A 139,136-nucleotide genomic window follows, 5' to 3' on the forward strand; every position below is an offset into this window, starting at 1 on the left:
TACCTTATTAAACTTTTTCTATTTTCTTTTTATTACCATTCTCTCTTAAAACATCACTGACATAAAAAAAGCTTTAATCGTAATTGTTCATTCACCGCATCAAGTTACACAAACACTGCCACCGCAACTTCCTCCTCCACTCCCACCGTAATGGGAATTGTAACAATCGGAACAAACATCCCCACCACCACCTCCATTACTGGCAAAAGGTGTTTGTTCGTTTGGCATCATACACAACTGGAACCAGAGAGGGTTCCGACATGACCTTCAATAACCTAACCAGTAATGGCAGGGGTGGAACTAGGGGGACCTAGGGGAGTCATAGCCCCCCATATGGTTCAGAAAATCTTCATAATAATACACAGTTTTTTATATAAAATTTCCCCTCCCTCCACTATCCATCTCAATAGTTGGCCCCTTATCAAAATTTTCTGGCTCCGCCTCTGAGTAATGGCCCTCGTAGCCGCAGCCTTGGCCCATGCTTTCGGTCTTTTCGTTGTTGTCTCCATCGGCGCCAACATCTCCGGAGGCCACGTCAACCTTGCTGTGTCATTCGGACCGGTTTTGGTGAGCTAGACCTGGGAAAACCACTGGGTCTACTAGGCCGACCCTCTGATCGGAGGTGGGCTTGCTGGTCTCGTCTACGAGTTCTTCTTCATCAACCACTCTCACGGGCAGTTGCCCACCACAGCAGACTACTGAAAAGCGAGCAAAGAAAAAGCACCGGAAGGAAGTGCGTCTGGTTGACGGACTGCCGGCCGGTTGGCTTCCCGTTATATGTAGTTCCATTAAGGGTCTTTTTTGCTGTACTTCTTGTGTTGAATTCATCATCATCATTGTCGATCACAACATGTCCATCTCCACCATCTGCTTTCCCTGAATGCTATCCTGTGTTTCGGGTGAGCAGGATTGAAATTGTGTAATTGTGTTTCAGTCGTCTGATTTCATTGCGATCATCCTCTGCTCCATTGTGCGGCTGGATGATTTTGTGATTCATATACACACACGATGAACCACAAAATGATCCAACGACGTAGATCATAGCGTTTATCTTCCGGTGAGAACGTATTACATAATTCTGTTCTCTCCCTTTTCATTCGTGAAGAGAGGGGGAGAAGCATGGAATGGGGGGCGGGGGACTCCGTTTTCATTTAGTAGCTTCGCCTATTCAGAAGGCACAATTGGTGGAGATGCTTCTTTTAAACAACCAATTATCCGGTTGCCTCCCTTACGAGATCAATTTGTTTTGATCAACGGCAGGGAACAATATTTTCGATGGACCCATTCCTTTAACACCAGAAGCCGCAATTTCTCAAGAGCAGATATTGATTGCAGAAACAAACATCTTGCAAAGACGTAGAAAAGGAGAGAAAAAGGTAAATTGGAAAAGGGTAATTTAGGTATTAAAAAAATTTTAAACAATCAGGTGAAGTTTTTTTTCGACGTTAATTGACAGAATGTTAACGAAAGGGGTCTTTATCACAGACGCCATCTTACTGAGGGGTCTTTGTAGTTTATCCTCAATTATTTTATCCCAGACAAAATAATAAGCTATTCAGACGTTATCAAATGACCCTTTTACCATATCTGTATTCACACATCTTACCATCAGACGAGACCCTCCATGATAAGATGTGATGTGCGGAATGCGGACTAAAGATTATATTATAACTTGTTAGAAAAGTAAATCCCAACACGCCCAGTACGTTGATTATTCTTATCATCTCCTACTTGACTTGTGAGATGAGGATATCCATATAATCTCACGATCATTAGCCCTTTTAACGGTCGTTATAACTGTTAGTGGATGGACAACGGCCAAGATCAAGCAGTCTTGGTAAAGTTGTTTGGTACTGCACGGAAATGGATGACGTGGCTCAACTTGAGTCACTACTGAAGACCACGTGTAAGGAACATTGGCCATCCAAGGCCTGTAACGAGAAATCACCTAGGAAACTCGCGCCCAAAATATTAAAAAAAGGGTACCAAAACACGCTCCTCGGACCACGGCTCCACCTAAACTGGTACAGCCCCTTTTATGGCTTCCGCAAATGCTGTTCCAGTTTTTTTGTTACCTTTTCTAAACCTCTACCCGTCCTCTGTCTCCTCTCCCACATTCTGTGAGATCCGTCGGAGACCCGACACACGAATCCATTTCTCCGGTACCTCTAGACGGACTCGCCGAAAAATACGACGCCAACGATCGGAGAGAGATATGTCAGTCATCGTTCCTGTACAGGCACCGTCCCTCCGGCGAGAAAAGGAAGATGAACCTTATTCCGATTCTAGAACCTGTGAGTTTCGCTTTTTGTACACTTGCGAATGTTCAGTTAATTTTCGTGCTCGATTATTGACTGTAATTGCATGACTCAAAATCGACGTAGTTGAAACAAATAACGATTCAAATCGTTAAATAAATTAAGGAGGTAACTGTAATTGCATGACCAATTGCAGTTTCAAGTGTGTTTGGCAGAACTTTTTTGTAGTAAGGATGGCTGTTAGCTTTTTATGACATGCAGAAAGAAGAACTGCGCCCCCTCACCCCACCCCACCCCACCCGCACACACACACACACACAGAAAAGAGCTTTGCAAAGGCATAGAGTTGGCCTTCCCCCAGTCTAGCTAGACTATCATCTATCTCATTGTATTCCTCAGAATCCATGTCACAAACACTGAACAAGCCACTAGTAAAATTGTCTCTGTAAGACACTAGGCAGACTTCCATATGACCTACAACCTCCCTTTTGCCCATCTAAACAATTGCGTTTCTTGAATTCTATTCCACCACAATTGGATTAAGCCTATTGTCTTTGCCATTCATAGATCCACTAGTAAAGTCATTTCTTCAGCTCTGTGTGAGTTGACATTGCCTAACCACTTCAAGAAGGCTACCCAATTTTCAAACTAAAAGTATTATCAATTCCTGAGGGCCAGGGATTGTATGGTGATTCCCAGTTGCCAATCTCTATCAGACACTTCAACAAACATAAATGTACTTGTGAGTACATGGACAAAGAAAAAAATTAGCACAAAAACCCAATTTAGAGATCAGTAGGGCAATTTAATAAGTTCTAATAAAATGCTGATCTACATATATTGTGATATTTCTCTACGTATATCTTCCTCTATTAATAAAATGCTGATCTAGTTATCATTAAAGAAGGCTTCTCAAAAGAATTATGGTGACCCAATCACAGACAAATGGGCTTATCAAAAGAATTATGTTCCTAAGGCTACTGTATTGCTCCTACCCAACTCATCTGCAAAATGTTGGGCAAATAAACTGCAGAAGTTTACCTATAAATCTAAAAAGAAGTAACAATAAAAATGTTGACCTATAAAAGTGGGGTTGCAATTAGCTGTTTGTGATTGACACAAGCCTTTTTTTTTGAGAGATAGAGAGAAGATAACTAGTTTCATTAAGATCAAAAGAGGGGAGGGATGTACAAATCCTTGTCATCAAAACAAAAACAAAAGGCAAAGCCCACTAAATTGGCAATGTATGAGCACTATACAAGAAATCCCTTCCCAGCCCAGATTTAGCTGGACTATCAGCCACTTGATTTAATTCTCTGGGAATCCATCTAAAGCTGCACTGTAAGCAAGAGTCCAGCTCCCTGATTTCTAACAGAAAATGGGATAGCTTCCATGGGTCAATAGTCTGTCCAGAAGCCCAATTTATAACATTCCTCGAATTTCCTTCCACTGCAACGAAACAAAGTTGATGAGACTTGGCGATTCTGAGGCCTTCCAGGAGGACCCTAGCCTCTGCTTCAGATGCATCAGCAGCCTTGGATGGACCACTATAGGCCCAAGTCAAATCTCCATACACTCTTCGAATCAGACCTCCTATTCCAGCATTTGGGCTGTTCTCTGTGGACCTCCTGTTTTTGAAGCAAGAAGAATAAGGAATGGGGAGAAGTGAATTGTGTTGAGGATACTTTCTTCTGGGGTAGTTGTTGCCGCTATGTGCTTGGAAAAAAGAATATAGGGAAATAGATACTGGTTGACTTTTCTGTAAATCACCTTAAACAGTGAAGTTTGTAAGGGGAGGAAGAGAATTTTCATGTGCTCAGTGCTCTCCCTACACACTCGAGAATATCATTTTAGAGAGTAGAGTTCAATATATTCACATAAGATGTGTAAGAGTCTTATCCTTTTTAGATTTACCCATAACAATGTGTAAAAATCTCTTCATTTTCTAGATTTATGGACCCCCCTCTGTCTCATGCTTTTCATTCATATGGTTGATTCAGGTTCAGGAAAGGGGGAGTTATTGACAACAGATATTGAAGGCGAAAGGTGCTCTTCCAATAAAACTGCTCCACGCAACAATAGATCTTTTATGGGCGCCATTAAATGCTTTGGGGTAGACATGTCCCCAGATACCATTGCAGTTGCAATGGTATACTTTGTTCAAGGAGTTTTAGGCCTTTCTAGGCTTGCTGTGAGCTTTTATTTAAAAGATGACCTGCATCTAGATCCAGCAGAGGTATGCTAAGGTGCTAACTTTGAAATTGTCTATATATTTAACTCCCAAGATATATGGAGGAAATAGTTTTGAATACAATTTGCAGTTAGGTTTGTAACTTCGGCAGGCCACACGATTCACACCCTAGCCCGATCCAAATCAAGCTTTTTTTGCATAGGTTGAGATTGGAGTTTCAGGATTTGGCTGGGCATGGGCCTGGAGACTACTTGGCTTTGACTCCAACTAGGGTTTGTTGTCTTGGGTTGTCTTAGGTAGCCTGAGCCCATTGCCCTTCTGTGATATCTGAACACTCCATGTATATATATGGTTCACAAAAAAAAAAAAAAACTCCATGTATATATGTGCATTGTGTACTATATTTATGCTATTATATATGTGTATACTATGTATTTACACTATATTGTATCCTCTCTAGAGTATATCTAAACTATGTATTTGATTGGCATAGGCCTATATTCATTTTTTTGAACAAGGTAAAGTATTGTATTAGAAAAAAGAACCCATGTACGATGAGGACCTGTACAATGGAAAGATACAAGAAGCTCAATCAAAAAAAGGTCCAACATGCAAAAAAGAGATTAGTTGGATGTCCTTAAATAGGCCTAGGCCTATATTCATGCACACATGCACAAACATGCGTATATATATATATATACAATCTGGAGGGATGATGTGGCTAAACATGCGTATACATATACAATCTGCTATATTTGACACATGGAGGGATGATGTGGCTAATCATAACTATCCACTCAGTAGGAGATCCTCTAGATTGACCACCTGTAACTTACAGTCCACATCAGCTTTTGGCCGACCTTTTGCTAGTGTCTTTTGCAAGCAGTATTGGATATTGAAAGTTTCAATATTTTAATATCAAAATTGACTGAAAAAGAGGGGTTTGTTGTGTTCATGTGGCAAGGGGACTTTGGACTCAAATTTGCCCAATTAACAAGGGATGTTTAGAGGAACTTGTGCGACCATTTTAGGCTGCAAAACAATTTGTTATGTAGAAGATTCCTTGGTCCTTCAATGTTTTTCTAATGATGTGGATGTAATTGTCTTTCATTCTATTTCTATATTGGACTAGAAATTGTACTATAAAGTAGGGGTGTAATCGAGCCAAGCCAACCCAAATTTCTGCATGCCTTGGCTTGGTTCGAGTCATTCAACTAAAGTATTATTAGGTTCGAGCTCAAGTTTGATTCAAACTCTATTTCTTGGTTCGAACTCAGTTCAATTAAATATTTGATGAGCTCAAGTTCGACTTGAAAGCTTGAAAATGAATATATATATATATTTTTATTTTATAAGTATATATGATATATTTTTTATAATATATGATATATTCTTACATTATATATAGAATACAAAAATATATTTTACATAAGAATATATGTTTATATTATAAAATATATTTTTATATTCTATAGTATGCATGTATGTATGTATGAGTTAATTAAGCTAGGCTTGTGAGTTTTCAAGCTGAACTTTTTATTGGTCGAGCTCAAGTTTGAATAGCTAATTGAGCTTATCCCAAGATTTGAACTTGATTAGAATCAAACTTGAGCCCGAACTATTCGATTAGAGTTCAGTTTGATTTTAGCCCTACTATAAAGTCCAAATGGAAGGTAGAAGTGCAAAACCTTAGCAAGAAGATCTTTGAACCCAACCAAGCTGCCAAGCCTACTCAGGCCTGAGCCTGAGCCTGGCCTGAAGTGTTGTAGGTTTTAGAGCTGAGCTTGGGCTTTCATGGACTGGGCCTCAGCCTGAGGTCCAGGTCTTAGGGTTGCCTAGGTTGGCCTTAAACCTAGCCCAGCCTACTCAATTTGCACCCCACCCTGAGCACCATCCCATATCTCTTACTTTTCTTCCTTACATTAATGCTTTAGTAATGATTGATGAATTTATGAACCTTATTGGTAGTTTTATACAGAGTAATATAATGCTAGTATCTTCGGTTTATCTTTAGTACTAGATGCTTACATTATCCATCTGTTTCTTTTTGGTATATTGCAATTTTATGCAGAACATTTGGGTTAGCTCATGAATATCTTGTAGCTAAGGGAGAGAAGTCCCTTTTTATTTGAGAGTAGACCACATTTGAAATAATTGTGTTACAGGGACTGACAAATTATACCTAATCCATTAGACAGCTCTTATATCTGGTTTCTCTGCATTGCCGTGGCTAATAAAGCCTCTTTATGGCTTTATCAGGTTTGCGTCTGTGTGCTACTCCTTTTTTTTCTGATTTTATTTGGGCAACAGCTTTCTTTCTGTATGTTATTTTCTAACAAGTGTTTTGTTATTGCAGTGACTCTTTTCCACTTTTTGGTTATCGAAGAAGGTCATATCTTGTTTTATCAGGGCTTCTTGGAGCATTCTCATGGACTTTGATGGCCACATCTGTTGACAGCAAATACAATGCTGCGTTTTGTATTCTTCTTGGATCTCTTTCTGTTGCATTTTCTGATGTTGTAAGTATCAGAATTTACTATAGTTATGCAAACATTCCATTTGAATATCCTTATGGACTTGGTGTTGTTTGTTATGCAAACTGTTGTTTGAATAGATTACTGAATTCTCCATTTATGCATCTTGACACATGTGGCAAAAAATGGGGTGGAAACATATCAGCTTGATATTTCTTGTAACATTGACAAAGTTGACATCATATTAACTAATAAGACTGTAAAATATATTTAAAAGATAGTTCTATCCATATGTTGAATGAAAAGAAAAACAACAATAAAAATTAAATAAGTTTTCTAAATGTGGAAGGAGAAAAATTGTGATTAAGATCTACTCCCTCCCTTCATCCTCCATCTTCCTATTCTTCTTTGAGCTTGTAGAGAACACTGATGTGGGCCCCACAGCAGTGGTCCCCACTGTGTTCGTAGGACAGCATGTGTAGTTATTTGTTTCAGTTATAGTAGTGTCAGTTTGTTAATTCAGTTGTTATTTATTTCAGTTTTTATTTACTTTATTTATCATGTAAGTACTAAGGGCAGATCTACCCTTTCCTTTATGTACTGAACATAACCTATAAATACTAAGAGAGTGGCGGCGGCAGATGTGTTAGAATCTGTCCCTCCTTTCAACCCCTTGTGTTCTCCTGTTTCTCTTCTCTTCCTTCTCCTTTCTCTCACTTTTCTTCTGCTTTTGTAAACCTAAAATCTATTAGGATTCAAGACTGATTACAGTCTTGATCTTCTACTTGCTATCAGAGCCTATCTAGGGCTTCTCATGTGTGTCTAGTCTAGTTGACCACATGAGGACTAGAAGCTTATGAAGAAGTATTCAGCGGCTGATTCTTGGAGATTACCAGGAGAGGTTCGCAGCAGTTGAGGACTTGCCGCGGCTCGCAGAGAGTTGGTAATCAGGAAGAAGCAGCGAAGGTTAGGGTTCAGGTAACCCTGGAAGGCAGTAAACCGAAATCCATAAGTAAGTTTTTTATTTAGTTTCAGAGACTGCAATCAGTCGAGATAGGTTGGACCTATCTAGAAGGAGAGGCCGAACTGTTTTAAGTCTATTTCTAGGGTTTGACTGTTGGGCCGAACCCCCTTTCTCTCAGAGGTGATCAGTTTTAGGGTTTCATATTGACCCTACGACAGGTCCCACTTGTACTGACTGCTTGGAGAGTGCAACTGAGCACTTATTTAAGACCTACAGTTGAAACCCTAATTCTGCTCCCGCAGCAGTGGGCCCCACAGCAGTGGTTTCAGAAAATAGCATCTCAGATTGCTCTTCTAGAGGATAAAAACTTGAGAGACTGCCTGGTACTGTGCTTGCCGATTGATTTCAGATCAGATTTGTGTTGGTTTCTTGCATATACTGTGATAGCCAATTGATTTCAGATCAGATTTGTGTTGGTTTCCTGCATATACTGTGATAGCCGATTGGTTTCAGATCAGACCTGCATTGATTTCACTCTGTTTTCTGGTGTAGTGTCTCTAACAGTTTGTAGCTACTGATTCTTGACCAAAGATGGAGTTTAAAGGTCAGGGAGAAAGTAGTTTTGGGAACAACAGTTATGGTAGTGTATCTTAAACCGGGTTTCAGATTACAACTGTGAGATTTGATGGGTCAAATTACTTGGAATGGGCTCAATCAGCCATGATGGCTATTGGAGGAAGGGGAAAACTGGGTTACCTCTTGGGAGATGTGAAAGAACCTTCCAAGGAGGACCCAACATACACCAAGTGGGTTCAAGAGAACTATTTGGTTATGGCATGGCTGTGTAATTCTATGCAGCCACATATTAGCCGAAATTACTTGTGGGCAAAGACAGCCAAAGAGATATGGGATGTGAAAGAAACCTATTCCCAACCCCTTAATGTTGCCAGAGCCTATGAACTGAAGTGTGAGGTGAACAACCTTAAACAAGGAGAGAAGCCAGTTTCTGTCTACTTTTCTACCTTGAAATCCTTGTGGCATGAGATTGACCATCTAGAGACCCTTGAGTGGGAGAGTCCCAAAGATGCACAGACTCACAGAAAGCAAGTCGAGACAAATAGGGTGTTTGAGTTTCTGGCTGGTTTGAATTCAGAATATGACATTGTGCGACAACAGAATTTGACAAGAGATAGTGTGACCCTTTCTCAAGCATACTCCCTGGTGCATAGTGAAGAGACCAGGAGGAAAGTCATGATGCAGCCTCAGCCCCCTTTCCCAGCCTTGACAACTATTAAACCTAAGTCAGGGGGTGATCCAGAAAGGGACCGGAAGAAGGAAGATAAACGGGACCTGGTATGTGAACATTGCAAGAAACCCAAGCACACAAAAGATACTTGTTGGAAGCTACATTCTCACTTGGTCCCAGCAAAACTAAGAAATAAGAAGGGTAATGCTCATGTGGCCGTGAACACTGATTCAGCATCCTCATCAGACACATCCCTAGAGACTTTAGCCGCTGTTCGGGCTGCCCTCATACAGTTGGAAAAGGAAGTTGGGAGTTCAGCTCAACCATCTCAGTCACCATCAGCTCCTGCCACATCTGCATTTGCACATTCAGGTACTCGAGCCTCAGCTTACCATGCTTCAGCTCCAAGTAATATTGACCACTGCTGGGTAATAGATTCAGGTGCATCCGACCATATGACTAGCTTGCCATCATTGTTCACTTCTTATCACTTGTCCTTTGGCCAAGATAGAGTATCCATTGCTGATGGCTCTCTTGTTCCCATTTCAGGCAAGGGTGACATCAAGCTATCAGATACTATCTCTTTATCTTCTGTCTTGCATGTTCCTAAGCTTGATACTAACCTGCTTTTAGTCAGTAGTATTACCAAACACATGAACTGTTCAGTAACCTTTTTCCCTGACCGATGTGTTTTTCAAGACTTGGAGACGAGGAAGGTGATTGGGACTGGCCGTGAGACGAACGAGATCTATCTGCTTGGAGAGAGTTCTCGTCGGGAGGAGTCAGTGGATAAGAAGCCTTTTGTTTCTCAGTCTGTGAGTCCGGTTATGCTTTGGCATAATCGATTAGGCCATTTGTCTTTCAGGTCTTTGAAAAGTCTGTTTCCTGCTTTATTTGAGTCTGTTGAGTTATCAAAGTTGAGGTGTGAGAGTTGTGAGTTTGCCAAACATTGTAGAACCTCTTATTCTTTGAGTAATAAAAGGAATAATTCATCTTTTAATATTGTGCATACTGATGTTTGGGGGTCATATCATATCTCTTCTATGGGTGGGTACAAATATTTTTTACTGTTTGTTGATGACCATACCCGCTTTTCTTGGGTCTATTTTATGCGTTCTCGGGATGAGGTTACTACTCTGACCCAAAACTTCCATCAGATGATTCTCACTCAGTTTGGGGCCAAAATCAAAGTCCTTAGATCTGATAATGCAAAGGAATACTTTGCTAAGCCATTGACCTCCTACCTTCTTAGCCATGGAGTTATTCACCAGAGTACTTGCCCTTATACACCACAGTAGAACGACATTGCCGAAAGGAAGAATAGGCATATCTTGGAGGTGGCTAGAAGCATTATGTTTACCTCCAATGTATCTATTCGCTTCTGGGGTGATGCTATCCTCACGACAGTATATCTCATTAATCAGGTTCCTTCTCGGGTTCTTGATATGAAAACCCCTTTTTCCCTTCTATACCCAGACGAGGAGTTGTTCATTGTTCCCCTTAAAACCTTTGGTTGTATCTGTTTCGTTCAGCTTATTGGGCCTCATCATTCCAAGTTTGAACCTAAGGCCTCCAAATGCATTTTCCTCGGTTATGCACAAACTAAAAGGGTTATTGCTGCTATGATCCGGTTTCAGGGAAAATGTTTGTCTCCATGGATGTCACCTTCTTTGAGGAGACACCCTATTATCCTAGGGTTTCTCCTTAGGGGGAGAGTAGTGAGAGTGGGGCTGTTTTGAGTCTCTTTCCTCAGGGGGAGAGCAGTGAGAGTGGGGTTGTTTTGAGTCTCTTTCCTCAGGGAGAGCGCAGTGGGAGTGGGGCTGTTCCTTTACCTATTCCACTAGGTGATGAAGGCTGTAGTGGCGAGGGTGGTCAGAGGGATCAGGAGTTGAGAGTCTATCACAGGCAATGCAGGCAGGTTGATCCTAGTCATCGGCAGTCCCGGCCAGCTCCAGTTCCTTCTGCGGCTCCAGATCCAGAGCCTACTGAGACACCTTCCACTGTTGCCACTTCCCCTCCTGTGGATGACCTTGATCTCCCTATTGCCATCCGCAAAGGGAAACGACATTGCACCACATCTACAGCTCACAGCATCTCACAGTTCTTATCCTATGATCTCCTATCTCCCTCTTACTGCTCCTATCTCACTTCCATTGCCAATGTCCCTATTCCAAGAACAGTGCAAGAAGCCTTATCAGTTCCAGAATGGAAAGATGCAATGCAAGTCGAAATGGATGCCCTGTTGAAGAATAATACTTGGGCACTGGTTGACCCACCAAAAGGAAAGAAATCGGTGGGATGTAGATGGGTGTTCATTGTGAAGCATAATGCTGATGGCTCTATTGAAAGGTACAAAGCCCGGCTGGTCGCAAAGGGGTTCACCCAGACTTATGGTATAGACTACTTGGAGACCTTTGCCCCAGTAGCCAAGATGACCACCATCCGAGTTCTGTTATCCCTTGCAGCAAATCATTCTTGGCCCTTGTTTCAGATGGATGTTAAAAATGCCTTTCTGAATGGAGACTTACAGGAAGAGGTCTACATGCAGTTGCCTCCTGGATTCTATGATACAGAGACAGGTAAGAAGGTTTGCTGACTGAACAAGGCATTGTATGGTTTGAAGCAGTCACCTAGAGCCTGGTTTGATAGGTTCAGATTAGCCCTTGGAAAGTTCGGTTATATACAGGCCCAGTCAGATCATACACTATTCATCAAGAGGGTGGAGTCCTCTCTGACACTACTTGCAGTATATGTTGATGATATTGTTGTGACAGGAAATGATAGCCATGAGATTGAGTCCCTCAAACAGCTCCTTCATTAAGAGTTTGAGGTGAAAGATCTTGGTGCACTACGGTACTTTTTGGGTATTGAGGTTGCTAGATCCAGGCAGGGGATTTTTATCTCTCAGAGAAAATATGTTCTAGATCTGTTGGCGGAAACTGGAAAGTTGGGTGTTAAGCCTGCTGATACACCCATTGAACAAAATCACAAGATTAGTGTAGAGGGCGGGGAGCCTCTTGAAGACAAAGTTATGTTCCAACGGTTGGTTGGAAAACTCCTATATCTCTGCCTCACTCGGCCAGATATCAGTTATGCAGTTAGTGTTGTTAGCCAGTACATGCATTCCCCTAGAACTTCTCATCTTCTTGCGGCAGAGAGAATATTAGCATACTTGAAGAGATGCTCGGGTAGAGGTATACTGCTCAAGAACAATAATCACATGAGGGTGGAGGTCTATACAGATGCCGGTTGGGCTGGGAATGTTGATGATAGAAGGTCTACCTCTGGATATTGTGCCCTTGTGGGAGGTAACCTTGTCTCTTGGAGGAGTAAGAAGCAGAGTGTTGTTTCCCGCTCCAGTGCTGAAGCGGAATACAGGTCAATGGCTAATGGAGTGGCTGAAATCTTATGGCTGAGATCACTACTTGAAGAGTTGGGTATTGACCATGAAAAGCCCTTAATGCTGTATTGTGATAATCAGGCAGCTATTAATATAGCCCACAACCCAGTGCAACATGACATAACTAAACATATCGAAGTTGATCGACATTTTGTGCGAGAGAGGGTCACATCACAAGAAGTGTCTCTCCCGTATATCACATCTAATATGCAGCTCGCGGATATCCTCATCAAGGCTGTACCAAGGAAGAAGTTAGAGACAGACCTATCCAAGTTGGGAATGATAGATATCTACTCCCAATTTGAGGGGGAGTGTAGAGAACACTGATGTGGGCCCCACAGCAGTGGTCCCCATTGTATTTGTAGGACAGCATGTGTAGTTATTTGTTTCAGTTATAGTAGTGTCAGTTTGGGTCAGTTTGTTAATTCAGTTATTTATTTCAGTTTTTATTTACTTTATTTATCATGTAAGTACTAAGGGCAGATCTGTCCTTTCCTTTATGTACTGAACATAACCTATAAATACTAAGAGAGTGGCGGCGGCAGATGTGTTAGAATCTGTCCCTCCTTTCAACCCCTTGTGTTCTCCTGTTTCTCTTCTCTTGCTTCTCCTTTCTCTCACTTTTCTTCTGCTTTTGTAAACCTAAAATCTATTAGGATTCAAGACTGATTACAGTCTTGATCTTCTACTAAGCTTAAACAATAGTGAATAGAACCCTAAACAATATTGATTTGATTGCATATTTAGAGGATCATGACTTGCTTACAAGATTGCCATATGAGAAATCAACTTGATTCTATGATCTTTTACTGTTTAGTTTCTCAAAATTTTCTATACTTATATGATATTTTATTTTCAGTGTCCAATATGTACAAGGAGACCCCCCCTATCTCCTTTCCTCTTTACCCTAGTGGCTGAAGTTTTAAGCAGAGTTGTGGTGAAAGCTGATCTCCGAGGTCTGATTAAAGGTTGGAGAATAGGTAGAAATCAAGTGTTTGTTACCCACCTCCAGTTTGCAGATGACACAATCTTCTTCTGTGAAGGAAGTATTGAGGATTTGGTGGAAAACCTAAAGATGTTGCTGGATAACTTTGTGGGGGTGATTGGGTTGAGGATAAATTGGACCAAAAGTGGTATTCTAGGGGTCAACCTGGAAGAAGGGGAACTTCTAAGATTTGCTGAGATTTTGGGGTGTGAGATCAGAAATTGGCCAATTAGCTACTTGGGTTTACCTCTAGGAGGAAATCCTAGACCAAAAGGGTTTTGGAAGCCAGTCATCGAAAGGTTTACTAGGAAATTAGCTTTGTGGAAGAGGAATTATATTTCCCTAGGTGGAAGGATAACCTTGATTAGAGCCACACTCACAAACCTCCCCATTTATTTCCTCTCAACCTTTAGAATCCCCTCTAGGGTAGCAAGATGCTTAAAGAAATACATGAGAGATTTCCTTTAGGATCTGGAGGAGGAAATGAAGGATCATTTAATTAATTGGTAACAGGTTAGCAAGCCCAAGGACCAAGGGGGCTTAGGACTAGGTAACCTTATACTAAGGAGCACATCTCTTTTAAGAAAGGGGCTTTGGAGATTCCCTTTTGAAAGTGATAGACTGTGGCAGTGTGGCACAAAGTTATTGAGAGCATTCATGGGTTGGATGGCAATGGTTGGGATGCAAAAGTTGCCCCTCATACTACTTCAACTTCTCCTTGGAAAGAAAATCATGAAGTTTACCCTATTTTCCCTCAACTCCATTCAGTTTGATGTGGGACAGGGTTATAAAGTCCATTTTTGGGAAGATGTTTGAGATAAATCAGTCCTCTAAAACAGATGTAAACTTGGAAAAAATTAGAGAGAAAAGAGGAAGAAAAGAAGAGAACAGCAGTACAAGAGAAAGAAGATGGAGAAAAGAGGAGGAAGAAGAAGAAGAGTTCGAATATCTCTTCCCTCCCTTCTCTAATCCTTTTACTAAACTTCAGTCTTAACATAATTACAAGTATACCCTTAAGTAGGCGGCCAGCTAGGCAGTAACATAAAGAGAACTAGAAAAAAAGAAATAACAGGCCCATTAAGATAGGCCCATTAGCAACAAATAAATAAAAACAAACTACAAGAATAGATACTAGGGCCCATTCGGCTTAGCCCTCTTTACACTCCCCCTTGAGCTGAGCACAGATGTCAATCATGCCCAACTTGCTTATATATTGTGCTAGCTTCCCTTTTGGAATTCCCTTGGTCAAAATATCAACCAACTGTTCTTTAGAGGTGATGAATGGCAAACAAACTTCTCCTGAGGAAACTCTTTCCCATATAAAATGTCTATCAACCTCAATGTGCTTAGTTCTATCATGTTGAATAGGATTATGTGCAATATTGATAGTTGCTTGGCTATCAGAGTAGAGCATCATTGGCTTTTCATAGTCAACCCCCAATTCTTCTAAAAGGGATCGTAGCCACAGTAATTCTGACACATCATGTGCCATTGCCCTGTATTCTGCTTCAACCGAGGATCTGGCAACTACTGATTGTTTCTTACTCCTCCATGAAACAATGTTCCCTGCCACCAAAGCACAATAACCCGAGGTGGATCTCCTATCATCAATACATCTTTCCCAATCAACATCAGTGTATGCTTCCAGCTTCGTGTGTCCATGTTTGGCAAATAGAATACCTTTCCCTGGAGTACCTTTCAAGTAACATATAACTCTTTCTGCAGTAGTTAAATGAGTATCTCTAGGAGAATGCATAAATTGACTAATAACACTCACTGCATAGGAAATGTCCGGCCGAGTCATGCAAAGATATAACAACTTCCCAAGCAGTCTTTGAAACACTCCCCTATCAGATAAAAGTTCACCATCTGTAGCAGAAAGCTTATGATTGGGATCAATAGGAGTGGAGGCTGGTTTAGCACCAAGTTTAACAGTCTCAGCAAGGAGGTCAAGAACATATTTACGCTGAGAAATGAAGATACCATCCTTAGATCTAGCAACTTCAATGCCCAAAAAGCATCGAAGATCTCCTAACTCCTTGATCTCAAATTCAGAGTTACGAAATCTTTTGACTTTACTGACCTCTTGGGTGTCATTACCTGTGACCACAATATCATCAACATAAATTATCAAAAAGGTCACCAGAGAGCCACTTCTTTTCAAGAACAGGGTATGATCAGATTGAGTTTGTGTGTAACCAAAGGAGACAAGAACAGCCCTGAACCTCTCAAACCAAGCCCGAGGAGACTGTTTGAGACCATAAATGGATTTTTGCAGTTTACACACCTTCCCCTGCATTTCCTTTCCATACACCCCCCGGAGGCAAAGACATATAGACCTCTTCGTGTAGATCTCCATTCAAAAAGGCATTTTTAACATCAAACTGGTGGAGAGGCCAATCAAATGTAGCAACTAGAGATAACAAAACCCGGACTGAGGTCATCTTAGCCACAGGAGCAAATGTCTCAAGATGGTCAATACTATACATCTGAGTTTAGCCTTTAGCAACCAACCTGGCCTTAAACCTCTTAATAGAGCCATCAGAGTGATATTTAATGGCAAATACCCATTTACAACCCATTGGTTCCTTCCCTTCAGGCAAGTCAACAATCTCCTAGGTATGGTTCTTATGCAAAGCATCCGGTTCAACCATCATTGCATCCTTCCATTCAGGTTTAGATAAGGCTTCTGGTACAGACTTGGGTATCACATGGGAAGAAACAGAAGCAAGAAAAGAGTAGTAGGTAGGAGATAGAAGGCTATAAGACAGGTCTTTGGAGATAGAATGGGTTGTACACTTCCGCTTGCCCTTGCGGAGAGAAATAGGAAGATCAATGTCTAGGAAAGAAGTAGATGGGTCAAAGGAAGGCTGACCTGTTACCTCAGTAATGATGGGAGGAGCAAGAGGCTCTTCTGTAGGAGTGGAAACAACTTGCCCATGTCTGAATCTGTGCCTTTGGTACCACCTTTGGAGAACAGGATGAGGAGGAATTATAGGAGGATGAGGTGGAGGAGGAGGAACATGAATATTGGAGGTATGTCCAGTGGGAGAAGTGGACACCTCATGAGATGACTCAAAAGGAACGGGAAGAGGAACTACTGGAGACATAGCAAAGGGTTCCTCAGATTTCTCCCCCTTAGGAGGAATACTAAAGAAAGGAGTCGACTTAGCAAATGTGACATCCCGAGATACAAAGCGGGTGCCACCAACCGGATCAAAATAGCAATATCCCTTTTGTGTGGAGGCATATCCCAGAAAAACACATTTACGAGCCTTAGGTTCAAATTTGTGCCTTTGATGGCTGTGAACATGCACATAGCAAGTACACCAAAAACACAGAGAGAAAGAGAGAAGATATATCCGCTCCTACCAGAGCTTCCCAATCTCTTCCAAACCTAAACCACCCTCTTTTAGAAGTCAAAAGACACCTCCCAAGCACAGACCGCCACACCCAAAGCTTCACTTTTACTTGTAACTTAGAAAATCTCTAGTCGGCTAGGGTTTTGGGCAGAAACACTACAACACCACTTCTTGGCAATATCCGACTAGATTTAAACTCTCCAAACCCTCTACCAACTAGGCAAAAGATCCTCTGAACTATAGAGAACCTATATCTCCATACACTCTCTTAATCGAATGGTGTATGGGAAAAGAGAAAGAAGAAAAGAAGGAAGAAAGAGACCTGCTCTGATACCAAGATGTAAATCAGTCCTCTAAAACAGATGTAAACTTGGAAAAAATTAGAGAGAAAAGAGGAAGAAAAGAAGACAACAGCAGTACAAGAGAAAGAAGATGGAGAAAAGAGGAGGAAGAAGAAGAAGAGTTCAAATATCTCTTCCCTCCCTTCTCTAATCCTTTTACTAAACTTCAATCTTAACATAATTACAAGTATACCCTTAAGTGGGCGCCAGCTAGGCATTAACATAAAGAGAACTAGAAAAAAAAAAGAAATAATAGGCCCATTAGCAACAAATAAATAAAAACAAACTACAAGAATAGATTCTAGGGCCCATTCGACCCAGTCTCTTTATAGTTTGGGTAGGGGAAACCCCACTTAAAGGAAAATTTCTTGATATCTTTGCTCTTTCAAACATTAAGGGGGAAACTATGTCTAATTTGGAAACACCTTGTCCAAAAGGGGTAAATTGGATCTTGAGTTTCAGAAGGGGCCTAAGGAAAAATGAGTTTGAGTCCTTAATCCGTTTGTTGGATCTACTAGGGCAAGTTCACTAGGACCCGTCCATGGAAGACTCCAGAGTTTGGGTAGGCTCTATAGATGGTCTCTTTATTTGCTCTTCTTTCTTCAGAGTACTTGCCTCGCCTAGCCTCCTAGTTGGGGATTTCCCTGTGAAAGAAATCTGGAGGAAGCCTATCCCCCCAAAAATTCAAGTTTTCTGTTGGGAAGTTTTCCTTGGCAAGGTAAATACTTGTGATATTCTGTAGAGAAGAAGGCCTTTTGCTTGCCTTTCTCCTCACATGTGCTCTCTTTGTAAGGAAAGTGGTGAGATCCTCTCTCATTTATTAATGTCTTGTTCTTTTGTGCATCGAATTTGGGAATTCTTGTGTTCTCTTTGGCTATAGGTGGGCTCCCCCTCAAGATGTGGTAGGCCTTTTCAACTGTGACTTCTTCCGACAACCAAAGAAAAGAGGGGTGGTAGTGTGGAGAGCTACGAAGGCAGCAATACGATGGGTGGTGTTGGAAGAAAAGAACAACAGGATATTCTTGGAGAAAAGCAGAATAGTAGAGTGTAGAGAACACTGATGTGGGCCCCACAGCTACGGTCCCACTGTGTTCGTAGGGTAGAAGATGTTCTAGTCTGCCTAGGGTTAGCTATTGGTCATTTAGTTGTTTCAGTTGTTATTTATTTGTCTTATTTTTTGCTCTATTTGTTATGTAAAGACTAAGGGTAGATCTGTCCTTTCTATGTAATGAGCATAACCTATAAATATTAATTAAAGTGGCGGCGGCAGAATATTAAGCTTCTGCTCCTCCTTTCAACTCTTGTGTTCTATTGCTTCTCCTCCCTCTTCCTCTTCTTTCCTCTTACCTTTCTTCTTACTTTCGATCCTGAAATCCATTAGGGTTCAAGACTGATAACAGTCCTGAACTTCTACTTGGTATCAGAGCTAGGGTTTCTCATGTGAGTCTAGTCCAGCCGACCACATGAGAACCATCTAAGGCTGGAAGCTGAGAAAGCAGAGTTCATTGACTGGTTCTTGGAGATCTCCAGAGGATTAGCAGCTGTTTGAAGAAGTGCCACAGTTGCAGCGAGTTGGTGATCAGGAAGAATCAGAGAAGGCTAGGGTTCGGGTAACCTTGGTAGGCAGCGAACTGCATCCTATTGTAAGTCTTTTATTTTCTGAGAAGTAATATCAGAGAAGATAGGTTGGACCTATCCAGCAAGGGTGGCCGAACCACTCTAGGTTTTTTCTCTCTATTCTCTAGGGTTTTGTCTTATCCCTGCGGCAAACCCTAATAGTTCTCCTCAACATTGATCAGTTTTAGGGTTTCATATTAACCCTAATACAAACCTTATCCGTATGGTACTGTCTGGAGTGTACGGCTTTTAGGACTGATTAAAACCTCAAATTGGCTTCAGCATATCAGATTGTTCTTCAAACTGTTTTTCAGTTTTCTTTTGGGGTTTCGAACACTTCTAAAGGGGTGAAAACAGTTCGGACTGTTGCTGTTGTGTGTGGCTATTGGTTTCAGATCAGTTTTATACATGTTTCATGCACATCTACTGTGAGTACAGATTGGTTCTATACTGATTTTGTGATTGTGGCTGGTAGTCCTAGTGCTGGTTTTGACTGTAGTAACCCTAATTTTGAGATTTCTGGTTCTTGACCGAAATGGAGTTTAAGAATTCGGCAGAAGGCAGTTTTGGGAACAGCAGTTATGGTGGTGGTTCTGAGACAGGTTTTCAGATTACAATCATAAAGTTTGGTGGATCAAACTATTTGGAATGGGCCCAATCAGCCATGATGGCTATTGGGGGAAGGGGCAAAGTAGGGTATCTCTTGGGAGATGTGGCAGAACCTTCCAAGGGAGACCCTATGTATACCAAGTGGGTCCAAGAAAACTACTTGGTTAAGACATGGCTCTGTAATTCTATGCAGCCCCATATCAACCGAAATTACTTATGGGCCAAGACAGCCAAGGAGATATGGAATGTGATGAAAGAGACTTACTCCCAACCCCTTAATGTTGCCAGAGCATATGAATTGAAATGTGAGGTGAATTCCCTTAAACAAGGAGAGAAACCGGTGTCGGTCTACTTCTCTACCTTGAAGTCCCTATGGCATGAGATTGATCACTTAGAGACTCTTGAGTGGGAGAGTCCCAAAGATGCTCAGATACATAGAAAGCACATCGAGACAAACAGAGTGTTTGAGTTCCTGGCAGGACTGAATTCAGAATATGATATTGTGAGGCAGCAGATTTTGACCAGAGATAGTGTGACCCTCTCTCAGGCATACTCCTTAGTGCACAGTGAAGAGACCAGGAGGAAAGTCATGATGCAATCTCAGCCGCTTACACCTGCCTTGGTAGCTGTCAAGCCCAAAACAGAGGGTGATTCAGAGAGGGACAGAAAGAAGGAAGATAAAAGGGATGTGGTGTGTGAGCATTGCAAGAAACCTAAACACACAAAAGAAACATGTTGGAAGCTGCATCCACATTTGGTCCCGGCAAAGTTGAGAAATAAAAAGGGTAATGCTCATGTGGCTATGACTACTGATTCAGCATCCTCATCTGGCACAAGAGGCACACCATTAGAGACCTTAGCTGCAGTTCGGGCTGCTCTAATACAATTGGAGAAGGAAGTTGGTAGTTCAGCTCAGTTACCACAGTCATCGTCAGCCCCGGCCACATCGGCCTTTGCACACTCAGGTACTCGAGCCTCAGCCTACCATGCCTCCGCTCCAGGTACTACTGAACCTCTTTGTTTACTACTTATTACATATCTTCTGGTAGGGATAAAGTATCTATAGCTGATGGCTCTCTTGTCCCTATTTCTGGCAAGGGCGACATCAAATTGTCGGATACTATATCCTTGTCCTCTGTCTTGCATGTTCCTAAACTGGATACTAGCCTCCTTTCCGTTAGTAGTATTACCAAACATTTGAACTGCTCAGTAACTTTCTTTCCTGACCGATGTGTTTTTCAGGACCTGGAGACGAAGAAGGTGATTGGGACTAGCCATGAGACGAATGGGATTTATCTGCTCGGGGAGAGTTCTCGTCGGGAAGAGTCAGTGGATAAGAAGTTACTTGTTTCTCAAGTTGTGAGTCCGGTTATGCTTTGGCATAACCGATTGGGTCATTTATCTTTTCGGTCCTTGAAGAGTCTGTTTCCTACTTTGTTTGAGTCTGTTGAGTCATCTCAGTTGAAGTGTGAAAGTTGTGAGTTTGCTAAACATTGTAGAAACTCTTATTCATTGAGTAATAAAAGGAGTAATAGTTCTTTTGATATTGTGCATACTGATGTTTGGGGGCCATATCACATTCCTTCTATGGGTGGGTACAAGTATTTTTTGTTATTTGTTGATGACCACACCCGGTTTTCTTGGGTTTATCTTATGCGTTCACGAGATGAGGTGCCTGCCCTGACCCAAAACTTCCACCAAATGATCCTAACCCAGTTTGATGCCAGGATCAAAGTGCTTAGATCCGATAATGCAAAGGAATACTTTGCTAAGCCATTGGCATCGTACCTCTTTAATCATGGGGTTATCCACCAGAGCACTTGCCCTCATGCACCTCAGCAGAATGGGGTTGCAGAAAGGAAGAATAGGCACATCTTGGAGGTGGCTAGAAGTATTATGTTTACCTCTAATGTCCCTATTCGCTTCTGGGGTGATGCTATCCGTACGGCGGTATATCTTATTAATCGGATTCCTTCCCGGGTTCTTGATATGAAACCTCCTTTTTCCCTTCTATACCCCAATGAGGAGTTGTTCACTATTCCACTCAAGACATTTGGTTGTACCTGTTTTGTTCAACTTCTCGGTCCCCATCACTCCAAGTTTGAACCCAAGGCCTCCAAATGCATCTTTCTTGGTTGTGCACAAACTCAAAAGGGTTATTGTTGTTATGATCCTGTCTTAGGGAAGAAGTTTGTATCCATGGATGTCACTTTCTTTGAGGAGACACCCTACTATTCTCGGGTCTCTCCTCAGGGGGAGAGTAGTGAGCATGGAGATTTGGGTCCTTTTCTTCAGGGGGAGTGCAGTGAGGACAGGGTTAATGCTTTTGGGGTTGTTCCCTTACCTATTTCAGTTGGTGATGAGGGCTGCAGTAGCGAGGGTGGTCAGAGGGATTGGGAGTTGAGAGTCTATCACAGGCGATGCAGGCAAGTTGATCCCGGTCATCAGCAGTCCCGGCCAGCTCCAACCTCTTCTGCGGCTCCAAGTTCAGATATTACAGTCCTAGGGCCCACAGAGACTCCTTCCATTGTTGCTACCTCACCCTCTGCGGATGACCTTGACCTTTCCATTGCCCTCCGTAAAGGAAAACGGCATTGCACCACATCTACAGCTCACTGTAGAATTTATAAGTATAGTTGCACATTTAGAAGTCAGAAAACCATAGCAAAAACTGTGTATATCATATAAGAGAAGATTAAGAAACTAAATAGGTATCTCTCTTTGTTTCCCTTCTAATCTTTTAGTCATCTTCTTTTCTATACGAATGTCATTTACTTGCCATTTTGACTTTTGTCATTTTTGTTACTATTTTGATTAGATTGATAATCTTCTTTTGGCATTAAATAGAATGGAATAGTGAAGGATTCTGATAGGCCCCCAATTAAGTTTACATATGCCAGGAAGGGGAAAGGTCAGCTTGCGGCCAAGGGGGGAAAATGATTGAACATGGGGGAATTTATGGTTGGAGGGAATAAGGAGAGTTTTTTGTGGCATTTATAGCTTGTCAGTTGAGAATAGGAAGAGTGTAGGGCATTTAGCATTTATAGCTTGTTAGTGGGAATAAGAAGAGTGGGGCATTTATGATTCGGCTAGCTGGGCATTTATTATGGAAGGCAGTTATGCTGAAGATGTGTATAAGAAGGGGCTTTGGGGGATGGAGGAGGCAGGCTTTTACTGAGTAAAGAATTCTGTGAATGCTTGGGAGAGCGGCGGTCTCTCGAAGAACCGACCCACTGTAAGTGATCTTCTTTTCTTCTGAATAACTACCAGTTCCCTGTTGACATTCTAGTCGTGTGGATTCTGCTGTGAGTCTGCAAATTGCGTGTCAAGTTTCTGGGTCTTATCAGTGGTATCAGAGCACGTCTTTCCTCGGCCATGGTGACAGCTAAGGAAGTGGCATCACAGGTGGAGGGTTTCGAAGAACGCTTGACTTCTCTGCATTCTGAAGTGGATGGCTTACGTGATGAGATAACAGCTGGACTTTCGAAGATCACATCCCTGAAAGGAGGCGTTCAAGACTTAGTAAGACGTTTTGATCTGTTGCTTCAGCAACAGACCTTGTCAGCTCCTTTGTCTACAACTGATAATGCTCCTCCTGTATCCGCATCAAGTCGTGCGGCTGACAAAGGGAAGAGCGCAGCTTTCCCGACGTCTCCTTCAATGTCAGTCCCGGAACATGCTCCTAATTCACTTCCTTGGAAGTTGAAGTTGCCTATTTTTGATGGGGAAAATCCAGACGGCTGGCTTTTTCGCGCGGAGCGCTATTTTGAGATTAATGGTTTGCTTCCGGCGGAACGTCTGCGGGCAGCAGTGGTCTGTTTAGAGGGTGATGCATTGGCATGGTATCATTGGGAGGATGGTCGGCGACCTTTTCGTAGTTGGGCTGAATTCAAGGAACTCCTCCTTGAATGTTTTTGATCAACTCAGGAGGGAAACTTGTAGGAGCAGCTTCTATCATTACGTCAATCCACTACTGTTAAGGAATATCATCACCAATTTGAGGTGCTCTCCGCCCCCTTACGTGACCTGCCAGAATCAGTACTTGAAGCTGCCTTTGTTAATGGGTTGCGCCCAGATATACAGGCCAAACTCCGACAGATGGAACCCGTTGGGCTAATCAGAAAAATGGTTGCAGCCCAGAAAATTGAGGAGAAGAATCAGGCCTTATGGGCTTATCAATCCGGTTCATTCCCTCATGGGCCCACAACGTCCCTCTCTGGAACCCACTTTAACTCACGGTTTTCGCAAGTGACTACTTCTGCTGTCACCTGACCTACACGAGCCGCAATCCCTCCTTCATCAGCCCCTATTATTAAGGCCCCACCTCTTGCTTTCAAAAAGATGACCAACAAAGAGATGCAGCAGAAACGAGCGAAGGGCCTATGCTTCCGTTGCGACGAGAAATACAGCCCGGGACCTTGTTGTGCTCAGAAATCACTTCAAGTTTTATGGGTTCAAGATGATGTGGAGGAAATCACTTCTGATGCGTCTATTTTGGACTACACTTCCGGGGACGCTGAAATTGCTCTAGCTCCAGAATTAGCCACGCTTTGTGTTTCGTCTCTTGTTGGGTTGTGTGCAGCAAATTCTCTTAAGGTGCGTGGACGCATTTTGTCACACGAGGTGGTCATATTGGTAGACTCGGGTGCATCTCACAACTTTATCTCCGAAACTTTAGTCGAAGAATTGAAATTACCCCGCACACCTACACACGAATTCGGAGTTCAGATTGGAAATGGTGATGAGGTAAGAACCTCCGGAGTCTGCCAACAGGTTTGCGTCAACTTACAAGAATTGGATGTCATCGCTGATTTCTTTCCTTTAAAGCTAGGCTCTACGGATGTCATTCTGGGTTTTCCTTGGTTAGCATCCCTCGGGGACTCAGTGATGAATTGGGGCAACATGTCTATGAAGCTCAATTTGGGAGGTGTCCGGGTGAAGTTGCAGGGCGACCCTTCTCTCTGTTCTTCTCAGGTATCTTTGCATGCTATGATGCGTAACTTACAACATGAGGGACAAGGGGTTTTGTTAGAATTAAAACAATTGCAGATAGTGGATTCTTCGTTGAACTCTGTCTTGCCTACATCCCCGCCAATTTCCGCGTTACTAGATGAGTACAAAGATGTTTTTGACATGCCTTCGGGCTTACCCTCTACACGGGCTATGGAGCATTCTATTATCTTGCAGGAGGGCACTTCTCCTATCTCTGTTCGTCCTTACAGATATCCTCAATTCCAGAAAGATGAAATTGAACGTCTTGTCTTTGAGATGTTGGCTGCGGGTATTATTCAGCCGAGTACAAGCCCCTACTCGAGCCCAGTCCTTTTAGTCAAGAAGAAAGACAGAAGTTGGCGTTTTTGTGTGGATTACAGAGCCCTTAACCATGCTACGGTTCCGGATAAGTTCCCCATTCCGGTCATCGAAGAACTTCTCGATGAGCTCCATGGTCGTTCTATTTTCAGCAAAATTGATCTTAAATCGGGCTACCACCAGATTCGGGTCCGCAATGAGGACATTCCCAAGATTGCATTTTGCACCCACGAGGGCCATTACGAATTCCTTGTCATGCCCTTCGGTCTCACCAATGCGCCCTCGACCTTCCGGTCATTAATGAATACTGTATTCCATGATTTCCTCCGTTGCTTTATGCTGGTATTTTTTGATGATATTCTGGTTTACAGTGATTCTGAAGCTGCCCATTTGGATCACCTTCGACAGGTCTTCTCTGTGTTGCGCGCCCATCGTCTCTTTGCCAACTCAAAGAAATGTATCTTTGCTCAGCCTAGCATTGAGTAACTGGGTCATATTATTAGCGTGGCTGGTGTTTCTGCCGATCCTTCTAAAATCCAGGCCATGGTTGACTGGCCTCAACCATCTTCACTTAAAGCTCTTTGCGGTTTTCTGGGACTTACAGGCTATTATCGCCGTTTTGTGCGTAACTATAGTAAAATAGCATGGCCATTGACGCAACAGCTTAAAAGGGATGCTTTCTCATGGAATGCGGAGGCTGAGAATGCATTTCAGGAGTTGAAACGGGCTATGATGATCGTATCGGTGTTGGCCCTTCCAGATTTTTTCCAACCCTTCTTGATCGAGACAGATGCATCTGGTGTAGGTCTCGGGGCGGTATTAATGTAGAATAATAGGCCTATAGCTTTTTATAGCCACAAGCTTAGCCCGTCTGCATAGTCAAAATCTGTCTATGAGCGGGAATTAATGGCCATTGTCTTTGCTATTAAAAAATGGCGCCCCTATCTTCTTGGAAGACGCTTTATTGTTCGGACCGACCAGTGTAGTCTCAAGTATCTGTTGGAGCAGCAGATTGTCGAAGGTGAGCATCATAAGTGGCTTCTTAAGCTAATGAATTATGACTTTGAGATTCAGTACAAACCGGGTGCCGATAATACCGTGGCTGACGCCCTATCCAGAGTTCCTGCTGAAGTGCACTTAAATTGTCTTACAGTACCTATTTTTCTTGATTTTGATGACCTTAAGGAGCAAGTTGATGATGATCCTTTTTTGGTCAACATCAAGCATACCATACAGTAGGATCTGGCTACTTATCCCGCCTATTCTTTAGTTGGAGAACACCTACGTTATCATGGTAAATTGGTTCTGCCGGTTTCTTCCCCATTTATTCCCCTCTTACTTAATGAGTTTCATTCGGGAGTTGTGGGAGGACATGCGGGTATCCGCTGGACATATAGGCGCATAGCAGCTGAATTTTACTGGCGAGGGATAAAGCGTTCTGTCTAGGAGTTTGTGCAGGCCTGCGATGTGTGTCAACGCAGTAAATATGAAGCCATGTCCCCTGTTGGCCTTTTACAACCTTTACCCATACCTAAACAGATCTGGGAGGATATTGCTATGGACTTTATTGAGGCTCTTCCTAAATCAAAGGGGTTTGATACAATTATGGTGGTGGTCGATCGTCTCTCCAAGTATGCCCATTTTATCCCTCTCAGTCATCCTTTCTCAGCTCTCACGGTTGCTCAGGCCTTCCTGCACAACATAGTCCGTTTACATGGCATTCCCCGCTTGATTGTATATGATCGTTATAAAGTCTTTATGAGCTTCTTTTGGCGCGAGCTTTTTACCCTACAGGGTTCAGAATTGCGTTGTAGTTCAGCTTACCATCCTCAGACAAATGGATAGTCGGAGGTGGTTAATCACTGTTTGGAGACTTATTTGAGGTGCTTTGCGGCTGATTCTCCCTCTCGCTGGTCTTCTTGGATATCGTGGGCAGAATATAACTAAAATACCTCTTTTCACACTGCTGCTGGCATGACACCTTTCAAGGTGGTTTATGGGTGTGATCCTCCTCCATTAATCTGCTATGAGCTTGGCTCTACGGCTAATGCTGATGTTGAAGCTGTTCTCCTTCAGCGAGATGCTATACTTAGGGAGTTGCGTGCTCATCTACACCGGGCACAACAAAAGATGAAAGACTCGGCTGATGTGAACCGCCGTGATGTTAATTTTGAGGTTGGGGATTCGGTGTATGTACGAGTGCGACCTTATCGCCAGCAGTCTCTAGCTCGCCGAGCCAATGAAAAGCTTGCCCCTCGATTTTGTGGACCATTTGCTATTGTGGAAAGAATTGGCGCTGTCGCTTATAAACTTCAACTTCCTCCAGAGGCAAGGATTCACCCTGTTTTTCATGTCTCGCAACTCAAGAAGGCAATTGGCAATCATATCTCTTCTCCCGTGATTCCTTCCACTCTGTCAGTTGATATGGAAATGCTGGTGGAACCTGCGGCCATTCGGGGGGTGCGTCCATCCACTATGCCTGGAGTTACTGGTTCGGAAGTGCTTATCCATTGGCAGGACCTGCCTGATTTTGAAGATTCATGGGAGCCTTTTGACTTACTTCGCGACCAATTTCCTCATTTCAACCTTGAGGACAAGGTTAGACTTTGGGCGGCGGGTAATGATAGGCCCCCAATTAATTTTACATATGCTAGGAAGGGGAAAGGTCAGCTTGCGGCCAAGGGGGGGAAATAATTGAACATGGGGGAATTTATGGCTGGAGGGAATAAGGAGAGTTTTTTGTGGCATTTATAGCTTGTCAGTTGAGAATAAGAAGAGTGTAGGGCATTTAGCATTTATAGCTTGTTAGTGGGAATAAGAAGAGTGGGGCATTTATGATTCGGCCAACTGGGCATTTATTATGGAAGGCAGTTATGCTGAAGATGTGTATAAGAAGGGGCTTTGGGGGATGGAGGAGGCAGGCTTTTACCGAGTAAAGAATTCTGTGAATGCTTGGGAGAGTCATCGGTCTCTCGAAGAACCGACCCACTGTAAGTGATCTTCTTTTTTTCTGAATAACTACCAGTTCCCTGTTGACGTTCTAGTCGTGTGGATTCTGCTGTGAGTCTGCAAATTGCATGTCAAGTTTCTAGGTCTTATCAGATTCATGTAAGCCAACCTCATATAGTTGGGATAAGATTTAGATGATGATGATGAGATTGATATTTCTCTTTTATAGTTGCTTGTATATTTTTCCTTTTTCTCTTTTTGAGTTATAGTGACTTAGGTGGCATTTGATAACTCTGAAGTCTGATGGCTGAAAAGTCAAAAAGCTATTTTTATGCATTTGAGATCTGAAAAGTAGCAGTTTTTCTGCCTTTCAGAGCGTCCTAAAATATAAAAGCATTTGTGTTGGGTTGATCTTCCGGGTTTTGATAACTACCAATTTTACTATTTTACCCCTAAAAATAGACTGATAAATCTGATTTCTATTTTGCATGTTATCATAAAAAATGAAAATTTAGAATATATTTCACCCAAAAATTAATAAAACAGTAAAATAATATAAAAAAGTAATTTTCATGAAAATTTAAAATAGTAATAATTACAAAATATTAGTATTAAATAGTATTAAAATTATGAAAAATGTTAAAATGGATTTAAAATATATTAAAAATTAATAATTATATAAATTTATGGAAAATTATTTATAATTAGAAAAAATTATGGAAAATATTAAAAAATCTGACATTTATCAAAAAAAAAAAAATCTGACACCCAGTTCAATGTTGATCGTCATGGGTAAGAAGTTCTACTGTATGATCAAAAGGTGATAATCACCATGATTTGCAGAACATCTAAAACAATTATAAACTAATAGACAATTTACAGAACTTTTAAAAACCACCCTCATACTACATATCCAAATGTTAATTACCAGTAAAAACACAGTTTACTCTGCACTATATCACAGTGCTAAACGTAAAAATTCAAATGTCACAGTGAAGGAAAGGATTTTTGGCTATTTCATACGGCTAAAACTTCACCCAAAACATACTTACATAAGCATGGCCCTTTACACCAAAGCAACTCAAGATGCATACAGTCATGGTACAATTTTAATTATAACATTCATGGCAAAAAGGAGACTTCTCGAAAAATGGCAGCTGAGATGGTACTACAAGCAAAAACCACATTTTTAACAGGAGAAAAAAATAATCAAAATAAAAAAAACAAAAATGGCAGTTGAGTTTGGTGGTGGTCACACTTGCTAGAGAAATCATCATTTCAGTTGAAACCCCTGCAAAAACAAAGAAAAAAGTGGCAAAGCAAGAAGAAAAATGGTTGGCAACCTGACAATTCGGGAGAAGAACACTCAAGGAAGAAAAAATAAAATAATATATCAAAGTTACCCATAGATTGCTGGTGATGATCACTGCCAGAGAAATCACCAAACCGGTTGAAACCCCTGGAAAAAACAAAGAAGAAATGTCAAGAACAAGATGGAAAATGGCTTGGAACCCGACTGTTCAGGATAAGACACAATTACCTGTAAACCGTGGTAATAATCACTAATGCTGTCGGAGAAGAACGTTGCAAACTGTGTTTGAGAAGAGGAAAATCGACTTCTAGGGTTCGACTACATCTGACTGCACTCCGCACTTGGTCCATGTCTTGATGATTCAGATCTTATTTGCATCTTCAGATATTGGGTTCAGACTTCTCAAATGGGGTCTTGCGACTGAGAAGCTAGTTTTTCAAACTTCAGATCCCAATTCAGATTTATCAAACACCCCTTTAGTAAATGAATCACATTTAAATAAGTCAGTCCTTTAGCCATCTTCTCTTCTATAGTTCTTCTATATGTATGTCATTCACATGTTATTATAACTTTCGTCATCTTTCTTACTATATGTTTTGATCATATTGGAAATCCTCTTTTATAATTGTCTTTTTTCCTTTCTTTTGAATTGTAGTTACTTGGTAATTGAATCACATTGATAATGGTAAGCCAATCATCCAATCACAAAATCCTTAATTGTTCTTTCCAAAACAGTAACAAAATATTGAAAACTTTTGATGATATTCTAAAAATTTTAACTTTAGATGTTTAATTTGTCAATGAAATTAAAAATATCCCCAATATATTGGCGATGTATCAGAGATATGGGGGCAAAAAAGATTTTTGGAATATTGCATTTCATTCCCAATGTTTTAAAACATGGAGGTGTGATGTGAGGCATTCCACTACCCGGAGGCATGAGGTGTAGTTCATAATGCAAGAGGTGTAAGCCACCCGAGTACAAGGAGGTTTAAGCCTTCTCAAGAGGAGAAGGAAGGAGGACTTCTTCCTTTCTTTTCTTTCTTTCTTTCTTCCCTCCTTTTTTTCCCTTTTCGCATATGGCGTGCATGAGGTGTACCAGAGCCGTATGCCTCAGAGCATTTTGAGTGCACCTTGTCTGGAGGCGTGTCTACAGGTGTATGCCTCAAATGCCTTTAAAAAATTGATTGTTCCCTACAGTCCCTAGTTTATAAGGAGATTTTTGGGAGATCTTGCCATTATCTCACCAATATTGCAGACCATGTTCCAAGGTATCTTATGATTTGGTGTCCAAATTGAGGCGATTCATTAGGATGGATATGGAGATAGCAAACTCTTAAGCTGATAGCTTGGCCTGGGGATGCAGGAGAAAGGTGGGGTTGTCAGGAGGTTGGAGTTGTTATATAGTCTATTCTTTTGTGGATAATATCTCTCTGTATCTTGTTTTTCTGTAGTTTGTTTGTGTTAGTCTTGCCATCATGGGTAGGCATAGCAACATTATATTTCTTTCCGGACTATGAAGTTTTTCTTATTGATTAAAAAATGAATTATAAATCATTGAACTCTGATTTGATAAAAAAAATCATTGAACCCCGATTTTTTTTCCCTCTGCCATCCGTCTAGAACTTTAGACTAGCATAGAGATAGAGTTAAATATACATCTTCAAACCATACAATCTTTTAAAATGTTTTCTTAAAGATAGAAATTTTGCTTTTACCAATCACAACTTTTTCAAGAAAATCAAAGTAAAATCACTTTTAAGCCACTTATTTACAAAATAAATTCTAGAAATAACAAGATGATAATTTATAAAGTTTGAGAATAGCCAAAAGAAAGTAGTAATTTAGTAGAAATCTGCTGAAAGAAAAAATATGAAAGAAAGGAGTGTTTTCTTGAAGAGAGAAGAAGAGATCTTTAGAAGAAAAGAGAGCAATAATCTGGCCGCCCCCTTCAGTTATTATTTATATTAAAAATATAAGAGGTGTACAATTCCTACTATGCCCTTATAGGGTGGCAAAACATAAAACAGTACATAAAAGACTCAAAACACTAATAAAATTATGACTCACATAACAGCTGTGGTCCCCACTTCTTATCTAACAACTAGCATAACACAACTACTCTAAAACTAACTAATCTTCAACAAATTTCAATCACACCCAAGTGTGCAATCCATCTTATGGAAACCAAGGTTCAAAATATCGATACGCTCGATATGCCGGTAGGGGCATATCGGACAAATCGATACCTTTTATTTTTTACTTTTTTTTTTTATTTTTTTCAAAACCGGTTCAGGGGGGCTGGTTTAGGGCTCCTCCACCCCCTGAACCAGTCAGACCCCCGATACACCCACTGTAGGGGCGTATCGGAGGGGTCCCGGAACGATACGTATTGGTCGATACTTTGAACCTTGATGGAAACAACTCTCTATAGTCATGTCCAATTTATATGATCTTAGCCTTGTTAAACATATAATTGACCATGCTAATTTTACCTAATCTAAAATGAATGCATTTGAACTTGTTTTTATGTGCAAAACTTGGGTAAGTAATGCACTTAATATTGTAGCTTCTTCTGGTAGAGGTCTGTTTAAAATGGGTGATGACTTTGAGTGAGCTTTTCTGCATCCTACATCTTATTCTGTAATGGATATTTTCCATGATTCTCACATTCTTGGTAATTTAGTACCATTTTTAGCCTGCATGGTTATGCCTGGATATTGCATTTACCTCATCCCTATGGCATATCTTTGCAAGGTTTGATTTAAAAACTGAAGCTTGATGCAGGTTGTAGATTCTATGGTTGTAGAAAGGGCTCGAGGTGAATCGCAAAGCACATCTGGATCCCTTCAATCATTATGTTGGGGATCATCAGCTTTTGGAGGGATTGTGAGTGCTTATTTTAGTGGCTCTTTGGTGGATGCTTATGGTGTAAGGCATGTTTTTTTCAATTTTTTATTCAACACTATTGTTTACAATGAATCTCTCCTAATCAAACACTTCCCTCATTGGCTTTTTTTGATATGCAGATTTGTCTTTGGTGTGACAGCATTGCTTCCACTGATAACATCTGCAGTTGCTGTTCTTGTTAAAGAACAACGCATGTCTAGATATAATCTTTCTCTGTCAGGTCCTGGCTTTTTTGAGAGCTCAAAACAGAATATAATTCAGCTATGGAATGCTGTCAGGCAGCCTAATGTATTTTTGCCCACCTTATTCATCTTCCTGTGGCAAGCAACACCGCAATCAGACTCTGCCATGTTTTTCTTTACGTAAGTTCTTTCATCCTATATTTTAAGGATGTTATAGTTGATAGGTACTTGAAACTTCTATAATTTCTGAGCATCTGTTTTGGTTCCTTGTTTGGGTTTCAGGACAAACAGACTTGGTTTCACCCCAGAATTTTTAGGTCGTGTCAAGCTTGTTACTTCAGTCGCATCATTGATAGGTGTTGGACTGTATAATGGATTTTTGAAGAATGCTCCCTTGCAGAAGATTTTTCTATGTACAACCATTATGGGTGCTGCTCTTGGGATGACACAGGTTTGTCTGAGCTGTGGTTGAATTTTTTTTTGGTTCACTTCAACTAAGATTGCTTGAGAATTTTAAATTTCTAGGTTTCCATGGTCATTTTTACATACGATTTTATCATGTATATCTTCCTCAGATTTTCCTTGTTACTGGACTAAATCGGCAGTTTGGTGTAAGTGATGAATGGTTTGCTATTGGAGATTCTTTGATTATAACAGTCCTTTCTCAGGTAAAATATAATTTTTTAAGCCATTTCATAGATATGTGGCCATTTTAAACAGTAACTCTATTATACATTGTGGATGATATTTAAACTATTGGCTATTTCACAGAAACTTTAAATGCCATCAACTACTTAATTTTGTAGGATAGATGGTGGTTTCTCTGATATTAAGATAATGATGGGTGAATAGACAGAGATAAATATCTTTTTTCTTCTATTTTTTATTTTTTTTATAGGAAGCAGTAACTTTCATTAACTTTAAGGAACATTAGTACAACTATCACCTTCGAAAGAAGGTGATCCTTCAATCCACAACAGACTTACAAACATGCCCAAAAAAGAGTTTCCCTACTAACCCCTTGCTTTGCAAAGCATCAACCAAGGTGTTTTCTGACCTTCTAGCCCATTTGAATTGTACTCTAATCTCCCTTGTTAGGTTCAAAATTTCCCTTACAACTTGTCTAAGGGACCAAGTGCCTAAGCTATTTGTCTGCATCCAACCTATTACCAACTTTGATCTCCCTCCACTTCTAAATGCTGAAAACCCAACTGTTTAGCCAATCCGAGTCCTTGCAGTAGTGCCATTACTTTTGCCCTAAGTGAGTCACCCATCCCAATTTGACCAAGGAATAAAGCCAAGATTATTCCTTCCATACCTTTGAAAACACCCCCAACTCCTGAGGGACCCGGGTTACCTACAGAACTACCACCAAAATTTAGCTTTACTCTGTTCTGTTGAGGAGGAGACCAGCTTACATGAATAGTAGGAATGAGGAAGAGGAGCCCGCTACTGTACTCCAACCTCAGTCATCTACTGTAAAAGCCTTGAACAGATCCAGTGTTTTCAGCCAATTTAAGACCTTGAAGGTTATTTTTTCTACCAATTCATCCTTTGATTTTCCTTTCCCTTGGAAGATCCTAGTGTTCCTCTCTTCCCAGACTGCCGAAACAATAGCTGATCTCGTTGCTCTCCACCCTGCCCCTTTTCTTTGGTTATCAGAAGAAGCTCGAGTTGAAGAGGTGCACCACACTTGATGGAGGAGTCCACCTACAACCAAAGAGAGAGGAAAACCAGTTCCGAATATGAGTAACAAAAGAATAGGAGATTAATAGATGGCTCACTGTCTCTCCACTAGTCATACAATGACTACAAACATGTGGGGATAATCTCCAGTTTGGTCCCTTTTTCTGAAGAACATCTAAAGTATTGATTTTTTGGAGGACTACTTCCCAACAAAAGGTCCTAATATTAAGCAGCATAGGAGCACACCACACTTCTGTAACAGGAAAACAGATAGGCAAGTTGGTTGGCTGCAACAAGGCATTAAAGAAAGAGGATCAAGAGAAATAACCTGTAGTGGATTCTGACCAAATTCTACTATCAAGACAAGATTGATCCAAAAAACACTGAATTTAAAAGAGAGAAAAGTTAATCTGCAGTGCCCACTTCTGTGTCCCTCAAAGCTCTTCTCAAGCCCAAATCCCAAGAAGAGTTTCCAATAAGGAATATTGAGTGTCTATGGGACTAATATGTAGCTTTGGGAAACCTTTTTGTCTTTTTTCCCTTGATATGGTTGTATGTGAACTATTTGAGCAACAGCCAACATTTTCTGTGGACTTTTACTTGTAACAAGTGTTGTCCCAAGTGTGAATTGTCATCATGGCTAGACCGATTAATATTGAGGTGTGCAGGTAACACAACAATAGGGGTTGAGAAACAAATCAAGTTATGTGGTTGTTTGCTCAACATCTTGATATTGAATATGAAGACATTTTGAAATCAAAAGGGATTTTGAAAGTCAGTGATGTCAAAAGAAGTTTGCTTTTCCATTGCTTCTTAAAATCCCATCAGAACATTTGGCAGCTAAGCTGTGATATTTTGCTCAAAATCATAGAACCTGAACATTACTTTGACAAGTCCTAAACTGTTGAAATCAAAACAAGCACATAAAACAGCACCAAACTATAGCACAAGCAAGGTTCAAAATATTGGAATTATCAGGCCATATCGGCTGATACATATCATATTGGTGCCCTCCTGATATGCCCCCACAGTGGGTGTTCTGGCATCTGACCTGGTTCAGGGGGTAGATGGGCCCTTAAACCGACCTCTCCGAACCAATTTGAAAAAAAAATAAAAGTTTTTAACAGCCGAACAGAGGAGAAGAGAGGTAGGAGAAGAGAAGAGAAGAGAAGAGGAAGAGAGGAGAGAAGAGAGAAGAGAGGAGAGAAGAGGAAAGAGAGGAGAGAAGAGAGAGATTTGGAGTCTGCTACAGTGCCGCTACAGTGCTGGCGGCAACAACTTATATTAATATATATAGGGCGACCATAATTAGAAGGGAAAGGACCCTTATGCCCCTACTTAAGTTACAACATAAAAAATAAAAGAAAAAACTGCTTTAATTTGTCCAAACGAACCCTAACTCAGCAGAATACAAACATAATAAATAAAGTTAGCATTCCAACACTCCCCCTCAAGTTGGGACATGGATGTCAATCATGCCCAACTTGTCATACAAATTATTATGCTGCACGTGTTGAAGGCCCTTGGTGAAGATGTTTGCAAGTTGTTCCTCTGAACTAACATAAGGAGTGCACACTTCTCCGCTCACAAGTTTTTCTCTATTAAAATGCTTGTCCACTTCAATATGTTTTGTTCCATCATGGAGGACTGGGTTAGCAGCAATGTTGCTAGCAGCCTTGTTGTCACAGTAGAGTGACATAGGTTTGTTAACTGCAAAACCCAACTCTCCTAACAAATTTTTTATCCACATCATTTCAGCAACTCCATGAGACATGGCTCTGTATTCCGCCTCAACACTGGATCTAGCCACTACACTTTGCTTCTTACTTCTCCAGGTGACTAGGTTTCCTCCCACAAAGGTACAATACCCACTGGTAGATTTTCTGCCATCGATTGCCCCTGCCCAATCAGCATCTATATACACCTCCATTTTCAAATGCCCATGTTTCTGGAAAAGCAAACCAGCTCCTGGGAACTTCTTGAGGTATCTAAGGATTCTTTCTGCAACTTCAAAGTGAGTTGTCTTAGGATTATGCATGAACTGACTAAGAACACCCACCGCATAGGCAATATCAGGTCTGGTCATAGACAAATATAAGAGTCTCCTTACAAGTCTCTGGAACTTCTTTACATCTTTCAAACACTCCCCCTGACTATCTCCTAGCTGATGGTTGGGTTCAATGGGTGAATCAATTGGTTTCACTCCCAACTTGCCTGTATCCTCTAATAGATCTAGTACATATTTTCTTTGGGAAATAAAGATGCCCCTTTTTGAGCGGGTAACTTCAATTCCAAGAAAATAACATAAGGAGCCTAGATCTTTCACCTCAAATTGAGTGGCTAGGAATTTCTTCAGCTTCTGTATTTCAGTCTTCCAATCTCCTGTGATTACTATGTCATCAACATAGACAATTAAAGCTGCAATTTTACCTTCACCTTTTTTCACAAATAAAGTATGATCTGACTGGCATTGTTTGAATCCAATCTGTTGCATTGCTAAATGAAACCTACTAAACCAGGCCCGAGGTGATTGCTTCAACCCATATAAAGATTTTTTTTAACTTGCACACCTTCTGCTCACTACCTTTGGCATAGAAACCCTGGAGGTTGAGTCATGTAAACCTCTTCCTCTAGGTCACCATTCAAGAATGCATTCTTGATATCCAACTGATGAAGTTCCCAATCAAGATTAGCTGCCAATGAGAGGAGGATTCTGATTAAATTCATCTTGGCTACTAGAGCAAAGGTCTCGGCATAGTCTACTCCATACACTTGTGTAAACCCTTTGGCTACCAATCTAGCTTTGTATCTTTCTACTGAACCATCAACTCTATGTTTTACTGTGAATACACACTTGCAACCCACTGGTTCCTTCCCTTCAAGAAGATCCACTAACTTCTAGGTGACATTTTTGTGTAAGGCATTAATTTCTTCCTTCGTTGCATCTGTCCATTCAGTTTTGGATAAAGCTTCTGCCACATTCTTAGGAACAAAGGCACTATCAATAGAGGAAAGGAATGCATTTTATGAAGGTGAAATATGATCATAGGACACAAAGTGAGAGATAGGATGATTAGTAGTACAAGACCTAACACCCTTTCTCTTAGCAATAGGAACATCAAGATCATTAACAATAGGAGGATCAATGTTAAGAGATTCAGGCATATTAATGGGTAACAAGTGTACCTGACTAACGAGGAGGATCTACCTCTGGAGAGTCCGATGATATTGGTTGCATAGTTCGGGTTCTATGGCTCTTGAACTTTGCTGGCTCTTATGGCGGCGAAGAAAGACCCGAAATGGAGAAGGGACTGGAAGAGGAGGTAGTTGAACTTGAGTGTGTTTCTCCTCAACCCTACTCTCCCCCTAAGGAGAAACCGAGAAGAAGGGTCGACTCTCAAAGAATGATACATCCATGGAGACATGGTACTTGCGTGAAGCAGGATCATAGTAGCAGTAACCCTTTTGAGATAACGGATAACCAAGAAAAACACAAGGAGTGGCACGGGGATCAAGTTTACTGCAAGGAGACAAGTCATGAACGAAGCAACGACACCCAAAGACACGTATTGGAATGGGGGACAACGAAGCTGTAGGAAACAAGAGTTGATGTGGGGCCTTATACTCTAGTAATCGAGATGGCATACGGTTGATGATATATGTAGCACACATAACAACATCCATCCAAAAATGTTTCGGAACATTCATATGAACTAATAAACCACGAGCTACCTCAAGTAGATGACGATTTTTCCTTTTAGCAACACCGTTTTGTTGAGGTGTCCTGGCATAAGAGCTTCGATGAAGAGATCCACACGAAGCAAAGAACTCCGTGAGATCACTATGGAAGTACTCTTTTGCATTGTCCGATTGGAAAATGTGAATTTCAGTTTAAAATTGAGTGAAAACCATTCGTTGAAAGTTTTTCACAATCTTTGGCACTTCATCTGTAGATCGCATAGGATACACCCAAGTATATCTAGAGTAGTCATCAATCAAAGTAATGAAATATTTATATCCAGTCTCGGTAGGTAGAGAAATAGGGCCCCAAACATCAGAATAGACAATATGAAAAGGAAATTCAGATCTTTTATTTCTTAAAGGAAAGGAATTTCTACAATGTTTGCTCAATTGGCATGTATGACACTGCAATTTACTCAAAGACTTAAACAACCCAAGAAACATAAGTTTTAAAGACTCAAACGAAAGGTGACCAAGACGATTATGCAACAAGTAGGCATGACTCTCACTAGAAGAACTTAAAGACTCTGTAGCCACATGACCAGCTTTATTCTCCAACACGTAGAGGCCATCCACCATGCTTCCTCTACCAATCATCTTTCCCGAGGGCAAATCCTGAAATACACACGAAGGAAAGATTACTGAACAATTCAAGGAATGAGTAATATTGCTAATGGAAAGTAAATTGATAGGTAATTTAGGAACATGCAACACATTAGAGAGGGTAAGACCAAGAGGAATGTAAATGGTTCCTTGATTGGCTATGGTGGAATAAGACCCATCAGCCATTCTCACCTTATCTCTCATAGAGAGGAGGTTATATGCCTGAAATAAATTTGACTTACTAGTCATGTGGTTTAAGGTTCCAGAGTCAATTATCCAAGGGGAATCAAATGACACACGGAAGGCAGTGGCAGTGTTACTTGATGTAGATGTTAGACAGTGTATGCCCTTATCTCCAATCAAAATGATGTACATTATGATATTTATTGTAAATGAATAAAGTACATATTTGATTCATGTTATTATGGTGTGTTTCTGTGTAATACCCTTAAATTGGACACATTTGAGACTCGTGTTAGTTTAGAATATTCACAGCCGTTGGATAGATCTCGGGAGATTTATCTTGCCAAGGCTGACACTGATGTGCCGCCAAGTTGGTTGGGGTAGGTTGTCTCAGCTGCCAGGGTGAGACCTGAGGTACATGCAGTTTGGGTTTTCTTGAAACCCAGAACCGGACCAGAATTCCAGTATTGCCCTGGACCTTGGAGATAGATGGGCAAAACTTGAATGGTACACCTGACCCCTAGACTCGATTATGATACTACACTAGGTGTCGGATTGGGCTGTCTTTGATATGCCAATCAGTGAGATCCTTGGAGGGGGTCAAAACCTGGGTATGTTGGGACAATCCGAGAATTCATCTGAGTGGGTGATCATAGTGATAGGATCAGCCCCTTTGTCGGACAAAGTGAATGATCGGGGATGCATTTTCTCTGATGGAAACCAAAACTGCCGGCAGTTGATTTCAACCGTTGAAATTGTTTTGCAAAATATATTTATATAGAGATATACATATATAATATTATGGTTTCAAAATGTTTGCAAAAGGTTTTAATTCCCGGGATCCATGTGAGTAGAGAGTGCAGCACTATACCTTGCAGCTGAGGGAGAGGCTCTCTCTTGTCGGGCAGTGTTTGAACATTATGGGCTGAGAGGTTAAGTATAAGACCATTGAGGGTAATACCTGATGGGCTAATCTTGCATTTGCCCACGGTCCTTGGGTTTTTATAAGGTGGCTTGACCCAATGACCATTTAGTGTAAATGTTGGGTCCATTAAGAGCCCATGGTGATGGACTCAAGGGTTCACTATCTCCTACAGTGAATTCAGCTAGGCCTTGTAACAAAGGCTAGGCTGAACCCATGTGGCTGATGTGTAGATCAATGTTTGGGTCCCACACCATACAAGGATGACCAACTGGACAACGGTTAGGAGGCTAAGTGAGCAGATAGACTTAATGGGCCTAAAGCCCCATTCGAATTGGCTTAATGAGATTAATTAAAAGAGGGCAGTTCTGGGATTTAGATCAGCAGATAGGATAAGGGATTATCCCTATCCACTCAGAGAGAGTCCTGATCCAAATAAAGATTTGGATCAGGAAACTTCTAATTAGATTAGGAGGGATGATCTTTATCTGTAGATAAGATAAGGGACTATCCTTATCTCTTAAAGAGAGTTAGGAAACTCTTAATGGGATTAGGAGAACCTCTCTTTAAGGCTATAAATAGGAGAGTAGGGCGAACCCTCAGAACACAACAGAAATCATCTGAGTGACTGCTGATTTCCAGAGAGAGACAACACAGTTTGTCTGCACTGTCTCCTCTCTTGCTCTTGCTGCCATACCAGTTCGATCTCCACCTGTGGAGCAATCAAGAAGAGTTCTTGATATTACCTTTTGGCAGAAAAGGTAATCTGAAGTCATTTTCACTAGCCCTCCATCAGATTCTTGCTGAAGAATCATCCTGCTGATTCTGCTTCAACCTGCACCGTGTCATCTTCGGTGGAAGCAGTCTTTGGATCTTTCCTTGGGCATGAACACCTTCATTGGAGGTTATTACTACTTCGTGTCAGGTATATCCCTCCATTTGCTGAAGAATCATCCTGCTGATTCTGCTTCATCCTGCACCGTGTCATCTTCGGTGGAAGCAGTATTTGGATCTTTCCTTGGGCATGAACACCTTCATTGGAGGTTATTACTACTTCGTATCAGGTATATCCCTCCATTCCCTTTTTGGTTTCAGATCTGGTCTGGTTTGGTTTCAAGATTGATCCTTGAAAATGCAGTTTTCTAAAATAGGGAATGCGATTCCCACATGGGAGAGAGAAATTTTTGAAATTTCGCCCAACCTTCCTGCAGGGTTCGGCCATCCATATGATGGATCTCTCATCCCTTCAGTAGACACAAAGGAGGTAGAAGGAGTAGGGCCAGAACCCATTTGGCGAAGTGTCCTACCATATAATTCCAAGTGGTCATGAAAGGAGTTGATGATCTCTTCCTTGGGGTCAGGACCAGAGTGTCGCTCTTGGGGTACAATGGGACTAGTCTTTTGAGATGCCACATTTGCTGAGTTATATTTCTTCTGACTCTACTGGGTTGGCTTCTTACTCGGATCAGACTTCTTACTCAATTCCTGAGCCCATTTCGGCTTGCCATGAAGATCCCAACATGTGTCTCTAGTGTGCCTGGACTTTTGACAGTGAGTGCACCAAAGTTTGTCTTTGTCATCCACTCTCTTCTGTGAATCTCCCTTTTTAAAAGAACCTCCAACATTTGAACTTGTATCCTCTCGGACAGCTAGTGCAATCGGTTCCCCTTCTATACAATTCATCACACTTCTTCTGCTCTCTTCAGACTGAACTAGGGCATAAACTTCTTGGACTGAAGGTTGGTTCTTACTTCCTAAGATTTTTACTCTCATGGATTCATATGTTGGATTCAGCCCCAAAAGAATGGCAAATACCCGTTGTTGGGAAACAAGTGAATTATATAGGCCTTTGCATCCTCATCACACTTCCAATTTACATTTTGATAATGATCAAGTTCCTTCCAAATTGATGTCAAGTCTGAATAGTACATCGAGAGACTCCTCTCCCTTTGCTTGCAAGTGGAGGATTCTGCTTGTAATTGATATATCTTTGCATAGTGTCTCTGTTCTGAATAGGTAGATTTTGCTTATTCCCATATTTCACAAGCTATTTCAGCCCACATAAAGGTCTTCCTTACTTGTGGCAGCATGGAAACCAAGAGCCGTAATATCACCATGCTATTTTCTTGGTTCCTTCTGTCATGTTCAGCACTACCAATCTTTGGTTCCTTGATTTTACCATTAATATACCCAATTTTTCCTCTAGCAGTAATATAAAGTTTAATTCCCCTAGACCATTCAAGATAGTTCAGTCCATCAAAGGGGATTATAGCCATGGGGAAACTCATATCCATCCCCCCTCTCATTCCATTTTAACCTCTTGAAATTCCTAAAGTTGCAGAATTCTCAGAGGACATGATTCAAACACCTTTCAGACCTTACACACACCTTATGATCCCTCCTATGACCAAACAAACAGTCCTAGAAACACCAAGGATGAAGCCCACATGCACACACTGCAATCTGGACACAATCTGACCACAAACCAGCCTAGATTGTCTAAAAAAGGCAAGATTTTAGGGTGATCTCATAGCTGATCTGACCTAGCAATCACACTCCAACTTCCAGACACCCCAAACACATCGACTGCTAGGAGGGGTCATAAACCAGTATGGTTACACCACAAGAGTTAAAAGATCAGGTCATCCACGACCTACAGATCTGAATTCTCAGACATGGGATCACATGATCCATAAAAAAAGAGGTTCGAACCTCACAGCTTCTCAGAAAACATTCAGCAGTCTGAAGCCATATAGTTTCTTTTTGGTACACGACCAAGACCAAGGAAAAGGAAAAAAAACACTAAAAAAGATCTGTACCAGTCGTAGGTCTGCACTTTTTTGATAGTTGAAGAAGACAGCAGGTTGAAGCTTGTTCGATCTGCTCACAGGCCTAGCAGAACCTGGCTCTGATACCATATTAACAGCCGAACAGAGGAGAAGAGAGGTAGGAGAAGAGAAGAGGAAGAGAGGAGAGAAGAGAGAAGAGAGGAGAGAAGAGAAGAGAGAGATTTGGAGTCTGCTAAAGTGCCGCTATAGTGCTGGCGGTGCCAGCTTATATTAATATATATAGGGCAACCATAATTAGAAGGGAAAGGACCCTTATGCCCCTACTTAAGTTACAACATAAAAAACAAAGGAAAAAACTGCTTTAATTTGTCCAAACGGACCCTAACTCAGCAGAATACAAACATAATAAATAAAGTTAACATTCCAACAAAAGTGAAGCTAGATATAGGACGAACTGGCGTATCGGCCTGTATCAATATTTTGAACCTTGAGAACAAATGACTAGATTAAAATAAACATGCTAGGAAGTTTACTGGAATGCATATATGGAGATTGGAGGAAGGCATACCTGCAATATAGATTGCGAATCCAGGTTACAAGGCATGAAACTTGATGGGTTGAAGCTTCTTTAATGTTTTTATTCCTTTATTGTCATTGATGGATATTTATTTTTAGGCTTTAACAATGGGTTATGCTTTTCTAACTGGAATAAGACTGCTTCATCAATGGACCCTTTGATGATCAGTATTTTTTTTTTGTTTGGAATCCGTATTTCATTGTATCATTTTCCCCATCTTTGTTAGAGTTGCTTCTACATGTACATGGGCCATCTATGTTATCTTTTATGGAGGATCTCCTTTCTTTCTTCATTGTCAATCTATTACAATGTTATGCTCATTACCTATTCTTGAGTACAGAAGCTAGGGGTAGAAGTTTGTTGCATGTCTGAAAAAGAGATTTTTAAGATAGGTTACTAGTAATCTATTCTCTGGTCGATTTGGGAAGAGAGAAATAATAGGATTTCCCAAGGGCAAGAAAAATCCAAGGAAGCACTTAGTAGAAATCTGCTGAAATAAAAAATATGAAAGAAAAGAGTGTTTTCTTGAAGAGAGAAGGAAGAGAGAAGAAGAAAAAGAGAAGAATAGATCTTGAGAAGAAAGAGAGCAATGATCTGGCCGCCCCCTTCACTTATTATTTATATTAAAAATACTAGCAGGGACCCGTGCGATGTATGAGAAAATCTGAAAGATTTAATAATTTTATTTTTCATTTAATGTTGATTTATAAAAAATGATTATTGTTAATTGAATACGAACAAGTATTTTTTACTAAATTTAGTTTTATTAATAATTTGTAGTAATTTTAATAATTTTTATTCTTTTATTATTTTTAAATGAAATTTTGATTAATTTTGAATAAATAAAAATAATTATAAAAGCTAACATTTTTATTAATTCCACTAATAATTAACAATTATATAGGAATGACAACGGGGTGGGTTCAGGGCAAGGCACCCATCCCTTTCCCTGCCCCATAGTCAAGACACTCTACCCCATCCCTGCCCCGTCCCCAGTGTCACGCGGGTTCAGGGCAAGGTAACCACTCAATGTTGGGCGAGTTCAGGGGCAAGGCACCCCACTCTTCATCAAGGATGGAGAATCCTCGAATTTCCTTGCCCCGTCCCCAGTATTGGGCGGGTTCAAGTAAAGGTGTAAATTGAGTCGTGCTGGGTCGGCACGATACGACCCGCATGTGGCCCACACAAAGTGCGAGTCATGCTGTGTTGGATAATTTGGTGTCCCGGGCCATGCCTCCCTCTAGGATAATTTGGGGGGTCGGTTCGGCACAACTCATGGCTCGAGCCCGCACGGGCTTGTGCCGTGCCATGGATCGGGTTGGTCCATGGGCCGGGCCTTGGGCCAGGCCATACTGCACACCAAGCCAAGCTTAAGGTACGACACCCACTCCCCATCTAAGGTTTTTAAAATTGGACTGGATAGGGAACATTCTGGAGTTGGTCGGTCTGACTTTTCAGTCTGAAAGGATGACCCTCTTTGACAAAAAAATAAAAAATTAGAAAAACAAAAAAATGCCAAAAACTATTGTTCGGGTTAACGGTTCGACCACCCAGGTCGGCGGTTCGCTAACCAAATAAATAGTTTTTGGACAAAAAGCGGTTTTGAAGTGAAATGGTGTCCGGTTCCCAATTTTTTTGGTCTAACCATATCGTTTGATCCAGTTCGAAAACACTGTCCCGTCAACCCAATATTCAATTTGATGATAGAAATGATCAAAATGATATATTGAGTATCTACCACATGGTAAATTTCTAAAAGTACACTATATTGTCTTTAATATTCAAAAATGTAATTTTATGAAAATTTTGAAAAATTTATTGTACTCGTGTACTTTTGAAAATTTATTTAAATTTTTATTAAATAATTTATTTTCTTTTTAAATGGTTTACTTACAGAATTATACTAATTTATCTTATAATTTCTAATATAAACTAACCAATAATTTCCTTTTTCCAATATTATACTAATTTATCTTAATAATTTGTTTAATTATTTGTTCAAATTATAGTTTTCCATTTCCCATAGTCATTTGTCTTTAATAATTTTCAATAATTTGCAATGAAAATTACATAATTTTTCAATGGTTTTCCAAAATCTATCAAATGTAATAAATTTTCCTAAAATTTCCAAAATATTCTAATAATTTTCAATAATTATTTAATGCCTTTTAAATAAACTTTAACATACTTTATATCTTTTAATTTCAAAAATGTTATTTTATGAAAATGTAGTCTTATGAAAATTTTTGAAAAATTTATTACATTTGTGTAACTATGGGGATTTGTTGATTTTTTTTAAAATTGTTATTAAATATATTTTTTTTATTTGGTAGTTTACTAACAAAATTACACTAATTTATCTTTTATTTTTCAATATAAATTAATTAATAATTTCATTTTCTAACATTATAATATTTTGTTCCCCCATTTGTATTTGGTTATTGATTATAATAATAACAATAACTAAAATTTTATACTTTTTGATAGTTGTTAAATATAATTCTCAATTTTATAGAAATTAGTTAAAGAGTTTTCAATTTCTATAAAATGTTGTTAATGAGTTAATTAATAACAATATTTATTAATTTTTGGTAATTTACTAACCGTACTAATAAGAATATTTAATTTTTGGTAATTTACTAACCATATTTATTAACTTTTGATAATAACACTATTTAATACTCATTGAATATGGGTGGGATTAAATATTAATATGAATATTTTAAATGAGGGAGAGTGGATATAGATTGGGGGGATGCATTTTAGGAATTGATTAGGGAGTGGGGCAACATGATACTTTCCTATTGATTTAAATGAGATACCTTAGGAGAGAGATTATAGGAATATTTTTAGGTAGTTGGGTGACATTGCTTAATGGGAGAGGTGGGAAGGGGAGAGAGAAGGTCAAAGAGAATGTAGGGTGGGGAAAATGGAGCAAGGAGAGGCATGGTGACGGGGATCCAAGCTTTGTTAAGTGAAAGTTAAACAATAGAAATACATAAGAGTATATAATTGTTTATATTTTAACTTTTAATAAACAATCCGTTCAAACTCAACCCAAGTTGACCGGTTTTCTCGTATTTCAGATCGGCTTTGGTTTAATAAATATATATTAATATTTTATATTTTAAATTTAATTTTTTAATACAGGAAAGTAGGAAAATTCCATTATTTGTTAGTTTAAAATATTTTATATCATAGATTTAATTGTTGTAATTTATTTTTTAATAATATCATTGTAATTTATGAAATTTAAAGTTAATTTTAAGTTAAAATCTTTTGAACAAACAAATTAAACCAAAAATAGGCCCAAATTGATAGAGCCCGAGTTGGTGGGTTTTCGCTAATGGTTAATTGGTTTTGAGTGACAAACTACGGACTTGATCAGATTGATTTGGTTGGTGAAATAGCTTGCAACTGAACCGAACCAATCATTGAACACCCAATTTCAACCTCTTTTGGCACCTTTGAAATAGGGGCATGTGCTGGTTTATTCACTTCTTTCACTATTAGGGCATAAACAAGGTCTGATTCTTTGCTTTCCTCCTCAAATTGCTTCTTGGATAGAAAGAAAGGTTGCTTCTTTTGTTGAACTACTTGTTTCTGGGCTAGAGCTGCCTTTTGAGGGGTCTTAATTCGCTTTTTGATCTCATCAGGTGACATAGGTTTTATAACAATTCTCTTTTCATTAAATAGAAAGTAATATGTGAAGGGATGGGATATCCATCACATGGGATATCCATCTTTGCAGGGAACCGAATTCCCTATTTTAGAAAAAAATTTTTCAAGGATCAATCTTGAACCATGAACCAAACTAGATCTGAACCAAAAGGAGTAGGAGGGAGGATGTACCTGATACGGAGAATTAGTATCTCCCAATGGAGGTGTTCACGCCCAAGGAAGGATCCAAAGACTGCTCCCACTGAAGATGGCGCAGTGCAGGATGGAGCAGAATCAACAATGTTCTTCAAAAGAATTTGACCCTTCGCAAGAATCAACTGGATGGCTTGTGAGTACAGCTCCGATCAATCTTTTCCCAAAAGATTGGTATCAAGATCAGATCTTGATTTCTCCCAAGAACTGGAGATCGAACTGAAGGTAATGGCGGCGGCAGGAAGGAGGCGGCAAGAGAGATTTTTTAGAGATTGCAGAAATCTCTCTTCTGTGATTTCAGCTCTGAAGACAAGAGTCTTAGGTTGCATGTCTAAAGGCTGCCGCCCCCTCCTCGTTTTATAGATTTAAAGGAATCAGCTCCTAATCCTATTAGGAGCTGCTGATCCAAATTATATTTGGATTAGAAGTCCCTTTAAGTGATAAGGGAGAACCCTTATCTTATCTGCAGATCAGATCAACCATCTCCTAATCTAATTAGGAGGCTTCCAGATCTAAATCTTATTTAGAACTTGGACTCTCTAAGTGGATAGGGTCTAGGCCCAATCCTATCAGTTGATCCATCTCAGAATTCGCCCCCTTTAATTGACTGATCAAATCAGCCCAGTTCGAATGGGCTTAAGGCCCATTTAAGGTTATGTACTCACTTAGCCTTCCAAACTGCTGCCCAGTTGGGTTTCCTTGTATGGCGTGGGACCCAAACATTGATCTACACATCAGCCACATGGGTTCAGCCCAGCCTTTGTTACAAGGCCTGGCCAAATACACTGTTATGGACAGTGCACCCCCTGAAACCCATCTTATGGGCTCTATAGGCCCAACACTTACCCTAAGTGGTCCCTGGGCCAAGCCACCTTGTAACACCTAGGGACTGTGGGCAGATGCAAGATTAGCCCATCAGGTATTATCCTCAATGGTCTTACACTTAACCTCTCAACCCATAATGATCAAACACTGCCCGACAAGGGAGGACCTCTCCCTCGACTGCAAGGAACAGTGTTGCACTCTCTGCTTACATGGATCCCGGGAATTAAAACCTTTTGCAAATCATTTCGAAACCATAACATATATATATATATCTCTTTATATAAATATATTTTGCAAAACAAAATCTCAACAATTGAAATCAGCTGCCGGCAGTCTTGGTTTCCATCAGAGAGAGTGCATCCCCGATCATTACCTTTGTCCGACAAAGGGTTGGTCCTGTCACTATGATCACCCACTCAGATGAACTCTCGGACTATCCCAACATACCCAGGTTTTGACCCCCGCTAAGGATCTCACTGATTGGTACATCAAAGACAACCCAATCCGACACCTAGTGTAGTATCATAATCGAATCTAGGGGTTAGGTGCAACTTTCCAGTTTTGCCCATCTATCTCAAAGGTCCAGGGCAATACTGGAAATCTGGTCCGGTTCAAAGGTTCTATTAATCCTACACTGCATGTGCTTCGGGTCTCACCCCGGTAGCTGAGACAAGCCACCCCAACAATTGGCAGCACACCAGTGCCAATCTTGGCAGGATAAATCTCCCCAGACTTACCCAATGGCTGTGAACATTCTAAACTAACACAAGTCTCATTAAGTGTCCAGTTTAAGGGTATTACACAGAAACACACCACAGGAACATGAATCAAATGTGTACTTTATTCATTTACAATAAATTCATAATGTACATATTTCTGATTGAAGCTAAGGGCATACAACTATCCAACAGTTGTTGAACTACTTGTTGGATAGCAAGAGAGGTTGTTTCTTTTGTTGAACTACTTGTTTCTGGGCTAGAGTTGCCTTTTGAGGGGTCTTAATTCGCTTCTTGATCTCATCAGGTGACAGGTTTTATGACAATTCTCTTTCCATTAAATAGAAAGTAATATGTATTCTCTTTCCCCCAATGGTATACATCCCTATCGTAAAGCTATGGTCGGCCTAATAGAATATGTGTAACATTCATAGGAACAACATCACACCAAATATCATCAACATAAGGCCCATAGGAAATAGAAACAAGAGCTCTTTGTTCTACCTGAAGTGTCGTCTTGTTTAACCAAACAATCTTGTATGGTTGAGGATGAGGTTATGCAACTAGATTGACCCTTTCAACAGTTGCTGCAGAAACCACATTCATGCTGCTACTACCATCAATTATTAGCTTGCAAAGCTTGTCTCCGCTCTTGACAAAGGTGAGGAAGATCGCTGTACAAAGCCAATCTTCTTTCTTTTCTTCTTTGGAGGATGCTAAAATGCGTCTAACAACTCCAACAAGATTGCTGTGCTGTCATCATCTTCTTCATGTTTAGACCTAGTGTACTCTTCTTCACCAAGGTCTCCTTCATCATCTTCCACTTGTCCTTCCTTCTCACACCCTATGTGTAGATTTTTATTAGGGCATTGAAATGCATAGTGGCCCTTTCCACCACACTTGAAACAAGTATTTTCTGTTGTTCCCCTTTTATTAGCATCAATCGTGATGTTCTTCCCCTTGTTATCAGCTTCCTGATACTTCTTGGAACCATTAGACCTTACTGGAACCACATTATGAGATGTAGGTCTAGTGACTCTACCCTCATCTAAACTTTTACGTATTGCTGCCTCCCTAGCTTGAATACCAAACCTCCTACTATTCACTTGCTTCAAGCTCTTCTTTATTTTAAGAGTCATCTGAAAAGCATCATCTACATCATAAACTCGTGCAGTCATCATTTCCCTTTGAATATCAGCCCTTAAACCATTATGAGATCGGGCTAATTTTTGCTTCTCACTTTTTGTAGACTGACATCTAATAGTAAGCTCATCAAACTTCTACATGTACTCAGACACAGATAAGCTGCCTTGCCTCAATGTCATCATCTCATCATGAAGAGCATCTTGGAAGTCATTAGGCAAATATTTCTCCTCCAAGTAATGCTTCATATTTTCCCAACGGGTGATAGGTCGCTTATCCATATTCTGTAATCTATTCTCCACACTCCACCATACTTTTGCATGGTCTATGTAATCATTCATGGAGAGAGAGAGATGAGAGAGAGAAAGAGAGGAGAAGAGAAGAGAAGAGAGAAAAGAGGAGAAGAGGAAGATTTGATTGAGAGACACAAACCAAAGAACTATTCTGGTTGCCGCCAGTTTAATTATTTATATTAACTTAATATAAAAGGAATGGGAGATTACAAGTATGCCCCTGGTGGCACTCCCTAGTAACAAACTAATAAAAAAAGAAAGAAACTAACTGGCTGACAGCATCTTAGGTTGACAGCACACTAACAACAACTGTAAAATAACAATTAAATAATCCTCACAACACTCCCCCTCAAGTTGGGTTGAATATGTCTATCATGCCCAACTTGTCACATAACTCATTGTGCCGCGAGTATGGAAGTCCTTTTGTGAGGACATCAGCGAGTTGTTCCTTGGAGTTGACACAAGGGATGCAAATTTTTCTTTTTTCCAATTTTTCCCTTATGAAGTGTTTGTCCACCTCAATGTGCTTGGTTCTCTCATGTAGGACAGGGTTGCTGGCGATGTTTATGGCTGCCTTGTTGTCACAGTAAAGAGACATAGGATTATGAACAACAACTCCAAGCTCCCCTAGAAGATTTTTTAGCCAAAAGACTTCGGCCACCCCATGTGCCATAGCTCTATATTCAGTTTCAGCACTTGACCTTGCTACCACACTTTGTTTCTTGCTTTTCTAGGTCACTAGGTTTCCTCCCACAAATGTGCAATACCCAGTTATGGACTTTCTATCATCCACAACACTTGCCCGATCAGCATCTGTAAAGACTTCCACCTTTAGGTGATTATGTTTACTGAATAGTAGACCTGTTCCGGGATACTTTTTCAAGTATCTAAAAACTCTCTCTGCTGCCTCCATGTGTGGTTTCTTAGGAGAGTGCGTGAATTGGCTTAGAACCCCAACTGAATAGGCAATGTCTGGACGGGTCATGGACAAATAAATCAACTTTCCCACTAACCTTTGGAACTGTTTCACATATTTCAGAGGTTCACCATCACAGTCACCCAACTTGTGATCAACTTCCATGGGAGTATCTGTTGGCCTTGTGCCTAATTTGCCTGTGTCTTGTAATAGATCAAGGGTGTATTTCCTTTGAGAAATGAAGATACCTCTTTCTGAGCGGGCAACTTCAATTCCAAGGGAATACTTCAGGGGACCTAAATCTTTCACTTCAAATTTAGATGCAAGGAATTGTTTCAATTTTTGTATTTCTGAACTCCAATTTCCTGTAATGATGATATCATCCACATACACTATCAATACAACAACCTGTTCTTGACATCTCTTCACAAAGAGTGTGTGATCAGACTGACATTGTTTGAAGCCTACCTATTTAACTACCATGTGAAACTTACTGAACTAAGCTCTGGGAGATTGTTTTAAACCATAAAGAGACTTTCTCAGCTTGCACACCTTATTTTCACTTCCCTTGGCACAAAATCCAGGGGGTTGAACCATGTATACTTCCTCCCCTAGGTCACCATTTAAAAAAGCATTCTTTATGTCCAGTTGATGCAATTCCCAGTCAAGGTTAGCAGCTAATGACAGGAGGACCCTAATTGAGTTCATCTTAGCTACTGGAGCAATAGTCTCATCATTGTCAACCCCGTACACTTGAGTGTACCCTTTAGCTACTAATCTTGCTTTGTACCTTTCAACTGTCCCGTCTGCCTTGTGTCTAACTGTAAACACCCACTTACACCTCACTGGGTCTTTCCCCCTTGGAAGATCCACCAATTCCCAAGTTTGATTTTTATAAAGGGCATTAATCTCCTCCTTCATAGCATCTGTCCATTCAGGGCATTTTAAGGCTTTTGCAACATTTCTGGGAATAGGGATGAGATGTAAATCAGTCCTCTAATATCAAGATTTAACTTATTGATTAGTAGAATAGAACAGATTTGAATAACTGTATAAGAGAGGAAGATGGCGAAGAGAAGAGGTAAGAGAAGAAGTCGAATGAATCACCCTTCTCCTCTAACCCTATTTTATTAATCTCTAAAAAATTGATGATGACAAGTATACCCTTAAGTGGGCGGCCAGCTTGGCAGTTACATAAAGAAAATAAAATAAGAACAAATAACAGGCCCATTAAGTGAGGCCCGTCAACATAAAATAAAAGATAAACTAAAATGATCACACAAAAGGCTGTTAGGGCCCATTCGGCCCAGTCTCTTTACACTCCCCCTCAAGCTAAGCATAGATGTCAATCATGCCCAGCTTGCTTATATAGTGTGTCAATTTCCCCCTGGGAACTCCCTTGGTCAAGATATCAGCCGGTTGCTCTTCTGATGTGATAAATGGTAAATAAACTTCTCCTGAAGAGACTCTTTTCCTTATGAAATGCCTATCAACCTCAATGTGCTTAGTTCTGTCACGTTGAACAGGATTATGTGCAATGTTGATAGTAGCTTGGTTGTCACAATAGAGCATCATTGGTTTCTCGTAGTCCACCCCCAATTCCTCTAGAAGGGATCGTAGCCATAGTAATTCTGACACACCATGGGCCATTGCCCTGTATTCTGCTTTAGCTAAGGATCTAGCAACTACTGATTGTTTCTTACTCCTCCAAGACACAATATTCCCAGCAACCAGAGTACAATAACCAGAGGTGGACGTTCTGTCATCAATACATCCTGCCTAATCTGCATCAGTAAAGGCTTCCAGATTCATGTGACCATGCTTAGCAAATAGAATACCTTTCCCTGGAGTACCTTTCAAGTAGCACAGAACCCTTTCTGCAACAACTAGATGAGTATCTCTGGGAGAATGCATAAACTGACTGATAACACTGACTGCATAGGAAATATCTGGCCGAGTCATGCAAAGGTATAACAGCTTCCCAAGCAGTCTCTGAAACGCTCCCTTATCAGACAAAAGTTCACCATCTGTGGCAGAAAGCTTATGATTAGGATCAATGGGAGTGGAGATGGGTTTAGCTCCAAGTTTACCAGTTTCCGCAAGAAGATCAAGGACATATTTGCGCTGAGATATGAATATACCATCCTTAGATCGAGCAACTTCAATGCCCAGGAAATACCGAAGATCTCCCAAATCTTTGATTTCAAATTCAGAGTTGAGAAATGCTTTTAGTTTACTGGCCTCTTCAATGTCATTACCCGTGACCACAATATCATCAACATTAACAATCAAGAAGGTCACCAGAGAGTCATTTCTCTTCAAGAACAGTGTATGATCAGATTGTGTTTGAATGTAGCCAAAAGAGACAAGAGCAGCCCGAAATCTCTCAAACCAAGCCTGAGGAGATTGTTTGAGACCATAAATAGATTTGTGTAGTTTACACACCTTGCCTTTCATTTTTTTCCCATACACTCCTGGAGGTAGAGACATATAGGCCTCTTCATGCAGTTCTTCATTCAAGAAGGCATTTTTAACATCAAACTGGTGTAGGGCCAGTCAAAAATAGCTGCTAGAGAAAGTAAAACCCTGACTGAAGTCATCTTAGCGACAAGAGCAAATGTTTCAAGATAGTCAATGCCATACATTTGGGTGTAACCCTTAGCAACCAACCGAGCCTTAAACCTCTCAACAGAGCCATCAGAGTGATATTTAATAGTAAACACCCATTTACAACCCACTGGTTCCTTCCCTTCCGGCAAGTCCACAATATCCCAGGTATGGTTCTTATGCAATGCATAAAGTTCAGTCATCATAGCCTCCCTCCATTCAGCTTGAGATGAAGCTTTCGGTACAGACCTGGGTATCACATGGAAAGAAACAGAGGCAAGAAAGGAGTAAAGAAACAGAGATAAAGCTTTCGGTACAGACCTGGGTATCACATGTAAGATAAGTGTTTGGAGATACAATGGGCTGTACACTTCCGCTTGCCCTTGCGAAGAGCAATAGGAAGGTCAAGGTCTGGAACAGTCTGAGATGGGTCAGTAGAGGGCTGACCTGTTTCCTCGGGAATGATGGGAGTGGCAAGATGCTCTTCTGAAGGAGTGGAAACAACCTGCACATGTCTGAATCTCTGCCTTTGGTACCACCTTTGGAGAGTAGGAGCAGAAGCAGGAGGGGGAGCAGGGACATCAGGGGTAGGTCTAGAGGAAGAGGTGGACACCCCATGATCGGACTCACAAGGGATGGGAAGAGGAACAGCTGGAGACATAACAAAGTACTCATCAGATTTCTCTCCCTCAGGAGGAATACTAAAGAAGGGAGTCAACTCTGCAAAGGTGGCATCCCGAGATACAAAGCGGGTGCCACGAACTAGATCAAAATAGCAATAACCCTTCTGTGTGGAAGCATATCCCAGAAACACACACTTATGAGCCTTAGGTTCAAACTTGTGCCTTTGGTGACTATGAATATGCACATAGCAAGTACACCCAAAAACACGGAGAGGAAGAGAAGAGATCCTCATCCTGGAAGAGAAGACTAAAAGGGGTTTTAAAGCCAAGGACCCGGGAGGGCATACGGTTGATCAGAAAGGTAGCAGTAAGAACAGCATCTCCCCAAAACTTTATAGGAACATGGGATGCAAATAAGAGGGATCTGGCAACCTCAACCACATGCCTATTCTTTCTTTCCGCCACCCCGTTTAGTTGTAGAGTGTAGGAACAAGAACTTTGATGAATAATCCCAAAAGTTTCAAGATAGGTGGAGATGGTTCTCTCAAAATATTCCTTAGCATTGTCAGAGCGGAATATTTTGATACGGGTATTAAACTGGGTGAGGATGAGTTCATGAAAATTTTTCACAATAGCTGGTACTTCATCCTTGGATTTCATGAGATAAATCCAAGTGTAACATGAATAATCATCAATAAAAAGGATAAAGTACCTGTAACCCCCCATGGTTGGCATGTGATATGGCCCCCACACATCAGAGTGAACAATATGGAAAGGAGAAAATGATCTTTTATTGCTAATTGAATAGGAATGTCTACAATGCTTTGCCAGATCACATGATTCACAATGAAGACTTGATAAAGACACTCCTTTAAACATATCTGGGAAGAGATGACTCAAAGCAGAAAAGGACAAGTGACCAAACTGAAAATGACATAATAAAATTTTGTTAATAGACTTTGACACGACTGACTCTAAGGCAACTCCATGAGGTGGTCCCAAAGCTTGATCTGGTGTGTCCAGCAAGTATATTCCGTTCGCCTCATGGCCACTCCCAATCATCCTCTGAGACTGCAGGTCCTGAAAAACACAATGAGTGGGAAAGAAAGTTATGCTGTAATTCATTGACTTTGTTAAGCTACTAACAGATAAGAGGTTTGTGTTAAGCTTAAGGACATGAAGAACAGAAGATAAGAACAGGGTGTCAGAGGTCTTTATATCACCTTTACCAGAGATGAGGGCAAGGGACCCATCGGCAAGGGATATTTTCTCTTTCCCAGAGAGGAGGTGATATGAGCAAAACAGGTTAGATAGGCTGGTCATATGGTCTAATGCACCGGAATCAATAATCCAAGGGATTTTATGATTACCTGAAGCTGAAGCATGATTCGCAGAAGCACGAGTACCTGAGTGAGCAAAAGCCAATGAAGATGATGTACTGTTGGAAGGGTGAGTTAAAGAAACCGTAGCTTCCAGGTGATTTAGGAGCCTCCCATACTTCTCAAAATCTCGCTTCATTGCAGCCAACTGCTCAATAGTTGATTTTTCTTTGCTTTCCTTACTTCCCCCTTCAGGCACTGTAGCAGCATTAGCAGTCTTGGATTTTCCCACCTGACTGCCCTTCTTAGGGTTATTATTGTTCTTAAACCTATCAAGAAGAAGTTCAGGATGAAGCTTCCAGCAGGTGTTCTTTGTATGCTGTGGTTTCTTGCAATATTCACACATCTGCTCTCTTTTCTCAGTAGGGCCCTTTGGTTTCATTCCCGCATATGCAAAATGTTCTGTAGATGGACTCTGCAACTGCACTTGCCGCCTACTCTCCTCACTACTTATCATAGCATATGCCTGTGAAAGAGTAACCTCATCCCTGGCCAAAATGTTCTGTCTGATAATATCAAACTCAGGGTTGAGTCCAGTGAGGAAATCAAACACCCTATTTCTCTCCACTAGCTTTCTATACATTTCAGCATCCTTTTTACTCTCCCATACCACTGTCTCCATAACATCAATTTCCTGCCATAGGGATTTTAGTATAGAGTAGTAGATTGCCACACTCTTCTCCCCCTGTCTCAGGTTCTTCACATCACTTTTCAATTTGTATGCTCTGGCTACATTCAGTTTCTGTGAATAGGTCTCAGTTACAATGTCCCATATCTCCTTAGCCGAAGACATCCAGAGATAGTGCTGGCTTATATGGGGTTGCATAGAGTTGACTAACCATCCTATAATAGTATAGTTCTCTTGCATCCATCTTTCAAATTCAGGGTCTCTCTCTTCGGGTTTCACCTTGTTGCCTGTGAAATACCTAAGTTTTCCTCTACTACAAACATAGATTTTTATAGATTGTGCCCAAGCAAGATAGTTCGTCCCGTCTAGCTTAATTGTGGTAACACCAGTCAAAACGGAATCTACTGAAGCAGGTCCAGAAACTGGCAACTGCTTGAACTCACTTCCGTATGCCTCCATTAATCAAACGGAAATCAACGAACATAAAATTTTGACTATGTAAACTTACTTAAAGTCAAACCAGAACTTGGGTGCTTGAAAAACTAGGGTTTTGCTTCGTCCAGCAGATGGGAGGAAGAGAGAAGACACTGCTGCACCTACCAGACTAACCCAAACCCTTCTAAACCTGAACCACCCTCTTTTAGCAGTCACAAGACACCTTCCAAGCACAGAGCGCCACACCCAAGCTTCACCTTTCCTGGTAACCTCGAAAATCTCCAGTCGGCTAGGGTTTTGGGCAGCAGCAAAACAACATCACTTCTTGGCAAAATGTGGCCAGAACTAAACTCTCCAAACCCTTCTACCAACTAGGCAAGTGATTCTCTATACTATAGAGAACCTATCTCTCCATACACTCTCTTGATTTTAGAGTCTACAGGAACAAAGAAAAAGAAGGAAGAGGAACTGAACCTGCTCTGATACCAAGATGTAAATCAGTCCTCTAATATCAAGATTAAACTTAGTGATTAGTAGAATAGAACAGATCTGAATAACTGTATAAGAGAGGAAGATGGCGAAGAGAAGAAGAAGTCGAATGAATCACCCTTCTCCTCTAACCCTATTTTATTAATCTCTAAAAAATTGATGATGACAAGTATACCCTTAAGTGGGCGGCCAGCTTGGCAGTTACATAAAGAAAATAAAATAAGAACAGATAGCAGGCCCATTAAGTGAGGCCCATCAACATAAAATAAAAGATAAACTAAAGGATATCACGCGAAAGGCTGTTAGGGCCCATTCGGCCTAGTATCTTTACAGGATGCAATCAATTGCAGATAGAAAGGCTCGGTATGAGGGGGAAATGTGATCATAGGAGACATACTGGGTAATGGGGTGTTTGGTAGTGCATGACCTGACTCCCTTTCTTTGAGCAATAGGAATGTCAAGGTCATCCACAGTAGTAGGAGTATCAGTAGGTGCAATAGGGTTTGGACTTACCTCTTGGGAGTCTAAAAGTGTCGGTTACTCAATGTTTGGCTGCTCCACATTTCAATCACATTGCTGATCTCTACGACATGTACGTTGGAAGACACGAAAGGGAGTAAGGTCCGGAATAGAAGGAAGAGAGACTTGGTGGACCTGAACCTGTTTCTCCTCTTCCACACTACTACTCTCCCCTTGAGGAGAAGCAGGGAAGAATGGTTCAGACTCAAAGGACACATCCATAGACACAAAAAATTTATGGCTAATGGGATCAAAGCACCGATACCCTTTTTGAGAGGAGGGATACCCCAGAAAGATACAAGGAATGGACCGAGGGTCTAACTTACCTTGAGATGGAGACAAATCATGGACAAAGGCACAACAACCAAAAACTCTCATGGGAATGGAAAATAAAGGGGACTGAGGGAACAACAACTGATGAGGGGCCATGGGTCTAACTTACCTTGAGATGGAGACAAATCATGGACAAAGGCACGACAACCAAAAACTCTCATGGGAATGGAAAATAAAGGGGACTGAGGGAACAACAACTGATGAGGGGCCATGGGTCTAACTTACCTTGAGATGGAGACAAATCATGGACAAAGGCACGACAACCAAAAACTCTCATGGGAATGGAAAATAAAGGGGACTGAGGGAACAACAACTGATGAGGGGCCATGTAGTTCAGCACTCTGGAGGGCATGCGATTGATGACATAAGCAGCTACAAGTATAGCATCCATCCAAAACCTTTTTGGAACACTCATGTGTAACATCATCCCTCGAGCTACTTCAAGGAGGTGTTTGTTTTTTCTTTCTGCAACACCATTTTGTTGTGGTGTTCTTGCGCATGAGCTCCTATGAATAGATCCGTGGGAGGCAAAGAACTCATTGAGCTCACTATGGAAATATTCTTTTGCATTGTCTGATTGGAAGATCTGTATTTCAACATGGAATTGCATAAATACCATCCTCTGGAAGTCTTTCACAATCTTTGGAACTTTGTCTCTACTACGCATAGGGAATCCCATGTATAGCAAGAGAAGTCATCGATCAATGTGATAAAGTACTTATATCCTCCCTCAAAGATTATAGTAGTAGGCCCCCATACATCAGAATACACAACATGAAAATGAACACTTTATCTTTTATTATTTGAGTGAAAAGTTGTTCTACATTGTTTGTTCAACTGACACGTTTGACACTGGAACTCTGACACTGAACATGACTTAAATAAAATCGGAAACAAAGACTTTACTATTTCAAAAGAAACATGACCTAACTGACTATGCCACAAAAAAATTTGACTCTTATTTGGTTGACTATATGAATCTGAGGATGACACTGAGAGACCAACTTTGTTGTTGAGAATGTAGAGACCATCCGCTAGGCTCCCTCTACCAATCATCCTCCCAGAAGTTAGATCCTAAAAAACACATGAACTAGGAAAAAAAGTTACACTACAGTTTAAAGAGTTTGTGATTCTACTGATTGAAAGAAAATTTATAGGAAGTTGAGGGACATGCAATACACAATTCAGGTTAAGGCCATGGGGAAGAGATATTGATCCTTGGCCTGCAATGGAGGAGAGTGATCCATCTACAAGCCTCACTTTATCTCTTCCTAACAAAAGGCTATAAGTCTGAAACAAGTTCGGCTTACCGGTACGTGGTTAGAGGCCCTTGAGTCAATGATCCAAGGGGAACCAGTGGTAGTAGTGACATGGAATGCAGAAGCCACATTGCCTGATGTAGATGCAAATGAAGTAGGAGTACCCGTGACTGAACTATCCATCTATCGCAAAGCCCTTCTATTTGACTCCAAGTGGTCTCTGAAGGAATTCATGATATCTTCCTTGGGGTCAGAATTAGTAAGGTGGTCCCGGGTAGTACCAACAACCTGAGTATCTTGGGTTGCCACATGTGTTGCATTATGTGTTGTGTTCGTCTTCTTCTGACCTTGCCCTTTACCCTGTTCTTGGTTCTTCACTGCCCACTTAGGTTTCCCGCTAATGTTGTGCCACGTGTATGTCGTGAGGGCCGACAGTGGGTACAAAACAACTTGTCTTTATCATCAGCCTTCTTGGTGTCACTTTTCTTCCCCATGTTGTTATTACTCATTGCGGCCAATGCAACTTGTAGCTCCCCCTCAGTTGTAACCATCACACTCCGCCTACTTTCTTCAGATTGAACAAGGGCATATACCTTGTGAACCGACAACTCTTTACTTCCTAAGATCTGAACTCTCAAGGAGGGTTCATAGATAGGGTTCAGTCCCAACAAGAAGTCAAACACACGCTGCTGAGAAACCAGCTTCCTGTAGGCCTTAGCATCATCATCACGCTTCCACTCTATAGCCTGATAATGATCCAATTCTTTCCATACGGAAGTAAGGGCTGAATAATAGGTAGACAAAACTACGATTTCCCTGTTTACAGGATGAGGATTCAGCTTACAACTGGTAAACCTTGGCATAATGCCTTTGCTCAAAATAGGTGGTTTTGGCCTATTCCCAAATCTCACTAGCGGTGTCTGCCCACATAAAGTTCTTCACATCAGGTTCCATGGCTGCAAGGAGCCAAGACATCACCATACTGTTTTCTTGGTCCCACCAATCATGTTCAGCTGTCTCACTCTTGGGTTCTTTCACCCTTCCATTTATGTAATCAGCTTTTCCCCTTGCTGTTACATAAAGTTTTACACTTTAGCCCACTCCAGGTAGTTTAGACCATTTAGAGGGGTAATGGGCATGGGAAACATCATATTTTCACTTCCCATACCAGCTGTGCTGCGGGTTGATGTAACCCCCGATGAAGTTGAATCATAGTTTGCCATAGAGTACTGCTGAACCAGACCAAATCCCACACAACTACACAACAGCTACAATCAGAATACCAACCCCCAAGAAATTTACTTCTGAAATGTGGAAAAACAAAGAACTGCTGAAATCAACTAAGTGATGGTTCAGCCATTAAAACAGCCGAGTAATCAGTCCAGCACCAGCCATTAGAATAGTATACTAGCAGTTCGGCTGCAGCACATGCAATCTAACAGTCCAGCATCTAAACGAAGGTATAAAACCAAAAAAGTAAGGCCTTCACACCATTGTCCATAGAAAAACACAAGAACACATACCCTGTCCAGCACCGCCTTCACACCATTGGCCATAGAAAAACACAAGAACACATACCCTGTCTAGCACCTGTACGAAGGTGCCAACCCAAAAATTAACCTCACAGCACCGAACAGATAAGGAAGGGAGTCTTTACTGCATCGCCCTTCTTCTGCTAGGGTCTCCTTGATGTTACGACCAAGGAAGAACCCAAAGGAAGAGCCGCAAGTGGCCTGCTAGGGTTTCTCTGTCTTCCACGTCCAAGAAATCAAAGAAGAAAGAGGACAAAGCAGGTTCAGATGGGAGAAGCAGGTTTTTATAGCCCAGAACCTTGCTCTGATACCATGTAATCATCATTCATGGAGAGAGAGAGACGAGAGAGAGAAAGAGAAGAGAAGAGAAGAGAAGAGAAGAGAAGAGAAGAGGAAGATTTGATTGCGAGACACGAACCAAAAAACTATTTTGGCTGCCGCAGTTTAGTTATTTATATTAACTTAATATAAAAGGAATGGGAGATTACAAGTATGCCCCTGGTGGCACTCCCTAGTAACAAACTAATAAAAAAAAGAAAGAAACTAACTGGCTGACAGCATCTTAGGCTGACAGCACGCTAACAGCAACTGTAAAATAACAATTAAATGATCCTCACAACAGTCTACAAGTTTAGCAAATCTAACCCGTCTTTCATCTGACGTGTCGAACCAATCAAAGTACTCCTCTAGTTCTGCCAACCAATTGGAGAAAATTCATGGATTGATGTCACCTCTAAAACTAGGAACTTCTATCTTCACTTTACTAGTAATATCATCCCGATAGTCATCTATATTAGTCTTAGAATGCTCCACCAACTCATCATATAAATCATTTAAAGTACCTTGAGTTTGTAGAGTTCGAGACCTTAGGGGCTTGATGGCAGTCTTTAGTGGGTGGTTCACATGTGGACAGTAGGGTTATTGATGTTAGAACCCTCTGCTTCAGCTCCTCCATGTGGAACACCAGTGCTATTTTTCTCTTCTTGTTCTTCCATCAACACTTTGACTTGAGCTTCTAGTATGTCCACTCGATTAATAAGTGCAAGCAACAACTCTTCTTAAGCTTGTTCACTTAATCTTCCTCTCATGTTTCTACTATGGTAATGAGCCATTTGAAACCTGGCTCTAATACCAAAACCGATGCAGTAGGGCTGGAACAAACTAACACAAGACCGAAAGAGAGGAAGAGAGAGTAGAAAGGGTAGAGAAAGAGAAGAGAGAAATCCCAAGGAATCACTCCAAGGGGTCCTAGAATCACTCTAGGGTTTGTAGGAACCACTCCATACAGCAAGAGAGCTCTTAAGAAATCTTCATTCATTCATCAGCCTCAAAAGGAAGAGAATACATCTATTTATAGAGTGACTTGTGTGGTCCGGAACACTGTTCACCATAATTACAAAAAGTGCCACTCTTTGTCTTGTGCATCATGAAACACAATAACTTTCTATCTACTAATGCAGATAAACTGAAAATTGAAAGACAAGCACTACTAAGCTATAAGAACAAGATGTTATAGCCCAAGTTCACATTGGGCTGGTCAAAATGTCGAAAATACCCCTGACCAGATCAGTCCAAGTCTGAAGAGTCTTCTCCATGCCAAATCAGAACCTGTTTGTTGGCCTTCTTCTTACGAGAATAGGCCTTATAATGCATAGACCGATCCCCATCACATGGTATCGGTGGATTTCAGTTCGGTATTCCAACTCTCCATCTTGCTTCAAATAGTTCAACAGTTCAGAAGAAAAAGGTTGAAAGCCTCCAAGAACAATTTAAAACCACACACACAGGAACAAACCCTTATGGGAAAAGAAAACCCTAATTGGAGAGAAATCTCTCTCCTCCCAATGTCTCCCAACAAAGAGTAGAGTGAATCGCCCACTCCAAGAGGCCCAAAAAGGTCCAGAAAACTAACCGCCCCCTACAGAAAAATAAAAAAAATCCAACGATACCTATGCGCCCAAGATCAGATAAAAAACAAAGAGTCCAGCTTTTCTAGGACTCTTCCCCGTACTCTAGTTCTTCTTGATTTTGATGCCAAAACGAAGATCACCTTCCTAATGACTGGATCTCACCAAAAAATCCAAGAACTAGGCAATCCATAGCAGATCAATTAGCCCTTTGTTACTTCATGCAGTCAGCCGGTCTAGGGCTGCATGAGAATGCTTCAAAAACCCTAACCTGGCTCTGATACCAAGTAGAAATCTGCTGAAATAAAAAATATAAAAGAAAAGAGTGTTTTCTTGAAGAGAGAAGGAAGAGTGAAGAAGAAGAAGAGAAGAAGAGATTTTGAGAAGAAAGAGAGCAATGATCTGACCGCCCCCTTCGCTTATTATTTATATTAAAAATATAAGAGGAGTGCAAAGACTACTATGCCCTTATAGGGCGGCAAAACATAAAACAGCATATAAAATACTCAAAAAAATAATAAAATTTGGACTCACATAACTGCTGTGGTCCCCACTTCCTATCTAACAACTAACATAACACAACTATTCTTAAAACAACACAAAACTAACTAATCTTCAACACACCTGTTGAAGGCATTACCATCAAGATTCTACATTGGCTGAAAGCTTTGCAACTTTTCAAGGACTTTTCCTCAGTTGATTTAATTAGAAGTTGGAGTTCTATAGCTGTATCCTCTTCCTCTTCTCCTATAGTTCAAGAGAGTTGGTCCCCGCCGCCACAGTTCAGGGTGAAATTGAATTTTGATGGAAGCTCCTTAGGTAATCCAGGTCCATCAGGAATTGGGGGTGTTTTCCAGAGATGATGAAGAGTGTTGGCCCTATACTTAGGTCGGTTGGGGTGGGAGACTCTTTAAAGGCAGAAGTCAAGGCCTTACTCCAAGGCCTGTGATTGGCAAAACAATGGGGAATGCAACACTTAGAAGTGGAAGGAGACTCCAAGCTGGTAATAGGGTGGATGCAAGCTAGAAACCTAGGATGGGTAAGAAGATCAGCAAATGGAATGGCTGACGCTTTAGATAAGCAAGGAATTAATAGGGAGGCTTTGTTTTGGGCATGTTTGTAAGGCTAATATTGTTTTGGCTTCTCCAACCATCCTTTGGGTGGTGATACTTGCACTCTTTATTTAACTTCATCAATGAAAGTTACCGTTTCCTATCAGAGAGAGAGAGAGAGAGAGATTTTTAAGAGGTAAATTGGTTTCAGATGGAACATTTGGACTATGATAAGATCTGAATTTTGTTTCATCAGTTGCATCCCATGCTCAAATCTGTTTGAATGATTATCTTATCCTTATCCAGTGTTTGAAAACTAGGTTAGATCACATCCAGCATAAATTATCAAAAATATTTGTAGACATGGCTAGGCTGTGGACTTTTTTTACCCAGTTCATCTTCATATTTTGATAATACTTGCATGAACCATAATTTTGACTTCAGTACATAGATATTATATCTGAGAAACAGAAAACTGAAATGTTTGGTTGCTATTCTTTCTAATTAAATTTCCTGCTTTACAAAATTAAAACTAGTGGAGGAGATGCTAAATGTCACAGAATTTTGCAGGCATCATTCATGCCTGTACTTGTGCTAGCGGCAAGATTATGTCCAGAGGGCATGGAAGCAACTCTGTTTGCCACCCTAATGTCCATTTCAAATGGAGGTAGCGTTGTTGGAGGATTGATAGGTGCTGGTTTGACGCAAGTCTTTGGTGTCACGAAGGACAATTTTGACAACTTGGCTTTGTTGATATTTCTGTGTAATGTGAGTTCCTTGTTACCTTTGCCACTTCTTGGCCTCATTCCCAGAGATGGCCCAGATTCCACGTCAAAGAGGAATATGGATGTTGAACAGATGAAGACAAATTAAATTAGCAGGTTTACCTCCATGACATGGCCCCTAAAATTTTTTAGGCCAGCAGGTATCAACTATGTCACCTCCTAATTGCAGACTTAAAGGGGGAGGAGGATGTAGTTAGTGTGAATATAACATGCCTACATAAAAGGAAATTCTCTCCCTTCTTTCCTTTTGTTTCTGCATTTATTTTGATGATCATACAAAAATTCTAAATGCCAATTTCTCCAATAATCAACAGTTGGAGTCTGGAGCTGAAGTGGCCAGGGAAGAATTCCTTCCTATTTTCTTCAGCTTCAGAAGAGGTGATTTAATTTATTTTCTTTGGCCTTGTTTTTGCTGGAACAAAGCATCCCCAGTATAGATGAGACATTTTGAATTCCTATCCCTGCATTGTTTTTGCAAAGGCTCTCTGTCTACCTGTGTTTCGTTTGAACATTGAACCACTGCAAGGTGGAACCGTGGAAGCCGCTGCCCAACATTCTGCATCTATTTGTCCACATTCCAGTGTGGCCCTAGTTTCGTACAGAATATGTGACTACTGTCGAGCTAATTATTCATTTGTTTCTAAGATACTTTTGATATTTGGTTCTGCATTGAATTGTACAATAGTAAGCTCTTATTCAGTAGCAAGGTAATCTGTATATTGTTGGTCGATACAGGCACCTTATTTTTTTAATTAATTTATTTAAAATCAGGCAAGGGGCGTGGTTCAAGTTCCTAACTTTGTAGAGTTAGAAATTACATTCTATCCAAAACAAGATTCAACGATGTGATTGTCTCAGAGATGCTGTCCCCTTGAAACAATGTCATTGACTCCACCTGACCTTTCACTGGCATGAGTTCTATGTCGACTCTAAAAGGGTAATGTCATCAAAATCAATCGGCCAGTTTTGTTCCAATTAGTTGGGTTTGTTTACAATTACATGGATGCTTTCTGTTTTCATCTTTCCACTTACATGGGGAAAAGGAAAATGGGGTTTCCAAAGCAAAGGAAAATTCCATGCAGGAGATATCTGAATCATTTCCCTGAATCATTCACATACTTGATACTTGTTCTTGGTACAATAATAGTAAGGATAACCCAGTGCTTCATTATCTCAGGCAAGGGGCGTGGTTCAAGTTCCTAACCTTGTAGAGTTAGAAATTACATTCTATCCAAAACAAGATTCAACGATGTGATTGTCTCAGAGATGCTGTCCCCATGAAACAATGTCATTGACTCCACCTGACCTTTCACTGGCATGAGTTCTATGTCGACTCTAAAAGGGTAATGTCATCAAAATCAATCAGCCAGTTTTGTTCCAATTAGTTGGGTTTGTTTACAATTACACGGATGCTTTCTGTTTTCATCTTTCCTCTTACATGGGGAAAAGGAAAATGGGGTTTCCAAAGCAAAGGAAAATTCCATGCAGGAGATTTCTGAATCATTTCCCTGAATCATTCACATACTTGATACTTGTTCTTGGTACAATAATAGTAAGGATAACCCAGTGCTTTATTATCTCAGTCAATGTCAGCATCATTTTTACTCTTGAGTGATGACCGTTTGACAGATGGGTCCAGCTTTCTATCGTTATCCGACCCCCAGTCCACTAATCCACCTGATGTTGGCATAAATGCAAGGTTTGTATTGTCTTGTTTTTTGAATGTGATCAATACATGGCACAGGTGAAATGGCCCATTCCACCTGTACCCAATGTATCGGTCCAATACAGTTTGATACTGACCATATAATGTATCACCGATTTATATTCAAATTTAAATTTATCTCTATTTAAATTTCCCCCTGAATTTCACGACATCAAACCACGATGCTATTTTTAATTAGCATTAGGTTTTAATTTTAACCTTTAATCCAATTTTATGAACTTCGACACTAGAAAAACACTTATCTCTTACCACGTTGGAGGATGTGCAGCCTGCTACAACCATTTTATACATTAATTTTAGGGTTTAGGTTTTAGGATTTAAGGTTTAAAATTTAGAATTTAGAGTTTAGGGGCTTAGGGTTTAAGGGTTTAGAGTTTAGAATTTAGATTTTAAGGTTAGGGTTTAAGGGCTTAGGGTTTAGGAATTAAGGGTTTAGATCTAAAAATCAGAACGTGATAGGACATATGTTCTCCAACGTGGTAGGAGAAAAGTATTGCCCTTGATACTAATATATGTTTTTAAGTATCAATAAAATTCTTACCAAAAAAATATTAATAGAATTTATGTTGGTTTTCCAAAGTATGCATTCATGTCTTGACTCTTTTGAATGTATCCTGATAATTTGCATTATATATAAACTTTTAAAATGTATTTCCTATATATTTATTACCTTATAGTCATTTGAGCCCTAGATTCTGTATTATAAATTGCTCACAAACAAATCAATAAACCTATTGTCTTATTGATATGATGATATCGTTTGGGAGACTGATATTTTGAACAAATCCCTTAAAAAAAAAAGAAAAGAAAAAAACTCATCGACTGGTTATGTGGAGACCCCAAATTGGTTGGGGATTAATGACAATAATTCTCAATCTCCATATACTTCTTCATTTCCAAAGAGATTACATAGAGAAAAGTGTCTTTCTCCGCATCAATGTAATCTCTTTGGAAGTTAATACATGGGAGATAAATCTTGCGAGGAAGACTTGGCTCATACCGGAGGCTGAGCAGAGCTTGGCCCACCACCATCACAAAGGGACTATCATCACGTGGCATGCTGATTGAGCAACCCACGTGGTGGGCCCCATTAACGTTTACATGTGCTGTCACATCCTCTGTTCCAAACCAAGTTTACTCTACATGGGTTTTAAATAGGCCCCAGCAGACATTTGGGCCACTTTTAGGGGGCCCGGAGAACATCACAACCAAATTAGACAGCAAGTCAGCAACTACGAATCTTAGATCAAGTTTTCATTTGTGGATTCTTTCATGATTCCAGTTCATATTTTATAGATATCTATATCTTCCTCCCTATATATTGTACTCTTTCAAGGTTTGTTTGTTCCATAATCTTCCAGTCAATTATTTCATTTGAAATAATTCAGTCAGGTACATTGTTTCTTTATGTATTTGATTTTCATTTTCTATTAATATGTGCAAAAATCTGATTGTTTTTCTAACTTTAGTTTTTGGTAAGACCTGCTAATTGCCAGTTCAAAACCTCGGAAGTGGAGTTAGTTGAGAACTGGTAAAGCCCCTAATGATTTGAGTGGATTAAACAAGTCAATGGACCCCAATTGAATCAACAAAAAGATTGACAGATTTTTCTGCTAAATACTTTTAATCTTCTAACAGCTTTTAGTCTGATAATAAATGTCAAAGGATTCTTTACTTCTTTAGACATACCAACCTTCTTATTTTATTATTGTACAGTTTGTTCATTAAGAGGAAGGCAGGTGCAGCCCACCATGAATCCATGATCACCCACTCCATTGTATAAGAGACCTATTGACTATGTGTTTTCTCATCCAAATCATCCTTATGCATCAGATTCTCTGCATTCTGCAGTCGGTTCCGAAATTTTACGTGAATGGTGGGACTAAAAAGGGCATCTTTTTGCAACATGGCTGAGCTCAATTGAGCTGAAACTTAGGATGTTAAAGTTGTGTTCCATGCGGCCCTGTCACTTCTGCGGCATGAGTACAATTCCTGAAAGCAAGTCATCATCTTCATCTGATCCTAGAATCATGATAAGTTGGTGGACTTGGGCTGTGGATAACTATGATATATCATTTTATATCTAACAACAGCTATGAACAACGTTTAATAAACTTACATGATAAGATGACAAAAATAGCAGAGTGATTTGGGAACATCCCATTTTTTATTTTTGATAAGAGGGCATACTCTTGATGATAAGTCTACATTACAAACACCCCATGTCTCCTACAGTAGTTTCGTTGTATATTCAGTATAGAGGTGCCCTGTTTACAAAAGAAAAAAAAAAAAAAAAAGGTGGGATGCGCCGAAATGAATCCCCAACTATTTAATTGAGAAGGAAAGTTCCAAATGATTGATTGAAATGAGAAACAATAGTTTCTCAAATGGAAGAGAGAATCCATATTGGAAACTGAGTGCAAGAGGGGAGAGGTCAGAGGGAAGCATGTGGGCGCATGTGAAATTCATTAAATACATATTCTATCCATTAAAATTTACTTATCCTGATCTGAAAATCAGGGAAGCCAACAAGAACCCATGTCTGCTGTGAAAAAAAATACAAGAACCCATGTCAGAAATCATTAACTCTGAACAATGGGTATAGAGCTAAAACTATGGATCTATGATGATCCATTAGAACCTAAGATATTTTTTTATAGAAGAACACATGATTAACCCAAACAACTCTTAATCAAGACAAAATAGTGCAAGAAGACAAGATGTTACGATTTCATCATTTTTGTGCATTTTTTAGTTTCCTTTTTACAGCTTTTCTTTTCATGGCTTACCTGTACAAGCCTTGGCTCAAGTTCCACCGTCGAGCTTTGGCTTAATTAGATGAGCCAGATTTAGAAAAATAAATGGAGGTAGACGGCCTAGACTCATGTCTAGTGTCGATGCCAAAATTGCCAACCTCCGCGGCTTTGGAAATGTGAAACCCATTTATGAAACCAGCAGCAGAGTTTGACTGGGAAACCATTGAAATGTGAAATAGATTTGGAACTAGTTTCTGTTCAGGGTTTCGATTTATAGTCGCTCAATTGAATGGTTGATCCTTTCAACTGTCGATTAAATAATTAATTGCCTTTCGAACACATTAAATGATTTCATTTAATTCTAATGCGTATGGGAATGAGAGAAATCTGTCCAATTGTTCCAACTTAGGCCCCGTTTGATTGGCACTTTGGCAGGAATAAGGGTTTGGATTTGAAACCGAAACCAACTGTTTGATTGGGTGGAATTAGAATATTATTCTCATTCCTGGTGAAATAGTATTCTTCTATTTGAGGGATTGGTCATTCCCTAACTCTTTTTTAGGAATGAAATCTCATTTCAATTGATTCTAATTCTTATTCTCATTCTTATCTGAACCAAATAACCTATGGAAATAGACCATTTCAATTTTGATTACGAAGAATTTTGATTCCGAATCCAAAATAAATCAAACGAACCTTAAGATCCAAAACTTAGGACTTGGCTTCAAAAGCCGGTCGAGGTTATTAAGTTTTTTAAACTTGGAAAAGTTGTACCGAATCAAGTTGGTTGAGTTGAATTATGGATTTAATTCATAAATTTTAATGCACGCCTAAAAGCCCTTGCCTACCCTTAAATGATTGAAAACAAATTTTTAAGGCAGCTATCATAATATTTATTAAGTTCTCACCTACTTGATACAGGCTCAAAAGGGTCTTAAGTTTTAAATTGTGAATCTTTGATTCTATGATTCTGGCTCAGTCAGGCAGTAACATCCTGTCTACACTTGGGCCCCGTTTGTTTTTAGATAAATTATTTACTCAGATAAGTACAGTTATCTATATTCTCTTTTACCCAGGTAAGTGTTTTATGTTTTCGTTTTTATCCTATACATTTTTGTTTTTAGTGTCTATTTAATTTAGTAAATTTCCCTGTAGTAATTTATCCCCCCGGGTTTCAACATGACCCATCACCGCACACAATTATAAAAGACACCACCAGATAATAGGGGTCGAACTTGGGTTGGACCAGCCCGAACCCAATAAGTCATTCAGCTCAGCCAATTCATCCATTATCAAACAGCCCGCCCCTAGGAAAATTTAACAATTCGTGATTCTTACAAGTAGCAACAAGTTAGGAGAGGTTTTCCCTAACTGGGCCTTTGTGTCTTTGTGAAAGAGGGAAGGAGGGATTGAGAAAATATCAATCAGGAGGCCTCCTAGGCAGGATTTTGAGGATGGGGGCCCATCTGTGCCACCTCAGATCTGGACTGGGTAAATGCCCTTGTACCCATTACCACACCAGTGGTGCCCAACTTCCAGACAAAAAACAATCCAGGGTTTGCAACACTGAGGAACCCATGTGCCACATCAATATTATGTCTGTGGACCCCAACGTATATGATGCTGACCTTCTCCTATTCCTCCTATCAGGATGAAAGTGAGATGATATCAGGATTCACATGGTAGGCAAGATGTCTCTGGATGAGGATGGGCGCAAGTCCTAACAGATGCCAGTTTGTGATGACGTAATTTTGAGTGTTGATGATACTTTTATAGACAACATGTAGGGTCTGGAGCCAGAGGACCGGCCCAGCCCATTCTGGCCTTCATATGGATATGAAGGGTTCCAGCATTAAATGGGTCCCAGAATTGAGTTAAACTGGGCCAAAATCGGATTCACGCGGCACCTTTTGGAACCTAGAAGCTCCTTATCTATATGGGGCCTGGGCAAGTGGGCATCATTTCATTCATGGTCCTGGAGCTGTTTTAAACGTGAGGGGTCCAAGCATGGACTCTGTGTAGCGTAACCCAACTAGAGTAGTCGATCATGGAATGAAATGAAAAATGATTCATTGCCGACCTGCCAAATAGGGTTATGCTGTAGGGTTGATGTTGGTACAATTAAGTGATTACTAGTGTTTTTAATCCGTCGTTGACCTGGTTTGTCGGACTGTTCAACCCGTCACACACACACATATATATATATACATATTATTTTACAATTTACAATATATTTTTCAATTATATATTTATATTTTCTATATATAATAACTACTTTTATTATTTATTTATGATATCATAAATTGACCAGTTCAATCCAAATGGTTGAACCAGAGACCCGCTGTGGTTTTCAAAATGCTGATTCTCATTCATTGTTTAACAATGCATAATAAGCACCAAAACTTTAATCTGGTAACAAACAGGGAAAGACGGGAGCAAATTATTGGCAAATCTAGTTCTAGTTTTAACATTGGAGACTGATTTGGGCTCATCCCATTTTATTTTGATAAAGATAATACATGATTCAAAAGGTAAAAATAGGACTTTGTCATTATTAAGTACTTAGTGTAAGAGACACGCCTATGCACATTCGCAAGTAACCATATATATGATATTGGATTTAACTTTTATGATTATACAAATTTCTAGATAAGTATTAATCATTTATGATATATATGATATGGAATTTAACTTTTATTATTATTAATTATTATACATATATGTAAGTAATTATTAATTATATATGATATATGATATTTGGATTTAATTTATACGCAATGCAATGCAAGTATTCACTTATGTTTATACTTACAAATTTTGGATGTACCACGATCATTTTCAATTAATATTTTATATAGTTTGATAAGATGCAATCATGTAAATGTTTACTCCAATAATAAAACAAATAGGGTGCTGAGTAATACGGGCACAATTATCTATAGGCCCAATATCCCACCAATTGGGTGGGGGTATGTCCTCTGATCACGTAACCATCAGCACCTTAGCTAGTATTAGTGTGGTACACCCATAATGAAGAGAGAGAGAGAGAGAGAGGAACATTGTATCTCAATCATTTAAATGGGCCTTCAAGTTGTCACTTTAACCATCATCTAAAAGGTTGTCCATACAATGTTGGCTCCTCTTTCACCACAAACGAAGGAAATCTCCAAAAGAAAAGGCAAAAAGATGGAAAGAGAATAAAACAAAGAAACAATCTCAAATTAGGGCTGTAAATGTTGATCTAATCCAATTCGAATCCGATCCATATATATTAGATTTAAATATATAGAATATAATTCATTTCGAATTCAAATAGACCCCTGATCAAATCTACTGTGATTATGATTATATTCGATTATATATGTACTTAACCAAAGCCTATCCTCTATCTAGTATTTTTGTCTTCTCTTCTTTGAAGAGACTCGAATGGCTGAGGTATTAGAGTCTACTTCCCCAAGATCTCCTCTAAACACCTCTGTATCATGGATGAACATTCGAAGAATGCATTTTCGAAGCAATCACATTTGGTCATAAGTTCAAAGAGAACTAATAGGAAAAAACAAGGCTCAAAAAAGGTGGAAATCGTTACTATAGAAGAGCGTTGGTTTGGGGGTTTAAGACATGAATTATAGCAGTTTATCAGTTTGAAAACAACGGCTTCATTAACAAGGTGTAAACCAGCAGGTTGGTAAGGCCTTCTGCTGGTCATAATGGAGACTTGAGATCCAGTCCTGCTTTCACCTGGGTTGGGAGGGGGGGGGGGGGGGGGGGGGGTTATAGATTGGGGGATGGGCTATTCCAATTGTGTAGCCCTTTAAAAAAAAAATCTTCCCCTTCCCTCCCTCCCCCTCCTGTTTCTTCACATTTGATGATTGATTATTGCAAATTGAATGGGTTAAAAGGGATAGGGCTAGGGCCAGGCCTAGACAAAAAAGAAATGGACCTAAAATGGTACATTTGACTTATAATTTAACAATGGATATATCATTAAATAGAATGGAATGGCGAGTGAAACAGGATTTATGTAGCAGGCCCATATAATTGGGATAAGATTTGGATGGTGATAGGATTATGTTGATGATCCTTATAAATGCATCCCTCTTTTTCTTTACTCTTTAGGGTTTTTATCATTTCCTCACTTCATAAATTTTTATTGATTTGTACAATTTGAAATAATACTATAGATTTATCAAATTTATGAGACAGAACAAACCATAAATTACTCCTAGAATTATTACCTATGCTCTCCCATGATAATAATACTGACTTCATATAAATTTCTTGGAAGGAACAAAAAACAAGCCTCAAATTCAAGCATCTATGATTCCTAAGTCCAGGGCTTATTCCAATAGCCAGCGTGCCGCCTGTTAATTCCATTCGCTTGGAGCCTTGGACTCTCAATTCAAGGACGGATAAAGAAGTGGGTCGGAACGTAGTAGGCACGTTAGGCAAGTACAATGAGTGAACACGTAATAACTGTGTGATAGGTGTCCGAACTAATGCGCACTTCATCCAAACGTTTTTGTTCCGTTAGACATAAAATATCTATTATTTTATTATCTTTGCCCCGTTACATATTGTGCTTACCTAACGTGCCTACTACATCCCGACCCGAAAGATGCATGTATTTTCTGTCATTTTCGACAGTGGAACTCATTTGTGCAGAGATCTCCATTTATGAATGGGTTTTTTGGCCAAGGACCTTCGGCCTTTGAGGACCATTTAACACTTTCACACAGAAGTATGCGATTCAAGGCCTTCCACGTTTTATTCAGAATAAAACTGTTTTTCACGTTTAGATTTGTTTGGCCTCTCTCTCTCTCTAAGGCTTGTCAATTGCTTTTCTAAGGGAAAAGAACATTCATGGACGTTACTGCTGCTTGTTATATTTTCAACAAAAAGAGTGTCCCATTATCCCATCTTGGCCAATGGTGTAAAAATTACTGCACAATACTCCGCTTCAGTTTTGATGGGCTTAAGTTTTTATAGGGAAAATTCTCGATTAATAATTTGGGTCTAGTAATACTTTGGTTCCCGAACTTTAAAATGTGATAACTCAGTACCCAAACTTTTATAACTTGCCAATCTAGTACCTATTGTTAATTAATCCGTTAACCAACCGTTAAGTGGCATTTGAAAAGATATAAATGCCTATCGAGTGTTGTTTAATTTTCTTTATCAATCATCCAAATGTTGATAAGAAATGAACAGTCTCAAATCCTTGCCTCTTCTATTCAAAAAAGTTGGGGTCACTAGAAAGCCCATTGAGACATGATCCCAACTTTCTTGAATAGAAGAAGTAAGAATTTGGGACTATTCATTTTTATCAATGTTTGGATGGTTGATAAAAAAAATTAATTGACACTTAAAGAGCATTTGTGTATTTTAAAATGCTATTTAACGATTGTTTAACGGATTGATTAATGGCAGATACTAAATTGATACATTATGAAAATTCAGATATTGAATTAATGTATTTTAAAGTTTGAGGACCAAAGTGTCACTAAGCCCAAAGCACAAAGTACTAATTGAAAATTTTCCTTTTTCTTATTATTATTATTAAAGACGGAAAAGACTATACAAGATGGGCAATAACACGTCCCCAAGAGTCAGCTAGACAAACAATAACTAAATTCCACAGAAGGTTAGAGGGAATTCGAATTACTTATAAGAGCTTCGTGAGTGATCTGCTCGAGGCAAGGAATAACTAATTTCGAATATCTTTCAATAATGATTGAAAAATCTTTGAAATTTAGAGCCAGGTTATGCACTTACCAAACTACCCCTGGTGTACCCAAATTTGTGCTCTTTAATGTCTAAAATATTACCTAGGTACTGATTCATAGGTAAAATGGTTGGTCTGAAAAAGTCATTAGAAGAAAATTTAAAGGAAAACCATGCAAGTGGCTAAAAAAATGGTTGGTTTGAACTCTCTACTTCTCTAGATTTTCACGAAATACTACTTTATTATAAGCTTTCCAGGTTGAATCCACATTGCAAATTTAACTCTCCTAAGAGTAGTTCAAGGGAAAGAATCCAAGAAAACCTAATAGAATAGAGAAGAAGGTGATAAGACTGAAAACCTTTTAAGCCTTCTAATTTGGAAAAGTGAAGACATAGATTCTTCTTTATTTTCATTCTTACCTAGAAAAATAATAATATAATCTATAGATCTTATGGTCATGTATGTAAGTTGGAAATTAACATCTTGGAGTGTCACTATCTATGTTCAGTTATACGAGTTTCCATGAATTTATTGCATGTTACTTGAACCAATTGGCACCTATATCCTTCATAAAATCTTGGTTTTAGATTATAATATTTTTAAAATCAACTGTTTACCAAATGTTTAAAACACTTTTTTTGCTCAATTTTGTTTTTCAATGCCCAAAGGATCAAAAGCAAAAGTTTATCCAAATACGCTTAATTAATGGACTATTCTTTGCCTCCTGGAAAAAAAAATAAATAAATAAATTATCTTAAGCGCGCAACCATCGTGATCACTCCATGAAAAATCCTGGATTTGGTACATGCGTCACCATATGAAATACGGTTGCTCTTCCTTTTATTATTATTCTAATCACTGATCAGGCACATTTCCTTATAAACCCCTTATATGGGCAGCCTGCACAGAAGGAAATTAAGATGCTTGCTTGAAATACTTGGGTATGATGTAATTTATGGCAATCTCCTTTGAAACTGTTGCTTGATGACCCCTCTTTCAATTAATGGCAATAATAGCCTCTAAGCCTTGAAAGGAATGTCTCAAATTGATGAACTGGGACTCTCATTTCTCAAATATTTTCTATAATGTTCATCTTTTTTTCTATGGTAAAAAAATAAAATTGTTTTATCTTCTATTGTTGCAGTAATGCAATTAACATAAACCCTGATGGATCCAACTGATGATCACTATTAGGGGTGGGTTGCCTTTTCTTGTTAAAACAATTTCTGAGTCATTCTCCTCGTTAACATCGATCCCTTTGAATATGGGTGTGAAAGTGAACCCATAAAAAGTCAGCCTGACATCAGAAAATTAAAACTTAAGGCCAAGAAGAGTTGCCAGTCCAAAGTTGATTAACAAATGACCGTGACCGTTAATCATTTTTGGGCTGGTGAGTGTGACTGATTGGATGGTTACATGACTAATGACCAAAAACATTGATAATGGCCTAGTGCTGTGTTTGGTAGGTTTGGCCTTTAATATTATTTAGCCATTCCTGTAAAGTCTGAGTTTGGTGACCTTGTATCAAATATCAAGAAGACTCAAATGATTTCTCTCAATTCTTTTTTAAATCACGAGTGTCCCATGTGAAGGGTGTGGCCACAGAGATATACCTAACTGGCTAGATTAGAAATTAAAATCCACAGAGATATATAATAACCCTCCCCAGGTTTTGAATTTTATTATCTTTTAGAAAAATATGTAATAAATTAAAAAAAAAGTCTGAATGTTATGTTTATACCTTAATCATTACAGTTGCATATTTGCATCTATTTGTTTAATTAGGCATGATGAATATTATATTAGAATTTCTTTCATTTTGGTGGTATTCCTCATCTCCTTTCTACAGACATTCGGATTTGCTTCTCTCTTTTTCTTTCGCCTACTTCTTTTTATTTATTTTCATGCATCCCTAGATTATATTCTTTTTCTTCTGATAAATCTCCACTTTCTTTTCACAGTTCATTCTCTTTAGTTTTTATTCATAAAATCATCTTTTTTGTGTTCACATTCTATGATTTAAAGTCTCAGCAGTGATCATGATATAGTTTCCCTACATGCTTGAATGCCTTTGGCCTCACCATACAAATAATGTTTGACAGGTAAATTCTTTTGAGAAACAAAACAAGGCAGTTGATGGTCTAAAGCCCTGTTCGCTTTATCCGGGTAAATGCAGTTATCTGGGTAAGTTTTTTCTTGGAAAACACTTATTCGGCTAAGTACATTTACCCATGTTCTTTTATTTCTCATGTAAATAAAGTAATGACCATTTTAACCATAAAAATCCATTATTAAAAAGGGCATTTTTGTCCCATTCAAGTATTGGTAACTTTCCCACCTAGATGGGTATCAGTTACTCGGGTAAATGATACCTAGGAAAATAAACTTTCACTGGTCCCCACATAAATCTGAAAAAAAAACATGAGATTCTTAGTCAATGGGAACTAAAATCCCATTGACCAACTTTCCCCCCTTTCAAAATCCAAAAAAAGAATGCCCCCTAAGTGTTGCAATAAATGAATGTTAGAGTAGGGTTGTAGTAGAATTGGCATGAACCATGACGAATCAAATGAAAAGGGAAAAAATAAACTAAGGATTTTAATCAATTTGTTTGTTCTTTGATATAGATATTGTAAATACTATAGTAAAGTAATTAAAGAGAAGATTAATGTCATGTGTTAATTTCATACTACTAATTATTATCTAATTAGTATTTCTTCATATACCTTTGGGAGATCTAGACTATCTAGAAATTATTCTTCATCATCCAAGCCTTGTCCCAATTAAATGGGGTCGGTTGCATTAATCCTATTTTGTCATTCTGTTCTTTTCAGTGACACGTTTATTGTTAAATTATGGGTGTTTAAATCATTTTTTATCACTTTCAATTAAGTCCTTTTTAGTTTGTTTTCAACTCTTTTAACCCCTTTAACTTGTAGCAGATTATTTTTTTTAATATGTGTTTATAAGGTCTTTTATACATGTAACCAAACCATTTGAATCTATTTTCTCTCATTTTATCACATATCGGAGCTACTCCTAAGTTTATTTATATGACTTCATTTCTAACCTTATCCTTGCTATTTTTACCACTCATCCATCTGAGCATTTGTATTTCTGTCACACTCATTTTTGGAAATGCATTATCTGAAAATTATTATTGATGTTTATATAGTCTTAAGAGTTTGAATCCTGATGGTAAATCTCTGCTAACTGCTGAAAAATGATAATTTTGCGCAAAAAACAAAAGGTTAGATCTATATCCAATCCACCCCTTCCAAGGACCTTGATAGCCGGGGCCAACATTGGATAACTGACTTTTAGGCTGTGTTTGGTTTGAAGGAAAAAGTAGGAAAAGGAAGGAAAATATAGGAAAACCTTTATAAATCTTGTATAGGTTTCCTTACATTTCCCTTCCTTTTCCTACCTTTTCCTTCAAACCAAACATTGCCTTAGTTTGAATCAGAGTGCAACAAATGAACAATTTTATCATAAACATTAGTAAACTCGGCACAATATGGTATTACCCCAGTTCATTTGAAATCAGTGTCTTAAAAATTGAACCGACTATCAACCCAAAAAGAACTCTCTGTGTAGGATGTTGCGGTTCAACCAGGTAATTAGCCCATCAAACCATAAAAAACCCAGCACCTGGTCAATTCACCGGTTCAATCGCCCGAGTCAAATAAGGTTTTTGAAATAATTGATAGATGTTAAACCACATTACAATATCTACTAGACAAAACTTGCTTGATTTGATGCCTCTAACCACCACAAAAGAAGGTGATCTTTTTCAAAAAGATCAAACAACTGTTTTATTTTTTATTTTTTAATGATTTCTCACTCACCAAAACCGTATCAATAATGTATAAGTTAAATTATTGAATTGGATTACTTTTTGGTGCCAAAGTTCTTCAAAATGGAGCCTTAAAGTTTTCAATTTTATTTAACTTTCCCCTTTTCAATCAATAAAAGCATTCATAGAGTACAAGTTTTAGGTGATGCTTAGTCCCACATAACATATAATTGCTTGTTATAAAATTATGAAGGATGGAACAAGTCCTGAAATCATCAAAGACTCAGCTTAAAAAGACTTCGCACCAATCACCCGGGTCAGACTAGATGAATTTGATATTACATACCAACCAAACTTAGTTTGTACCCATTGGACCAGGACAGCCTGAACATCCAGGCTGTGGCCTGAGGAGAGACCACATTCCAACACAACACCACCTAGGGGACTTCTTGCTTGTGACTCCATTCTCTTAATTGTCTCAAACCCTAGAAGTTTCAAAATATTTCAAAGTAAGGATATTCTCAATATGCAGAATTTGCTTTCTATCAAATAAAACTCATATGGGGGTCCACACCGACCCGAATAAAGGGAGAGTTGGCTTGTACCCATTAGCTAATACATAACCTTTTGTCTTAAAATGAATAACCTGATATATGCAGTTCCTATGCAATTTGAGTTGGATTCCATTGTTGCATTCAAGCTGAGCTCCATTTACAACCATAGTTGATACATTGGTTTTCCCTTATATGCATGGCCACTCTAAAATTGCTAATTTTTGTTTTCAAACAGAGAAAGATGAGAAAGGAATTGAAATAGGAGCTGAATGAACCTTTTCTAACAGTATACATATAGAATCATTGACTGGGGCACTGGCTAAAATTCTCTCCATATGATGGTGGTGAGGTGCAAATAAATAGAAAGAACTTCTCTAACAGCCACATAAGCTTATGTTTTCTCAGACTATGGTTGTAGTATTTTCTTGTGACCACCAATTTATTCAAACTCGTTTCTGCTAAATGCTTTTCAAATGATTGCTGCCTCTCCATTACTATTGGGGATGAGGTGACCATTCCTATTGTCTTTGCCATATAAAAAAAAGGCATCAACCATTGTTGGTCCCAGCTATTTGTGGTTTGGGAGGGGTGGATTGCATATGAATCTAATCTTTGATTTTTTTTTATAAAGCTGTCCCTGTAAAAGTCAAATTTGTGTTTTCATGCTTGTCAGCCCAAGACTTTAATTACCCTTTCACTATGCAATGGTCAATGTTTATGCCATATCCCAATTAAGGGTGTCAATGGATCGGTTTTGGATTGGATCCTTTTCAGTTTAAAATTAATTTGAACGTATTGGACAGACCAATAAGACATATTGGATTGGATCAATCCGGTCTAAAATATTTATTAGATTGGATTGGGTTGGATTAAGTCAATATCTGGTCCATTGATATAAGATAAGAATATATGTGTCAATGGACCGATTCTGGGTTGAAACCAATCTAAATTAAAATGAATTTGAACAGATTGGATGGTTCAGACATTGAATTGAACTGGCCCAAATTGGTCCAAAATATTCATTGGATTGGTTTGGACCTGGTCCATTTATAATGGATTCACATTGGATGGATCGGATTGGACCAAATCCAGTCCAATTGACACCTATAGTCCCAACTTCTAAATTTGATGCATGTACCAATGAAACCCACATGCACTTCATTGGTATCCTTTGAGACTCATATTTGTTATGTCACCACAGTAATAGTAAATTTTGCAACAATCCAATAGAAAACCGATACAATGCCCATTTGTCTTAGGTTGTATTTGATATCATTATCATTTTTACTTGCAATGTTTTAAGTTGGTCAATATAAATTTTAGGAGAATATATATTTTTTTCTACTACAAATGCTTTGAGTTCTCAATTCAACACTCGGTATCATTGTTGTTTCTTGAGAAAGTGGAATTTGATGTTTATACTATAAATGTCAGTACCCAATCTAATGTTTATATTTTTTTAGGAAAAGTGATTATGTGATATGATGTGACAAGATCATTTCTCCAAAATTTGTATTGATCAACCTTAAAATACTAAACACAGCCTTAAATGTCACACTAATATGTATTTCAGGTATATAGACATATAGTGGGTCAAAAAAGGAAATCTCTTCTCTCTGTCTGGCCAGCTGAGGGCAATTAAGTTTAATAGAAGGTAATATTGTTGATATCATTCATTTCTTTTATTTATCATTATCTCTATTAATATAAATCTAGATTTTTATATCTATGCTTTTACTAACTGAATTAAGCGTTTATATTACTTCTCAAATATATTGTGATATTATGATTTTGTTTTTCATTCTTAGTTCTTAATACTTACCAGTTTCATGTATTATAAATTTTGAAGAATTAATCTTCACAGGCCACAGCTGAGAATTTGAAACAATGGATTTCAAGGCTGAGGATTTTGGGTATGGGGTTCAGATCAATCAATACAACGTATATAGACATGATGATACATTTTTGTTTTGGCTTTGGATTGATTAAAATTCTCAATCAATCTGAAATCTGAAGTTGACCCATCTTGAACCTAGTTAAAAGAACCCCACCCATTACGTTACCTGTATAATTAATATTGGAAAAAGACTCATGCACGTAGTTACAAATAAAGATAGACATGATATCGTGAGGGCAGAAGCTAGCTCTCCCTCTTAATTAGTGGCTACTGCCTACAAACCTCTAACTCATATATTTGGACATATAAATGACATCAAATGGATGAAACAACTGGCGCTGACAGCAAGGTAATAACCAAACCTCAGCCACATATATACCATGCATATAGACTTCATTATTTCTGCCTAACCCGGCTCGGCCCGGCCAGCCTGAAAGTTAGGGTACATATAACAAGTTCTTATATATTCTTTCTGTAATTTTTATTACAAAATTAAATAAAAAAAATTTATTTTATAAAATATAAATTTTACTAATTTATACAAGGAAGTTTAGGTGCCTGGCCTGGCTTGGCCCGGGCCCCAAATTGAACATATATTATAAGGCCGGCCCAGAGTGCCAGGGCCAAGCCGAGCCTGGGCCATAAAAGCTGTTATTACCCCATAAAACCCCCGCCTGGGCCATGATCATATCCCTAATCAAGGAAGCTTGGGTGCCTGGCCTGGCTTGGCCCGGGCCCCAACTTGAACATATATTATAAGGCTGGCCCAGAGTGTCGGGGCCAAGCCGAGCCTGGGCCATAAAAGCTGTTATTACCCCGTAAAACCCCGGCCTGGGCCATGATCATATCCCTAATCAAGGACGTATCCCTTTTTTTCCATTGAATTGATTTTAAATTTTTGAAGCAAGGTTCAAAATATCGATATGCCCAATATGCTGGTAGGACTGTATTGATACTCCTTTTTCTTTTATTTTATTTTTTCAAAACTGATTCAGGGGGCCGGTTTAAGGTTCCTCCACCCTATGAACTGGTCAAAATCCTGATACACCCTCTGTAGGGACATATCAGAGAGCTCCCAAAACAATACCTATCAGTTGATACAGACTGATATGTATCGATATTTAAACCTTGTTTTGAAGATCCAGCTGGGTATTTCATCAGTTATTATTTCTGTTTCTTTTTTTTTTTTTTTTTTTTACGCAAGTTCCATCTCTTTTAATGTAGATAATAAAGAAAACAAATCTTTCATCGTAAGAATGACAAAAATACTGCTCAGATATTTCACTCTGAAAATTTATTTTCCACCCATTACATTGAAAAGTGACAACAAATGGGGCCTTAAGGATGGGGAGATTTCTTTGTAGTTTGTAGTTAGCATATCACCGTGATACAACCTCTCCTAGAGAAAATAACAAGTATATATTTCTTTAATTTTCAACCAGAACATAATATATAGTTGTTGATCAAATTGTTTTACTAATAAAATAATACTCAAATTGATTTTAGAAAATTAATTATTGATCAATCAGCAGATTGCTACATGTGTCCATATCTTTGGATTGCCCACACCAAATCAAGCTAGGATAATAGCTGCATGAGAAGTGAAAGCAACATTGTTGAAGAGAGTATAAGGAAGTATTAATTGTCCTTAAAAGACCACCAAAACCTGAATGAGTTAAATCTATAAAGTATCCTGGTTTTATTAACTTTGTATTAGTTTATTACTAATTACACACTCCAATCTTAAGGATGCTGAACGACGGGCAATAAGGTCAATCTCATCTTATAATATGTCAAGGAAAAGAAGCCCGTTTCTGTTTTCATTTCTTTCTTCATTTGGCCCGTGTTGGTTGAAGTGCAAATTTTGATCAGGTGTAGAATTTTTACCCAGTTTAGTTTTGCACTTGATACAAAATTGGGATTCTTACTTGACACACAAAATTTGTAGTTTTTGCCTCCTTTGCACTCATTGGCATTTTGCATCCCAAAATGTGATTTTTGCACTACCTTCTACTTCAATTCTATCTCATATAAAGCCTGCAGGTTCATATCTTCTTGCATCCTACCTGATTCCTGGATAGATAGCCATTCTTCTAGGTTCCTACCTCCATACTCTTTCATTTAAATAGAAACAACTTCATTTTACTACTCATCACAAACAAATAAGACAAGGTCAAATCTGAAATAAAAGTAGAATTTACATTGGGCCTTTCTGCACTCCCTTGCATTTACACCAGTGCAAACAAACAAACTGAGCCTTAATTATGATTCTTTGATGGCCTTTGCTTTTTCTAGTCTTAGCAAATTGCAGCACAATGATGAATAGCAGAAACACCATACAAAAGTAGTTCATCAGTTTGGGCTTTAGACACAATAAAGTTCTTATGGATACAAGGTTTTTTTTTTTTTTCCCTTTTTCTTTTACTTTCTAAAAAAATATGTGAGGACTGACATGGCCGACCAAAGCGTCCATCTCAGAAGAGCCTCTTTTAGAGAAAGAAGAAACCCTTTATAAAGCGCAACATGGACACTTCTTCTCTGTCCTCATGATAGTGCAGTTCCGTGTTGGTGTGCATGGGCGCGGGTGCGTTTGCATGAGCAAATGCACCAGAGATTGATTCCTTTTTTTTCTTTTTTGCAACTACAAATCGAAGGCTAGCTAGATTTGAGGGATAAATTCATCTGCACCACGCTCCACAAAATGTCAAAAGACATACTAATCTGATGGCAACAGTGAATAACTAGTTGTCTCCCTAGCATTACAGCAAGGTTGTCATCAAACACATGTCTGTGCAAAGTGATAGAATGGCCCACCTGAGGATGAGAAGGATGAACGAAATTTCCATTTACTGTTTATTAAAAAGAAAGGGTGATGACTGATGAGCCAGGTGATGTGGGGAAGTTGGTCTTGTTGTGCTTGAGCCAGAAAAAAAAAAAAAAAAAAACAATAGCTTAAGAAGGAATATATGCTAATAATAATTAGGGTTGATATAAAGCCGTTAATTTTTAGAAGAATATTAATTTGTAGACTGATATCCACCAAATTTTCTTTACTAAATCAATGGTATTCGAAAGCATTAAGCTAAAAGACTTATCAATTGTGGGTTCATTATTTTATTGAAAATGAACAAATAATTGGTTAACTAATACCCTTTTTGTATTTATTTCATTTTTCCTGGACAATTGATCCTATCAATAAAAATGAGTAAGAGCTCAAATCGTCAAACAAGGAGGTTGAACAACCACATCCCTTAATTGGTCTCAAGGGGTTGGACTCAGGCTCCCAACTATATCAATAATTGGCACTAGTGATGTGGACTCGGTTGAATCCAGAGAGCTTGATTTACAATCAAAGAAAGAAATCAAGTAGTTGATAAAATGCATTAACCTAGAAGTAATCAATCAGAAAACAGGAAGCCTAGTAGTCCAAGCCCACCTTAGCTGAGCTAAGTCAAGCCAACCAAGCCAGACCATCCCAGCATGCTAACCGAAAGTAACCGTCAATCAAACAATAAAAACTCAGGAGTGAAGTTAAAAAGGATTAAAAACAGACCAGAAAATGACATGGGGAGTAGAGAATCCTATTCCCCAATCCCCAAATGGAGTTTTAAATGCAGATGCAGGGAAAGGCCAACCATGAGACCCCCCAACCACATTGTCTCATTTTCACTCCCCTGGTCCCTTGCAACAGGGAAGAAATTATTGCAGATTTACCTGCTACAGGTCCCTCTCTTTGTCTCACACCATAAAAGGGTCTCTCACACACAAGACCCAACACCAGTTGCTGTGGCAACAAAACCAGCAAAACCCCAAGTGAGAAAATAAAGCAGAGGAGCTGCCTCATCATGACTACTAGCAAATCAAGATAGAAAAGCAACCTCAGTTAGCAATAATTCTCTAATCACTTTGCTGCAGTCCTAATTCGTACTTTGGTTTTGATCCTTAAGAGAGCTCCAGAAGCAGAGAAGAGCAGTAAGATGGAGATAGAATTGGTGAAATGCGAGTGTTGCGGATTGAAAGAAGATTGCACTCAGGACTACATTAGTGAGGTCAAGGCAAATTTTAACGGAAAATGGCTTTGTGGGTTGTGCTCGGAAGCTGTTCGAGATGAGGTCAATAGAGGGAAGAAACCATTTGGAATGGAAGAAGCAATGAAAGCTCACATGTCATTCTGTCGGAAATTCAAGTCCAACCCTGCTGTCCGAGTTGCAGACGGGATGAGACAGCTGCTCAGGAGGAGATCAGGGGATTTGTCCTCCCCACAATCGACTACTACTGCTTCCAAGAAGTACCTGAGATCGGCAAGCACATCGCAAGTCGGTGATGAATCGTCGTTCTCGCTTTACTAGTTCTGATCAGAACCGGGGGGGACCTCTTCTGGGTTGGAATGACTCTCCAGCTTTTCGTGGCCAATTTTCTTGTCTTGTACAGGAAACGCTTTCAAAAGAGAAGCTTGAAGCTAGTTTGTCTTTTCTTAAGATGGGTATGCTCTTCATTTTTCCTTGTTTCTTTTTCCCTCTGGAGAAAAGGAAAAACAAGAAAATTTTAAAGTAGACTTATTGAAACTAGCCAACTGTAGAAGAGGGTGAGAAAAAACAGAACCTTTTCTTGCTTTCCAGAACCAAATGTAAAAACATTACTGAAGAACCCAGTTTTGCTTATTTGTCCTTCACTTCTTTCTGCTGCCCTGCTTTTATTCTGCCATTTCTTCGGTGCTAGCTTTTTTTATATCTTTGCGTGATTCTTGCTACTGGTTTTGCTCTACTTTCTATTCTTTTTTGGCTTAATTTTGATTATATTTATGGTTTACATATTAGATGGAGGGTGGAAATAATGGAATATTTTCAAGCTTTCAAGAAACCAAAAGCATTTCTAAACCATTGAATTCTCGGTGGTTTCAGAAAAAAAAAAAGGAGCAGAAAATAAAATATTTGGTTTAGTAGTTGAATCAGGGAGAAATAAGGCGCTTGTTGTTTCTTGATTTTGTTCTTGAGAAACTGAGGTCGCATTGTATTAACTTTATTCTCATGATTTCTTTTTGGTTCAGCTGATTTCCAAAACTAATGAAATCAAGATCAGACCTACATTTGCCCATTCCAACTTTGCAAGCCAACCATGACGGATTGATGGCATGAGATCCAATAAAGTCATAGAAAACTATTATTTTCGTAAGTGGTTGTGAGTTGGGAGATGCATCCCCCCAGATTAAACATATTGTATTTTTAATATTTCTAAGTTTGTTGATTCAGTGCTACTCGACTGCACTGGTGTCTGTTTGATCTAGATCACATCTATGGGATTCTAGCACCAGCTACGGGATAAACCCACTAGACAAATTCATAATCCAGGCAGCAAACTCAGACGAGATATCTAATTGCATGGGTTGACTCCACCGATCTGAGGGTTCTATGAGATCGATCTGCCTGTGCATTCTTTAGTTCATACAATGAAGATCTCTGTGGAAGGCCAAGCTAGAGCAGGACACTTGAGAAGGGAAAAAGAGACTGAGTTAATTAAACTTAAGTTCATACAATTAAAACTGGAAATACAAGGAATTAATATGAATGCTTTGGGGGGGGAGGGGGGGAGGAGAGAGAGAGAGAGTGGGTGGGGGGAAGTGGGGAACTAAGGTTGGTTTTAATTAATTAATTCCGATGAATTTTGTTTTAAGTTTGGGTTTATAAAAATTGTAGAAACCAAATTCTTTTTTCCTGGTCTCAAAACTAAACCCATTCTAAGAATTGTTTCTTTGAAGCTTTAAAAGAGAATAATTTGGGGTCAAAACTCATTCTCAAAATAGTGATTTTTAGAAGCAGATTTTTAACCAAACATAACTAAGTTTTCACAAGGAGCTAAAATGAATGCACAGATTTTTCCATTTTGTTGGAATTGTTAGAGGCTCAGTTTGGAAGTAGTGTAGAGTGCAAACCTTGCAGTTTGTACTATTTTGTATATATTTATACTGTACGTATTCTTTCCAAACTGAGCCTTCTATTTCTTACTTTACGCTTAAATTTGTCATTCTCAAGGTGCCACATGTCACCTTTGTGCTTACCTTCTATGCACATAAGACATTTCGAATTAGATTCCAGCACAATCAGGTTCTCCCTGGAGAGTGAGCTAGTCTAAATCGTAGATGCCTGGCCACTGCCTATTGAGGAAATTGTGACGCAGGTTGCAGTCCACTTATCCCCCATTTTTTTTTTTAATGAAAGAGTGAGAAATGTACAAAATTTCCTGCAGAGTTTCTATAGAACATTTTAGGAGATATTGATTGAGAAATCTGCTAGCAACATTTATCAGTTCTTCTGAAAGGAAAATCATGTCCCCCTTTGTGTTGCGTAATGGGACCCTTGGTTTCTATGTGTTCAAGCAGGAAAATTGCCCTGAACGTAGAGGGATCTAGATTACACTAATCATATAACCAGTTCAGCAGTTGGGTTACAATGGGAAAATGAAAAAGAGAGTATATTTAGTTGTGAAAAGATCTGATCATGGGCTGGGTTCGGGATTAGCTTTTGTCAAAATTCTAATGAATTTGATCTGAAGCCCGAGCCTGAAACAGTGTAAAATTGGGCTCAAAACCCGACCTGTGAATAGGTCTAATTATGAATTTAGCTACCACTACAATAAATTAAATCATCAAATTAAGAAATTTCTCCCTTGATCCGTGTTTGTGTCAAACTGTCAATGCAAAGGGGGCAGGGAACAAATCTTTTTCTCCGGAAATGCAATTCAAAGATTTAGAGTGAAATTGTTTTCCAGCCTTTCATGTTAGGCAAAGAGAGTTGTAATCTCAAAAAAAAAAAAAAAAAAAAAAAAAAGATCCAGTTAGTTGAAAGCTGAGCGTTGGTATTGTCAAATACTTTTCTTGGCAGGTACAAATAACAGACATACCGTGGGTCTTCCTGAGACACCTAATAAAACATTCCTTATGCTTTTGTTGCACCTTTTAATCACCGTTTTCAAAATCGGATTGGATCGGACGGTCGGACTGGAAAAACTGGGAACCGGTCATTTGATCGGTTCCATTTTTCTCCAAAACCGCTTTTTCCCCTAAAATCATTGATTTTGGTCAGTAAACCATTGAACCGGTCGGTTTATCATTTGAACCGTTCAAACGGTTTTGATCGTTTTCCAATTTTTAAAATTTTTTAGATAAATTTCTTAAACTACTATTATGATTTAGTTAATTGACTAAGTGTATCCCTACTGTTTCCGACAATTGACTAACTCTATCCTTACCCTTTGCATCCATTAATATTCTGTTAAATTTGTATACAGATAACATATATTATTTTTTAAAAACCCAATTTTACCCATACCATTTTCTTCCTTTCGACAGAAAATAAGGAACCCAGATTGAATAAGGTCCTTAAGGTACGGTTCATGGCTGCTTCTTCTTCTTCTTCGACGGTGGAAGATGAATCCGACGTCGAATTGGGACACCTATTGGCTCTATTGCTAGAGGAGATGCGACGGAGGGTAAGCAAACACCTAGAACTCCACCGCCTAATTGAGGTTGTAATGGACTTGGGTCGGAAACCCTTGGCTCGGTTCCCCTCCGGCGACTTCGTCCTCTCTGATCATCCCATTACCTTCCAAGACCTCGAGCATGCTACTTCCCAGGTGAGGTGACCGATTTTTTCTTTCTTTTCTTTTTTTTTTATGAAAAGCAGGTAACTGAATCGATACCATGCTATAAATACAATCATACGGAATTATCTCACTGTCGAAAGGAATTACCGTTTTCTTCCTTTCGACAGCAAATAAGGAACGCAGATCTGATTTGGCCAGGCGAAGCTTGGTTTAAAGAAGGCAGTCAGCGACGGAAAGAGGGAGACAAAGAGGAGGATCTCTGCAACAAAACCTGCATCAGGCCCTGCAACCCATGGCGTGGTGGCATTGATGGACTGCTACCAGAGGTAAGCTGGGATTTCGGAAACTCCTCGATCTATACTGGAGGCCAATGCAAGATTGGAGCTGCAAAGATGGACTGTTCCTGGAGGTAAGCTGGGATTTGGCCGGAATTCCTGCAGAGTTAAAGCTACGGCAGCGGGTCTGGTGGCAGCAGCCATGAAAGTTCTAGTGAATGTCCCAACGACAACGACAACTATTTCTGGGTTTATCACTCGGAACATCTTTTTCCCCTTCCAACCTTGTCAAAGCTTCCATGGGCTCATTTTCCCTCTTCTAGGAAAAGTAGTGACGCCTCTCTTACCATCAACGACTGTGCTCACCTTGAACATTGAATCTTCCCCGCAGCCCTTAGTATTCTTGACTGCACACCCCTGTGTTCCGACCAGGTGACCCCGTCTTTGAGGCCGCCCCTATTCCTTCCTCTTCATCCTCCACCACCATCCAGTCTAGAAAACAGTGAATCTGACCCTTATGACTTTTGCAGTCAGGGCCTTGGGGATCTCGTGTGCTGCCACAAGGTCCCCCCATTTCAGGTTTTCTTCTACAACTTCGGTGAAACCTCACAGTTTCGGCAGTTCCAATGACTTTTGCAATCAGATTTTTTTCTATAACTCCATTATTTCGGCAGTTACAGTGGTTCCAATGGTTACAACTGACGCAGCGTGGAAGCAATGAGAATCGGAGCTGACTATGCAAGCACCGGGCGTTCGCTAGCACCTAGCGAATAACACAGATTTCTTTAGGAGAGAGAAAAGGTGGCGAAAACTCAAAGAAGAGAACTCAAGAAAATTTGAAAATCTGAAGTATGAATTGTGTTCATTAACTGAAAAATAGTAGTATTTATAATACATCTGAAAATTGAAATTGTAAAAGAAATGGGAATTGTGAAAGAACTGAGAAAGAACAATTATGATAGATCAAAACATCTAATCTAGATAGAATCAAATTCCTCTTTGCCTGATCTCCACCGTTCGATCTCCCTAGATGCATGTATCTTGGATTATCTTGCTAATCTTGATGCTTCTTGGAGTCTTTCTTGATAATCTTGGAAGAGTCTTGCCTTATCTTGCTAATCTTGATAGTCTTGGGAGTCTTGAGTTGTTCTTGCTTATCTCTCTTGGACTAATCTTGATAATCTTAGCTCCTTCTCTATCTTGACTTCTTGCCTTATCCTTATCCTAGCGTTGCCGCCCCTAGGGGTGCGATGGGCTTTCTTGTGATGGGCCTCCATCATTCTCCCCCACTTGGAGAGAACTCGACCTCGAGTCGTGATTAGGATAGGCAAGTGTGATCTCTGGCAAATACCGGTGAAGGTCAGCAACGTTGAAGGTCTTGGATATACCCATCTGATATGGTAAATCCACTACATAGGCATTGTCATTAATCTTCTTCACGATCTTGTATGGACCATACTTCTGAGGCTTCAACTTGTTGTAAGTACCTACGGGAATCCTTTCCTTCCTTAAAAAGACCATAACCTCATCACCTACATCAAACACTTGAGGTCGGCGGTGCTTGTCTGCGGCTATCTTGTACTTGGCGTTGGATTGCTCTAGCTTCCGCTTCACGGCCTCTTGGACGGACTGGATTTGTTCTGCCATCTGCTCTACTGAGATACTAGCGCTGGGTACTTTGGGTAGTTTCACTAAATCCAGTGCATGGTTAGGGACCTTCATGTATATGATGGAGAATGGGGATCTGCCTGTAGAACTGTGCACTGCATTGTTATAGGCGAACTCAGCCTAGGCAATGGCGAAGTCCCACTGTTTTGGCTTCTCCCGGCATATGCTGCGGATTAAATTTCCTAAGGTCCGGTTTACCACTTCTGTCTGTCCATCTGTCTGCAGATGGGCTGTACTGCTGAAATTAAGTGATGAATCAAACAACCTCCACAGGGTCATCCAAAAGTGACTGAGGAACCGTGTGTCGCGATCTAAAGTGATGGTCTTGGGTACCCCATGCAAGCGGACAATCTCCCTGAAAAACAATTTGGTTGTTGCGGATGCATCTGCTGTTTTCTTGCATGGGAGGAAGTGAGCCATTTTTGAGAATCTGTCAACCACCACGAAGACGGAGTCCATGTTCCTCTGGGTCTTTGGCAGGCCTAGCACAAAATCCATGGACAAGTCTTCCCATATAGCAGTAGGAACGGGTAGGGGCATGTAGAGACCTGTGTTTTGGGTTTGTCCCTTAGCTGTCTGACAAACATAGCACCTGCTTACGATGGTAGACACGTCCCTTCTTAATTTCGGCCAGTAATATCGCCCCTTAATTGCTTCTACTGTTTTGTCCCTTCCCAAGTGTCCTACTAATCCACCCCCATGCAAATCCTTGATGATCTTTTCGCGGAGGGAAGTGCAAGGGATACACAGTTGTTCCCCTTTCATAAGGAACCCGTCATAAATAAAGAAGTCTTCTGTTGGCTGCTTATTCACACATTTCTCCCATACCTATTGGAAGTCTTCATCTCGGGCATATAAGTCTTTTAGGCACTCAAAACCCACAATCTCAACACTGAGGATCTTGATGAGAGCTACGCGCCTACTAAGTGCATCAACCACTTTATTTTGCTGTCCTGTCTTATACACAATTTTATATGGGAACTTGTCTAGGAAAGCAGACCATCTGGCATGTAAATCACTTATTAATTGCTTTTGCCCACTAAGATATTTTAGGGCCTGGTGGTTAGTATAGAGAACAAATTCTTTTGCAATTATATAGTGTTCTCATGTTTCCAAGGCTCTAACCACAGCATAGAACTCCTTGTCATAAGTAGACCACTTTCTCCTGGCTTCACATAGTTTTTCACTGAAGAAAGCAATGGGTCTTTTCTCTTGGGACAATACAGCCCCTATGCCAACTCCACTAGCATCACATTCAACTTCAAATAATTTATTAAAGTCTGGCAAGGAAAGAACAGGAGCAGTACATAATTTTTCTTTTATGAGAGCAAAACTTTGCTCTTGTTCTTCTCCCCAATGAAATTTACCCTTTTTCAAGCATTCAGTAATGGAAGCCATGATACTACTAAAATTCTTAATAAAGCGCCTATAGAAGGTTGCCAACCCATGAAATCGCCTGACATCTGTGACAGTGGATGGGGTTGGCCACTCCCTAATGGCTTTCACCTTTTCCCCATCTACTTTCACACCATCCTTGCTTATAATAAATTCCAAGAATAATAAATTATCATTTATAAAGATGCATTTCTTCAAATTAGCATATAATTTATTTTCCCTTAATGTTTTCAGGACCTCCCTAATATGTCCCACATGCTCAGTGATAGATTTGTTGTATATCAAAATATCATCAAAATAGACTACCACAAATTTACCAATGAAGGGGCGCAATACCTAGTTCATTAGCCTCATGAAAGTGCTGGGTGGGTTGGTTAGTCGAAAGGACATGACTAACCACTCGAACAAGCCATCTCTAGTTTTGAAGGCTGTCTTCCATTCATCTCCGGGACGGATCCTGATTTGATGATATCCACTCCTTAGATCTATTTTTGAGAAAACTACAGCTCCGCTTAGTTGGTCCAGCATGTCGTCCAGCCTAGGAATGGGAAATTTGTACCCAATGGTGATCTTGTTAATGGCCCTGCTGTCGACACACATTCTCCAACTGTCATCCTTCTTAGGTGTTAATAAGGCAGGTACTGCACAAGGACTCATGCTGATTTGAATGTGTCCCTTTTTCAATAATTCTTCTACCTTTTCCCGTAAGATTTCATTCTCCTTAGGACTTATCCTGTAATGTGGAAGGTTAGGTAGACTAGCACCTGGAACAAAATCAATATGGTGTTGTATATATTTCATGGGAGGGAGTTCATTTGGTAACTCCTCTGGAACTATATCATTAAATTCATTCAGTAGTCCTTGTATTTCAGCTGGAATTGTATTTTCACCATTAACATCTTCTCCTTTTACTACTAACAAATGTATCTCATGAGTATCCTTACATTCTTTAACAAATTCAGCATGACGATGGGTGATGGTAAGAAAATTCTTTTCATGTGCTTTTGGAGTATTCGTAATACCTTTTTCTGTTATGGGTAACAAGGTATAACGTGTACCCTCTTTTTCAAGTTGGTAGGTATTCTTCCTACCCATGTGCCTTGCATCTGTATCAAACTGCCAAGGCCTCTCTAGCAAAATATGGCAAGCATCCATATCTACAATATCACAATATACTTCATCATGATACTTACCAATAGAAAAAGGTACATTGCAGCGTTCCTCCACTCGTACGCCGCCCCCTTCCTTGATCCACCCAATTGTGTATGGGTTGGGATGTTTTTCAGGAATCAGCTGTAATTGTTGGATGACATCCCTGCAAATAATATTTTCCTGACTACCACTGTCAATAATTAAATCAAATAACTTTCCCTTGACAATACATCTGGTACGAAATAATCTATGCCTTTGAAAAGTATCCTTATTTTTCTGGGACAACATTAATTTTCTTACCACACAAGTATACTCATGTTCATATGGACCCTCTTCATCCTCCCCATCTGGTCCACAATATACTTCTTCCTCCTCCCTTTCTACCATATTAACTGCTTTTCTCCTGGGACAGTCACTGAATCTATGTCCAACCTCATTACATTTAAAACATTTAATAGGAGCAGGCCTTGCATAAGGGTTATTGGGTTTAGGAGGATTGGAAGGATTACCTCGAGTATGTCCTCCTGTAGTAGCCTTATCGGCGTTACTTGTACTTGCTAGGTGAGAAGGTTGTACTGCCGGGACTGATTTGTTCCTATCAACAGTTGCCGGTCTGTTGTCGCTCCTGCTGTACCGGCGATAATTATCACTGCATGCCTTGTCCTAGAACATTAATTCTGCTTTTGAAGGCTAAGTTCCTTGCTTCCTGCACACTAAGAACCATTTGTACACCGATTTTGTCTCTGATGGACGGTCTCAAACCGCTTAGATAACGGGCTGCCTGCTGGTTATCACTTTCAGATAATTGGTTTCTTTCAGCTAATCTCAAAAATTCAGATGTATATTCGTTAACACTACGAGAACCCTACGCACACCTCTGATAAGATTCAAACATATATTGTTCATAGTTAGGAGGTAAAAATCTACCTCTTATTAATTGTTTCATGCGCCTCCAGGTTCGAACAGGACCCCTTCCTTCTCTCATTCGGGTTTCTCTCATCCGTTCCCACCAAACAGATGCGCCTCCCTTTAATCGGAAAGCTACCAGTTTTACCCTTCGTTCCTCTAGTATCTCCATGTAATCAAAGAATTTATCAACTTCTATAGTCCAATCTAGAAGTCCCTCTATACCAAGATCTCCACTAAAAGTAGGAATATCTACCTTGAGTTTAAATTCATCATTATTCCTACGGGGATTGAAATTACCTTGATTGTGCCAATTTCTACCGTTTCTGTCGTTGTCGGGAAGAACTAGAGCACCACCAAATTCGAAATCATCATCAATGTCGTCGTCAAGAACTGGACATCGGGACGCAGTAGCGACGGGTGGTCTGTCGTGGTTGTCTCCTTCGATCTGCTGTGGATTTTCCCGGTTCCATGAGACAATCTCCCATAACAAGGTTTGCAGTTGTTCAGCCATCTCTGCCAACTATTGCTCGATGTTACGTGTGGTTGTACGTTGTTCTTCGATTGCTCTCCAAACAACTGGAAACCCCTGATCTCCGTCACGGGGTGGGTTGCGACTGCTACCATCTGGGTTGGATATGACTGGGCGAATTCCCTGCTCTGATACCACCTGACGCAGCGTGGAAGCAATGAGAACCGGAGCTGGCTATGAAAGCACCGGGCGTTCGCTAGCACCTAGCGAATAACACCGATTTCTCTAGGAGAGAGAAAAGGTGGTGAAAATTCAAAGAAGAGAACTCAAGAAAATCTGAAAATCTGAAGTATGAATTGTGTTCATTAACTGGAAAATAGCAGTATTTATAATACATCTGAAAATTGAAATTGTAAAAGAACTGGAAATTGTGAAAGAACTGGGAAAGAACAATTAGGATAGATCAAAACATCTAATCTAGATAGGATCGAATTCCTCTTTGCCCGATCTCCACCATTCGATCTCCCTAGATGCATGTATCTTGGATTATCTTGCTAATCTTGATGCTTCTTGGAGTCTTTCTTGATAATCTTGGAAGAGTCTTGGAAGAGTCTTGCCTTATCTTGCTAATCTTGATAGTCTTGGGAGTCTTGAGTTGTTCTTGCTTATCTCTCTTGGACTAATCTTGATAATCTTGGCTCCTTCTCTATCTTGACTTCTTGCCTTATCCTTATCCTAGTGCTGCCGCCCCTAGGGGTGCGATGGGCTTTCTTGTAATGGGCCTCCATCAACAACAAAGAAAATGAGAAGGAGAGGTGGAGATCCAGTGGATAGTCTTTTACAAATATATGTTAACTAAATCATAAAGGTAGTTTAAGAAATTTATCCTTATTTTTTTTGTCAGAACGGGTCAGCCATTCGGATCAAACGGTTGGACTGTTCGAACCGGTAACCAGACCCTCACCAGTTCGGGTCAAACCATGCTTTTAGCTCCAAATCATCTGCTCTTCTACCAGCCAAATTGACAGTATTTGGGCAAACCACCTAGACTCCTCTCTACAACACATTCACCATTTGAGGATGCTACAGAAGATCAATGATTTTCTTCGTTAAATCATTGATCCGAATGATTATAACTGCTTGATTTTCTTCGTTAAATCAAGCAGTTATAATATCTCAAGCTACAGAAGATCAATGATCAGTCAGTCTCCTTGACAGAAATAGTGCAGATGGTGCTCAGTTGTCTTCTGAAGACTGAAGCATTCAAACTTCAAAAAACAACTTGAATTTCAGCAATCACGATTGCAGGTATTTGAAACACGACCACCATGTGCCGATATTCAAAGCTGATCAGTATTTATTGTGACAACCCAGAAAACAGAACTGCAGGAGCAAAGTTCTCAGATTGTATATTTGTTTCTCGTTATTGAATAGAATATCTGTACATTTGTTAAAAGACAAATAGAATCTCGAAACATCACAAATGCTGTTAAAGTTTCTTGCGCCATCTCAGTGAAGATAAGACTCTTGTCTGTCCGTCCTTTGTTGCTTATAACAGAATGCATCACTCCTCCTAATCATATCTTTTTGACTACTGATTTAGGAATCTTTTTGATGTTTCAAGCACCAGCGCCATTGTTGTCTTTTTCTCTCTCTCTCTCTCTCCGTAAACAAAAACCAGTAAGAATAAGAAATACTAAAAAGAAAAGAAATGGGCCAATCCAGTTAATTAATTAAAAATAAATGGAAAACCAAAAGTAGCTTTAACTCAATACCCTACCAAGCAATCTTTTAATGAATTATTGCTTTCAAAAAATTAACAATAAAATTGCTAATTCCCAAGAGTTCGATACACATAACATCAGCTTTTCGCTTTCTCAAAAAAAAAATAATATATTTATATATATATACAAGTTAGGGTACAAGATCTCTACACATGGATTTGCAAGAATTGGACAAACGGCTTTTAAAATAAAGGAGGAAACAAATAAAAGAAAAAAAGAAAAAGAAAACAAACTAGGATTCTCTGGTTGAGTCAATTTCCCTAGGATTAAACTAAAGTTTGTCTTCCACACACCGTTCACTTAAGAGAATCTTTCCCAGCTAGACCAAAAAGTAATTCAGTATTAGTAATAAATAATAACAATAATTGAGCCAATCTTTAATTAGTTTGAAAAAATTAATTGAATTTATCCTAAGATTCGAACTTGATCGACATCAAACTCAAATTCAACCTAATTGAATTTGAGTCCAAACTGGCTTAATTCAATTGCACCCCTAATTTTAATTAATTATGAAAATGCAGCATATGCATTCCTTTTATTGCACCAAATAAAAGATGCAAGTTTTTTCACAAATAAACTTCACACTGGGCACTGTGGAAAGGGAGAGAGATGCTTCAGTTCATGTGGAATGAAATCATTTTATTTTAGGGGATGTTTGGCATCAATGCTGATTTCCTGAAAATCACTGCCATTCGGAGCCACATCAGCGTTAGAGAATCAGAGCTAAAATTTCTGTTTGATTGGACGATTTTGGTGATTTTCAGTAAATCACCAATTGTTGAAAAATTGATGAGGAAGGATCAGCATCAATGCCAAACATCACCTTAGGTTTTCATAGAATTTGAACCACATCTAAAAATGAAATCACCTTAGTTTAACCTAATTCAAAGCGAATAGGAAATCACACCTTTTTGAGATCTTAAGAAGACCACATTCCATTGTTACTTGACATTGTTGAGTGCACCCATGTTAGTGGGAAAATAAAAGAATTTGTGCTTTTGACTCATAAAAGTTGTTAATAGCAAACCAAAGAAAAGAAACTTGAATGGGCTTCAAGGGCCCAATAAAACCTTAGGACTGAAAGAAACCATTATATGGTACAAAGAACAACTTCATCTTGATCAATTGATTTAGAAAGAAAGAAAGAAAGAACAGCTAAAGAAAGCCATATATCCATTGAACAAGAGTAACATTGGTCATATGACTAGAAAATAGAACAAAAACAAGGGAACTTTTCTTTTTTATTTTATTGTTTTAGATGTCTCCTAGGAAAGCTGGCTTAAGAGACTAGGGTAGTAAGCTTCACTTGAGAATCCTATAGTGAAATTTTCACAAGGTCCAATCTTTGGCATAGGTTGATAGTCATACCACTGAACCACACTAATTCCTGTTTCCCTGTGCACGTTTGTTTGTTCCTCATTGCTTGCTATTCTTTTACCTATTTAGCTACTTAGAGAGTAGGAAAAAAAATCATGGATAGAATTTGATCAAAGGTCTAAAAGGGTTTTAAATTGAATAAGGGAAAAGAAATATGGATGGGCTGACACACCTGAGAAGTGGATTTCAGAAGTACCTTTTTCTTTCAAGAGTGATGATTATAAGTGAATTTTCTAAATATAAAGAGCTCGCAAGCTTTACCCACCATGAGAACTCCCACATAATGAACACACTTCTGAATTTAAAAGCCAACAAAATGTGGAAGTCGCAGAGCAAGAAAAAAAAAAAAAAACCAATGGCATCGTATTAGATTGATTACTCAAGACTCACCATTTCCTTCTTTTCCTCTTCAACGAACTGGGCCTTCTGAGTTCTGAATTCAACAGAATCAGCACCTACCTTTTGATTCTTTTAATTGGGTGGATGGGTTAGTGGAATTACCCAAAGCTTCAAACCTAAAATAACTGCCAATCCACCAATCCACTTGTAGAAGGCCTTCTTTGTTAACAAGGAGTGTGTTAAAACCACAGATAAAAGCAGTCTCTCTACATTGTACCACTGGCCGTGCTTCCGTGCACTCTATCATTAACCCCACTAATCCACATGGGTTGGGCCCGAGCTTAACTTTTGCCAAAATTTGAATGGGTCTGGCCCGAACCCTAAGGCCAAAGCAGTATAAAATATTCATGAGCTAAGCCCGAAGCCCGGCCTGTGAACAGGTCTAGCTGCCACTTCAGCAAAAATGTATAAAATCTACAGTACTTTTCTTCTCCTGCCTTCATTACTTCTCAAGTTCTCATGGAAAGTGCATTTCCAATCCCCATACTTGCATCTAGAACAAAGGCTCCATTTGGGAAGAGTGCAAATATAAACTTATTTAGTGGAAATAGTAAGGTTTAGAAATATAAATATAGACCATATGCAAGGTCTTGCACTAAACATATTTGTAAATTTGTATATGCACTTTTCCCAAACAAAGACTATTGCAAAATGAAGGCTTTCATGCATTTAGACTATTGCAAAATGAAGGCCTTAAGGAAGGTGTGGAATTCGAATTGAGTGACGATTCAGTGGCAATGCTCATTGAATAATCCTGATTAAATATGTTGTGCCCATTGAAATTTAGAAATTGCAGGCATTCCTTTATTTTAAAGGCAATTAGCGTTGACCACATTCAACACATGAGAGCGTTATAGCACATTAGCGCCCACTTATTCTGAATTGCCGGAGCAAGATCACAACTTCACAAGCAATGTCAAAGTGAATGCTTCTTATGAGTAGCCCACGAAGCACCACCACCCACAAGAAAAACCCAGAAGATAAAAGCGAGACCAGATTAGCTGAACGCCTTAGGCTGTAAATTACACAGCTCACCTCATACTCCCTGCCTCTCCGTTCACCTTCCCCCGGCCGATCACCAACATCCCCTCTCTCTCTCTCTCTCTCATTTTCTCTTGCCACAAACCATATCCAACTATCCACCCCCAACCAACATCGCCACTGTAAATTCAGACACCAACAACATTTGGCAATATGGGTACAACAAAGAAGAATTTCTGGGTTGAATGGACTGAGCAATTTACATGAGAATTTCCGGGTCCGACAAACTTTAGTATTGGGAGTTGTGATGTGATGAATTCGAGTTAAATAACTTCTAAATGATTAAAACTATGTTAATGGAACAGTGTATTCAAGCATAACAAACACACAAGAGCAGAAATTTAGTATGCAGAACTCATAAAGTAGAAGTGGAAGAGAGATGGAGAGAATACATCAGATTTATGTGGTTCAGCACTATGGCTTACGTCCATGGACGTTCAAGAACAAGAAATCCACTATAGAAGCTTCTAATAGAGTTACAATAGCTCTCCATGAAAGAATGGTAGGATCCATCTAATGGACGCCATAAAGGTTGCGGAATGGGTGGGGCGAATTTCAAAAATTTCCTACCTTCTCCCAACTGGGAATCATATTCCCTGAATTTAGAATACAATATTCAAGGATCTACTTGAACCCTAATCAAACCAGATCTGTACCAAAAGATAAATGGGAGGATTATACCTGATCCGGAGAAGCAGTATCTCCCAAAGTTGGTGTTCACGCCCAAAGAATGCTCCAAGATCTGTCCCTGCTGAAGATGACACAGCTGTGGATGGAACAGAACCAGCAGGGTGCGTCCTACACACTGGATCCTTCACAAGAATCCCCTGGATGTACTAAACACTGAATTCTTTCAGTCTTTCTTGCAAGACTGATGTCAAGAACTGGTTTCTTGACTTTCTTTTCTGCAAAGATCAAATCTTGCAACAATGCAGATGGCGGCGGCAGGAGGAGATTTCCAGAAACGAAAAGGCTGAACTGTTTTCTTTTCTGGAGAGAATGAGATCTAATCTCAATTCGCAGGAACCTTTCTTGCTTACCAGAACCTCTTGGATCGAAATCTGATTTCCCTCTCTTGGTTCATTCGAAAATCTCCTCTCTTTTCTTCTTGATTAAGAAATCTCCTAATTAGGAGTTATCCCAATCCAAATCAGTATTTGGATAGGGGATAATCTTAATCCCTTTCCCAGATAGAGTTAGCTTACTCCTGATCTTATCAGGAGGTTACCAGATTCAAATCTGATTTGAATTTGGTCTCTAAGAGTGGATAAGGCTAAGAGCCCAATCCTTTTTGCTAACTGCAATCTCAAATTCGCCCCATTGATGGGTGATCATATCAGCCCACTTCGAAATGGGCTTTTGGCCCATTAAGTATTCAGTGTTTAATTAGTTTCCAATCTGCTGCCCAGTTGGGCTTCTTTGTATGGCGTGGGACCCAAGCATTGATCTACACACCAGCCACATGGGTTCGGCCCAGCCTTTAATACAAGGCCCAGCCAAATTCACTGAAAATCTCAATGAACCCCTTGAGTCCATCGTATGAACCCTATGGGCCCAACACTTACATTAAGTGGTCCCTGGGCCAAGCCATCTTATAAAAACCCAGGGACTGTGGGCAGGTGCAAGATTAGCCCATCAGGTATTATCCTAAATGGTCTTACACTTAACCTCTCAGCCCTTAATGATCAAGCACTGCCCGACAAGAGAGGACCTCTCCCTCGGCTGCAAGGAACAGTGCCGCACTCTCCTCTCACATGGATCCCGGGAATTAAAACCATTTGCAAACATTTTGAAACCGTACATATATATGTAAATATATTAATTTTGCAAAAACAAAATTCCAACGATTGAAATCAACTGCCGGCAGTTTGGTTTCCATCAGAGAGAGTGCATTCCCGATCATTACCCTTTGTCCGACAAAGTGGCTGATTCTGTCACTATGACCACCACTCAGATGAATTCTCAAACTGCCCCAACATACCCAGGTTTTGATCCCCACTAAGGATCTCACTAATTGGCATATCAAAGGCAGCCTGATCCAACACCTAGTGAAGTGTCATAATCGAGTCTAGGGGTCAGGTGTAACTTTCCAGTTTTGCCCATCTATCTCCAAGGTCCAGGGCAAGACTAGAAATCTGGTCCGGTTCAAGGATTCAAGTAATCCCATGCTGTATGTGCCTCGGGTCTTACCCTGATGGCTGAGACAGGCCATCCCAACACTTGGTGGCACACCAGTATCAGCCTTGGCAGGATAAATCTCCCCAGACTTATCCAGCGGCTGTGAACATTTAAAACTAACATGAGTCTCTACAAATGTCCAGTTTTAGGGTTTTACACAGAATTAAACCAAACAACATGAATCAAACATGCACTTTATTTATTTCCACTAAATAACAAAAGTACATCAAAATGATTGAAGCTAAGAGCATACAAAACTGTCTAACACTCCATCTGCAGTCCTTGTTACTTTCAGGTTCATGTCCTTTTTCCTCATCTTCTTCTATTTCTCTCTCTTTTCTTAAAAAGACAAAAGACAACAAAAAGGAAAACTTAATAGATACCAGCCCTTGGATCTTTAATTATCTCCAATGGCCAAGATTACAAGACATAACACAACTTACATTTATAAAACTTTCCAAAAATACCCTTGATGAAATCCCATAAACCCAACACTCTCCACATTGGCTTGTAATCAAAGTAAAGTAAAGAATCATTCTTGTCAAGTAACCTACTTATGCATTCACAGATCACCAATGAACTCACACCTCAAAAATCCATGAGGTGCCACTCTTGCTCCATAGGAGCATCTCCTCTTATCTCATATCCGAGACAAACCGTCTAAACTTGTTTGTAGTAATAGGCTTGGTAAGAATATTAGCTATATTTTCATGTGTACTCACCTAAGTGTACTTTGTCATTAGAAACTATCTCTTGAATCCAATGAAACTTCACATCTATATGTTTTGTTCTTCTATGGTGCACTTGATTCTTTGCTAGGTGAGTTGCACTTTGACTATCACACAACAAAGTTGATTTGTCTTGATGCAAGCCCAATTCATTAACAAAACCTGTTAACCACATAGCCTCTTTAGCACCCTCCAATACTGCCATATACTCAGTTTCAATAGTGGACAAGGCAACAAGAGGCTGCAGCATTGCCTTCCAACTAATGGGACCTCTCGTTAGAAGAAATATGTATCCCGTCATTGAACGATGACTATCTAAGTCTCCAGCATAATTAGCATCAACAAAACCAACCAGTTGATTTCTATAAGATCCTTTGTCAAACAATAAACCCACATCAGCAGTACCTCTTAGATATCGAAAAATCCATTTTACTACATGCTAGTGTTGTTTTCTTGGATTCTCCATATACCTACTCACAACACTAACTGCCTGAGCAATATCAGGCCTAGTTCATACCATTGCAAACATAAGGCTCCTAATAGCACTACTATATGGTATGCGTAACATATGCTCTCTATCTTCATCAGTTCTTGGTGACAATTCTGCTGACAATTTAAAATGTTGTGCAAGTGGTGTCTGAACTGGTTTAGCATTTGACATCCCAAACCTTTCCAAAATCTTTAGGATATACTTCCTTTGAGAAACCCATAGCTTGCCTATGTTTCTATCTCTGATAATTTCCATCCCAATAATCCTCTTGGCCCTTCCAAGATCCTTCATATCAAATTCAGCACCAAGTTTGGTCTTCAATTCTAAGACATTCTCCATGTTTTTATCAGCTACAAGCATATCATCAACATATAACAACAGAATAATAGGTGAACCATCTTTTAGAATTTTGTAGTAAACACAACAGTCATAAGAACTTCGCTTGTAACCTAAACTAACCATAAAAGCATCAAACCATTTGTACCACTGCCTAGGTGATTGCTTTAAACCATAAAGTGACATTTTTAATTTACACACTAGACCCTCCTTTCCAAGCACTTTAAAGCCTTTTGGATGCTCCATATAGATGTCTTCCTCCAACTCACCATGAAGGAAGGCTATCTTAACATCAAGTTGTTCAAGGTCTAAGTCAAGTTTAGCTACCATGGATAACACGGTGCGAATAGATGATTGTTTCACTATTGGAGAGAAAATCTCATTATAATCCACACCCTCCTTCTGATTGTATTCCTTTGCCACTAATCTAACTTTGTACTTCACCTCTTCATTATTAGTTGTTCCTTCCTTCTTGTGGAATACCCACTTGCAACCTATCACCTTTTTGTTCTTAGGTAGTTCAACCAAGTCGCAAGTATGATTTCTGTTAAGTGACTCAATTTCTTCTTGCATTACAGTTAGTCACTTATCTCCGTCATCTTAGTTGAGTGCATCCTTATAATCATAAGGGTCGCCATCACCACATACGAGAGCAAATTCCACCATGTCTTCAAATCCATATCTCATAGGTTGTTTGATAGACCTTCTTTCTCTATCCTTGACTAATTGATAGCTAGTCTTTTCTTACTCCACCTACTCATCTTGACTTTTTTCTAGGCCCAATGGCCCCTCTAGTGATGAATGTGATGAACTATTGCTCTCGTCATTAGAGGAAACATCATTAGATGTAGGCTTATGTACCTGTTCTACAAATAGCTTTCATTTTCCTTACTGATTTCTTTCACCATGGACCGCTCATCAAAGACCACATCTCTACTATAGATCACACGTTGGGCTGTTGGATCCCATAACTTGTATCCCTTAATTCCCTTCTCATACCCAATGAAGATACAGGGTTTAGATTTAGCATCCAACTTGGATCTTTCCCCTTCATGTACATGAACATATGTAGGACATCCAAAACTCTCAACATGTTTTCCAGCCCAAACCTCTTCAGGAATTTTGCATCCAATTGTTGAATTTGGTGATTTGTTCACTAGATAGCAGGCTATATTTATGGCTTCTGCCCAAAATACTTTAGGTAATCCAGCATGCAACCTCATACACCTAGCTCTTTCTATCAATGTTCTATTCATTCTTTTTGCCACTCCATTTTGTTGGGGTGTTTTTGGAGTTGAAAAATGCCTTCTGATTCCATGGTTTTTACAAAATTTTAGGAACTCCCCATCCTCTGATTTGTGCTTCAAAAAATACACCCAAACCCTTTTGGAGTAGTCGTCAATGCAACTTACAAAATAATGAGCTCCACCTTTAGATTAGACAGGGGCTGGACCCCACACATCAGAGTGAACATATTCCAAGACTTCTTTGCATGTATGTTGTTTTTCTTGAAAGACACTCTATGTTGCTTTCCATGCACACAATACTTGCAGAATTTTAGTTTACAAGTCTTTACTCCACTTAGTACCTTCATCTTGCGGAGTTCTAACAAGCCTTTCTCACTCATATGGCCTAGTCTCATATGCCACAAATCTGTATCATCTACATCTGCATCAACTGGAGTAGTAATTGCAGCTCCACCTGTCATTGTACTCCCTTCCAGAATGTAGAGATTGCCTTCTCTTCTTCCTTTCATTACAGTCATAGATCTTCTCTTAACCTTAAGAATGCCATTTGTTCCTATAAATAAACAACCATTTGCTTCAAGTGTACTTAAGGAGATAAAATTTTTCTTCAATGTCAGGACATGTCTAACACCACTAGTTGTCTTTACACATCCATAAAACATTTTTATTTTGATGGTACCAATCCCCACAGTTTTGCAACTTGCATCATTTCCCATGAGAACACCACCACCAAAACATGGTTTATAGTTGTCAAGCCAGTCCTTATGTGGACACATGTGATAGGAGCATCCAAAGTCAAGTAACCAAGTTTTTGCAAATTCCCTTTCCTTATCAGAAACCACAAGTACCTCTCCATCTTGTTCTGCTACAATACTTGTTCGCTCTATTTTATGTTCACTTCATTTTTCTTCTTTGTCCCTTTTTCTTTGTTTACAGTCATTCTTCATATGCCTCCCCTTATGACAGTAAAAACACTTGAATTCTTTGGCCTTGGATTTTGATCTTGACCTTTCTTCCTTCCCTTTTCCTCTTTCTTTAGACCTTCCCATTTCTCTCACCACTAATCCTTCCCCATGGGAATCCTCAGTATGTTTCTTTCTCAACTCATTTTCCAATAGTACTGTTGTAATATCATCATACTTGAGCTTGTCTTTCCCATATATCAAAATGGTGACAATGCTATCATAGGACTTTGGAAATGAAGCCAAAAGTATAATGTCTTTGTCAGTATCGTCAACCTTAACTTCTACACTCAAGAGCTAGGAAAGAATTTTATTAAATTCATTTATATGGTCAAGTAAGTTTGCTCCCTCCTTCATGCGAAGTCCATAAAATTGTTTCTTTAAAAATAATACGTTTGTCATTGACTTCGACATGTATAAGGATTCCAGCTTCTTCCAAATTTCTATTGTTGTCTTCAAGCCCGATACATGATAGATAACTTCATTTGCCAAATTGTTTCGGATTGCTCCAACTGCTTTCCTGTCAACTATTTTCCAGGTTGCATCTGTCATGTCTTTTGGCTTATTCTCCTTTCCATCCAAAGCTACTAAAATATCTTCTCCTGCAAGGAAATCCTCCACTCTTGTTTGCCACAAGCTGAAATTTCCTTTTCCATAAAATCTTTCTACTTCATACCGAATAGTATAAGAGCTTCCCTTCGAGCTCATAGTGTGTTCTCTCAATATGTATGCTCATATTTAGTAAAACAGCCCCAAACATGCCCTTTTAAAACAACCCAGAAAGTTAACAAACACCTAGAGTGTTAAAAGAATATCGTAAGTTTGTGACGTAAATTTTATGGGTTTAGAGTTACTAGAAGTGCTTGAAAGTTGCAGAAAATTGCTCCACCTTCTTAACAATAAACCCAAAACCACCAACTACATAACTCATGAATTAGCAGAGCTACCAACTCCACTTCGTGATTCAACAAGACATACACCAAGACATTCCATAGCAATAAAGGAAACCAATAGCTTTGATACCAGTTCTAAATGATTAAAACTATGTTGGTGGAACAGTATATTCAAGCATAACAAATACACAAGAGCAGAAACTTAGCATGCAGAACTCATAAAGTAGAAATGGAAGTTCAGCACTATGGCATATGTCCATGGACATTCAAGAACAAGAAATCCACTATAGAAGCTTCTAATAGAGTTACAATGGGTCATCTTCTACAACCCTTGTTAATTTCACGTTCATGTCCTTTTTCCTCTTGTCTTCTTCTATTTCTCTTTCTTTTCTCAAAAAGACAACAAAAAGAAAAACCTAATAGATACCAGCCCTTGGATCTTAGTTATCTCCAATGGTTGAGATTACAAAACATAACACAACTTACATTTATAAGACTTTCCAAAAATACCCTTGATGAAACCCCATAAACCCAACATAGCTGAAGCCCGTGATCTACGGAGGAATGATAAACCGAAAGCCATGGGATCGCTATTTATGCAACCAGATAATCCGGAGTGGCCTAATCGCTGAACCTCGATTTAACGGAAAAACTTTGGCCACTGGGGACCAATAGCAAACTTTGGCTACTAGGGGCCAATAGCCTATGTTGTTAGAGAACATTTTTGGGAATGTCACGTTAATGTTATCATAGAGTGTGGTAAAATAGTAATTGTCCCTATTTCTTTTTTAACCATAAACATACACATGGACGTGAATTGGTGAGCATGTTCAGCCTAAAACTGTTCGCAACAGAATAGGCTGTTGGCCCCCAACAGTCAAAGTTAACTCCGAATTAATATGGTAAAAACCAGTCAAGGGCTGGCTCGTTGGTGTGTTAGCTAGATTGCTCCAGCATTGATGCGGAATCAAGTCCCGCAACCATCACTTTGGGGAAAAAAAGGGGGTAAAGGGGAAAGTTATGGGTGATTAATCAAAAAGAATTAACATGGTAAATAGGGTTTGTTTTACCACTCCCTTGGTTGGTGGCAGATGTTGCCTGTTTTTTTTTCTTTTTTTTGGGGAAAATTCTTTGGTTCCCAAAATTTAAAATGTGTTAATCTAATACCTAAACTTTCAAAAAGTAACAATTTAGTACCTATCGTTAACCAACTGTTAAATAACATATAAAAGAACACAAATGCCTTTTAAATATTTCTAATTTTATTTATTAACCAATTCTTCGTGTTGGTTCTAATAGGCATAAGATGAGTATCACCTATTATTTCTCAAGTAGAAATTAATCACAGTTGATTAATCAAATCGATCAAATCTCTTGCGTGTTTTGTTCTGCTGGCTACGGGGGAATCAAGTTGGAGATAAACCAAGCATATTAGTTCCCTGGGTCTGTAGAGCAAAGTCCGACTTCGACCATCTGACCATGTGAGTAGAACGAATCAGAAATTGAGAAGAGAGAATCTCGTAAGGCCCCTCAGAATTATCACTTACGACACTCAACCAGAATGATTGCCTCTCAGCAGACAAGAGCGAAGCCCCGTCTTTATCAAGGCTAGGAGGGAGGAGTGTTTATATTCCAGAGCTCTTTTTTAATGTTCAAGGTATTGGAGAGGTTTAAACATGAAAAATCTCAGGACTTTGTTTTAGTTTCTTTTATAATAGGCGGTGCTTCGTCTATTTTTCTCCCAATTTATGCTTTCTGACGTCTCTTTCAGCAATATAATAGTAACAGGTTAAGTCCCAAAATCAACCTAAAGTTTCAAAATATTTCTTGATCTGCAAACTAGTTTAGTTGAATTTGAGTGTATTTGTTACAGAGCTGATGAAAATATATTGGAGACAACTGTCGAACTCAACGGGCCGGTTGTTTCCTGGTTCTAAAAGAGTAACATCTGCCTGGGATCGCAACCTGAACTTGCCATCCTCAAACACTAAAATCTAAAAAGAACTAAAACAAGTTCTCCAGTTCCAATTTTATCAGATGAAAACAAGTTCTTCGGTTCACAACACAAACGAATGAAAAAACAAAAAAAGAGGCGCAAAAAACTAATGAAATAGAAAAGGAAGTGCTTTAAAGCAAAGCAGAAAAAAGTTATTAAGGAGGCAATAGAGAAGCCGCCACACAAAATAAAAAGGAAGAATAAAAAACAAAAAGAATAGGAGAAAGCTCATTGGTTATGATTATTGACCTATTTCTCCCAAATTCTTTTTACTGCCTTTGTTTTGTTTAAGCATGAAGCCAGAAAGCCATAAAAAAATAAAAAATAAAAAATGACTACAGCCTTTGTCGGTGGTCTAGACGATGGCCGTCAGGGTTCAAATAAGAGAGGAGTTTGAAAGAAAGAGAAGGCCAAAACATGTTTCGGAAGCTTTCAAAATGGGGGTACTTTTGCTAATGGTTGTTTGCTCGGATTCAGTCTCAAGGAAGAAGATGATGAAAAATGTTTTTTTTTAAAGAGTAGTTTTGGCATTTTAAAAAAAAATTTAACCACATATGTCATTATGTGATATAGATAACTAAAGGACAATCAACGGTAGGTACCAAATTGGCATGTTTTGAAAGTTTAGATACTGGAATGGCATGTTTTGAAGTTCGGGGATCAAAGTGACACTAGACCCAAAGTACAGGATACTAATCTGAAAATTTCTCTTTTTTTACCACTCTTTGTGCTATTGTTCTCAACTTCTCATCGCAATCTTCACAATGACAATCTATATATACTTACAACCGAGTGGTGGCTCAGTTGGCACATGAGTGGGTAAGCCCCAAACACAAAGCAGTTTCGAGTTCTGTTACTAATGGCTCTAAATTCACCTTTGAGAAAAAGTGTAATGTTTCTAAATGAAGTTTGTGGTATTATACAATGAAAATTATATTATGGCCCCTATGGGGGCGAAAAATGAGTAATTAATACAAAAAAAAAAAAAAACTTACACTAGCAAATCTTTGCTGAAAAATCTGATCATTGGAAAGAATATAAATACCAATGTATAGTATGTAAAACCTTATATTATTATTTTATATGTATTTGTATTATAAACATTTATATTCCTTTCAATGACCAAAAGAAGTATAAATACAAATACATAGAATGCAAAGTATTTTATATTATTTTATATATTTGTATTATACATATTGGTATTTGCCCAAATTGAGCCTCATTATGCCGTTGCTCATATTCAGTATGTGTATTTGGTGTCTATATTAAGGTTTTTAAATAGGGTAAATTACAAAGACCACCCTTATACTATTGATCAGTACTCCTACATTTTTTTTGCGACAAATACCCCTGAACTTTTACGTTGTAACAAATACCCCCTCAATGACAAATTACCAAAATACCCTGCTAAACTTGCTCTATTTTCTTTTTCTTGCCATTTTCTCTTAAAACGCAACTGACCCAAAAATACATCCATTGCTTATATCATCGGGAAATACTTCTGTTATCTCACCTGTAAAATCGCTGGAAAAGAAAAAAAATCTCACCAAAAAAGGAAAAACCAATGTACAAGTATGTGCCAAGGAACCATAAGAGGATTTGTTTGTCCTCTAGAATGTCAGAAGAAAATTTATGTTTAGGTTCGTCTAATGAAGAAAAGAAAACTAAACCCTAAGTGTAAAAAGCTAGAGACAAGTAATCCCTTGACACACTTGAATTTAAACTTAAGGAAGCCACACACCGCTAATTGACTCATTGCGAGTGTCAGATGGTTCCTTCTCATCACACCTAGAATGCAAATATGTGCCACAAAGATTGAACAACAATCTTTCTGGATTATTATATGCTTTTAAATTCCAAGCTCAAGAAAATCAGAGCACGAATTTTATTATATATAGGAAACACCTCGTTTCTCTCTCTCTCTAGTTCGCTCTCTCACTTGGTCGCTCTTGCTCTCTCTTCTAAAACAGCCGCTGCTAAGGATTCTTAGCATTCTTCTGATCATCTTCAGTGGCAAAAAATCTTCAACTCTATTGTCCAAATGTTGTAGAGTTAAAATATCTAGCTTGAGTCCCTCGTTAAAGAGAGGAAACTTCCTGAAGATAGGATCATGATCCAACACAAACGATGGATTTCCGACGTTCATCTCCTTGAGGATCAATTTCTCAAATAAAGACGGATCTTTTGGAAGCGGAGGTAGGTCGGTTTCTTGAAGAAGCAAAGGCAAATTTGTCGGTCGGGTTGAAGCAGAAGGTGGCTTCTTTACAAGTTGAAATTAGGGCGTGCAAAGAGTGATTTGGAGCACATAAAAATATGGCTTGACTACCATACTTAGAAATTTGCAGAACAAAATGGAGGATCTCCATTAAAAATCAAAGAAATTGACAAAATAAAGGATAGAGAGGGAGATGGTGACCTAAAGTCTAGGGACAATACCAAGGAAGAGGAATGGCATTCCAAGACATTGGAGGGTGAAGTAAGAAAGCTTAAGCATGCATAGAGTTTGAAATTGAAAAAATACTTCTGAAGTCTGCAATTTTGTCAGAGAGAAATTTTGCGTGAAACCAATTCAAGAAGTTATAAAGCGAATACTATAGTCTTTTAAAGATTAAACTTGCGACCATAAACAGCTGCAGTGGTGGGTTATTTATTCACTAACACGACATGTTCATTGAGGTCTTTCGTCACCTTTGATGAGTGGTGCTGGTGAGAGAGACCATCGGCTTTCTACCCTCAACGCCCCCCAAATGATTCAGACTGTGAGAGTAAGCTTTATCTGTAGCACCACCAATTTCCTAAAATTGTGATTCTCCGTGCTACAAACGAAAAGCATCTGCCAAGGATGATTTATTGTTGGAAGAGGAAGAACATGAAATGACCCAAAACTAATGACAGAGCAGGTTCCATGATTCATTGTTGGAAGAGGGTGTTCCTCGTAGAACTTGAGGAGGCTAAATGTATAGAAAACTGAATTGGGCTTGTCTTTACCAATAGCCATTTCAGTTAACTTCAACAGAGAAAATAATGAACAGTGCAAGTGTAAAAAAGAGAAAAAATATTTTATTAAAAGAATAAGGTAGTTTGAGCATTTAAAAAAAAAAAACCTTAAAACAGCTAAATGAGAATCGTTTTTTTGAAGTAAACTGACGGAATACTAACGGAGGGTTTTTGTCTAACGGCTAAAGTTCAGGGGGTGTTTGTCACAAAAAGTACAGGGGTCTTTGTAACTGACCCCATGAGGGGTGAATTTTTCACCCAACCGGCTGAACCCACCCAACCCACCTAATATCTAACCCACCCAACCCGCCTATTTACTTGGCGGGTTGTGTGATCAACCCATCACCCAACCTGCCCATTTAAATGGGTTGGGTTGTGGATAACTATTGGGTTAACCATTAGAGACATAAGTATTAATTCCTTATCTTTTTTTTTTAATTTTCTTCATTTGAATTAAATAATTTATAATTAATGCATTAATTTTCTATTAATTATTGACTAAATTTAGTTTTGCCTTGAATCAACACACTTCACCCAACATAAATCCAAATCAATTTTACCTAAGTCCAAACCAGTTCAACGCGATCTAACCCGATCCAACATATATCGATCTGGGTCGACCCGCATCCGAAATAGACCCCGCTTGCTCTACCCGGTTTGGGTCGTTCGGTTCAACCAGTATTCACACAACCCGATCTAAGCTGACCCAAATCCGAAACGGTTTCAGGCGGGATGATTCGGTGTCTGCATGCTTTGCCTGGTCTGTACCGTCCGTCCAACCAACATTCACACAACCCGAATCGATTTACTTACGTTAACCCACTTTGGGTCAGTTAGTTTGGTTCCAAACCCGTGTACAAACCTAATATGGTCCGGTCCAAGTCAATCCAACATTGACTGAATCGGTCTGGTTCGGTCTGACCGGATTGATCTAGATCTAAACGGTTCAACCACCCTTTATGTGATTAACTCGATGATAATCCAATTAGATAGTTCAAGTTGGTCTAACTGGTTTGAACCTAAGTGGTTTGATCAAACCAAAAATCCGAACATAGTCAAATGGCTCCGCTTGTGTAAAAATAACATGCATGTAATGTGATTTGAGCCTCCACCACTTGTGTAAACAATAACTATAATTACCACCAAGTTGTGACCAACTTATTTGTTAAGAGAGAGTTAGTTTACTTTTTAAGTCCATAAATATAAGATTAATGGGTTTGGGCATATTGGATTGGGTTAAAGCGGGTTTGAGTTGAACCCAATTCATTTAATTTTATATAACTGGGTCATTAATGGATTGACGGGTTAAATGGGTTGGATTGAAGCTCAACCCAAACCAAACCAAACCCAACCCAACCCAATCCACCCAATTGCCACCACTAACCGGGGGTGTCTTTGTAATTTACTCTTTTAAATATTTGTGTTAACTTTTCTTCGTGGAAACGTACATGGCAAACCACCCCAAACCTCATGGTATTGTCAAACAGGATTTATATAAGAAATGAATTGAACGTTACATGCAAATTGGATTTGGAGAGAGGAAGAGAGAAAAAAGGGCCGCCGGTGTGGTGGTTGGCAGTAGCCGGCAAGGAGAATGAAAGATGAGAGGCGGAAGAAAAATAAAGTGGAAGAGGGGTTAGGCCGTTGGGGCAGGGAAGAGGAGGTACACAACCCTCTCTAGGCTCAACAGCACGACGCGTTCCCATTCAGGCATTCAGCCAATCCACTCCACACTCGATAAAAAGCACGATGGATTAGAGAGGTTTTCCCTATACAATGTTTGTAAAGGTTTTCTACCTTTTCCTTCCTTTAAATCAAACACAGCCTAAATTAAATATGATGGCATAGAGGTGTAAAATAGGCCGTGCCGCCCTCCCCGGTGGAAATTTTGGGGGTCGGCTTGGCACGGCCCACAGCCTAGGCCCGTGTGGGCCTATGCCGTGTTGTGCTATGGGCCTGGGCCGGGCCGGGTTGCAGGTCATGCCGGGTTGGGCCACAGGGCAGACCTTGGGTTTGGGCAGAACCGGCTGCACTATTTTTTTATTTTTTTGTTTATTTTTTGAAAATTTTGATTTATTTTTTAAGTAAAATTGTAAAACTAAAATATTTAACTTTCCTTTGAACTTTGGGAATTGGAAACTATTTAAAAAATTAAGAAATGAGAAATCTAAGTTATCTAACACATAAATGAAAAAAAAAATACTTAACCAAATTGAAATAAGAATGATGGAATAACGAATCGGAGAAAAATAGGAATTTTATTTCATTTAAATTTGAATGGTACAAATTAAAAATACAATGATTGGATCATTGGATACTTGGATGAATGAAATATGAAAATGGAATAAATTAATAAAATATAAAAAATACAATCTAGTTATAAATTTAAAATACAAAATTACATTGTTAAAAAATAAAAAAATAAATTAAATAAAATTAAAAAAATAAAAAATTCTATACAAGTAGTCAAATTCATGAATCATGATTCATGACTTTCCTTATCTGTTTCGGGTGAAATATCTGACGTAGTATCATGCCCTCCTTTGTCTTGTAATCTATCTTTTGCATCTAGCCAATCTTTGAAGTAGATGCACATATTTATGTTTTCATCGTTCATGCAACTTCTTTTGTCATCCAACACCTTGGTACCTGCACTAAAACAAGACTCCGATGGAACTGTAGACATCGGAGAGGTTAGTAGATCACGTGCCATGGCGGCGAGAATTTGATAATTTTTCGAATGTTCACTCCACCAGGCTAAAATATCAAAATTATTTTATCCTTCACCTAAATTAGAAAAATTTGCTTGTAAATAAAAATTAAGTTCAGTAAATGAACTTATTCTAAAAGTAGCAGATTTCTGCCTTCTACTTATTAAATAAAAAAGTTTTTCTCTTCTACTAATGGGCTCAAGGTCAGAAGTGGAAGATGCTATACAAGTTGTTTCAGATTCATACAAACTGTACATTTCAAATAATAAATTATTAATTTCTTGTTTTTTATTTCCTATATCAATATTCATATTTTCACAATATAATTGAAGTAAAATATCTAAACCATCTTTCCTAATCCTAGGGTCTAATATTGTAGCTAAACAATAAAGGGGAGAAATGTTCTAATATTTTTTAAATTTATTTTTCATTATTTTAACAATACATTGAAATTGTGGATTATTCCTATATTTTGCAAAATAATCACTAATCATCATTAATTGATAAGGTAAATTATAACTAATTGGATAATAAATTCCAGGTAATTCATTAGTCGCATCATAAAAATGTTTTAAAAAATCTCTTATACAGACTGTCATTTCCTAGTCTTCCTCAAATATCATATCATTAGGCATTTTTGAATTATAAAAATCAGTAAGAATTTATTTATGAGAAATACAACTTTCTAACATAGCATAGGTAGAATTCCACCTATGCTTTACATCTAATATAAAATGTTTATATTTTAAACCATAATTTTGACATAAATATTTAAATTTTTATTTTCTTGCCCCTGAACATTTTATATATATAATACAATTTCTAATTTTTGAAATATGAGTAGAAATAATATTCAAGGCGTCTTGAATACATAAATTTAAGATGTGACATGCACATCTAATATGAAATAATTTATCGTTTAAGCATGGTCTTAATTGAGATTTTAAAATATTTATTACAGAATCATTATTACTGGCATTATCAAAACTAAAATATTTATTCCATAAGCATGCAAATATTTAAAATACTTGCAGCAATAGCTAGGCCGGTATATGGCCATTCAACTCTAGTAAAACTTAAAATTCTTTTATTCAAAAGCCAATTTTCATCAATGAAATGGCTGGTAACACAAATATAACTTATATTAAATTTGGATGTCCAAACATCCGAAGTAATTGCAACTTTAGAATTAAGATTTGTTAACAAAGAAATTAAATTTTGTTTATATGAATAAAAAAATTTTAAAGCATCCAACCTAATAGTATTCCTATAAGCTTTTTTATATTGTGGGTTTACAGAATTACGCAACTATTTTTCAAGTTTTGGGTCTTCAGTTAATATAAATGGTTGTTTTGAATGTCAATACACTTAACAAGTTTTTGTCTCATTTTTTCTTGTAAATATTTAAAAGTACCAAAACTACTCCCCCTCCAAATTTGTGTTTGAGTTGTTTCTCTCCCTTCATCTTCTTTCTCATGTGTGAGCAGATGTCTGCTCAAATGACCTCTACCACCCTTGCTACAATAAACTAAAGTCCTTCTTACATTTTTTGTAAACGGCCCTTTTTCCCTTCCCCTCAATATCCTCTACTTTTAAAATTTTTTAAACCAGGCTACTCAACTTAAGAGGCCATCTTTTTTCCCTAGTATCAGTACCGAGAGTGAGTTCCACTTCCATCGACATTAATCGCATCAGTGCTAACACTATCATGATGCGATTGAATATCAATGGTTAATATGTTGAGGAATCAGTTTTCAGAAGAAACAATCAGTTTTTTTTTAATTCTAAAAAGATAAAAATTAATCTAATTCAACTTATCCGGATTGTTGGTTCAAAAACTTGATTTCAACGGTTGAACCCTTTCAACATCCAAGCCTTCCAAATTGTGATACTTGAGCTGGTTGAACAAGTCTTCTTGTTAAAAGTTGAAACTTCAATAAAGTTGAGACTTGAGAATTGGAGAATGTAGAATCAGACAATCAGCTGATCAGAATTACTCAGATTGTAGAGAATTGAGAATGTATGAATATGAAAGAGAGAGAGAGAGGAGATTAAGAGAATTGTTGAATTAGTGTGATAAAAATAGTAGAGGATAGGGCTATTTATAGGAACTGTACATAATTCAATTACCCAAAAAACTAGCTATTATTTAGGAGTATTTTGGTTATTATAAAGTTATTTACATCTTTACCCAAAAAGCTCCCCTAAACTAGTTAGTTAAGGGGCAGTTATGTCACTTTTTCAACCCCCCATAAGCAAAATACACAAATACCCCCCAAATATGGCTATTTATAAATGTTGGGGGGTATTTCTATAAAAAAAAAAACCCAAAAAGCTGAAACTAGCCATTGGGGCCCTTGGGGAGGGCCCAACGGCTATATTCCAAGTGGGCTAAACACGACCCACTACGGGCCCCACAGGTCATGCCATGCTGACCCATGACGGGCCATGCCACAAGCTAGGCCGTGCCGACACGTGGGCCACGAGCGACACTGCACAAACAATCATGTTGTGCCATGGCGGCCTGTAGACCTTGAACCCGGCCCAGCATGACACGGACCTTCATGCCGGGCCTGACACAGCTCGTGGGCCTTGGTGCCATGCCGGGTCGGGCTGATCCAATTTCGTGCAGGCCGTGCCGGGCCCGATTTACACCTCTATGATGGCATACTTCCCAAATGAATGCTCAGTCTAAAAAAGTTCCATTCAACCAGTCCCCACTCCCCAGCGGCCAAATTTACACGAGGCTGCTAGTGTCGCAAGAATTTTTGTAATTCTCACCAACCATTTGGCCGGCATTGGCAATCCCTATTCCGTATTCCCTCGACGTTTAATAGAAAAGGCATTAGAAAATAGAAATTGCGAAATGAGAAGTAAAATCCCATTTTTATTTATCAGTAGAAATGATGAGTAACATCAATAACCTGGCTGTCGCCCAAGAAATGGCAACAAGTGGCCGCCGGCCGGCCTCGACGGACAGAAATGACAGATAAACATACTATAAAACATAATTAATTAAAAGCAGTTGTGCATGAAAAGTAAACAAACTGATACTCCAATACTAATAATACTAATAGCAACCCTAATATTAACAACTAACATTATCTGATTCTCCACAATCAGCATACCCCGCCATCTCAAAAGGAGTACATACACTACATTCTTATTACTTGAGAATAAACGCCGCGCTTGGGCAAAACTGCTTTTACCTCTCTCTCTCTCTCTCTCTCGCAAAGACCATCTCCGCCAAACTGTGTCAAGGTAAAGACTATTCTTCCATCGGCACCCTGGGGGTCCACCCTGTTGCGAGCACAATAAACAAAAGAAAACTACATTAATAACAATTAGGACTGTAATTTCAAAATAGACCACCATTAAAGAAAGTAGAGAATCAAATAGAGAGTAGCATACCTTGTATATGGCGTTACACGATCACATGGTTATCTCCAGACTGACATGCCTTTCAAGTAAAGTATTAAGAGAGAATCGGTGTCACTAGCAGAAACTACTAACAGAAATAAACACCTAAGATGGCTTACAGAAGAACGGCACAACAGGATACAGAGAACCCTACACGCTGAATGAAGAAGAGGTGGATAAAAGAAGTAATAAACTGTATTCCTTTCCATTCCCCTTCCTACCTTTTCCATCAAAAAAAACCTGAAAAGGAGGAACAGGGAAAACGAACACCCTTTTGGAGTTCAGAAAGGAAACAGAGATTGAAAGGATGAGGAATGGGGTAAAGATGAAAAGAAGACAACTGTAGCATCTAAGCAGTACGAACCTACCAGCCACCATCTACCCAGCCAATTCAGGCAAAGTTGGGCAAAGTAAAGAGTAAGAGACCAAACAGAAAACAGTGCAAGTTTACGTCTAATCAGATCAGCCAGTAAATAGGCCAACTGAAGAACTGTCGGATATAAGTTTAGGAAAAGAAATCAACAGAAAACAGAGCCTACCAACTAACCATCCACTTCAGGCAACATGGGACTAATAAGTAAAAGGAGGAGATTACGCAGAACGCATCAGAAAGGTATCATAAGAGAAATGGATTAAGCAGAATTGAAGGAGTACAGGGTTCAGGAATTATGGGGAATAGAGACGCCACGGAGATAGAAGCATGATATAGAACCTGACTGATTAAGCTAACCAGAAGCAAAGACCCTAAAGAATTTAGCTATTTACAGGCAATATGAAACTAGAGATGCCTAACCTAACAGAAGAAAGAAACCTTATGAAAACCCATGATTCTGGAAGAAAGGGTAACTAACTCAACAGAGAAACTTGTTAAAACACATGGTTCTGAGAGAAAGTTTAATCTCTATGACCATATCATAGCTTTGCTGACCACTCAAAAGGTAGTTTCCATCATTCACCATCGAGAAGCAAGAGTAACACTGAAGGAGAAGGACAATGATTCAGTGAGCATATCAAAGAGCAGACATTCTTAAGCATCAACTCTCTTATCCTTCCCGGAACCCAAGTAGCAGCCATCCGTCAGAAAACCCATGTTATGAATTTCTTACTGTTCATAATTGAAACCCAAGTCCATATAAGGAGCTCGAATGCTTCCGGTAGAGTCTGAATGTTGCTGTATGACGTCAATCATCGCTGTTCCCTTTGTACCACCCATAAAGAAAGCTACAAGGATGCGAAAGCTAAGACTACGGACCAAATTACTCACTACTTATATACAAGCTACCCATAGTCCAGGTTGAACAGGAGACTTATTTACAGAACTGAGGGGCCTCCACGTTCTCGTTCATCATCAACATCAAGATGGAGCATACGACGCAGATCTTTGGTTGCAGAGTCAATATTGAGAAAGAAATCTCTTGGAGAGGGGTTAGCTGCAAAGTCAGTGTTGAGAAAGAAATCCCTTCGAGGGGGATACGGCTCCCTTGTGGGTGAAGGCGGAGCTGATTTAGCAATGGGGTGCATGGGAATCCTCGAACCTGAGGAAGGTAGATCAAGGGACACACTTCGCTTCTGTCGAAGGCTAAATTTAGGGATTGGCAAAGAACTCGGGGGAGGTGAGTTTGAATACGCAGGTCCAGCCCAGAGCTCAGAGTAGGAAAGGCCATCATTGAAAGGCGTATCTTTGTTGGAAGCATTGAGATTTATAGGAATTGCGCTGCTTTTTCCTCTACTCTTCAATTGTTTCTCCTCTTCAAAACGGGGACCAAGGGATGGAGGCGTTGGAGGGGAAGAACTAGTCCTTCTAATTGCAGAAGAGCCATTGTAGGACTTCAAAAGGTTTGGCGAGATACCTGCCCCAGATTGAAAAGTTCTGCAATTGATTTCCCTGAACCCTCTAGACGGAGAAGAAACGAATCTACCAGGGAGACCATGCTTACTTCTGCTGTAATATTGATTCCGATGTTGAGCCACAACAACAAGCGTCTCCATATCGAAGTATAACAAATGTCAGACGACTAGATTATGTTTTCTTTCACAAGCTAGGTCACCTTCCGTGCACTTAGCTTCTGATAGCTCTGTAGCAAATCTCGTCTATTACTGCATAGATGGTAAGGCGAGATGATAGAACCTGAAATTGATATTAAACCACGAAAAATGTTCTATTTAAGTTTCAAATGGCAGATAGCTCCAACAGATGATGGATATTATTCTCATCGGCTGTCCTGTCACACCTGAAGGGCTGAAACAGATCTTGATCCCACTATTAAGCCACAGAACTAAATCTGAACGACCGAACCGGTCCAGATCGAGCTATATCTTCTCCAGATGGAGCTTAAAAGCACCGATCAAGAACAAAACTTCATCGAAATCTGCATAAACAGAAAAATACCTCATAAACCGATACCGAAGAAAATCTAAAGGCGACACCATCAGCAAACAAAAGGGAAATTCTTGGGAACAGACTTACATGTGAAGAACCAGAAACCCCAGTAGATGATGGCAAAAGCAGATGAAACCTTCATAACTTTACCGGATAACAGAGTAGAAACGACCGAAAAAATATCAGAACGTCTGTAAATTAAAACAAGTTGGATCTAGATGTTACTGTAACGACGATACATCGATCGGCTAACACGATCTATACCCCCAAGCTCTGATTCTCAGAATGCCATGAAAGCTCCGCTTCCGAGCTTTGTACAGGAATGGCGGATCTGAAATGACTCACAGTTGCATTTAAAGAAGGGAGAAAGACGGTTCAGCCAAGGGTAAAGGATCCAAAAAGGAGTGCATGTAGCTTGGGAGTGTAGCAAATGGTTTTCAAGTCACGAATCTGCTGCATTTATCGTGCATGTAGCTTGGGAGTGTAGCAAATGGTTTTCAAGTCACGAATCTGCTGCATTTATCGTGCATTTGCATTCGACCGGGACAAGTGTCACAATGACATCAGACCACATACTATTTAAACACCTGTCACAAATCGAATGGAAGTGTACGAAGCTCACCCACTTGACGTTGAGGATATGATTCCCTGAAATAACCAAAACGCCCTCGCACGATTTTCTTTTCACTTTTATGAGTTCACATTTGCGCTCCACTGAGAAGGAACATCTCCCGGGGGATATTCTCAATACACGATTGAGATGTGCTGTAAGGTGTGGCGTATATGCGAATTCCACTTGTGTGTAGACAACTAAACAGGCAATCAGCCGTTTTGACAAAAATATCCTTCGACAGCCTTTTAGCATCGAATCGGATCGGATATAGATAGATCTAAGTTTAATTGGTTTATATTCGAATTCGGAACAGTTTTTATCCATCGGATTTATATTAGATTATAAAATGGGAAAGTATATGATGTGGGAAAGACATGATAATAGAAGGCTTTAACCAATCACAATCACCTTGTACACAAAAAAAAAATCACAAACCCTTACGAATGTAAATTTGATAAAAATCCATCTAATTTTAATTAAGGTTGTGTTTGTTTAAAATGTAAAAGCAAAACTCCATCGGTGTAAAAGAAGAATGATCCAACATGTAAGCGTAAAGAATGAACCGGATAGATGCAGCTTTTATACTGTTGTATGTTTGAAAGAATAGTACAAAACATCAGCATATTTTTTGTCTGCATTTAGATGAACAATGGTGTAAAACTACACCCACGTATCGATGACAAATAACATTGCCAAGACTATAATAACAAAGAGATAATTATATATTTATTTCTATTGTTGTTTTCTTGGAGCTTCCTCCCTTACTTTCTGTGACAAATTCGTCACAGACCGTGTGGTTGGTGGTGTCGGAGTGTTAGTATATAAACACGTCTAAGGTCTAATCCAATTTGTCAAACTCGATCAATCCACAAAGCTTGTAAACTCCATACAACCCTCTTGAAACAGTGTTAGTTTTAGCTGTAATGCGTCTTCCACTGAGCATCTTCGATAGTGGAAGATTATTCTTCCACTGTAACAAGCACATTTTATCAAACCCAAGCACATGTAGGTGACCCAAGCACGTGTTATCAAACCCAAGCTCTAAGATTGTAAAGCCAAACTACAAAGGAGATATTCCTCCTGCATTCCTCTAAGCGTCTTCGATAAGGTCACCTACAACACCCACATAGCTGTAACCTATGCATACCGACCACCAACCCCTTCAAATGCGACCATAGAGCAAGGCCTCGATAAGGCCCTAACAGAGTACAGAGAGTGGGCTGGCAGATTGGGAGCAGATGACAAGGGTGACCCTCTCATTTTGCTCAACGACCATGGCGTCAATTTTGTGGAAGCATCGGCTGACTACACGCTCAGCAAGACCATGCCCTTCAAGCCATCGCTAGCTTTGCTAAGCCTCCACCCCAGTTTCAAGGAGACAAAAGCCTTCCTGCAAATTCAACTCACAAGGTTCACTTGTGGGTCGTTGGTGGTAGGGTTTACAGCACCTGGTTGTCGACGGCCATTCCACCAGTAACTTCTAGGTTGCATGGGGACAAGCTTGCCGGGGCATCGAGATGAGCCTTTGTCCCTTACACAACCACGCTGTTTTTGCTCCTCGAGACCCTCCTTTGATCGGGTTCGAACACAGAGGTGTGGAGTACATGAGCAGGAAATTCACCTAGCCCAACCAGTAGAATAGCAGTGAGAGGGCTTGCGAAGTGCTCGACGGTGAGAAAGAGACAATTAGAGGAGACGAAGACGAAAAGCCGTTGGCTTTACACCTTGTTTACTTTGATGGATTTTTACATAAAAAAAAACCAATGTATAAAATACATCGACAATCGAAGTAAAACAAAACCAAAAATCACTTTTACATCGATTTTCGGTATATTTTTACACCCCATCTAAATGGCAACAAAATTGGACCGTAATGTAAAAATACACTGAACCGGATTTTACACCCCATCCAAACGCAACCTAATACTTTTGTGATGAAGGTTCATTGGTTATAAGTTTTTTATGGTATCATATCTTTTCATTATCATAGTCGAATTCAAATATAAATTTATAAAATTCTAAAATAAAAAATTATATTTTTTAAATGAAAAAAATTATGTAAATTCTAAATCCGACTTAATTGTAAATAATTTAAATACGAAAATATAATTGAATAGTATCATAATGGATTACATCAAACAATAATTGCATTTTATTCCATTAATAAACCCATCTTTGTACCTTTTTTATTATTTTAGTTTTTAAAAAATAAATTTAAACCTTGAACAATTACTTGGCTCGAACTGTAAATTCAATCAATTGGGTCAACAGTTTATTGACTAAGTCAACTTTGGGGGATAGGGAGCTAAGCTAGGTAAAAAATAAAACCTAATAAATGACCAATTTTCATGTCAAACAATTTGACCATCCCACAAATCAATGACATTTTAAAATTGACGAATTTAAGTTCAATTATGATATCAGAAAAACTTACAGTCAATCAACTAGTATCATAAAGGGAGTTACCAATCAGATGGTATTCATCAAAATTCACGGGATGCTTTGATTGATCAAAACTCTTTCAGTACCATGTTTTTTCGGTACCATAATAGGATGGATATTGATCATATTGCTCTACAAAATGTTTGAAAACTAAAACGAATTAGATAGTTGGGGTGGGCTTAAGCTTCATGCATATAACACGTAAACAGATGTATGGGGTAAAATAGTAAGTATAATTAATCTTCTTTAAATTGAAAAGACAAATAAGGTGCCAACCAGCTGGTTGGTAACGTCTCTTGCTTGTTGTAGTGGAGGCTTGGGATCAAATCCCACCTGCACCTAGGTTGGGGGATGGTTTACAGGAAAAATAATATAAATTTTATGAAAAAAAAAAGAGTTTAAAGTTGTAACTTCACCTTTGAGCAATTGATACAAAAGGTAAATTTGAAAAATAAAACAATTTCAAAAAAGATATTGGAAGAAGTTGTTTGTTTGGGATATCGACCATTTTGGTCAAAATAATTATATGAGTATTTTAAACAATTTTGTATCTCTTGTTAGAGAATTCTAAAGAAAATCTACCACAACTTATAAGAAAGTTTAAGGGATGTGATTATAATTTCTAAACTTTAACAGAGGGTTTCATAATATCAAAAACTTGAGAGAAGGTTTCAGCAATTTTTCCTATAAATAAAAGAGGTTTACTCATAGTCCCATCCCATATATATTATTTTTCATAGGAAATATTTACAATATGTCAACATATGATGGAATGTGGCTGAGGTTGGCGAGAGAAGCATTTTGTTAGGAATAGATCCCAATTCTTTTCTTCACAAGCGCTCCAAATATCAAACTCACAACTCGTATCATCCGTACATCGGGCATATCTTCCCTGTTGTTATTCATGCCGAGATGTTATTATTACACGGTGAGATGAGACTGTGAGGAGCGCTACGTCAGTAGCAAATCCCGATTCGAGTATTTGGATCTATCATCCATCCAGTCGAGTCGTATGAGAGAAAGAGAGAGAGAGAGTTTTAATGTGGGTAGTATCGTAAATTAATAGCAGATACTTGGGGTTCATGAAATTCGTCTGCACTTGAGTGACTTTTACGCATCCGGACAAAAGATAAAGATAAGGTTTTTGGACTTTAGTTGATGAGTAATAAACACTAGTTAAGAATTTACACGTGTCAGTAGCAGTGGAGACAAACCTGCTCACTTTTTTTCTTTTGACCTTTTGAGCATAAGGCTGCAATTTGGGTCCGATTGGTCCGAATCCAATTCAAATTCGGGTTGATGTTCGGGTTAGGATTATGATTGAAATTTATTAACTCAATTTTATTTCGGATTGAGTTAGGGTTAATCCTTTGAGCAATCTGATTATATGGATATATGATAAATGTTATATATAAATATATGCTATATGTGATATATCATATGTTTTGATTTATTTGGATGCATGATAATATATAGCCCCTACGGTATATTATTGATGATGCACGACCTGGTCACTCCTAGCTGGAAGTGGTTGTGCTCCTAACTGGTGGCAGACAAAGCACCTGTGAAGAAGAAGATGAAGGGATCCCGGGGAGCTCACCCGGCGGGAACACTCCGATGCTTAAGTTAGTAACTGAGAGAGAAAGGTGAGAGCTGAAAGAGAGAGTTGCAGAGAAAATAAAAGGGCTAGAGTGTAGATCACGCAAGTTGCAATACCTTTGCTCTTTGGGGGTCGGAGCTCTTATATAGCGGTGTCCTGTCAAATCAGGCATAACCGCCTTTGGTTCTCTGTCGTAGCCGTTACTTGCCAGGGCTGCGCAAGTAACTGTTGCAGAGTACGGCCCTGCCAAGCGGGGGACACCTCTCAGGGTTGGCAGGCACGACGCCGCCTGGCGAGAGACATGGGTGTAGTCTTCAGATTTGACAGGTACGGTTGTCAGACAGGAGATCTTCCAGTGATACGCTGAGCTGCTCTTCCGTGAGCTGCCTTGTACCGAGCTACCCTGTGCCGAGCTGCAGGTGCCGTATCGAGGTGCTTCTACCCGAGGTGGCCTACTTAGGTTTGGGTAGGAGTAAATTTATTCTAACTTAGGAGGCTCTCGAGCTCAACTAGAAGTGCCTTTGAGCTCAGGAGATTCCTGTCTTGGGAATATCTTAGCTCGGGGCGCTTCCTTGGAGGAATCTTAGCTCAGGGTAATCGGGGTGTCATCTGTTACCGAGCTGCCACGCCAGATTTTGGTAGACTGATCGCGCTGAGTTGCCACTTATGCTGAGTCATGTCCACGTGTCCTCTTATGATGAGACCGGGTCAAATCACCCTCCATCAATTGCCCCCCACTCCCCGAGTCAGGGGTCCTGACCTGGAGTGGGGAGTTCACGACGTGACAGGTGGATTTGGCCCGAAGTCTAGGCCACCTCATCAAAGTTCGTCGGTCAGAACAGTTCGATGCTTGGCTCAATCAAGGATAACCCGGGTCGTGTACAGTTCACGTGTGGACATCACGCGATTTAGACTCCGTGGACGTCAAAAAATGCGCTAAACTGATTTCACCTCAGGGGTTGCGCAGCTGGTTTTCTTGAGAGCCGTTAGATCGTCTTGATCTCAACCGTTGAATCTCGAGCATAGCGGCTATAAATAGGGGGGGACTCCAGTCATCTTCTATGCCATAAGTTCACTAACGCTTGTCTTGAGGTCGCAGCTAAGCTCTTCAGCTCGGGTCTTCCAGTCCGCCATTCTTCCTAGTTCGGTCGTCTTCTCTTGGTGAGTCTCCTTAGCCTCTCCTCTTTAGTTCGGTTCCAGTCTTTTCAGTTTCGTAGTTAGCTTCCCTTATTAGTTCATTTTTTAGTTCGTAGCTATGTCAGACCATAGCTTTGACAGTCTTTTAGATGAGCCCGAGGTGGGTACCTCGGCTCAAGCAGGTGCCTCCGAGGCACATTCCACCTACGAGGTGCGGGGGACCTCGGGTAACCCGGCATCCACCTCTAATCGAGGTCGGATAATAGACAAGTTCGGTCCTTCTACCATGATGGTAGACAAGTTTAGGAGCCTGATAGCTCGGTATAACCTTCCTAGGGAGTACACCTATCACCTTCCTGCGGACGACTTCCCTTGGGAACACGGTTGCAACGAGATCGTGATTTTTGGGGAATAGCTCATGGCTGGACTCCGCCTTCCATTGCACCCCCTAATTGTTGAAATGTTAAATCACTTCGACGTCACTATAGACCAGCTCCACCCGAACTCCATTCGGAACGTGGTCGGTACCATCTCCCTTTGCTTCGACTACGCCCTGCCTCTTGACATTGACATTTTCGCCTCCATACTTTCCATAAAGAAGAATGCTTCTAGCGTTCTCCCCGAGCACAGGCGGACTTACTACTTGTCCCCTCGCCCGGGCTACAAGCTGCTACATGACCTCCCCAATAAAATCCCCGCCTGGAAACGAGATTATTTTGTAGTTCGGAACCCTTCGGGATGACCCTTCCCTAATCACTGGAGGGTGGCCATTCAGGACTTCGACATTACGCTGGACCAGGATACAAGGGAGACGCTCCAGTCTTGGGCAGAGCTCGGCTTCGACTACAGGGACTTCATCGTCGAGAACAAGCTCATTGAGGCCGGTCTGAGTCCTGGTAGGTCGCCTTGTTTAGAGTTAGTATTTTTCTTCGGTAGCTAGTTTCTACTTCTTGGTAGCATTACTGACGTCGAACTCTGTTGCAGGTCCTATGGAAAGACTTAGTGCAGAGAAGCTCTTCAAAAAAATGAAGGGGAGAAAGAAGCGAGCTGCAAAGAGAGCTCGCATTGAATCTCCACCGGCTCCTACTCCCGAGCCCGAGCTGCCTGCTGAGCAGCTTGTTGATGCTCTTCCAGTGATTAACTTGGAGGAGTCAGAGAACCCCTCACCTCGGGAGCCCGAGGCGATTGTGGAGCCCGTTCCCGAGACAACTGCGGAGCCCGCTCCTAAGGCTGCTGCTACTACTTCGGGAAGCAGGGAATCAGCCCGGGGATCGGCTTGGAGTATTCTGAACCTGCAGTACAGCCTCCAGAAGAGCAAAGGGGCTGCGTGTGCCGAAGAGGTCTCCAGCTAGGCCAAGCTATCGCCTGCTCAGCTAGGAGCTCGAGTAGCTACCCATTGCATGGTGGTAAGTCTCGTTGTATTTCAACTTCAATTTCTGCAATTGTTGCTTTACTGGTGCTAATTGACATTCTCTTGGCAGGTGAACAATGCCGTGCACGCCCTGACCTACCAGTCTGAGTAGCACTTAAAGCGAGCTCTGGCTACCAAAGACTCAACCCGCACAGCTCACTCTGATCTGAAGCTAGCTCGCGGCCAAATCCACCGGCTGGAGGGCGAGGTGCTAGCTCAAAAAGAGCTAGTTACGTCATTGATGTCAGAGAAGGAGGAGTTGCAGTGCGAGAAGGAGGAGTTGTTGCGCGAGAAGGAGGAATTTCTATGCAAGGTGAAGAACCTTGAGTCAGATAAGGGAACTCTGAAGCATCAGGTCGAGAACCTCGAGGCTGATGTCAAGGAGCGAACTAATATCCTTTTGGGCGCTACGGAGGAGGCCAAGGTCAAGGCCGTCCAAGACTACGTCAAGTCGGAGGAGTTCGACGGGGTGATGGTGGATGCCTAGCTCAGCAGGTGGCTGATAAAGCGCGAGTTCCCACAGCTCAATGTAAGCGCTATCATTACCTCGCGAATCACGGGAGATGTAGCCCGTCAGGCCGCTGAAGACCCAGACTCCGAGGAGGAGGGCGATGATGACATTGGAGAGGCTACCGACCGAGCTGGCACTTCAGAGGCTTCGGGCAGGAATGATGAGTCCCTAGAGTAGTTCCAATTCTTGTACTTTGAGCCCACTCTTTTCCTTCCCCCTCTCTTTTTGTACCAAACTCGTTGTAATGAAATACTCTTTGGTAATGAAATGTGCTTTTTTGCTAAGTGTTGTGCAATTAACTTTCCTATACAATTATCTTTTTTGATCGAAATAATGGATGTATGGGTTTCCCCGAACTGTCGAGCTATTGAGCTAGATAACAAGTAAGGGTAATCGAAGTGGAGATTTTTAGGTTGTCATCACCCCGAACTGTCAACCAGTACTTAGTAGGGGCAACTTCACATGATGTACGCTGATGTGAGTGATGTTGTAGGGTATATACTTGACCTGTCTACACACGAGCTACTTAAATAGACGTCGGTTGTCCCTAACGGGCCCAACCTATTATATGTCGAAGCGAGCTATGCATCATAGGGTTCATACCCGAGCTACTTGCACCTTGGGCATTGATAGCACTTTGCCTATGCCGATGAGGCGATTGGGTCCTATATGATGTTGAGGTCTTTCATTAGCTCGACGTTTTAGCCCTTAGGCTGGGAGAGCGACTTATAGTCCACTCTCCTAGAATTTGCCTATGCCGAAGAGGTGACTGGGCGCCGAGGTCCTTAGCTCGGCGTTTTGGCCCTTAGGCTGAGGGAGCGACTTATAGTCCACTCTTCTAGAGTTCACCCATGCCGAAGAGGCGACTGGGCACCGAGGTCCTTAGCTCGACGTTTTGGCCCTTAGGCTGAGGGAGTGACTTATACTCCACTCTTCTAGAGTTCGCCCATGCTGAAGAGGCAACTGGGCACCGAGGTCCTTAGCTCAGAGTTTTGGCCCTTAGGCTGAGGGAGCGACTTATAGTCCACTCTTCTAGAGTTCGCCCATGCCGAAGAGGTGACTAGGCACCGAGGTCCTTAGCTCGGCATTTTGGCCCTTAGGCTAAGGGAGTGACTTATAGTCCACTCTTCTAGAGTTCGGTAATTACAGGTAATATTGCCTTAGGTTGACAATATTCCATGCTCGAGGTACTTGCTTCCCTTCTAGGATTTCAAGCTCATACGTTCCTTCCCTGAGTACCCGCTTTACTCGGTAGGGTCCTTCCCAATTTGGGTCGAGCTTACCAACATCGGGCTCAGGTACCATGACTTTATGAAGAACCAGGTCACCGACGCGGAGGTTCTGCTTCTTGACTCTGGCGTTATAGTACCGAGCTACTCTCTGTTGGTAGGCCACGGTCCTAATGTATGCAAGGTCCCATACCTCATCAAGTAGGTCGAGGTTGGTGCATAGCTCATCCTTGTTTGCCTCATCATCGTATGCTTCCAGGCATAACGTGGGGACCTCGATTTCGGCGGGGATCACTGCCTCGGTGCCATAAGTGAGGTTGAAGGTGGTCTCGCCTGTTGCAGTCTTCACCGTAGTTCGGAAAGCCCATAGTACGCTGGGCAGCTCGTCTGCCCACAGTTCCTTAGCTCGGTCCAGGCGTGCCTTCAGTCTGCGGAGAATGGCTCTGTTTGTGACCTCCGCTTAGCCATTCGCTTGAGGGTGCACCACCGAGGTAAAATTTTGTTGTATTCCCATATCTTTGCACCAGTTCTGGAATTTAATGTCCTCGAACTGCTTGCTGTTATCAAAGATGAGTATTCGGGGTAGTCCGAAACGACAAACTATGTTCTTCCAGAAGAAGTTCTGCATATTCCGCGCTGTGATCGTTGCGAGAGGTTCGGCCTCCACCCACTTAGTGAAATAATCAACTGCTACCACTAAAAACCTCCTCTGTCCTGTCGCTGGTGGAAATGGTCCAAGTATATCGATTCCCCATTGTGCGAAGGGCCATGGACAGGTGAGGTACTTTAGGTCAGCAGCGGGCTGGTGGTGGATGTTGGCGTGCTTCTGACATTTGTCACACCTTCTGACGAACTCAATCGCATCTGCTTTCAATGTTGGCCAATAATATCCCTATCGTAGCGCTTTTTGGGCGAGGGCCCTGCCCCCCAAGTGTCTGCCACACAAGCCCTCATGAGTGTCACGGAGTACGAGCTCGGCTTCAGAGGGTCGTAAGCAGCGCAGATAAGGGAGTGTGTAAGATCTTCGGTACAGCCACCCGTCTATTATGACCCACTTGCGGGTGGGTCAATCCAGCTCGGCTTTGCCTATACGACAGGAGCGACCTCCTCTGCCCCCCTGAGAATGCTTGGCCAAGGCAAGTTCTCTATGTACACGGTCCTCATGGTGTTATCTTTTGTGCTGGCTAGTCGGGGCAGGGCGTCGGCCTCAGTGTTCTCGGATCTCGGGATCTGTTTGATGAAGTATGACTGGAAGTTGAGCAGAGCCTCTCTGACTTTGGCTAAGTAGGTGACCATGGTTGGCTCGCGAGCTTCGTACTCGCCAATGACCTGGTTGACCATGAGCTAGGAGTCACTGTAGATGACGATGTGTTTGGCTTTTACTTCATTTGCTAGGGTCAGCTCGGTTATCAACGCCTCGTACTCCGCTTCATTGTTGGACGCAGCGAACTCGAAGCGTAGCGCATACTCCAATTTCATGCCACTTGGTTCGTACAAAATGATTCCAGCTCTGCTGCCCTACTAATTTGACGAGCCATCAACATGGAGGATCCATGGCTCCTCATCCTAGGTCGGGTTCTGTCTAACCACGAGAGAGGTCACGCTAGTTGTTCCCTTGCTGTACTTGGGCTCAGCTAACTCAAGGACCTCAATACTGAAAGTGCATTCTATGACGAAGTCAGCTAAGGCTTGGGCCTTAATAGCAGTTCGCAGCTTATATTAGATGTCGTACTCGCTGAGTTCGACAGCCCACTTTGTCAATCTACTAGAGACCTCGGGCTTGAGCAAGACTTGCCTCAGAGGCTTATTGGTGAGGATGACGATCGTATGAGCTTGGAAGTACGATCGAAGCTTCTGAGCTACAACAGCTAGCACGTACGCTAGCTTTTCGATCTCTGGATACCTCGTCTCTGCGTCCTGCAACACTTTGCTAACATAGTAGACGAGTCGTTGGACTCGATCTACTACTTTTGTCAGTACCGAGCTGATTACCCCGTCACTCACGGAGAGGTATAGCTCCAAAATGTCTCCCTCCTCGGGTCGGGTTAACACCGGGATACTAGCGAGGTACCTTTTGAACTCGTCAATAGCGAGTTGGCACTCCAGTCCATTTGAAGTCTTTGCTTCTCTTAATTGCCTTAAAGAAAGGCAGGCAACGATCTGCAGATTTAGACATGAAGCGACTCAGAGCGGCTATTCGGCCATTCAACCTCTGAACCTCCTTCAATTTCTGGGGTGGTCTCATATCTAAGATGACCTTGATTTTATCAGGGTTGGCCTCAATACCACGTCGGTTAACAATGTAACCTAGGAATTTACCCGAGGTGACACCAAAAATGCACTTGTTTGGGTTTAATTTCATATTAAATTTGTGCAAAATTTCAAAAACAGAATGCAAATCTTTTATTAAATCATTTGAAAATTGGGTTTTGACGACCATGTCGTCTACATAACACTCTACTTTTTTGCCGATCAACGGCTCAAACAGTTAGTTTACAAGTCTCTGAAATGTTGCCCCGGCATTTTTCAGTCCGAAGGGCATGACCTTGTAGCAGTACAGGCCGAGCTTAGTTATGAAGGCCGTTTTTTCTTCATCAGCAGAGTCCATTCTGATATGGTTGTAGCCCGAATAGGCGTCCAAGAAGCTCAACAACTCATGCCCTGAGGTCGCATCCACCAAATGGTCGATCTTGGGGAGTGGGAAGCAGTCCTTCGGGCAAGCTCAGTTCAGGTCGGTATAATCGACGCACATGCGCCATTTACCGTTAGCCTTTTTTACTAGAACGGGGTTGGCTACCCAGCTCGGGTAATGGACTTCCCTGATAAAATTGGCTGCGAGGAGCTTCCCGACCTCCTCGTCAACTACTCTCCAACACTCCGGGGCTAGGTTGCGTTTCTTCTGTCTAACGGGCCTAACTACAGGATCAGTGTTCAGTTTGTGAGTGATGATTTTAGGGTCTATGCCGGGCATTTCGGCCGCAGACCATGCAAAAATATCTAAATTTTGAAGTAAGAAACTTAACAGTTGAGATCGCAGAGGCTCCTCAACCAAAGCGTCGATCTGGAGGGTTCGAGCTGGGTCCTCTGTTGAAGTAGGCACAGAAACCGTCTCTTCTATGGGTGCAGCTCGCTCTTCATAGTGCTCCACAAGTCGCTCCAGCTCGAGGTCATCTGCTACCTTGGCTTTTCCTTTGAGGGCGACAACATAGCACTTGCGAGACTCAAGCTGATCGCCTCGCGCTACCCCAAATTTGAATTCCGTGGGGAACTTCATGGCCAAATAATAGGTGGAGACCACTGCACATAGAGCATGGGTGATGGGCCGATGACCTATTATGGCATTGTATGGGGAGGGAGTCGTGACCACCAAAAAACTGTGGTTGAGCCTCACTATGCTGGGCCAGGTGCCGACCTCCACAGGTACGGAAATCCTCCCTAAGGGCCTGACTTCCTCTCCGCTGAAGCCCACCAAGGGAGTGCTTGCGGACTTGAGGTCATTTTCCTGAAGTTGAAACTTGTCAAATGCTGCTTTGAAGAGGATGTCTGTTGAGCTGTCAGAGTCGATGAGGACACGCTTCACCTCGAAATCGTTGATTCTTATCTTTACGACGAGCGCGTCGTCATGAGGGTAGTGGACTCCACGTGCGTCGTCTTCGGTGAAGAAAATCGGCTCCTCCGTCCTCGGTCGCTTTGGGGGATTCTGCCATTCTCTTTCAACCTCACGGGCCGAGGTCCTGGCCGCAACTGAGGTGCAGCCCGCGACGATCGACCCACCGATGATCATTTGGATTGTTCCTCGAACCGGTCTCTCTTCGGGCGGCTGCCTCTACGGCTGCTCACTTTGCCTGTGGATGGACTCTGGACATCTCTGCCTTGCTCGCCATGCCGACCTGTTTTATTATCATTTTGTACAAAATTTCTTAAATACCCGCGACGGATGAGTTCGTCTATCTCATCGCGGAGGTTTTTACAACTTTTGGTACTATGACCGTGATCTTTATGAAAATGACAATACAAGTTCTTATTTCTAACATTTGGGTCTCCTCTCAGCCGGGGTGGCCACTTCATGTACGGCGCGTCCTTGATCACCATGAGGATCTCAGCTCGCTTTGCGTTCAATGACGTGTAGTTCGACCTTTCGGCTAGAGGAGCTCGGAAAGACTGATCTGGCCTTCCTCCCCAAGCTGGTTCTTTCTTCTTCTTGCTGTCCCTGTGGGTCGAGGACTCACCTTCTCTTTTCCTCTTCTCGGGCGGGTTCTCGCCCTTCTGGTTCTTCTCCTCCTCGGTTCCGATGAACTGGTCCGCGAGCTTGAGGAATTCAGTCACATCCCTAGGTCTGTTGACAACCACGTGCCACTCCTTGTGCGTTATGCCTCTCTTGGCTGCTGTGAGCCTCACTGCGGGGTCCAAGTCAGGTATCTGCAGACATGCATCCTTGAATCTCTTGATGTAGCTGCGGATGGACTCCCCCTCCCTCTGGACTATGCCGAGGATGCTTTCTTGGGTCCTCGGGCATCTTTTGCTAGAGACAAAGTGGGAGGTGAAAACCTGCATGAACTGCGCCCAGCTTTTGATTGACTCGGGTGCGAAGTTCCTGTACCACATGCGAGCTACTCCCTTGAATGTGGTGGAGAAGGCTACGCACATGCAAGGCTTACTTGCCCCGGCTAAGTGCATCTGTGATTGAAAAGCATTTACATAATCATTCGGGTCGAATGATCCATCGTATTTGTCTAGGGGAGGTACCTTGAAGTCTTTGGGCATTGGGACGGCCAGGAGCTTGGGAGATAGAGGAGATGGTACAGAGAGGAGCGGTGTGGTCTTCACTGTTCCCGAGCTCGCCTCTTCCTTGGGGAGTTCGGGCAAGCGCTGGGCTGTAGCTCGGCGACGTCTCCGCTGCTTCTTTGTTGGCTCTGCATTAGTGCTGCTGGCCTCTGTGTTGTCAAGCACAGTAAGCCCAGGGAGAGGCTCAGACAAATATAATAAAACATAGGATTAATATATGTACTAAAAGTTGAATTAAGAAGGTTGGCTTGGGTTAGGGTTGAAGGAATTTAGTTGGCGTTAGGGTTGGGTAGGTCAGGTTGGGTTTTTAGATCTTAGGGTTGGCCTCAACCTGACCTAACCCAGCCCGACTTGCAGCCCTATTTGAGTAGAGCAAGTGACGCAAGGGTGAGATCGGCTTCTGTCAAGGCAAGTCCGTGCCCATATCGTTCCAACCACCTTTTGCAACCTTGCATTGGGAATATCTCCCCATAAGATAAAGCACATAAGTACAGAAATATTCTTAATGTAAGACTATAAAGGCTGCTCGAATGGGCTTTGCCTTGACCAAAACCGGACTTTAAAAGAGTGGATCGACAGGCCGTGGGGGAGAATTGAAATATGCTCCTCACACATATTTGACAGTTACATCCCACCGTGTATTAAAAATATCTCTCCTGAATAATAACATACAAGTACAATAGATGTTTCTGAGGTAAGTGTGAAGAGTGTTCCCTAAGGAACAGATCCGGACTCATTAAATCCAAATTTATTGATTGATAATAAATTAATCTAGTGGATATGTTGAAAAGGAGTCCGGATCACTTGCTAATAAATATAAGGTAATAAATTTTGTAGCAAAGAAACATGTACTAAAATATTGTTTACAAAAATAATAAATAAAAGTTATTAAAAATATCAAATTGTATTAAAATTATTATAGTAATGGGGTAACCCTTCACCATACATGAGGGAGGACCGATTCAGTGCTCACAAAATTGTGTTCACATTTCTCACAGCCATTTGGAACTTAGGCTCCCTTTGGGAAGAGTTTAAATACAAATATGTAAACTGCATTTTGGTCAATATAAATGTAAAATTGGTTTAGTTTTGTATTGATAAGTCATAAATTTATTTTCTTCCTAAACCAATTTTTAGTTGTAATGGGTGTAAATACAAATCCTAAGATTAAAATATACCTTTTTAATAGTGATTAACTTTGAATGTAAAATTTTGCTCTCATTTTAAATACAAATATATTTTGAAATTGTGAATTTCAATACATAAATGGATTTTTATCATGAACCAACAAAACTGAACAAATGACATTTATGCTCTTTCCAAATGAAGCCTTAGAGCTTTGTTGTAGGGAAAAATCTATACTGGCAGAAAGACATTTTCGTGCAAATCGAATCATTTAATAAATACCACCTAATTAGTTATCACCGATGAATTTTGATAAATACCAACTGATTAGTTAATATCTCTATGGTACTAGTTTGTTTTCCATATCATGTCATTCCCTATCATCCAAATCGAGTCGTTTGTGTGAAAACTTAAACTGTTAAATTATAGGATGAAAAAAAAGGTTAATTTAGATTTTTTGTAATTTCATTTGAACAAGTTTTTTATGCGTATCACTTGGAAGGAAATCCAGTTTGGTCAATGAAAAAGTTGGCCCCAAAATAGTGACCAGTAACCATTAACTTTATTTTATTTTTTCTTTACTTTTTTATAAGGTTTAGCATTGGCACAGTAGTTTTGTTACTTTTGTAAATTTGACAGTAAACGACAAGTCACCAAGCTGATCTTTCTTTTTCTGTCTTTGTGAAGTTGCTCTTTAAAGATTGAGCAGCCCTTGTCTTTCATTTTGGTCAAAATAAAATAGGAGGCAATTACTAACATGGTTCAAAGTATCGTATCTTTTGAAAAAGATATGGTTCGAATGTCTGTTTTCAAGTGTTGGACCCTATTTTCTTTATAATAAAAAATATGTTTTAAATTTTTCAAAAAATCAAAATTTGAAAAAACAAATTAAAAAATAAAAGGTATTTTAGCCATTTCTAAGTACCGATACAATACGGCCGAAAATACGATGAAGATGAGGAGTTGAGGTCAATTGAATGTTGTAATAAAACACATGAAACCACCTACACGGAGAGATTGAATGTTTTATGACTGTTGGACCTCCGTGCCAGATGCTAATCTTCTGTCTTTGGAGGATAATTTTGGCGAAAATCAGGTAGAACGTCAGTTTAATCAGGTAAAACGTCATCTTTAATAAAAAAAAAATCAAGCCTAACAGGCTTTTGTCCATCATCACTCGTCACTGACAGGATCCGAAATGGATTCAAAAAAAAATTCCATTAGGATACATCACAATTTTGTACTCTCTGTATTGTTTCTCTGCCAATCTCAGGCATATTAACAGATCTTTGAATGAATGAACTTGCCTTGAAAGGTAGGTCTAGTCTATGTTTATTTTGGAGGAGCCTAGGGGTGTCAATTGGAGTGGATTTGGTCCAATTCAACGTCTAAACCGTCTAATCTGTTCAAATTTATTTTCATTTAGATTAGTTTCGACCCAAACCAGGTTCATTGACACATATATTCTTATCTTATATCAATGAACCAGATATTGCCTTAATCCAACCCAATCCAATATAAATTTGTTACAGACGGATCAGGTTCAATCCAATCTAATAAATATTTTGGACCGGATTGATCCGATCTAATATGTCTTGTTGGTCCATCCAATCCGTCCAAATTGATTTTGGATTGGACGGGGTCCAATCCAATTCAAAACAGGAGCCCCCGGTTTGGTTAATTCTTCTCTTGAAAGAAGATGGTGGCTGTAATTTCTCTAAGGTTTGGGAGCCTCCTTACTTTCTGTAGCAGTTTGTGTAGTTCTGTTAGTTCTTAGTTTCTAAGCCCTGTTTGGCAACATTCTATGAGAACATTTCTATTGCTCCTGGTGTTCTCGCGGAGAAGGAATGCATTTGGTACTGGTACACACAAAAAAAAAAGAAAGAAAGAAACAAGCTATTTTTGTGTGAGAACAGCACCCAAAGAACGTGTTCTTTGGGAGTGATAAGGCCCTGTTTGGCAATGTTCCCACCTGTTTCTATTCTTGAGGAAATTCCTTATCTAGAACAGGAATTTTGTTTCTTGCTCTTCAAAAATAATATAGGTGTTTGGCTATTCTATAGAAACAGAAACAACATTTGGATAACACAATTATTTCTTAATATTAATTCTGCAAATCTATTAACATATTTTGCATTGTTGCAAGTCATTAACCCTAAAATTAACAAAAAAACAAGTGCCATTGTGAGTCTCAAATCACATGAATCATAAGCGTTCATTTTCCAATTATATTTGACTTGAACTATAAAACAATAACTAATTATGGATATTCAATAGGAACACTGAACTACAAGATCAATTCTAAGGGGAACCTAGGTTGAGAGTTGGGAAAAGGAGTAGATGGAAGCTCAAATCGTTAGGAATTTCAGGGTAGGCAGAATTTCAGATCGTTAGGAAGTAGTTAGAGTTACGAAAATCAACCTGGTTTCATTTCACGCAACTTAGGTTGGGAGTTGGGAAAAGGAGTAGATGGAAGCTCATATCATTAGGAATTTTAGGGTAGATGGAAGCTTAGATCGTTAGGAAGTTGGGAAAATAAACCATACATGTGTAAATGGTAGTTGTCGTTAAGCAAACGTCGAAGAATTGTTGCAGTGTTCACCTTGAAATAATACTGGTAGAGAGGAAAATCAAATGAGAGGCAAAATTGAGTGCTCACTGAAGTCCCTGATCGTTTGCCAAAAGTCCAATACTAACTACTCCTTGGTTGTGCGATGGTAGAGAGAAGTCAAAGGAAGAGGAAAGCCATTAGGGTGGAGTTTATTAGGCTAGGCAAAATGTCTAAAGTGCCCTTGCTCTCACATGAGAAGAAAGGCATACATGTTCATAAATTTAAAGGGCAATGTGAGAACCACGTGTTCTTTGAGAGTGTCGATTTCTCATGTGGGAATGACTCATTTCTTTCATTTTTATTTTGCCAAATGTGTTTCTGTTCCGCAAGGACACTAAGAACAAAAGAAACACTCTCGCGGAATGTTGCCAAATGGGGGCTAAATCGACACTCTCAAAGAATGCACGGTTCTCACAATGTTAATGCATATTAACGAACACGTGCCATCGATTCCCACGTGAGAGAAGGGGTATGGTTGGTATTTCGCACAAAAATGGTAGAAACAAACCCTAAACAACCACCTTGCATTCATTTGACACTACCTCATTGCCGTTGCACATCTGAAAGGAGGGAACTCCCTTGGCTCTTGCTGCGTCAACAACCAGACGAGTGAGTGGTACAAAGCTCCAACGACATTTCTGGTCAGATTCAAGTAAACAGGTAGGTGTATTCCTTCTCATCATACTTGGTTTACTCATCACTGCATTGTTTTACTCGTCATTGCTTTGGCTAGATTCACACAAACTAATCTCTGACAACAAACATTTCTAGCAGATGTCCAGTTTCCATCATCTGAATTCGTTTGTTCATATTATCATGGTTTTCAAAACCGGACCGGATAGGTGACCAGTTTCGTTTTCCCCAAAAACCGGATTTCCCCTCCAAAACCATTGATTTTGGTCAACGAACCGCTGAACCGGGTGGTTAACCGTTCGAACGGTTTTGACCATTTTATTTTTTTATTTTTTTATTTTTTTGTTAGAATGGGCCGAGCGTTGGTTCGAACGGTCCGAACGTTTGACCTGGTACCCGGACCCCTGACCGGTTCGATCACCGGGTCAGTTTTAAAAACCATGCATATTATTTTTTTACTTTCTTAGATATCTTGAAATGTGGGATTTCTATTATGTCGATTGAGTGGGGTTTCTTTTTATGTGAGTTCATTATCCAAATGTCATTTTTGTTTTTGTAGGACAAAAATGTATTCTTGAAAAACATTTTGCCAAATACCTCAGTTACTCCTAAGAAACAAAAAATAAAATTTTTATTCTAGCACAGGAATTTCTAAAAGAAGAAGAGGAATACATCGAAACATTGCCAAATTTGACCTTAGTTTCTGTTTCATCCTTTTCTTGTACGTTGTATTATTTGTTTCCTCTTTTAATTGAATATGTTTTTCACACACAAAAAAAAAAAAACGTAAGATGCCTGCCTTTTTGAAACATCACTTTTGACTAGAGCTGTGCCGCTTGTACCATAATCATTATTAAGTAATTTTAAAAAGATAAAAACAAAAAGAAAACCAGAAATTTCAAATCTTGCTTTCTTTCAATTTCAGCCTTAAAAAGGTTTTTCATTTTAACAACTTCTCAAAAGCAGCTCAATAGTTTTGGGAGGGCTAAAATATAGTGGCTTCTTATTCTTTTAGGTGGATATACATTAGAGGTGTAAACCGGGCTGTGCCGCCCGTGACCTGGCACGGCCTGGCCTAGCATGGCACGACACTACAGCCCATGGGCCATGCCAGGTCCAGCATGACGGTTCGTGTTGTGTTGGGCCTGGGGTTTGAAATCCATGGGTTGGAACGGCCTGGCACAACCAAACGGGCCGTGTCGCCTGCAGCCCATGGCACGACCCATATATACTATTTATATATTTTATATAAATTATAATTATATAATAATATATAGTATATAAAATATTAATAAAATAAACAATTGTTTAAAATTTATTATACTAATTTATTTAATTATTGTATATATAAGCAATTGTAAACATCGATGTTCATATAAAATTAAAATTTTAGGTTTTTTTCATTTTTTTAAATAAATAAGCAAAAATAGCTTTGGCCCGATCCATGGCCTGACTTGTGCCAAGGCTTGGCCCATGGGCCAGCCCGGCCCACGGCATAGCATGGGGCCACACGGGCCTGAGCCATGGGCCATACTGGGTTGACCCCCAAAATTTTCACCAGAGAGGGCCCCGTGACAACATGCGGTTCATTAAGCCCACCTCAGAATTCTTAGTCCCACCGTATAGGTGGGATGAATCCTGACTATGGATTGATGACAAATCCAAAGACAGTATATGGTTTATAGGGGGCGGGGGGCTATTAGTAGACTATGGGAGTTATAAATGCAGTGTACTTCTCCATAAAAAAATCAAGACCCCAAATAGACTGTCACCCTGTCAGTCAGCGTTTAAAAGGCTATCCATTAGGATACAGCACATCAACTCCATACACGTGGGATTTGCATATTAGGCTGATGTGTCATATCATAATTGGTTTGGTCCGACAATCAGATTTTATTCTTTCACAGTGGTATCCCGACGGACTTGTGACATCCTGTCTTGGCCATTACCTTGACCCCAAAATCCAAATTCTGTATGAGGAGTGCACATAGATTGCAAATTCAAATAAAGTACATCCGGGTCCATGCAAATGCAAAGTTGGTTTAATTTAGAATTAATAAATTTATTTTCTTATTGATGGTGCGCAATCCGGCCGGTCTTAGCTGTCAATTACCTTGCCTCTGAACGGAATTGCGGGGAACCTAAAACGGAGAAGATGAGGAAGTTCCGGGGGGAACTCGGTGTAGAGGCTCCGAAGCTCAAGTTAGAATCCTTCAAATGCAAGATAAAATCAGATAGCGCAAAGTTTGCATAC

At 39.9% G+C, this 139,136-nt stretch overlaps 4 protein-coding genes across 6 annotated transcripts; 3 read left to right on the top strand and 1 right to left on the bottom strand.

Moving 5' to 3' along the window:
* Positions 1-1,959: 1,959 nt before the first annotated feature.
* LOC104596561 (Major facilitator superfamily protein) lies at positions 1,960-64,722 on the top strand. Of its 2 annotated transcripts, XR_016080596.1 has the most exons (10): positions 1,960-2,294; positions 4,259-4,494; positions 6,644-6,708; positions 6,806-6,968; positions 31,806-31,954; positions 32,048-32,290; positions 32,393-32,561; positions 32,686-32,778; positions 63,711-64,303; positions 64,406-64,722. XR_016080596.1 is itself a non-coding variant. In XM_010257791.2 (9 exons), the coding sequence occupies exons 1-9, from the start codon at positions 2,039-2,041 to the stop codon at positions 64,011-64,013; spliced, it is 1,677 nt and encodes a 558-aa protein (XP_010256093.1). In that variant the 5' UTR covers positions 1,960-2,038; the 3' UTR covers positions 64,014-64,722. The 2 variants fall into 2 exon arrangements, 1 of the variants encoding a protein (XP_010256093.1); XM_010257791.2 differs by having other exon boundaries at positions 63,711-64,722.
* Positions 14,649-20,816, top strand: LOC148804142 (uncharacterized). The gene is made up of 2 exons (XM_088895153.1): positions 14,649-20,448; positions 20,690-20,816. The coding sequence occupies exons 1-2, from the start codon at positions 19,374-19,376 to the stop codon at positions 20,719-20,721; spliced, it is 1,107 nt and encodes a 368-aa protein (XP_088751279.1). The 5' UTR covers positions 14,649-19,373; the 3' UTR covers positions 20,722-20,816.
* A 19,266-nt stretch (positions 64,723-83,988) lies between the features above and the next one.
* On the top strand, positions 83,989-94,264 carry LOC104596559 (uncharacterized). 2 transcript variants are annotated; one of them, XR_016080597.1, is made up of 4 exons: positions 84,726-84,862; positions 85,427-85,547; positions 87,725-88,008; positions 88,146-94,264. XR_016080597.1 is itself a non-coding variant. In XM_010257789.3 (3 exons), the coding sequence occupies exons 1-3, from the start codon at positions 84,703-84,705 to the stop codon at positions 88,389-88,391; spliced, it is 690 nt and encodes a 229-aa protein (XP_010256091.2). In that variant the 5' UTR covers positions 83,989-84,702; the 3' UTR covers positions 88,392-94,264. The 2 variants fall into 2 exon arrangements, 1 of the variants encoding a protein (XP_010256091.2); XM_010257789.3 differs by lacking the exon at positions 85,427-85,547 and having other exon boundaries at positions 83,989-84,862.
* A 21,580-nt stretch (positions 94,265-115,844) lies between these two features.
* Positions 115,845-119,109, bottom strand: LOC104596558 (flocculation FLO11-like protein). Its single transcript, XM_010257787.3, has 4 exons — positions 118,873-119,109; positions 118,637-118,774; positions 116,397-118,533; positions 115,845-116,285 (listed from the first exon to the last, which is right to left on the bottom strand). The coding sequence occupies exon 3, from the start codon at positions 118,392-118,394 to the stop codon at positions 117,717-117,719; it is 678 nt and encodes a 225-aa protein (XP_010256089.1). The 5' UTR covers positions 118,395-118,533; positions 118,637-118,774; positions 118,873-119,109; the 3' UTR covers positions 115,845-116,285; positions 116,397-117,716.
* Positions 119,110-139,136: the final 20,027 nt, after the last annotated feature.

Source organism: Nelumbo nucifera, chromosome 1 (genome assembly GCF_055504915.1).
Source record: "Nelumbo nucifera cultivar China Antique chromosome 1, China Antique-T2T, whole genome shotgun sequence".
NCBI lineage: Eukaryota > Viridiplantae > Streptophyta > Magnoliopsida > Proteales > Nelumbonaceae > Nelumbo > Nelumbo nucifera.

What these genes read in the sequence shown, in the direction of transcription:
- LOC104596561 (XM_010257791.2), top strand. Translation starts at nt 2,039, where the DNA reads ATGGCTTCCGCAAATGCTGTTCCAGTTTTTTTGTTACCTTTTCTAAAC. An exon ending in CTGTTGCATTTTCTGATGTT is followed by an intron (nt 6,969 to 31,805) that starts GTAAGTATCAGA and finishes AGCTTGATGCAG; the next exon opens with GTTGTAGATTCTATGGTTGT. An exon ending in GTGGATGCTTATGGTGTAAG is followed by an intron (nt 31,955 to 32,047) that starts GCATGTTTTTTT and finishes TTTGATATGCAG; the next exon opens with ATTTGTCTTTGGTGTGACAG.
- LOC104596558 (XM_010257787.3), bottom strand. Translation starts at nt 118,394, where the DNA reads ATGGAGACGCTTGTTGTTGTGGCTCAACATCGGAATCAATATTACAGC.
- LOC148804142 (XM_088895153.1), top strand. Translation starts at nt 19,374, where the DNA reads ATGGAGTTTAAGAATTCGGCAGAAGGCAGTTTTGGGAACAGCAGTTAT. An exon ending in CTACCATGCCTCCGCTCCAG is followed by an intron (nt 20,449 to 20,689) that starts GTACTACTGAAC and finishes TGTGTTTTTCAG; the next exon opens with GACCTGGAGACGAAGAAGGT.
- LOC104596559 (XM_010257789.3), top strand. Translation starts at nt 84,703, where the DNA reads ATGAATCGTCGTTCTCGCTTTACTAGTTCTGATCAGAACCGGGGGGGA. An exon ending in TTTGTCTTTTCTTAAGATGG is followed by an intron (nt 84,863 to 87,724) that starts GTATGCTCTTCA and finishes TCCTTTCGACAG; the next exon opens with AAAATAAGGAACCCAGATTG. An exon ending in TCGAGCATGCTACTTCCCAG is followed by an intron (nt 88,009 to 88,145) that starts GTGAGGTGACCG and finishes TCCTTTCGACAG; the next exon opens with CAAATAAGGAACGCAGATCT.